The sequence below is a fragment of the Phyllobates terribilis genome, unplaced genomic scaffold (assembly GCF_046119375.1).
Source record: "Phyllobates terribilis strain yellow unplaced genomic scaffold, ASM4611937v1 Scaffold_8__6_contigs__length_399053987, whole genome shotgun sequence".
In the NCBI taxonomy this organism is placed as follows: Eukaryota; Metazoa; Chordata; class Amphibia; order Anura; family Dendrobatidae; genus Phyllobates; species Phyllobates terribilis.
The window spans coordinates 94,463,194-94,607,372 of record NW_027362768.1 but is presented as its reverse complement, the minus strand read 5'-3'; the positions used below and the strand labels follow the sequence as shown (position 1 = coordinate 94,607,372).

The window sequence follows — 144,179 nt, the reverse complement described above, 5'->3', positions numbered from 1 at the left end:
ATAGCTACAAAAAGTTTGTGATACTATCGGTATTACATCTTTGGGCACATCCAGTGTCTTTTTGTGACAAAAAAAACCTAAATAAAGTTCACCAAACACTCCACTTTACAGTTGTGTAGGCCACATTAGCTCATATTAAAGTCTAGTCCACACTTTATAAAATTAGTGTTTCTTATACCTGTTAGCAGCTGTTCAGGAATAAGCACACTAAGCCCTTAGTACTTTTCTGCCTATCTTTATCAGTCTACCAAGATGAAGAAGGCAGGGAGTAAGGCATGTGGTCGTGGTCGTGGTCGTGGGCGTGGGCATGGAGTTTCTGCAGGGAGAGGACGTGAGGATTCTGTGCCTGCAGGGAGAGGACGTGGAGATTCTGTGCCTGCTGCGGGCACCAGTGACTCAGCATCCCCCAGTTTTACCAGGGAACAGTCCTTTATGCGCAGCTTTGTAGGAGCTAGCCGTACCCCACTGCTGTGGGAGGACCAAATTGAAGCTGTTGTCGGATGGATGACAGCTAACGCATCGACTTCAATTAGTTCCAGATCCTCTCAGGTCCTGAGCACTGAAGAGCACCCATCTGTCTCTTCACCACCTGCCAAAATGCCCAGGCAGTCAGAGAGCCCTGGACAGGAGCCATCTCTACTTCTGTTCTCTGAATCTCTTGGCTTGGAAAGAGGGGGCCAGCCAAGCAGAATTCGAGAATTTGAAGAAGAGGTAGTATGCAGTGATGCGCAACCGTTTTGTCTCTCTGAATCTGAAGAGGAGGGTTGGCCAGTGCCTATGGTCAGCAGCACACCTCAGTACGCATCTGATGATGAGACTCAGGTGCCACTTTCTGGTGCGTACTGTGCTGTCGAGACTACCCAGGAGAAGCAGTTGTTTGAAGAGGGTGGTGTAGATGATGAGGTCCTTGACCCATCATGGAGTGAGGGACAGGAAGGTGGTGGGAGCAGCTCTGAGGAAGAGATTCCCCGAACAGCCCAAAAATGAGAGAGAGGGAGGGGGCAGACTTGGTAGCCTGTAGCCTCCATTTCGGCACCCATTAGGAGCATGGCTCTTTCAAAATCCAAAGCGGGCGCTCCCAAGACTTGCAGTGCCTTGTCCTTTATTGACACAGTTGCAGATGACATTTGCTTTGTCAAATACAAGCTGTGTAATCAGAAGGTGAAAAGAGGGAAAAGTGTCAGCAACCTCAATACCACAAATATGTGGAAACATGTGCGGACCAAGCACGTGGTGGAGTTACAAAACCACACAGAAGACCTAGGCTAACCTACAGCGCCACCTACCACCTCTTCAGTTCGTGTTGTAGCCTCTTCCTCCAGCTCACACACAGCTGGTTCGGCTTCCTCACAGGATCGCCATGGAAGAATCTCTGGCACTGTTGTACAGAGACACAGTATAATTCCACCCACAGCACCACTTTCCCAGTCATCCTCACACTCCCAGGCCAGTCTACAGCCATCGTTAGCACAGGCATGGGAGAAAAGGCGCCCATACTCGGCAAACCACCCCCGAGCACAGGCTCTGAATGCTGGCATTGCTAAACTACTGGCCCTTGAAATGCTATCATTCAGGCTGGTGGAGACTGACACCTTCCGTAACTTTATGGCATTGGCAGTCCCACAATACAACGTGCCCAGCCGCTTTTATTTCAGCAGGCAAGCCGTCCCTGCCCTGCAACATCATGTGGAGGGAAAAATTAAACAAGCGCTACAAAACGCCGTCAGTAGTAAGGTCCACCTGACCACCGATGCGTGGACCAGTAAGCATGGACAGGGACGATACCTTTCCCTCACTGCCCATTGGGTAAATGTTGTGGAGCCGGGTACAGATCTTGAGAGTGGCGTTGTACGTGTTCTGCCAACTCGAAGGATTGGAGGAATCCAGTCTGTACACATTGACTCCTCCTCATACTCCAGTTCCTCTGAATCAGCGCTGCAGGAGCAGTCACGGTCTACCTTCACATCGACCCGTGAACGGGTTACCTGTTATGATGACCGATATGAGCACAGCCGTGGCCAAACGTCAACAGGCCGTATTTAAATTAATTTCTTTGGGGAATCGAAGCCACACAGCACAGGAGCTCTGGAATGCCATCAAGCAGCAGAGCGACGTGTGGTTTGTGCCAGCGAATCTCCAGCCAGGCATGGTAGTGTGTGACAATGGCCGAAATCTGGTGGCAGCTCTGGGCCTAGGCAACCTCACTCACATCCCATGTCTGGCACATGTGCTCAACTTGGTTGTGCAGAGTTTTTTGAGGGACTATCCAGATCTTGATGCACTGCTTCACAAGGTCCGCATAGAGTGCGCTCACTTGCGGCGTTCCAGCAACGCAAGATCACGCATTGCAGCTCTGCAGCGCCGATTACGTCTTCCGGAACATCGCATCATATGTGACCTACCCACCAGGTGGAATTCAACATTACATATGTTGGAGAGGTTGTGTGAGCAGCAGGCAGCAGTAATGGAGTACCAGCTGCAGCAGGCTCAAACAAGTCGCAGTGCGCGCCGTTCACACTTCACCACCACTGAGTGGGCATCTATGAAGGACATTTGCCATGTTTTGCGTGCCTTCGATTATTCCACGCGGATGGCGAGTGCAGATGATGCACTAGTCAGCATGACTATCCCCCTTATCTGCCTGCTTGAAAAAACACTGCAAGCACTAAGGGACGAGGTTTTGGAAGAGGTGGAGGATGAGGAGTCAAAAATGTCATCTGCTTCTCTACAGTCTGCGCAAAGTGGTTCCTCACAAAGGGCTAGGCAGGGGTCACTTTCTGAGGAAAAAGGAGGAGTCAATGGATGAGGAAGACATCTGTCCAGAGGAGGGAGGTACACAATTCTCTAGTAGTCAGTATCTAGAGCGAGGGTGGGGTGATGCAGAGCAGGCAGAGATCACGCCTCAAGCAGGGGACAGCGTTTCTTGGCCAGTTGGCAGTCTGCAGCACATGGTTGATTTCATGCTGCAGTGCCTGAGAAATGACCGCCGCATCGCCCACATTCTCAACATGGCTGATTATTGGGTGTCCACCCTCCTAGATCCTCGCTACCGGGACAACTTACAAAGCCTCATAACACCGTTGAACCGGGAGCGTAAAATGCGGGAGTACCAAGACGCACTGGTGCATTCCATCATGTTCTCCATTCCAACTGAGAGCAGTGCTGCTAGTGATTTACAAAGCAGCTCAGTGCGTCGAGGCAGTGGAGGAAGCTCTGCACAAAGAGGGAGCAGAAGCAGCATCTCAGCACAAGGCAAGACCAGTATGGCCGAAATGTGGCAACGTTTTGTGTACCCGCCGCCACAAATGTCTACACCATCACAGACGGCTCCAGTCAGCAGGAGGCAACGTTTCCGTCAGATGGTGACAGACTACATGTCTTGCCCTCTTAGTGTACTCCCAGACGGCTCTTCTCCCTTCAAGTTTTGGGTCTGTAAGCTGGATACATGGCCAGAGCTTAGTCAGTATGCATTGGAGGTGCTAGCTTGCCCTGCTGCTCGTGTACTATCGGAACGCGTCTTTAGTGCCGCAGGTGGTGTACTAACAGACTGTCGCATGCGACTATCCTCCGATAACGTTGACCGGCTTACTTTTCTCAAAATGAGCAAGGCCTGGATCTCTCATGAATTTGCCAGTCCTCTTCCAGAATAAATAATTGGTTGGCAACAGTATTCAGGTCTCCTGTTGTGTTCATGTATCTACCACCTGTACTGTAATCCCTGAGCTCCAACACCGCTAGTTGGCGCTCGGAAGTGCCGTCTGCACAGTCAACACTTGCTGCCGTGTTATTGGGGTTCAGTAACGTCAGCTGTTCCCCTGCTGTGCAGACGGCAATTTCTCCTGCTCTGTTCACATTCTCACTACTACAGATTTTAAAGTTTCTCCAATTACACCTCTGGCTCCTCTGTTTTCAGTATTATCCCTGAGCTCCAACACCGCCATTTGGCGCTCGGAAGTGCCGTCTGCACAGTCAACACTTGCTGCCGTGTTATTGGGGTTCAGTAACGTCAGCTGTTCCCCTGCTGTGCGGACGGCAATTTCTCCTGCTCTGTCCACATTCTCACTACTACAGATTTTAAAGTTGCTCCAATTACACCTCTGGCTCCTCTGTTTTCAGTATTATCCCTGAGCTCCAACACCGCCAGTTGGCGCTCGGAAGTGATGTCTGCACAGTCAACACTTGCTGCCGTGTTATTGGGGTTCAGTAACGTCAGCTGTTCCCCTGCTGTGCAGACGGCAATTTCTCCTGCTCTGTCCACATTCTCACTACTACAGATTTTAAAGTTGCTCCAATTACACCTCTGGCTCCTCTGTTTTCAGTATTATCCCTGAGCTCCAACACCGCCATTTGGTGCTCGGAAGTGCCGTCTGCACAGTCAACACTTGCTGCCGTGTTATTGGGGTTCAGTAACGTCAGCTGTTCCCCTGCTGTGCGGACGGCAATTTCTCCTGCTCTGTCCACATTCTCACTACTACAGATTTTAAAGTTGCTCCAATTACACCTCTGGCTCCTCTGTTTTCAGTATTATCCCTGAGCTCCAACACCGCCAGTTGGCACTCGGAAGTGCCGTCTGCACAGTCAACACTTGCTGCCGTGTTATTGGGGTTCAGTAACGTCAGCTGTTCCCCTGCTGTGCGGACGGCAATTTCTCCTGCTCTGTCCACATTCTCACTACTACAGATTTTAAAGTTGCTCCAATTACACCTCTGGCTCCTCTGTTTTCAGTATTATCCCTGAGCTCCAACACCGCCAGTTGGTGCTCGCAAGTGCCGTCTGCACAGTCAACACTTGCTGCCGTGTTATTGGGGTTCAGTAACGTCAGCTGTTCCCCTGCTGTGCGGACGGCAATTTCTCCTGCTCTGTCCACATTCTCACTACTACAGATTTTAAAGTTGCTCCAATTACACCTCTGGCTCCTCTGTTTTCAGTATTATCCCTGAGCTCCTACACCGCCAGTTGGCGCTCGGAAGTGCCGTCTGCACAGTCAAAACTTGCTGCCGTGTTATTGGGGTTCAGTAACGTCAGCTGTTCCCCTGCTGTGCGGATGGCAATTTCTCCTGCTCTGTCCACATTCTCACTACTACAGATTTTAAAGTTGCTCCAATTACACCTCTGGCTCCTCTGTTTTCAGTATTATCCCTGAGCTCCAATACCGCTAGTTGCTGCTCAGAAGTGCCATCTGCACAGTCAACTCTTGCTCCAGTGTTATTGGGGTTCAGTAACGTCAGCTGTTCCCCAGCTGTGTGTCCGGCAAATTCTCCTGCTTTGTCCACATTCACACTACTACAGATTGTAAAGTTGCTCCAATTACGCCTCTGGCTCCACTCTGTTTTTAGTATTTACCATGGGTTCCAGCACCGCCAGCTGTTTCCCAGCAGTGTCTTTGGCACGAGTACTCCCTCCTGCCCAGCCTGGTTCCAGCACGCCAGCTGTTTCCGGGTAGTGTCAACGTCACTTTGCCTCCAATGCATTGTCCTGTCGTGTTGCGGTCGGGTTAGCCGACTCTATGGTGCCTGCAGTTTAGGTGACTCCTATGTGGGCTGCGGGATCTGGCAATGAAGGCTGGTTCCATAGTGCCAATAGGACAAGCACCCCCTGTAGGACTGTGGGTTTTGGTAACTGCGGCCGGCTCGCGGCCTTGAATCTTTTTTTTACATGGGTACCTTCTGCTACCCATCCGGGTTCCAGTACCGTCAGCTGGTTCTCGGCAGTGCCTTTGGATTTGGAGCCTCCTTCTCGGTATCCAAGTTCCACCAACGTCTGCTGGTCCTTGGTAGTGTTTTCTGGCACAGGTACCTCCTGCTTAGTAACCGAGTTCCAGTACCATCAGCTGGTCCTCGGTAGTTCCATTTGCTCTTGTACCTTCTACTACCCATCCGGGTTCCAGTACTGTCAGCTGGTTCTCGGCAGTGCCTCTGGATTAGGTGCCTCCTTCTCGGTATCCAAGTTCCACCAACGTCTGCTGGTCCTTGGTAGTGTTTTCTGGCACAGGTACCTCCTGCTTAGTAACCGAGTTCCAGTACCGTCAGCTGGTCTTCGGTAGTTCCATTGGCTCTTGTACCTTCTGCTACCCATCCGGGTTCCAGTACCGTCAGGTGGTTCTCGGCAGTGTCTTTGGCACGGGTACTCCCTCCTGCCCAGCCTGGTTCCAGCACGACAGCTGTTTCCAGGTAGTGTCAACGTCACTTTGCCTCCAATGCGTTGTCCTGTCGTGTTGCGGTCGGGTTAGCCGACTCTATGGTGCCGGCAGTTTAGGTGACTCCTATGTGGGCTGCGGGATCTGGCAATGAAGGCTGGTTCCATAGTGCCAATAGGACAAGCACCCCCTGTAGGACTGTGGGTTTTGGTAACTGCGGCCGGCTTGCGGCCTTGAAACTATTTTTTACATGGGTACCTTCTGCTACGCATCCGGGTTCCAGTACCGTCAGCTGGTTCTCGGCAGTGCCTTTGGATTAGGAGCCTCCTTCTCAGTATCCAAGTTCCACCAACGTCTGCTGGTCCTTGGTAGTGCTTTCTGGCATAGGTGCCTCCTTCTTAGTAACCGAGTTCCAGTACCGTCAGCTGGTCTTCGGTAGTTCCATTGGCTCTTGTACCTTCTGCTACCCATCTGGGTTCCAGTACCGTCAGCTGGTTCTCGGCAGTGTCTTTGGCACTGGTACTCCCTCCTGCCCAGCCTGGTTCCCGCACGCCAGCTGTTTCCAGGTAGTGTCAACGTCACTTTGCCTCCAATGTGTTGTCCTGTCGTGTTGCGGTCGCGTTAGCCGACTCTATGGTCCCGGCAGTTTAGGTAACTCCTATGTGGGCTGCGGGATCTGGCAATGAAGGCTGGTTCATAGTGCCAATCGGACAAGCACCCCCTGTAGGACTGTGGGTTTTGGTAACTGCGGCCGTCTCGCGGCCTTGAAACTTTTTTTTACATGGGTACCTTCTGCTACCCATCCGGGTTCCAGTACCGTCAGCTGGTTCTCGGCAGTGCCTTTGCATTAGGTGCCTCCTTCTCGGTATCCAAGTTCCACCAACCTCTGCTGGTCCTTGGTAGTGCTTTCTGGCACAGGTACCTCCTGCTTAGTAACCGAGTTCCAGTACCGTCAGTTGGTCTTCGGTAGTTCCATTGGCTCTTGTACCTTCTGCTACCCATCCGGGTTCCAGTACCATCAGTTGGTCCTCGGTAGTTCCTCAGCCTCCTTGTACCTTCTGCTACATTTCCAAGTTCAAGCTTTTTGAAATGGTTCTTGGTAATCACTCTGGATCTCCCTGACGAGGACCCTGAAGACGAGGACCCTGAAGACCAACCCGAAGAAGACGAGGACCCCGAAGACGAGGACCCTGAAGACCACCCCGAAGAAGACGAGGACCCCGAAGAAGACGAGGACCCTGAAGACCACCCCGAAGAAGACGAGGACCCCGAAGACGACGACCCTGAAGACGAGGACCCGGAAGACGACGACCCTGAAGACCAAGCCAAAGAAGACCAAGAAGATGACCCTGAAGAAATTGACCAAGTGGACAAAGAAGAGAAGACAACCGCCAAGATACAGAAGAAAAAGAGACAGAAAACCAAGAAGCAGAAGTACAAGAAGCTGCAGAACAAAAAGCGGAAGAACAGTAAGGATAAGACTAAAAATCAGAGCAAAAGATAATATCTAAATTATAAGCAGAAGATGACTAAGCAGTGTATGGGGGTGAGTCCGTTCCTCCTCGTGGTGCCCCTGGAAAAGACCTGCTGCTGCAGGCCAAACTGAACGCAGACAAATCCTGTTGTAAATCTTTTGTGACGGGCAGAACGAAAGGTGTAATGTTCAAACTTTTATAGATAGCAACTACAGGAATGCCTGTCACAAATAAGAATATGATGAAGAAGAAGAATATGAAGAAGATGAAGAAGTAGAATATGAAGAAGAATAATAGTTGAATAAGAAGAATATGAAGAATGTAAAAAAAAGAATAATACGAAGAAGGTGAAGAAGAAGAAGATGAAGAAGGTGAAGAAGAAGTTGATGAAAAAGATGCTGATGCTGAGGATTATGAAGGAGAAATGTGGGAGAAGTAAAAAAGAAGGTGAAGAGCATGGAAGTAGTCAAACATAAATATCTGACAAAATATAAAAATACTTAACATAGTCAATATTTCCGTAACTCAGAACGTCTTAAAAAAAATATTAATTCCTGCTATTCCATTTGATTGGGCTAAACCTCTATGCCTTTATTGTCTCCCCCGCCTCCCCCAATACATTCTACATTATTCTTAGTTGTTTTCCTTCATGTAGAATTAACTTACAAGGAAAGAAAGGGTTTATTTTCATTCCGATATTTCTGTCCCATTGACTTGCATTGGTTTCCGGTATCGGAATCGGCGATATCCGATACTTTTTGGGTATCGGTCCGATCCAATCCGATCCGATATTTCCCGATATCGGAGGTATCGCTCAACACTAATGGTGAAATGATTCCGCAAAATTGATGTTACCAGCAGATACTGTGTTTCTGTTACGGTTTGAGTGCTGAACACTCGACGGTCCCACGGTTGGCAAGTTGGAACTGTGAGATTCACTACGTGCACCACTAGTGTTTTGTGGAAAAGCACATGTAAGATTCTGCTGATACTCCCGCATGCGTGCATCCCTTTCTATGGCAGGAATAATTTCTGCAAATTTACTTTTGTACCGGGGATCTAACAGTGTGGCAACCCAGTAGTCAGGATTATTTCTAATTCTCACAATTCGAGGGTCATGTTGCAGGTAGTGCAGCAGGAAGGCACTCATGTGTCTTGCGCATCCAGGAGCACTAAGTCCCTGTTGTGTTGGTGGCGAGGTAACGATCATGCTTCCTTCCTCTGTCCTCTCCCCCCAACCTCGCACAACAGAAATGTGATCAAGGTCTCCCTCATCTGATGAGTCTTCCATCAGTTCGTCCTCCACTTCTTCCTGGGCTTCTGCACCTTCCTCACTAGTTTGGCTGCTACCATGCGCCCTGGTAAAACCATCTCCCCCACCCTCACATGCCTGCCGCCTTGGTGCTGCCGACTGTCTGGACCTTGCAGATGTTAGCCCTTCCGCATACAACTCCTCCTCCTCTACTTCCTCCACCTCCTCTTGTGCCACCACCTGACTCCGAATTCTGTTTAACATGTGCTCCAGCATGCAAATCACCAGAATAGTCATGCTGATAATGGCATCGTCAGCACTAAACATCTTCGTCGCCATTTCAAAACTGTGCAGAAGGGTGCATAGGTCCCTGATCTGAGACCACTCCTCCAGCGTGATTTGCCCCACCTCGGGATCTCGTTGGCCCAGGCTATACATCAGAACGTATTGCACCAGGGCTTGTCGGTGCTGCCACAGTCGCTGCAACATGTGCATAGTTGAATTCCACCGGGTAGGCACATCGCATTTTAGCCGGTGAAGTGGCAGGCCCAACGAGTTCTGTAGGGATGTAAGTCGCTGAGCTGCGGGATGCGAACGGCGGAAGTGAGCACACAGCGACCGTGCCCTCTGCAGAAGGCCATCTAGTCTGGGATAGTGGGCTAAAAATTGCTGGACAACCAGGTTCAACACGTGAGCCATACAAGGCATGTGTGTGACATTGCCCCGGCGAAGGGCCGCACCCAGGTTTGCATCATTGTCGCACACGGCCTTCCCTGGTTTCAGGTCCAGTGGAGACAACCATTCATGAAATTGGTTCTCCAGAGCTGACCACAACTCCTCAGCTGTGTGACTCACATTACCCAGACACTTCAAAGTAAAAACCGCCTGATGACGTTGAGCCCTACTGCCAGCATAGTAAGGAGGTGTGCAGGATCCCTTCTGCGCAGTTAGAAAGCTTGTGGCATGACCAGACAGGCTTTGGGTGCAGGTGGAGGACCGAGTGGAGGTTGAGGAGGCAGAAGCAGTGGAGGAACTTTGAGATAAAGAGGATTGACGCACAACTCGTGGGGACGGCAAGACTTGGACAGCAGCCCCTTGTCCTGCTGTCACCATAGTTACCCAGTGCCCAGTCAGCGACATGTAACGCCCCTGTCCATGCCTACTCGTCCAAGTGTCTGTGGTGAAATGCACCCTGTCACACACACAGTTTCTCAAAGAAGCGGTGATGTTGTGTGCGACATGCTGGTGGAGTGCAGGCACACCTTTCTTTGAGAAGTAGTGCCGACTGGGCATCTGGTACTGTGGCACTGCGACGGACATAAGGTCTCGAAAATCCTCTGTGTCCACCAGGCGGAAAGGCAGCATTTCTGTAGCCAAGAGCTTGCAGATGGTTAAATTCAACCTTTTTGCTTTCTCATGGCTAGGAGGAAATGGTCTTTTACTTGTCCAGATCTGAGGGACCGAGGGCTGGCTGTTGTGCTTAGACGGGGTTGATAAGGGTGTCCACGGCAAACTGCCGGTCTGTGAGGAAGATGCAGGCGGACATGTTAGGTTACCTTGATCCAAAGGTGGTGCTATCGATGTCGGACAGCGCTCAACACCATCTGGTGTTACCACCTCCAAAGAAAATGATGACCTGCCAATCACGCTGGCTGTTGCGGGTAAAGAGGTGGCAGGTCTGCGTCCCAAAACAGGTGTGACTGCTGTCCCCCCAGTCACAGAGGATGAAGAGGCCGCAGATGCACAAGATGGGTTAGACGGTTGTTGGCCCGGCCGGCTAGGCCGCATTGTAGCACAGTGAGCTTCCCACTGCAACTTATGCTTCATGTCCATGTGCTGGTTCATGCATGAAGTACTCAAAGTATGTATTTTTTGGCCTCTACTTAGCTTTTGTTGACAAATGTTACTGATAAGATGAGTTGGGTCATCTTTATCGATCTGAAAAAATGCCCAGGCTATGCAAGGCTTAGCACCCATGCGACCTGAAGAGCCACCACGACTTGTGGTCAGAGGCAGAGTTGTGTTTGAGGATGCAGTTGTTGACGTGCTTCCAGTACTACGTCTCTGTCCAGGAAGGCGCAACCTGACCTCATCGTCACTAGCATCCTCCTCCACCTCCTCTGCTGACCTCATCTATTGGCTGACTGTGGGTTGACAGTAAGTGGGATCTCCAACCTCATCATCATCACCCTGTGTGTTGTCACACCCGTCGTCCTCAGAGCCAACCTGTTCCTGCCCTGACAAAAAACTAAAGTTGTCGCTCCAATAAGGTATTTGAGACTCATCATCATCTTCCTCATTGTCTCCACCAACAGGAGTTACAGTTTGGGAATGAGGGTCTACATTATGGTTAGAACCTTCTGCGTCTGGTCCTGGATCGGACTCGTAAAGATTCTGGGCATCAGTGCAGATCATTTCCTCATCTGGATTCACAGAAGAGCTGGAGCCGACCTCTGATTCCCAGGCTATAGTATGAGTAAACAGCTCTGCAGACTCAACCATCTGTTCTACCTCATACTCAGACGGGCAGCTGGAGATTTGGGAGCTGTGAGGAAGCAAGTGCGATTGGGGTGACACCTCTGAGGACTGGAGTATTTGTGATGTTGAAGTTGATGTGGAGGAGAGCCCACTTAAAGGAGCACTTGATATGCGTTGAAGCACCTGCTATTTTTGTGCCTCATCTGGAATTTGTAGCGATTGGCGTGGCCGTAAGAAAGGGATCTTATCACATTGTCCGCTAAAAGAAGTAGACATCTTAGTTTGGCTGGAAGATGGTCTTTCTTCTGCAGATGTTACTGTTGATTTAACACCTACCCCACGGACACAACCTTTTTTTCCCTTCCCAACACACCTATTCCCCTTTCCACCAGCAGCAGGCCTTTTTCCACTCATTTTGGTGGTTAACTAATTCACAACTCTGGAGTTGTTTGCACAAAAAACAATGGATGGGAACCAAGCAGAGCTGAGTGGCCAAATTGTGGTATTAGCCCAAAAGTATTGGCTGGGTTAGATGCAGATAAAAATTATTTTAAATTTGCAACCTGATGGAGGTTAGTATAGATGGACTAATAGAACAAGTCCCACACACTGCTACAAGCCTAAATATTTTTTCAGAGCTCGATGGCGAAAAAAATTATATTAAATTTGCAACCTGATGGAGGTCAGTATAGATGGACTAATAGAACAAGTCCCACACACTGCTAGAAGCCAAAATATTTTTTCAGAGCTAGATGCAGAAAAAAATTATATTGAATTTGCAACCTGATGGAGGTCAGTATAGATGGACTAATAGAACAAGTCCCACACACTGCTACAAGCCTAAATATTTTTTCAGAGCTAGATGCAGAAAAAAATTATATTGAATTTGCAACCTGATGGAGGTTAGTATAGATGGTCTAATAGAACAAGTCCCACACACTGCTAGAAGCCCAAATATTTTTTCAGAGCTAGATAGAGAAAAAATTATATTGAATTTGCAACCTGATGGAGGTTAGTATAGATGGACTAATAGAAAAAGTCCCACATACTGCTAGAAGCCCAAATATTTTTTCAGAGCTAGATAGAGAAAAAAATTATATTGAATTTGCAACCTGATGGAGGTCAGTATAGATGGACTAATAGAACAAGTCCCACACACTGCTACAAGCCTAAATATTTTTTCAGAGCTCGATGCAGAAAAAAATTATATTGAATTTGCAACCTGATGGAGGTTAGTATAGATGGACTAATAGAACAAGTCCCGCACACTGCTAGAAGCCTAAATATTTTTCCAGAGCTAGATGCAGAAAAAAATTACATTGAATTTGCAACCTGATGGAGGTTAGTATAGATGGACTAATAGAACAAGTCCCACACACTGCTAGAAGCCGAAATATTTTTTCAGACCTCGATGCAGAAAAAAATGATATTGAACTTGCAACCTGATGGAGGTTAGTATAGATGGACTAATAGAACAAGTCTCACACACTGCTAGAAACCGAAATATTTTTTCAGAGCTAGATGGAGAAAAAAATTATATTGAATTTGCAACCTGATGGAGGTTAGTATAGATGGACTAATAGAACAAGTACCACACACTGCTAGAAGCCAAAATATTTTTTCAGAGCTCGATGCAGAAAAAATTATATTGAACTTGCAACCTGATGGAGGTTAGTATAGATGGACTAATAGAACAAGTCCCACACACTGCTACAAGCCTAAATATTTTTTCAGAGCTAGATGGAGAAAAAAAATTATATTGAATTTGCAACCTGATGGAGGTTAGTATAGATGGACTAATAGAACAAGTCCCACACACTGCTCCAAGCCGAAATATTTTTTCAGAGCTCGATGCAGAAAAGAATTATATTGAACTTGCAACCTGATGGAGGTTAGTATAGATGGACTAATAGAACAAGTCCCACACACTGCTACAAGCCTAAATATTTTTTCAGAGCTAGATGGAGAAAAAAAATTATATTGAATTTTCAACCTGATGGAGGTTAGTATAGATGGACTAATAGAACAAGTCCCACACACTGCTCCAAGCCGAAATATTTTTTCAGACCTCGATGCAGAAAAAAATTATATTGAACTTGCAACCTGATGGAGGTTAGTATAGATGGACTAATAGAGCAAGTCCCACACACTGCTACAAGCCTAAATATTTTTTCAGAGCTAGATGGAGAAAAAAATTATATTGAATTTGCAACCTGATGGAGGTTAGTATGGATGGACTAATAGAACAAGTCCCACACACTGCTAGAAGCCTAAATATTTTTTCAGAGCTAGATGCAGAAAAAAATTATATTGAATTTGCAACCTGGTGGAGGTTAGTATAGATGGACTAATAGAATGATGCTATGCCCAAAAGGTTTTACTTCACTAGGTGCAGTAAAAAAAATTGTATTCTATACACAGGTGGTGTAGCTTGCAACACAGATAGGTTACTCCACTGACTAACACACTCTGCAATAGGCCAAAAAGGATTTGCTTTGCTAGATTTAGCCAAATGCAGTGAAAAAAACTTGCACAGCACTGGCACAGACCTGCCTGGCAAAAAGTGATAGGAACTGATGTAACCTAGCCCTGAAAAGGACTGCAATTACAATTAGTCTTTACTCCCTACCTATCTATTTAAGAGCACAGACCTGCCTGATAAAAGTCGTAGGAAATGATGTAACCTAGTCCTTTAAAGGTCTGCAATCACAACTCTTCCCTGCTCCCAAGCTATCTGTAGATTTGTGCGAAAATTGGCTTGAAATTAACAAAGTATAGCCCACACAGCAACAGTGGTGCCGTCTAACACGCAGCTGCAGCAGTGAGAAAATGGTGGCGATGGGGAAAATGGCTGGGTCTTATAGGGCAAGGACATGTGACATACACTGCCAATGACACATGCCCTTGCTTGTGTGAAGAAAAGCAGTTCGCTCCATGTGTGCGCTGCTGATAGGCTGACAGACTGCACCGCCCCACTGTAAATGCGGGGAAGAGAAAAAAAAATGGAGATCTTCATTATTTCTGCAGAGATCCATCCCCTGCCCCTCCCCCCGCCCCGCTATACACTCAAACTGCGTATTAACATTAATTTTCAGCATTACTGAGAAAAAATCCAGTTATGATTTTTGTGCACGAACAGTTATCGAACATAACCTCGAACAGCCGAATTTTTTTCAAATCGTTCGTGTTCGCCGAACGGCTCGAACACCTCTCAAAATAGCTCGAATTTGAGATTGGCGAACAGTTCGAGTCGAACACCGCTCATCTCTACGTTGAGTTTCTGTTTGTTGCCATGATTATTCCTACTATTTTTTTAATACACAATGTTGTCTATAATGTACCTAGACAGATTTCTTGTCTGTTTATGTTTAACTCTTGATAATATGTTCGAATTTGATGCTCATATTGTTTTTCTTTTTGTTTAGTGACACCTTGATAAAGACCGATACAGGTCGAAACGTCAGTATATGATTGAAAAAAAAAATTCTCTGCCATTTAGGGACTTTTTGTACAAATAAATAAATTATTTTCTTGCATCCCAATTGGAGTGCTGAAATAATCTGGGCTTCATGTCAGTTGTCAATACAAGGCTAACATGAACCCCAACCCTATTACCCCACTCGCCACCGCTACACAGCAGTGGGAAGAGTGGAGAACAAGTGCCAGAATTAGCGCATCTTATGGATGTGCCATTTGTGGGGCTGCTGAGGGCTGATTTTATTAGCCTCTGAGGGGCCAGGATCCATGGCTCCTTCCCTGGCAATTAATATCAGCCACCAGTGGTTGGCTTGCCCTCTGTTGGTTATGAAATTGAAGCGGGAGCCCATGCCATTTTTTTTTATTTAATTCTTCATTTTATTTCATTAATAAGAAATCCCATGTCCACTGTGCTTGTTTTTGACGCTGCGTAAACTTACCTGCAGCATGTCAATTTCTGTAGCGCCGCTGCAGATTTTGACTGATTGAAATGTCATTATATGCGGTGGATCCGCATGTACTGACAAAACAAGTGCGACATTAGAACGCAGCGAAAATACTTACCCCGGGTTCGACTGTAATCCGAGGGTTAAACTATTTCTCACGTTTCTTTTTTCAAATATCTTTATTTAGCTCCAAAAAGCATTCATTCCTGTAAAAAAAAATGCATGGAAAAAATGGGTGTTTTTTTTCTGAAGCAAAGTGAATGAGAAAAATTTAGTGTCACGCACACGTTGAGTATTTTTTGACTTCCAGATTTGGTGCAGAATGTAATCATCAGCATGTCAATTCTCTGTGGGTTATTGCCGCTTTTTTTTGTCTGCGTTTTTTCAATGCAGTCAATGGGTGAAAAACGCAGGCAAAAGGCACCAAAAGTGAAAATAGAAAATCTTTAGCATGTCTATTCTCTGTGCAATTTTGCCTGCATTTTTCACCCATTGAATGCACTGAAAAAACGCAGGCAATAAAATGCCTCAAAATTGCGGCAAAAACGCAGGCAATAAAATGCCTCAAAATTGTGGCAGAAAGACAGGCAATAAAATGCCTCAAAATTGCGGCAAAAACGCAGGCAATAAAATGCCTCAAAATTGCGGCAAAAACGCAGGCAATAAAATGCATCAAAATTGCAGCAGGAACACAGGCAATAAAATGCCTCAAAATTGCGGCAAAAACGCTGGCAATAAAATGCATCAAAATCGCAGCAAAAATGCAGGCAATAAAGAGCATAAAAATTGCGGCAAAAACTATTTTGATGCATTTTATTGCCTGTGGTTTTGCCGCGATAATGATGCGTTTTATTACCTGCGATTTTGCTGCGTTTTATTGCATTTTATTGCCTGTGTTTTTGATGTAATTTTGTTGCATTGTAGCCACAATTTTGCCTGCGTTTCTTCAGTGCATTTCATGCATTTTATTGCCTGCGTTTAGACTAGCATCTCCGCTACAGAAATTCACAGTAAAATGCCTCAAAATCGAGGCAATAAAATGTATCAAAATCGTGACAAAAATGCAGGCAATAAATCGCATAAAAATTGTGTCAAAAATGCAATTTTAATGCATTTTATTGCCTGCGTTTTTTCCGCAATTTTGATGCATTTTATTGCCTGCATTTTTTATGCATTTTATTGTCTGTGTTTTTGCCGCGATTTTGCTGCATTTTATTGCCTGCTATTTTGCTGCGTTTTATTGCCTGCAATTTTGTTGCATTTTATTGCATTTTATTGCCAGTTTTAGCCGCGATTTTCATGCATTTTATTGCCTGCGATTTTAATGCGTTTTATTGCCTGCGATTTTCATGTGTTTCATTGCCTGCGATTTTCATGCGTTTTTGCTGCAATTTTGCGGCGTTTTAGCCACGATTTTGATGCATTGTTTTGCCGTTTTTTTCAGTGCATTTCATGCATTTTATTGCCTGCGTTTAGACTTGCGTCTCCGCTACAGAAATTGACTCTCGGATGAGTTTACGCAGCGTCAAAAACAATCACAGTGGGCATGGGATTTCTTATAAATGAAATAAAATGAAGAATTACATTTAAAAAATGGCGTGGGCTCCCGCATCAATTTCATAACCAGCAGAGGGACAGCCGACTGCTGGGGGCTGATATTACTAGTAGAGATGAGCGTTGTTCTACTCGAACTGTTCGCCAATCTCAAATTCGAGCTGTTTTGGGCGGTGTTCGAGCCGGTCGGCGAACACGAACAATTTGAGAAAAATTCGGCTGTTCAAGGTTATGTTCGATAACTGTTCGTGCACCAAAATCATAACTGGATTTTTTCTCAGTAATGATGAAAATTAATGTTAATACGCAGTTTGAGTGTACAGCGGGGCGGGGGGAGGGGCAGGGGATGGATCTCTGCAGGAACAATGAAGATCTCCATTTTTTTTTCTCTTTCCCGCATTTGCAGTGGGGAGGTGCAATCTGTCAGCCTATCAGCAGCGCACACACGGAGCGAAGTGCTTTTTTTCACACAAGCAAGGGCATGTGTGATTGGCAGTGTATGTCACATGTCCTTGCCCTATAAGACCAAGCCATTTTCCCCGTCGCCACCATTTTCTCACTGCTGCAGCTGCGTGTTAGACGGCACCGCTGTTGCTGTGTGCGCTATACCTTGTTAATTTCAAGCCAATTTTCGCACAAATATACAGATAGCTTGGGAGTAGGGAATAGTTGTGATTGCAGTCCTTTTAAGGACTAGGTTACAGCATTTCCTACGACTTTTATCAGGCAGGTCTGTGCTCTTAAATAGATAGATTGTGGGAGTAAAGACTAATTGTAATTGGAGTCCTTTTCAGGACTAGGTTACAGGAGTTCCTATCAGTTTTTGCCAGGCAGGTCTGTGCCAGTGCTGTGCAAGTTTTTTTCACAGCATTTGGCTGAATCTAGCAAAGCTAATCCTTTTTGGCCTATTGCAGAGTGTGTTAGTCAGTGGAGTAGCCTATCTGTGTTGCAAGATATACCACCTGTGTATAGAATACCAATTTTTTTACTGCACCTAGTGAAGTAAAATCTTTTGGGCATAGCATCATTCTATTAGTCCATCTATACTGACCTCCATCAGGTTGCAAACTGAATATAATTTTTTTCTGCATCTAGCTCTGAAAAAATATTTGGGCTTCTAGCAGTGTGTGGGACTTGGTCTATTAGTCCATCTATACTGACCTCCATCAGGTTGCAAATTAAAAATAATTTTTTTCTTCATTTAGCTCTGAAAAAATATTTGGGCTTCTAGCAGTGTGTGGGACTTGTTCTATTAGTCCTTCTATACTGACCTCCAGCAGGTTGCAAATTGAATATAATTTTTTTCTGCATCTAGCTCTGAAAAAATATTTGGGCTTCTAGCGGTGTGTGGGACTTGGTCTATTAGTCCATCTATACTGACCTCCATCAGGTTGCAAATTAAAAATAATTTTTTTCTGCATCTAGCTCTGAAAAAATATTTGGGCTTCTAGCAGTGTGTGGGACTTGGTCTATTAGTCCATCTATACTGACCTCCATCAGGTTGCAAATTAAAAATAATTTTTTTCTTCATTTATCTCTGAAAAAATATTTGGGCTTCTAGCAGCGTGTGGGACTTGTTCTATTAGTCCATCTATACTGACCTCCATCAGGTTGCAAATTAAAAATAATTTTTTTCTGCATCTAGCTCTGAAAAAATATTTGGGCTTCTAGCAGTGTGTGGGACTTGGTCTATTAGTCCATCTATACTGACCTCCATCAGGTTGCAAATTAAAAATAATTTTTTTCTGCATCTAGCTCTGAAAAAATATTTGGGCTTCTAGCAGTGTGTGGGACTTGGTCTATTAGTCCATCTATACTGACCTCCATCAGGTTGCAAATTGAATAAAAAAATTTTCTGCATCTAGCTCTGAAAAAATATTTGGGCTTCTAGCGGTGTGTGGGACTTGGTCTATTAGTCCATCTATACTGACCTCCATCAGGTTGCAAATTAAAAATAATTTTTTTCTGCATCTAACCCAGCCAATAGTTTTGGCCTAATACCACAGTTTGGCCACTCAGCTCTGCTCGGTTACCATCCATTGTTTTTTTGTGCAAACAACTCCAGAGTTGTGAATTAGTTAACCACCAAAATGAGTGGAAAAAGGCCTGCTGCTGGTGGAAAGGGGAATAGGCGTGTTGGGAAGGGGAAAAAAGGTTGTGTCCGTGGGGTAGGTGCAGAAGAAAGACCATCTTCCAGCCAAACTAAAATGTCTACTTCTTTTAGCGGACAATGTGATAAGATCCCTTTCTTACGGCCACGCCAATCGCTACAAATTCCAGATGAGGCACAAAAACAGCAGGTGCTTCAACGGATATCAAGTGCTCCTTTAAGTGGGCTCTCCTCCACATCAACTTCAACATCACAAATACTCCAGTCCTCAAAGGTGTCACCCAAATCGCACTTGCTTCCTCACAGCTCCCAAATCTCCAGCTGCCCGTCTGAGTATGAGGTAGAACAGATGGTTGAGTCTGCAGAGCTGTTTACTCATACTATAGCCTGGGAATCAGAGGTCGACTCCAGCGCTTCTGTGAATCCAGACGAGGAAATGATCTGCACTGATGCCCAGAATCTTTATGAGTCGGATCCAGGACCAGACGCAGAAGGTTCTGACCATAATGTAGACCCTCTTTCCCAAACTGTAACTCCTGTTGGTGGAGACAATGAGGAAGACGATGATAAGACTCAAATACCTGATTGGAGCGACAACTTTAGTTTTTTGTCAGGGCAGGAACAGGTTGGCTCTGAGGACGACGGGTGTGATAACGCACAGGGTGATGATGATGAGGTCGGAGATCCCACTTACTGTCAACCCACAGTCAGCCAAGAGATGAGGTCAGCAGAGGAGGTGGAGGAAGATGCTAGTGACGACGAGGTCAGGTTGCGCCTTCCTGGACAGAGACGTAGTACTGGAAGCACGTCAACAACTGCATCCTCAAACACAACTCTGCCTCTCACCACAAGTCGTGGTGGCTCTTCAGGTCGCATGGGTGCTAAGCCTTGCATAGCCTGGGCATTTTTTCAGATCGATAAAGATGACCCAACTCGTGTTATCTGTAACATTTGTCAGCAAAAGCTAAGTAGAGGCCAAAAAATACATAGTTTGAGTACTTCATGCATGAACCGGCACATGGACATGAAGCATAAGTTGCAGTGGGAAGCTCAGTGTGCTACAATGCGGTCTAGCCGGCCGGGCCAACCACCGTCTGCCATATCTTGTGCATCCGCGGCCTCTTCATCCTCTGTGACTGGGGGGACAGCAGTCACACCTGTTTTGGGGCGCAGACCTGCCACCTCTTTACCCGCAACAGCCAGCGTGATTGGCAGGTCATCATTTTCTTTGGAGGTGGTAACACCAGCTGGTCTTGAGCGCTGTCCGACATCGATAGCACCACCTTTGGATCAAGGCAACCTAACATGTCCGCCTGCATCTTCCTCACAGACCGGCAGTTTGCCGGGGACACCCTTATCAACCCCGTCTAAGCACAATAGCCAGCCCTCGGTCCCTCAGATGTGGACAAGTAAAAGACCATTTCCTCCTAGCCATGAGAAAGCTAAGAGGTTGAATTTCACCATCTGCAAGCTCTTGGCTACAGAAATGCTGCCTTTCCGCCTGGTGGACACAGAGGATTTTCGAGACCTTATGTCCGTCGCAGTGCCCCAGTACCAGATGCCCAGTCGGCACTACTTCTCAAAGAAAGGTGTGCCTGCGCTCCACCAGCATGTCGCACACAACATCACCGCTTCTTTGAGAAACTCTGTGTGTGACAGGGTGCATTTCACCACAGACACTTGGATGAGTAGGCATGGACAGGGGCGTTACATGTCGCTGACTGGGCACTGGGTAACTATGGTGACAGCAGGACAAGGGGCTGCTGTCCAAGTCTTGCCGTCCCCACGAGTTGTGCGTCAATCCTCTTTATGTCATTTTTCCTCCACTGCTTCTGCCTCCTCAACCTCCTCTCGGTCTTCCACCTGCACCCAAAGCCTGTCTGGTCATGCCACAAGCTTTCTAACTGCGCAGAAGGGATCCTGCACACCTCCTTACTATGCTGGCAGTAGGGCTCAACGTCATCAGGCGGTTTTTACATTGAAATGTCTGGGAAATGTGAGTCACACAGCTGAGGAGTTGTGGTCAGCTCTGGAGAACCAATTTCATGAATGGTTGTCTCCACTGGACCTGAAACCAGGGAAGGCCGTGTGCGACAATGCTGCAAACCTGGGTGCGGCCCTTCGCCGGGGCAATGTCACACACGTGCCTTGTATGGCTCACGTGTTGAACCTGGTTGTCCAGCAATTTTTAGCCCACTATCCCAGACTAGATGGCCTTCTGCAGAGGGCACGGTCGCTGTGTGCTCACTTCCGCCGTTCGCATCCCGCAGCTCAGCGACTTACATCTCTACAGAAGTCGTTGGGCCTGCCACTTCACCGGCTAAAATGCGATGTGCCTACCCGGTGGAATTCAACTCTGCACATGTTGCAGCGACTGTGGCAGCACCGACAAGCCCTGGTGCAATACGTTCTGACGTATAGCCTGGGCCAACGAGATTCAGAGGTGGGGCAAATCACGCTGGAGGAGTGGTCTCAGATCAGGGACCTATGCACCCTTCTGCACAGTTTTGAAATGGCGACGAAGATGTTTAGTGCTGACGATGCCATTATCAGCATGACTATTCCGGTGATTTACATGCTGGAGCACATGTTAAACAGAATTCGGAGTCAGGTGGTGGCACAAGAGGAGGTGGAGGAAGTAGAGGAGGAGGAGTTGTATGCGGAAGGGCTAACATCTGCAAGGTCCAGACGGTCGGCAGCACCAGGGCGGCAGGCATGTGAGGGTGGGGGAGATGATTTTACCAGGGCGCATGGTAGCAGCCAAACTAGTGAGGAAGGTGCAGGAGCCCAGGAAGAAGTGGAGGACGAACTGATGGAAGACTCATCAGATGAGGGAGACCTTGATCACATTTCTGTTGTGCGAGGTTGGGGGGAGAGGACAGAGGAAGGAAGCATGATTGTTACCTCGCCACCAACACAACAGGGACTTGGTGCTCCTGGATGCGCAACACACATGAGTGCCTTCTTGCTGCACTACCTGCAACATGACCCTCGAATTGTGAGAATTAGAAATAATCCTGACTACTGGGTTGCCACACTGTTAGATCCCCGGTACAAAAGTAAATTTGCAGAAATTATTCCTGCCATAGAAAGGGATGCACGCATGCAGGAGTATCAGCAGAGACTGTTGCAGAATCTTACATGTGCTTTTCCACAAAATACCAGTGGTGCACGTAGTGAATCTCACAGTTCCAACTTGCCAACCGTGGTCTGTATGGAATTGTTCAATAAAGGGCCCAAAATTAAGATAACATAGATGGGAGAGGTCTCTATGAATAGGAATTCCTAAGTATTTGATACCCTGTGAGGGCCAGGCAAAGGGAAAGTTGGACTGGATGGAATCCTATATGGATTTAGGGAGGGAGACATCGAGGGCCTCAGACTTCGCTGCATTGATTTTAAAATTTTACCATGTAACAAAGTGATCTATTTCAGCCATAACAGCAGGGATGGATATATGTGATTGAGTGATATATACTAGGACATCATCAGCAAATAGAGAGCACTTGTACTCGGTGCCTCCCACCTCAATCCACCTAATATTGGGGTTATGGCGAATTGATGAGAGCAGGTGCTCCGTCACTAGGATGTATAAGAGAGGGGACAGAGGACATCCCTGCCTTGTCCCATTGGTGATTGTGAAAGGTGATGAAAATGTTCTGACGCACCCCCTGGGCCTTGGGACACCCGGAGCCGGACCCTTTTTGGTGGATGCTGGTGGTTGTAGTCTTCGTGGCGGCGATCCGGTTCCGTGGCTCAGGGCGGTCAAACCAGTGGCGGAACTATTTATGTGGTTTTGATGTTTAAATGTCCGACTACGCCACCCGTGGATTGCGGTCAGAGTGAACCGCCGCTACAGGGCAGACCGCTAAGGCTGGTGTTGTGGGTGCAGCAGAGCGTAGCATAACTCCCCACGGGAGGAGTATAGCCTCAGGGCAGTGTATGCGGAGGATGGGGGTGATGGTGCAGGGCAGCAGCAGTAACGACACGGAGTCAGTGATGCAGTTCAGGGCCTTTACTCACAGTTCTTATTATCCAGACCACGTCTGCAGGTAACGGCTGCCCACGTCGTACTGTGCTCACCAGGTGAGGGGCTCAGACAACTCCCAGATAACTTTGGAGCGCTTCACAGGACCCCCTTTGTGTGTCCTTTGTCTGGCCTTTCTTACCAACACTTGTGTCCGGCTGCCTCGGGCCTCCTCTTGGTAAACTTGGCGCCAGTTTCCCTGACCCTATGTGGTGCCTTCCTAGCGGGTGGAGCAAGGGGCTGCGCCACATAAAATGTCAGAGCCTCCGGTTTCTAGCTGAGGGTCGTTTCCTGCCTCCACTAGTTCGGGGACCGGTCTCCCCCTTTGGCCTGACCCCTCCACGCAGGTGGATTCGGGCGTGCGGTGGCGACTCGCCCGTCCGCACCCCTGGGATCCCTTCATTCCTCGTTCCTGGAGCCTTCTCCGCTCCTCTTCCTTCCTTCTCCCTCTTGCAGGCCTGGGCCTCTGTTACTAGGCCCGCCTCCGGAGCAGAGCTCATGCAGAGCCCCTGCTCCCTGCCACTTCTGCTCAGACTTCTCTGCACTGAACTAAGATGGTGCCCACCTTTTATACTCCCTTCTCAATGCACCCAGGAACTGCTTCCTCCCTGCTCCTGCACTGCAGGGTTCCCCTTCCTCAGTGTTCCCTCCCCCCACTCCAGCCAGGGACAGGGACTGTCGTGCCCATCTCAGGGGCATATTGGTCGCCCTGCCCCAAGGCAATGTGGTGTAATGCATGCAGGTGTCGGGTCCTGATCCACACTCCATCCTTATCTGAGAGTGAGATATCACACCTCTGGGTGAGGTGCAATACGTCTGTAGCAACCGAGCCCTCGGTGCTACAGTTCCATTTATCTTCAGCCTAGGTGACGTATTGTGATGCAGGGCCGTGATTTTGGCTATAAAAGGGTCCCCTAGACCCCTACCCCAAGCTTTTTAAGAGAATCATATATGGCGTGCCAGGAGACTCTATGGAATGCTTTCTCAGCATCCAACGAGAGTATCTACTTACAAATTTTTAACTGCATCTAGCCCAGGAAATACTTTGTGCCTAGTAGCAGTGTCTGCTAGTCAGCGGATTATCCCGGCTGTTAAGCAAACTACACCACCTGTAGTTTGGACACTTAATTTTTTCAAAGGAAATGCTTCGGGACCACGGGATACTTAATGAAGAGCATCAGGAGGCACCCCAAGGCATAGGGGCTGGGACTGGCACTAGGATGCCTTGCGGTGGACAGCCGAGCTCGATCCTTATAAAAGCTTTTTAACTGCAGCAGCTTTAGTGGACGCTACTGGAGCTGGAATTACGCGGCTGCTGGCATGAGACTTGCCCTCCAATAGATCCTTGTAAATGGATTTAAAGTGTATTCATTCAAATTAGAGGGACAATTTAAATTAAAAAGCTTAGAGCTGCCTCCACCACAGGGGGGCTCTCTCGACCCACCAGCGGACAGGCACCAGTATTGGGAGAGGGGGGCTGGCCGTCAGGGTTCACCGCGGCTCTGGCACAAACCCGGCGACACGGAGGTGGCACGGGCAGGAGCGGACTGGCCGTCTCGGCTTCTCACTTTTTGGATTTTAGAAGGGCATGACATGCCTATATCTGTGTCTCCCCCTCCTTTTACTCCTCCACCTCTTTTCTTTTCGCATGACTATATGTACTTGTCACTTTTCCATGTGTTAGTTGTGTCTTCTGAGCAGTTTGTCAGCTTTTGGACACCTTTGAAGGTGTTTTCTATGTGTTTCTATGTGTTTTTGTTTGCCTGCCATTGGTTTTAACGGTGTTCGAAGGTGTTTGACGAACAGTTCGACGAACAGTTCGGCGAACACACGGGTGTTCGACGAACCGAACCGAACTCGAACACTACGGGGGTGGCTCAACACTAATTACTAGCCGGAGAAGGGGCTATTAGCCAAAGATGTTCCCTGGCTATTAATAACAGCTCACAGCTGTTTGCTTAGCCTTTACCAGCTAGATTACAGGGGGACCACAGAAAAAAATTGACATAGGGTCCCCCTAAAAAATCTAACCAGCAAAGGTTAAACAGACAGCTGTGAGTTGATATTAATAGCCAGGGAAAGGGCCATGGATCCTGGCCCCTCAGAGGCTAATAACATCAGCCCTCAGCAGCCCCAGAAATGGCGCATTCATAAGATGCGTCAATTCTGGCACTTGTCCTCCGCTCTTCCCACTGCTGTGTAGCGGTGGCAAGTGGGGTAATAGGGTTGGGGTTCATGTCAGCTTTGTGTTAGCAACTGACATGACACCCAGATTATTAATGGAGGGTGTCTTAGATGCACCCATTACTAACCCCATAGTCAAGGTTTTGAAATAAAGACACGGCCAGAATAAAGTATTTTATTTTAAATAAAAGTCCACACGGTTTTAATAATTTATTTAAAAATAAGAAACATCGTTATACTCACCTAACTCCTAATCCCCGAAGCTCTCGTCTCCTGGCTGTAAGAAACCATAAATAAAAAACAACCATATCCCTCACATGTCCACCGTGATGAAAATAATCCCGAGTGTCCTACGGCGATCATTTGTAGGACATTCACCTCAGCAGTCACTGATGTGACTGCTCTACAAGACAGCAGGCTATACACTGACAGGAGTGTAATCACTTCTGTCAGGGTACAGCGCTGAGCTGCCGGGAGTGAGGTCACTGGAGTTCAATCAGCTGAGAGCTCCGGTGACCTCACTTACGGCAGCACTGTTTTGTGGGAATTTTCTCACGCAGCAGTGCAGGAAGTGATGTTGCATGAGCTCATCATGCTGATGAACTCGTGTGACCTCTCTGCCGGCAGCTCCTCGCAATACACTGCAGGAGCAATCCCGCTCCTGTCAGTGTATTGCCGGGCTGCCGGATAGCACAGTCACATCTCCGGATGATCTGCATGAGACACTCGAATTATATGGACTACGGCGGACAGGTGAGGATTATGGTAGTTTATTATTTTTTATTTATTTCAGAAGACATTGGCATCGGGGATTAGGTGTTAAGGTGAGTATATGGTTTATTATTTATTACAGGAGACGAGGGCACCGGGGATTAGGTGTAGGTAACTATGTGTTAAATAATTATTAAAATAAATATAATTTTAACTTTTCTTTCTTTTTGTTTTTACTTTCACTGTGCAAGCGCCGGCGGATGAGATATTACTCCACCCATCAGCGGCGCTTGTGCTGGCTGTTTACTGTGACAGCAGGCGCCGGATGATGGGGGAAGTAGTCCTATCAGCCAGCGCCTTTAACCAGCGGTAAGCATTTTACTGCGGGTCACTGTCACAGCTGCGGGATTGCACTGACACCTGACAACATGATCCCGTAGCGCTGTGACCAGCGGTAACGATGTTACCACCGATCACAGCCCTTATTTCCCGCGCTGTCACGCAGATGACAGCGTGGGAAACAAGGGATGTTCGTGTTCGGGCCGACTTTTGGTCATAACCATAGATATCTAAGCTACTGCAATGTCCTGCATATAGGGTAAGCGACATAGCTAATTTGAAGAACAATACTACATTTTTAACCCCTTAAGCCCCGCGGGTGGTTTGCACGTTAATGACCGGGCCAATTTTTACAATTCTGACCACTGTCACTTTATGAGGTAATTACTCTGGAACGCTTCAACGGATCCCCCTGATTCTGAGATTGTTTTTTCGTGACATATTGTACTTCATGATTGTGGAAAAATTTCTTCGATATCACTTGCGTTTATTTGTGAAAAAAACGGAAATTTGGCGAAAATTTTGAAAATTTTGCTATTTTCAAAATTTGAATTTTTAAGCCCTGAAATCAGAGCGATATGTCACACAAAAGAGTTAATAAATAACATTTCCCACATGTCTACTTTACATCAGCACAATTTTGGAACCAAAATTTTTTTTTGTTAGGGAGCTATAAGGGTTAAAAGTTGACCAGCGATTTCTCATTTTTCCAACAAAATTTATAAAACCATTTTTTTAGGGACCACATCACATTTGAAGTCACTTTGAGAGGTCTTTATGACAGAAAATACCCAAAAGTGACACCATTCTAAAAACTGCACCCCTCAAGGTGCTCAAAACCACATTCAAGAACTTTATTAACCCTTCAGGTGCTTCACAGGAATTTTTTGAATGTGGAAGAAAAAAATGAACATTTAACTTTTTTCACAAAAATGTTACTTTAGACCCAATTTTTTTTATTTTCACAGGGGTAACAAGAAAAAATGGACCCCAAAATTTGTTGTGCAATTTCCCCTGGGCACGCAGATACCCAATATTTGGGGAAGAAACACTGTTTGGGCGCACGGCAGGGCTCGGAATGGAAGGAGCGCCATTTGACTTTTTGATTGTAAAATTTGCTTGAATAATTAGCGGACACCATGTTCTGTTTGAAGAGCCCCTGTGTGCCCAAACTTTGGAGCTCCCCCACAAGTGACCCCATTTTGGAAACTAGACCCCCCCAAGGCACCTTTCTAGATGCATAGTGAGCACTTGGAACCCCCAGGTGCTTCACAAATTGATTCGTAAAAATGAAAAAGTGAAAAAAAAAACACTTTTTCATTTTTACGAATCAATTTGTGAAACACCTAGGGGTTCCAAGTGCTCACTATGCATCTAGATAGGTGCCTTGGGGGGTCTAGTTTCCAAAATGGGGTCACTTGTGCGGGAGCTCCAATGTTTGGGCACACAGGGACTCTCTAAATGCAACATGGTATCCGCTAACAAATTGAATGGAAAATCGGCTCAAATTGTTAGCGGACACCACATTGCGTTTGGAGAGCCCCTCTGTGCCCAAACTTTGGAGCTCCCCCACAAGTGACCCCATTTTGGAAACTAGACCCCCCAAGGCACCTTTCTAGATGCATAGTGAGCACTTGGAACCCCAGGTGCTTCACAAATTGATTCATAAAAATGAAAAAGTGTTTTTTTTTTCACTTTTTCATTTTTACGAATCAATTTGTGAAGCACCTGGGGGTTCCAAGTGCTTACTATGCATCTAGATAGGTGCCTTGGGGGGTCTAGTTTCCAAAATGGGGTCACTTGTGGGGGAGCTCCAAAGTTTGGGCACAGAGGGGCTCTCCAAACGCAATGTGGTGTCCGCTAACAATTTGAGCCTATTTTCCATTCAATTTGTTAGCGGATACCATGTTGCATTTAGAGAGTCCCTGTGTGCCCAAACATTGGAGCTCCCCCACAAGTGACCCCATTTTGGAAACTAGACCCCCCAAGGCACCTTTCTAGATGCATAGTGAGCACTTGGAACCCCAGGTGCTTCACAAATTGATTCATAAAAATGAAAAAGTGTTTTTTTTTTCACTTTTTCATTTTTACGAATCAATTTGTGAAGCACCTGGGGGTTCCAAGTGCTTACTATGCATCTAGATAGGTGCCTTGGGGGGTCTAGTTTCCAAAATGGGGTCACTTGTGGGGGAGCTCCAATGTTTGGGCACACAGGGGCTCTCCAAACGCAACATGGCGTCCGCTAACAATTTGAGCCGATTTTCCATTCAATTTGTTAGCGGACACCATGTCGCGTTTGGAGAGCCCGTGATGTGCCTAAACAGTGGAGCTCCCCCACAAGTGTCCCCATTTTGGAAACTATACCCCTCAAGGATTTTATTAAGGTGTATAGTGAACATTTTGAACCCAGAGGAACGGCACAGAATTTGTTTACATTAGGTCATCATATTGAATAAGTTGTCATTATTCTTGAGCGCAAGTGCTCGCTACTTGAGTTTGCATCGGGTACTCAGGTATGCACCATGTACAGCGTGTGCTTGAGTGACATGCTCGAGTCCCTGCTCCGCATGTTTCACGGTTATTAGGCACCCAAAAAAAAACATGCGGGGATCGCTCATGCATGGCAGGCAATCCCCGTAAAGTTTTTTGGCCGCGAAGCATATGGGGCAGAGACTCGAGCATGTCACTCAAATACCCACGATACTCAATGCATACCAGAGCACCCGATGCAAACTCAAGTAGCGAGCACTTGCTCTCAACACTAGTCACCATATCGTCATCTTTTTTTCTTACTTTTGAAAAAAATCCCAACCCCAGCCCTAGCCCTAGCACAACCCTAGCCCTAGCACAACCCTAGCCCTAGCACAACCCTAGCCCCAGCACAACCCTAGCCCCAGCACAACCCTAGCCCCAGCACAACCCTAGCCCCAGCACAACCCTAGCCCCAAACCCAGCCCTAACCCAAGAGTTTATTTTTGACGCCGTTCCTTGTGCGGTATAAGTGATTAGACAACTTTATTCTTCGGGTCGGTGTGATTACAGCAATGCCAGAATCATATGGGGTTTTTATGACTGACAGCTGTCACACACTAAAAGACGCATTTTTTGTAAAATCTAGTTTTTGCATCGCCATATTTTGAGAGCTATAATTTTTCCAGATTTTGGCAGACAGTCATGTGACGGCTCGTTTTTTGCAGGATGACTTGACGTTGTTATTGGTGCCATTTTCAGGCACGTGACATTTTTTGATCGCTTTCTATTCCGATTTTTGGGAAGCAGAATAATCAAAAACCAACAATTCAGGAATTGTTTTTTTTTTTTTTTTTTATTCTGTTCCGCGTGTGGTAAAATTGATGAGGTAGCTTTATTCTTCGGGTCAGTACGTTTACAGCGGTACCACATTTGTATAATTTTTCTATGTTTTGGCGCTTATACACAATAAAAGCTATTTTATAGAAAAAAATATTTTTTAGCATCGCTTTATTCTGAGAGCTGAAACTTTTTTATTTTTCGGCTGATGGAGCTGTATGGCGGCTTGTTTTTTGTGGGACGAGATGACGTTTTCAGTGGTATCATTTTTATTTATATGCGTCTTTTTGATCGCGTGTTATTCCACTTTTTGTTTGGCGGTATGGTGATAAAGCATTGTTTTTTGCTGCGTTTTTTTTTTTTTTTTTTACCGTGTTCACTGAAGGGGTTAACTAGTGGGACAGTTTTATAGGTCAGGCTGTTCCGGACGCGGCGATACCAAATATGTGTACTTTTATTGGTTTTTTTTTAGTTTTTTTATAATAATATTTATTGATGGGTACATTATATTTTTATTTTTGGTGTATTATTATTTTTATTTTTTTATAATATTTTTGCACTTTTTTTTTTTTTTTTTTCCACTTTCAGACAGTTTGTACACCTTATTACTTTGTCCCACTCTGGGACTTTCACTTTTTTTTTTCTGATCGCCTGCATGGCATAGGAATGGAGCACCATCCCTATGCCATGCAGGCTGTCAGAAGTGCACAGTGTTAAGATTGCTTGGAGATGCACTGCGCATGTCCAAGCAATCTTCCTGCTCTCTGGTGACCCGGATGTTGTCATGACGACATCGGGTCGTCATGGCAACACCCGGGAAGCCGCTGCAGTCTGCGCTGGAAGCCGGAAGAGGAGGTGAGTATCGCCGATCACCTCCCCTTGCCCCCGCAATGCCGCGATCGATTTCAATCGACTTCGATCGCAGCATAGCGGGGGTTAATGTGCTTGGAGCGGTGCAGGACCGCTCCCTGCACATAGTACCGGGTGTCAGCTGTGACAATCAGCTGACACCCGGCGGCGATCGCGCCCGCACAGCCTGTGTGCGCGCGCGATCGCCATGACGTACTAATACGGGTCTGGCTCTTAAGTCCCAGGGCACAGACGCGTATTAGTACGTCAAATGTTATTAAGGGGTTAATTGGAGGTATTTGCTAATATTATTATTACACCTATTACATATTGGGATAGGATCTTGGAGATGGGAATACCCCTTTAAGTCTCATGCACGCGTTGCTTATTTTGGACTTGTAAATTTGCTGCAGATTTCACTCATACTAATCAGTGGGGAAAAATGTGCACCAAAAATGCATCAGAACGCAGCAAATATGCACCTATTTTACGCAGTATTTTCCTTCCAAGATATGCAGAAATGGTGCAGCAATCTCTACGCCAAATACTTAACGTGTGCACACGTTGCGTTTTTGTTCCTTTTTTGAATGCAAATTAAAAGCTGCTTTTAACAGTACCAGCAAAAGATATGAGATTTCAGAACTCTTATGCGTACGCTTGTTTTGTTTTTTTTTCCTGGCTGATTTGGGAATTTATTTTTTTTTATTTGAAATCTGCAGCTTGTCACTTTCAGTTTTTTCACCCATAGAAAGCAATGAGAAAGTGCAAAAACGCTTGAAAAAAAAGCAACGCTGCATTTTTGGTGATTAAAACTCTCTTTATTAAACATGTACTAAAGACAAGTGATACATTTACTGACAAATGACATGTAATCAGCACCAAAAACGCAGCAACAAAAAAAAGCACGAAAACCTGCCTTTTGTAAGCAGCTTCTTTACTGCCAAGTGAGCAGGTTTTGCCTGCAGAAAAAAACACAATGTTTGAATACAGCCTTAAAAGTCAAGTCACAACTGATCTGCGCCAAACTTTACAATTTTTCTACTAAAGAAAACTAAACAACCCTCCCCCATAATTAGATAAACCCCATGTAGCAATGACTGTTTGTAGCGCCCCCTAGTGAGCATGTTCCTAATAACAAGTTGCTTCTTAAGGCCTCAACTTAAGTTTTTCTCTGTTCCGCTCCTGGATTTGGCTCACAAAATAATGATCAAAAATACTGATGTGTGAATGAAGCCAAAGGCTTGTTATACTTTAGGTAACTTGGTGATTTTTTTATTAAAAGTGTAAATATTTTCTTTTAATGTTTATAACTAAATATTTTGTTTAAAATTAAAAAAGGCACCAGCTTTAACATTGCAACTCCACCATGCTTTACGCTGCAGCTCCAATTGTTCATTCTAGCTGCTGATTAATAGAGCCTGACCATTACAAGGACAGGATGATTATGCACTACTAAGCAACTAAATTACAAGATGATAATGAGGTATCTGATGTATTCTGCGGAAATAAGACACTAATAGTGATGAGCCTGAAGATTTGGCTTAAAGTGCAAATTAGTTTCTATTAAAAAGTTACATTAGTGGGAAAGTAAATGTCTGGATGATTAAGGACCTGCGTGGAGTCCAGATTTCTAGGATATCAGAACACATTGGTATGAAATCTCATCTGGAAATTCAGGATTATAAACTTACACCGCATTAACCCATTCATGTATTAGGACTTGAAGTAACATGTTGGGGAGGGGTCAACAAGTGTGAAGGGGGCTCAGTAAATGTATTATATAGCTGGCTGTTAACCATTTAGATGCTGCAGTCCATTTTTGACAGCAGCATTTAAATGGAGCAGTTACTGATGTTCGCACAGGATTCTATCTGCTCAATACAACGTGATTGTGGGGTACTGATGGGTTACAATGGAATTAACATCTTGGGCAGGGGTCCACAAGTGTGAAGGGGGCTCAGGAAGGGGCTCAGAAGATGTATTATATAGCCAACTGTTAACCATTTAGATGCTGCAGTCTATTTCTAACAGCGGCATTTAAATGGAGCGGTTACCGATGTTCGCACAGGATTTTAAATTGGCGCAACACAATGTGATTGTGGGGTACCGATGGGTTACAATGGCAGCCGGGAGTCTTGCTGAAGACCACCATGATTGCCATCTTGGTACTCCTGTGCAGCTCAATCTCAGGCTAAGCTCTATAGGAGACAATGATTTTCCCTGTATACCGCAATACAGTAGTATTGCAGTATCAAACGATCGCAGGTTCAAGTCCCCTAAGGGAACTAAAAGATGAAAAGATGTAAAAGTAAAAATAAACAAATAAAAGAAAAAAGAAAGAAAAATTAAAAACGTTATATATGTAGCACCCTGAGGATTCGGCTGCTACAGGGGTATTGCACCTCAACCCAGAGGTGTGATATTCCACTCCCGGGTAAGGATGGAGTGTGGAACTGAGCTCAGTTAGCTGCATGCACTACACACATCCCATTTCCGAGGGACAGACCGATGGTACTCCCACTAGAGAAATGTGCAGGTACGACAGTGTCTGTTCCTGGCTGGAGTGGGAGGGGGGTGGAACATCCCAGTAGTGTAGGGGCAGATAGGGGGAGCAGCCTGGGTAAAGTTAGGAGCTCATTGGGTGCTGGTCACCTGAGCTCACACATAGAGGGAGTATATAAGGTGGGAACCATCTTAGATCAGGGTCAGTCTGTGAGACGTCAGTCTTTTGTAGAGGTTTGGTCAGTCGGAGAGAGCCTGAGAAGCAGAGAGAGAGGAGAAAGAAGGACCCAGAAGGGGGAGAAGAGGGAACTCCAAGAACCCAAAATTAGATCAGAGGGTGAAGAGTTGGCAACAGGGTACCGGATCCCAAGCTGGTGGAGGCTACAGCACACCTTAGCCAGAGACCGGAGGTCGTGGGCAGGATCTGCCACGACCACCCACTAAATCCACCTGGAAGGCAAACCAAGAATAGGGTCAGGGAACCCAGACACAAGGGTTTATCAACAAGAGGCCCGAGGGAGCCGGACTTAGGTGGATCCCTGGTGGGGAAGGCCAGAGAGAAGGACAAGTCAGAAAGGGAGCTCAGGACCATGCTCCAGAATCACCTGGGGGTTGGCCGAGTCCAAGACCTGGTGGATGCAGCACGGCTCGGGCGGTCACTTAAGGCCAGAGTGACCACAAGAACAGCAGTAAGTAAAAACCCTGAACTGCACAGCCCGGCTCGGAGTCTTCTTAACATCCACACTGCACCACCACTACCACCATCCCCTACACCTGACCCCCTGAGGCTATACCCCTCCCGTTGGGGGTTATACTACCAGAGCTGCACAAGCACCACCAGCCTCAGCGGACCCTGCTGCAGCAGCGGCCGTATTGACCGCAAATCAACGGGTGGCGTAGTCGACACAAAGAACACTAATAACATCTGTAAGGACTGCCACACACTGAGCTTGACACCCTGGGCACGGACCGGGTCACCGCCACTCGGAGACTACAACCCCCATCTGATCCGGCTCCGGGTATCCCCCAAACAACACTGGCCCAGGGGGCGCGTCAACTTTGGCGTAGTCGGCAGGATAACGTGCCCGCAACAACCGGGTACTGCGTGCCTGAAGAAAAGTTCACCATTACCTCAAAAAGAAGTCTCCTGCCGGTTCCGGAGGGTCCCCGCCAACGGACCCCATCACAGGTCGTTTCCCGCCGGTTGTCCGCCATTTGCAGCTTTTTCCCGCCATCCATGGAGTTTCCCGCCACTGGGAGACGATTCCCGCCATTTCCGAAGATTTCCCGCCTTGGAAGAGCGGACGCCATTATGTGCGTGCCAGAGGGTGGCAAAAGGCCACCTCCCATCGTGGGCCAGGTCGAAGAATGGCGCCAAAAGCGGAAACCGCGCCCACCAACAGAGACTGTGATGCTGGAAGTGTCCATCAGCGTGAGAGAACTGCCTCTGGAACTGAAGTTGCCCCGGGACCACCCTCAATGTGGGCGGAGACAGAACAAGAGAACGAAGATGGGTGCAGCCTGAAGGAGTCTGGAGAGAGCGCACCCGGAGACAAGACGTCTGGAGGAGAGTCCAGAGAGAGCGTACCCGGAGATGGAGGGAGAGACAGGCAGCACCGACCCAGTGGTCAGGAGCCTGCTGCAAGCAACAACCCCACTAGGCTTAGTGGAGATCCTGGCACAGCTCCCCCGAGACCGGGAGTGTGCACAGACCGCGCTGGAGGGCCTCGCACGGAGGATGGCCCGGGTGCAGCGGGAGACGTTGGCGGAGTGGAGCCGAGAGATGGCCCAGCAGACCGGAACCCGTCAGCGGAGCACGCCGCCCGAGACGAGGAGACAGACCGCCTCTGAGGATGGCGCAGGAGGAATGAAGGCAGGAGACGGCGCCGAGAAGGGAGCTGAACGGACGGAGGCAGGTAAAGGGGACGTCTCTACCCCGAGCCGAGAAACCGTGTACCTGCCCCAGCTCCCCGTCGCAGAGCCCGAAGTTCCCCCTGCCGTGCCCGTCGCTGCATCGTCACCGCCGCAGACTAGGCCTCAAGCAGTAACCGTGGCCGCGACCCCTGTGACGTCATGCGTTTCGACCCTGAGCGCGGCAAAGCAGGAAATACCATCGGCCTGGTCGCAAGGCCTAGTACCTCCGGGCACCGCAATACCAACAGCGCCCCCTACCTCCGCGGAGCCACCGGCCTGGTCGCAGGGCCGAGTAACCCAGGGCGCTGACGTTCTTACGGTGCCCTTTGCCTTTAGGGTGCCCCAAGCCTGGTCGCAAGGCCTGGTCGACCCGGGCGCCGCTACCATCAACGCGCCCTCAACATCTAGAGTGCCGCACCTGGGTGAAGACCTGTTCGCCCAGCATACGTGCCCGGATGGGCAGCCCTTTGTATGGCCCCAGGAGTATATTCAGCTGGAACTCCAGAGAGCAAGGCCCATGTGCGAGCCCCTGATTCCGGCTCCGAAGCCCGTAAAGAGGACCTCGCCCCCACTGGAGGAGATCCAGTTCGAGTGGGACCCCACCGGAGAAGACCTCATGGGGTTCACTCAGGAGACTCGGGCGGCCGCAGCGGAGCGTGCAGAGTGCTGCCGGCAGCAGCTCGAGGTCTTCGAGAGGGAGCGGAGAGAGAGGCGGGTCCGGGAACAGCAAATGCAGATAAGGAGCGCGGAGCAGAAGAGCCGGACCAGGAGGAAACCCCGTGCAGCTCATGGTCCCCGTGCCACCGGGACTGTGATAAAATTCAATATGCAGCACGGATGGGGCTTTATTAGAGACCATCAGACCCCCGGCGACGTCTTTGTAACCCGCAGAGACGTAGAAAGCCATCTGCCGGAGGGACACAGAGGTCGTGACCTGTACGTAGGGGACGAGGTCACCTTCACCCGGCACAAGTGTGCCAAAGGACCCTACGCCCTCCATGTGCATCGCCTGACGGAGGAGGAGCTGCGGTGTGAGGAGGAGCAAGAGGACCCGGACGGGTCTGAAGAATCTAAAGAAGGAGCAGGAGGACGCCGTCGTTGAAGTACGGTAGAGAGAGACTGTACATAGTTACCCGTCAGGGTATAAGAACTGTTCTAGTTAAAATATAGTCCCCGTTGGGACCAGCCAATTGAACTGAAACCCGTGTGTCCCTATTCCCACTGACCGAGGACTGAGAGCAGTCATTCCTCCCTAATACCTGGCCGAGGACTGAGAGCGGCCATATTTCCCTTGTATATAGTTGCGCTTCCTAAAGCGCCCCCTACCGGTTTTATAGGGAACTGTTTTCTTCCAAGAGAGACTGTCGCACCTTACCCGGTCACAAGTTGCACCGTGGCCGGAGGAACAAGAATGTTATTTATGAAAAGTTTTATATGAAAAGTTTGATAGCTGATAATATATATGATGTTTTATATGTTGATGTTTATGAAAAAAAATTGTATGTTTTGATGTTTTGTTATCTTACAGCCCGAGGACGTGCTGTGGTTTACCAGGGGGGAATGTAGCACCCTGAGGATTCGGCTGCTACAGGGGTATTGCACCTCAACCCAGAGGTGTGATATTCCACTCCCGGGTAAGGATGGAGTGTGGAACTGAGCTCAGTTAGCTGCATGCACTACACACATCCCATTTCCGAGGGACAGACCGATGGTACTCCCACTAGAGAAATGTGCAGGTACGACAGTGTCTGTTCCTGGCTGGAGTGGGAGGGGGGTGGAACATCCCAGTAGTGTAGGGGCAGATAGGGGGAGCAGCCTGGGTAAAGTTAGGAGCTCATTGGGTGCTGGTCACCTAAGCTCACACATAGAGGGAGTATATAAGGTGGGAACCATCTTAGATCAGGGTCAGTCTGTGAGACGTCAGTCTTTTGTAGAGGTTTGGTCAGTCGGAGAGAGCCTGAGAAGCAGAGAGAGAGGAGAAAGAAGGACCCAGAAGGGGGAGAAGAGGGAACTCCAAGAACCCAAAATTAGATCAGAGGGTGAAGAGTTGGCAACAGGGTACCGGATCCCAAACTGGTGGAGGCTACAGCACACCTTAGCCAGAGACCGGAGGTCGTGGGCAGGATCTGCCACGACCACCCACTAAATCCACCTGGAAGGCAAACCAAGAATAGGGTCAGGGAACCCAGACACAAGGGTTTACCAACAAGAGGCCCGAGGGAGCCGGACTTAGGTGGATCCCTGGTGGGGAAGGCCAGAGAGAAGGACAAGTCAGAAAGGGAGCTCAGGACCACGCTCCAGAATCACCTGGGGGTTGGCCGAGTCCAAGACCTGGTGGACGCAGCACGGCTCGGGCGGTCACTTAAGGCCAGAGTGACCACAAGAACAGCAGTAAGTAAAAACCCTGAACTGCACAGCCCGGCTCGGAGTCTTCTTAACATCCACACTGCACCACCACTACCACCATCCTCTACACCTGACCCCCTGAGGCTATACCCCTCCCGTTGGGGGTTATACTACCAGAGCTGCACAAGCACCACCAGCCTCAGCGGACCCTGCTGCAGCGGCGGCCGTATTGACCGCAAATCAACGGGTGGCGTAGTCGACACAAAGAACACTAATAACATCTGTAAGGACTGCCACACACTGAGCTTGACACCCTGGGCACGGACCGGGTCACCGCCACTCGGAGACTACAACCCCCATCTGATCCGGCTCCGGGTATCCCCCAAACAACACTGGCCCAGGGGGCGCGTCATATACATACCGGCATATGTATATAATTATACATACAGATATATACGCACATTATATATTGATATACAGTGGGGAAAAAAGTATTTAGTCAGTCACCAATTGTGCAAGTTCTCCCACTTAAAAAGATGAGAGAGGCCTGTAATTGACATTATAGGTAGACCTCAACTATGAGAGACAAAATGAGAAAACAAATCCTGAAAATCACTTTGTCTGATTTGGAAATAATTTTTTTTCAAATTTTGGTGGAAAATAAGTATTTGGTCAATTACAAACAAGCAAGATTTCTATCTCTCACAGACCTGTAACTTCTTCTTTAAGAGGCTCCTCTGTCCTCCACTCATTACCTGTAGTACTGGCACCTGTTTGAACTTGTTATCAGTATAAAAGACACCTGTCCGCAACCTCAAACAGTCACACTCCAAACTCCACTATAGTGAAGACCAAAGAGCTGTCGAAGGACACCAGAAACAAAATTGTAGCCCTGCACTAGGCTGGAAAGACTGAATCTGCAATAGGCAAGCAGCTTGATGTGAAGAAATCAACTGTGGAAGCAATAATTAGAAAATGGAAGACATACAAGACCACTGATAATCTCCCTCAATCTGGTGCTCCACACAAGATCTCACCCCGTGGGGTCAAAATGATCTCAAAAACGGTGAGCAAAAATCCCAGAACCACATTGGGGGACCTAGTGAATGACCTACAGAGAGATGGGACCAACGTTACACAGGCTACCATCAGTAACACACTACGCCGCCAGGGACTCAGATCCTGCAGTGTCAGACGTGTCCCCCTGCTTAAGCCATTACATGTCCAGACCCATCTGAAGTTTGCTAGAGAGCATTTGGATGATCCAGAAGAGTATTGGGAAAATGTCATATGGTCAGATGAAACCAAAGTAGAACTGTTTGATAGAAACACAACTAGTCATGTTTGGAGGAGAAAGAATGCTAAGTTGAATCCAAAGAACACCATACCTACTGTAAAGCATGGGGGTGGCAACATCATGCTTTGGGGCTGTTTCTCTGCCAAGGGATCAGGACAACTCATCCGTGTACATGAAAGTATGAATGGGGCCATGTATCATGAGATTTTGAGTGCAAACCTCCTTCCATCAGAAAGGGCATTGAAGATGAAACGTGGCTGGGTCTTTCAGCATGACAATGATCCCAAGCACACCACCAGGGCAATGAAGGAGTGGCTTTGTAAGAAGCATTTGAAGGTCCTGGAGTGGCCTAGCCAGTCTCCAGATCTAAACCCTATAGAAAACCTTTGGAGGGAGTTGAAAGTCCGTGTTGCCCAGCATCACTGCTCTAGAGGAGATCTGCATGGAGAAATGGACCAACATACCAGCAACAGTGTGTGCCAACCTTGTGAAGACTTACAGAAAACGTTTGACCTCTCATTGCCAAGAAAGGATATATAACAAAGTATTGAGATGAACGTTTGTAATTGATCAAATACTTATTTTCCACCAAAATTTGAAAAAAATTTCTTTCCAAATCAGACAATGTGATTTTCAGGATTTGTTTTCTCATTTTGTCTCTGATAGTTGAGGTCTACCTATGATGTCAATTACAGGACTCTCTCATCTTTTTAAGTGGGAGAACTTGCACAATTGGTGGCTGACTAAATACCTTTTTTCCCCACTGTAAATAATGATTTGTAGGATTAGGGAGAGTCAGTTTTGGAGACCTCTACAACCTCAAAGTGTTGGGTGTTCCAGGACATCTGCCCCTTGTGCTTTCCCTTTAAGCCAGCCATGGCTACAGTGGTTTTCTGGGATCCCGCTCCTGGGACATTGCAGCAGGTATGTGTTCACACTATTAGAAGTCTGACAGCCTTTTTTCTGACTATGCGTCCTTCCCACTAATTCCTTCTACTCATTCACAGGTGGTTTTAACTAGCTCTACCAGCCCATACATTGTAGGTTTAAAGCCCAAGCAGAGGCATATTGTCCATACAGGCTTACAGCCCAAGAGTGGCATATTCAGTGGTAGCGTAGCGTATTTACCCATCATACGAAGGTGACCTTGTCGTGGTTGATGGGCACACATAAATTGGCCAAATTATGCGCAAAAAAACTTCATTTTGTAAAGTGACATCAGTCTACATATAATATTTCTTATATATTCATGTATGGAGTGCCGAAGTTCTCTTTGCAATTTAGATTACTTTTTTCTTCAGAACACCCGAATAGACCAGTGAGCGACCCCTCTTTTTTTATATATATATATATATATATATATATATATATATATATATATATATACACAGTACAGACCAAAAGTTTGGACACACCTTTTCATTTAAAGATTTTTCTGTATTTTCATGACTATGAAAATTGTACATTCACACTGAAGGCATCAAAACTATGAATTAACACATGTGGAATTATATAGTTAACAAAAAAGTGTGAAACAACTGAAAATATGTCTTATATTCTAGGTTCTTCAAAGTAGCCACCTTTTGCTTTGATGACTGTTTTGCACACTCTTGGCATTCTCTTGATGAGCTTCAAGAGGTAGTCACCGGAAATGGTTTTCACTTCACAGGAGTGCCCTGTCAGGTTTAATAAGTGGGATTTCTTGCCTTATAAATGGGGTTGGGACCATCAGTTGTGTTGTGCAGAAGTCTGGTGGAAACACAGCTGATAGTCCTACTATAGACTGTTAGAATTTGTATAATGGCAAGAAAAAAGCAGCTAAGTAAATAAAAACGAGTGGCCATCATTACTTTAGGAAATGAAGGTCAGTCAGTCCAAAAAATTGGGCGAACTTTGAAAATGTCCCCAAGTGCAGTTGCAAAAACCATCAAGCGCTACAAAGAAACTGGCTCACATGAGGACCGCCCCAGGAAAGGAAGACCAAGAGTCACCTCTGCTTCTGAGGATAAGTTTATCCGAGTCACCAGCCTCAGAAATCGCAGGTTAACAGCAGCTCAGATTAGAGACCAGGTCAATGCCACACAGAGTTCTAGCAGCAGACACATCACTTCAACAACTGTTAAGAGGAGACTTTGTGCAGCAGGCCTTCATGGTAAAATAGCTGTGGGAAACCACTGCTAAGGACAGGCAACAAGCAGAATAGGCTTGTTTGGGCTAAAGAACACAAGGAATGGACATTAGACCAGTGAAATCTGTGCTTTGGTCTGATGAGTCCAAATTTGAGATCTTTGGTTCCAACCACCGTGTCTTTGTGCGACGCAGAAAAGGTGAACGGATGGACTCTACATGCCTGGTTCCCAACGTGAAGCATGGAGGAGGAGGTGTGATGGTGTGGGGGTGCTTTGCTGGTGACACTGTTGGGGATTTATTCAAAATTGAAGGCATGCTGAACCAGCATGGCTACCACAGCATCTTGCAGCGGCATGCTATTCCATCCGGTTTGCGTTTAGTTGGACCATCATTTATTTTTCAACAGGACAATGACTCCAAACACACCACCAGGCTGTGTAAGGGCTATTTGACCACGGAGGAGAGTGATGGGGTGCCACGCCAGATGACCTGGCCTCCACAGTTACCAGACCTGAACCCAATCGAGATGGTTTGGGGTGAGCTGGACCGCAGAGTGAAGGCAAAAGGGCCAACAAGGGCTAAGCATCTCTGGGAACTCCTTCAAGATTGTTGGAAGACGATTTCCGGTGACTACCTCTTGAAGCTCATTAAGAGAATGCCAAGAGTGTGCAAAGCAGTCATCAAAGCAAAAGGTGGCTACTTTGAAGAACCTAGAATATAAGACATATTTTCAGTTGTTTCACACTTTTTTGTTAAGTATATAATTCCACATGTGTTAATTCATAGTTTTGATGCCTTCAGTGTGAATGTACAATTTTCACAGTCATGAAAATACAGAAAAATCTTTAAATGAGAAGATGTGTCCAAACTTTTGGTCTGTACTGTATATATATATATATATATATATATATATATATATATATAATATATATTATAATGGGGCCACAAATTGACACCAAGAGGAAGTCACCTCCTGTGGCGATACATGTGGACTTCTCTTTCCCATATTATACTTTTTCTCTAAACCAATTTACATGGGTGACTCCGCACAACACTTTTTTGGCCTAGGAAACAGGTTCTGTCATAATATGTGTAATTTTAAATGTTTTTATTTGTATTTTCTATGTTTCCATGTGTGTTTCTTAATAAAAATGTAACTTTTTTTTTCATTTAGGAAGCACAATCATTCTTTCCTACTTGTCTTTACCCTTTATTAAGGCCACAAATAGTGTAATATACCTCAAAATGTAATTGTATTAGTGTAATATACCCCAAGACGGTGCCACTGACAAATGCAACTAAGCCCACAAACTCCTTTCGTCTAAGGCCCCCTTCACATGTCCAAACCAGAAAAAAACAGTACCGGTATCAGTGTTTTAGATCAGTGTGCCATACTGTTTTTCAAGTATAAATAACAAGGCAAAATAAAATTACAAAGCTTCTTCTACCATCCATGTGCTGTATGTATTTTTCATGGATCCATATTGTTGGATATACTTTTTAACTTTCACAGATTATAAACTAGGATATCCATAATGTTATAATAATTTCTATATGAGAAGAGTTTTGTTTCAATATTTTACCAATTTTCATAGAATCATGGCAAGAACTATGATTGACATTTGGAAAAATTGACCACCTGTGAGTTGGTAACGGGTCCTCTTTAATAGGAGTATATAGGTGTACCAGCAGATGGACCCTGACAAACCACATACTGATGCCGCATCTGACGCACCCCTGGGCCTGTGTCGCACAGCGTTGCGCATGCAGGAGCTTACCCGGAGCCGGATCTGTTGAGGGTTGTAGTCTCGTGGCGGTGACCCGGTCCGTGCCCAGGGAGTCAGACTAAGTGGCGTTGTATTAGCGGTAGATGTTGGACGACTACGCCACCCGTTGAATGCAGCAAAGGAGCTGCCGCTGCAGGACAGACCGCTGAGGCCGGTGGTAGGATTGTGCAGCGTGATAGTATCACCCCCAACGGGAGGGGTATGGCCTCAGGGCAGCCGACGTGGATGATGGGGGTAGCAGGAATCACTCAGAGACGATGCGGTGTAGTTCAGGGTCTTTACTGGTGATAAAGATAGACCCTCCCGGAGTACTGGCTAGCGATCGGGGCCTGGTCAGTCCTTGAGTAGATGGGATCTCCCCTGGCCAGGCGGAGTTGTAGGCCTCCCAAACTGACTGTACTCTTCTGGCTACCTTGCTAGAGGCGGGTATAAGTAGCCCACGTCCCTGAGTGTACCGTGTGGTGCTCACCCGTATGGCCGGTGACTCGGGGCCTTCTAGTGGCGTCCGCTCCACGCCGGCGGTGCTGGTCCCACGCGTGTGACCGTGCCTTCGGGTTTCTTGGCCAGAGGACCTGAAATCCCCTGCCAGTCGGTTTCTGCTGCTGGGTAGGAGTTAGTCCCCACAGCTTCGGACTCCGGGTCCGGTGATAGCTTCCCAGTCAGGGCGAGCTCTGCAGCTGCCAGCCCCTGACTCCTTATAGCACTGCTCCCACAGAGCTCCTGATGTTCTTTTCCTATATCTGCTTCTCTTCTCTGTCTCTACTTCTTCTCTACTCACTAACCCTGCCTCAGCCCTAGGTTTATATAGGGGAAGTCCTTCCCCTCCCAGGACTGGGCAGGAGGTGTGGCATGCACAGGATCCCTGACCAAGAGACCTCCCACCTGCTCTCAGACATAACATTGCTGTTACTGTGGAAACCAGACCCCTGGGGTGCCACATTCCCCCCTAGTGAAATTTAGTACTCCGGGACTAAACATATTTTTAGAAAAACATAACAAGGTATAAACAATAATGATACAATAAGAAAAACACATAAAGATGGTTACGGCGTGTCCGCAACCGGGTGCAATTTTGAAGAAAAGCAAGGTGTCCATTTCACCAAAACAGGGAGACGTAACCAGGTAGGGGTCTGTCCTGCCCCGAGTCCTTAACAGTCTTTAGTCCATTCCTAGGTTACGCTCCAACCAATTGTACAAGGATTCCCGGTAAATCCACCAAGGATTCCTAAAAATAACTAGAAACACATAATTATTTACAAGTAACAGACAGGTGACCTCAATAAAACAATTTAAACACTTCAAATCCTCCAACGTGCGGGTAACTGGCCTCTAGTGGCCCTAGTGGACCTACGGAGCTGACTGTCTGGCCCTGAACTACAGGGTGTAGGAGCTGTCAAGGGTAAACTGGGCAGCTGTTTACGGGCTCTTTGGCTCACTAGGGGTACGGCAGGCTCACTATGAGCAGAGGGTTGATCCTCCTGTTCTGCTTGTGTGGAGTCTGCTGCCTCCTGGACCGGCTGCTCTTCCAGCTCTACCTGTTGCTCCGTAGGCACTTGGGATGCTGGTTGGAGGAACGTGAGGACGGGTACCACAACTGCACCATTGACTTGAGTCCAGGACCGAGGGAAGTCTCCGAGCACAGTACTAACCATATCTTCCCTTTCCTCTACGGGTCGAGGGTCTTCTTGCTCTCCTTCTGGGTTCCGTAGCTGTTCGGGACACTTCTTCAGGTGATCCCGGGATACAATGGCTGTGGTTTCCCCTCCGTCTTTACTGATGGTACAAACCTTCGGGTTGTCGTGGCTTGAGGGCAGTACGGTGTACGGGTCCTTCTCCCACTGGTCGTCCAACTTGTGGAGCCGTCTCTTCCTCTTCAAGACCTGCTCACCGGGTACCAGGGGAACAGCGGGAGCATACTGGTTGTAAGTTTTCTCTTGTCTTTCCCTAGCGAGACAGAGACTTCGCTCCACGCTCTCCTGTACTTTCCGGGACTGCTGCTGCTTCTCTGTGTCCCAGTCTGCTTCCGGTGAAGTGTCCTCGGGTGTCAAGACTCCCATCTCCAGGTCAACAGGTAGCTTACCAGGCCTTGCCCTCATTAGGTAAGCCGGGGTACAGTTGGTGGAACCTACAGGGATGTAGTTGTATAGGTCCACCAGGTCGGGCAGCTTCTCAGGCCACAGACTGCGTTCTTCCAGGGGCAACGTTTTCAGAAGATCCATTACCACCTGGTTCATTTTCTCACAAAGTCCATTAGTTTGCGGATGATAGGGTGTCGTCCTTATCTTCCGGCAGCCATACAGATTGCAGAATTCCTGGAAGACCTCCGCTTCAAAGGCAGGTCCCTGATCCGTCAGCACTTGGTCCGGGTACCCGTGTGGACGGCAGAAATGCTGCTGGAAGGCTCTAGCTGCCGTTTGAGCTGTTAAGTCCTTAACGGGGACGACAACCAAGAACCGGGAGTAATGATCCACAATGGTTAACGCGTAGACGTAGCCACTTCTGCTTGGGGTCAGTTTTACATGATCCAAGGCTACCAGTTCCAACGGCTGCTTGGTGACGATGGACTGAAGGGGGGTCTTCTGGCTGGCACGGTCCTTCCTTCTTAGGTTGCACGGGCCACAGTCTCTGCACCACCTCTCGATGGTTCCCCTCATGCCTACCCAGTGGAACCGCCCGCGCAGCAGGAACTCCAACTTCTTCCATCCGAAGTGTCCAGCCCCGTCGTGGTATGCCTCCATCACCATGGCTGCGTCTCTTCGTGGCACCACTACTTGCCAGATTAGTTCATGCGTCCGGGAGTTAACCATTCTGCGGCACAACTTCCCCTTGTAAAGGAACAGTCGACTCTTCTCAGCCCACAGTTGTTTGGCTTCCTCCGGAGCGTCTGGGTCAAGGCGAGCCTCTGGCCGAGTCAGCATCTCCTTCACCAGTCGGACGGCAGGGTCACTGTCTTGCGTTTCCTCCCAGTTGTAGTGAGGCAAGGGGTTAAACGTAGCGGCTTGCTTACTCCTTACCCGATGGGAATACTGGATAGTCCCATGATGGTGGAACGCGGGGAGTTCGACTTCTTCCAGTCCCTCTGGATCTTCTCCTACGTCCGGTAGGTTTGGCATCCTGGACAGGGCGTCCGCGTTGGTATTGGAGCGTCCTGCCCGGTATTTGATTGTGAACTCGTAGTTGGACAGACGGGCCATCCATCTCTGCTCTAGGGCACCGAGTCTTGCCGTGTCCAGGTGTGTCAACGGGTTGTTATCCGTGTACACGGTGAACCGGGAAGAAGCGAGGTAGTGCTTAAAGCGTTCGGTGACTGCCCACACCACTGCCAGGAACTCTAGCTTAAATGAGCTGTAATTCTCAGGGTTTCTTTCGGTGGGTCGCAGTTTTCGACTGGCGTAAGCGATTACTCGTTCTTTCCCCTGCTGGATCTGGGACAGTACGGCTCCTAGCCCGATGTTACTTGCGTCGGTGTAGAGGATAAAGGGCTGGCTGTAATCAGGGTACGCCAGGATTTCATCCCCCGTGAGGGCCATCTTCAGCTGGCGGAAGGACTCTTCTTCTAACTTCTCCCATTTGAAGGGCGGCTTCTGGTTCTTGGCCTTCCGGGACTGGCCTATCAGGAGGTCCTGCATAGGAGCTGCCTTTTTGGTGAAACCGGGGATGAATCTGCGGTAATAGCCTACCAACCCGAGGAACTGCCGCACTTCCTTTACACTGGAGGGACTTGGCCATTCCTTAATTGCGGTGATCTTATCAGGGTCGGGAGCCACTCCGTCAGCGCTCACCACGTGTCCCAGGTACTGCACCTTTGGTTTTAGGAGGTGACACTTGGAGGGTTTTACCTTTAAGCCGTAGTTTGCCAGAGCTTCGAACACTTCCGCCAGGTGTTTCAGGTGGTCCTCATAAGTCTTGGAATATACGATGACATCGTCCAGGTACAACAGGACCGTCTCGAAGTTTCTGTGGCCCAGACAGCACTCCATTAATCGTTGAAAGGTTCCTGGTGCGTTACAGAGTCCGAACGGCATGCAGGTAAACTCGCTAAGTCCCATCGGGGTGGTGAATGCGGTCTTCTCCCGGTCCGCCTCTGCTACAGGAACCTGCCAGTACTCGCTAGTGAGATCCAAGGTAGAGAAGAAGTTAGCAGATCTTAAAGCAGCCAAAGACTCCTCTATCCTTGGTAAGGGGTACGCATCCTTGTGTGTGATACGGTTGATTTTCCGGTAATCTACACACATCCTCATGGTGTTGTCTTTCTTTTTGACTAAGACTAGTGGAGCTGCCCAGGGGCTACAGCTATCCCTGATCACCCCAGCCTCCTTCATGTCCCTAAGCATCCCCTTGGCGTGTTGGTAGTGTGCAGGGGGTACGGGTCGATACCTCTCTTTTATGGGAAGATGGTCTCCCGTGGGGATGTGGTGTTCTACCCCCTTGACTCGCCCGAAGTCTAACGGGTGTTTACTAAACACTCTCTCGTACTCTTGAACCACCCGATAGACTCCCTGTCTCTGGTGTGAGGGAGTGGAGTCAGTACCCAAATGTAGTTGCTGACACCAGTCCTCCATTGTTTCCTTAGAGCCGTTACTTTCCTCCGGGGAAGATGGAGGCAAGGGTTCTACGGACTGTATGGAATTTTGATTGATGGTATACAATTTGGCTAGCGTGGCATACCGGGGCAGGTACACTTCCCTCTTCCCGATATTTATTATGCGAACGGGCACCCTCCCATGGCGTACATTGACCACCCCCCGTGCTGTCAAAATGGTGGGCCTACTGTCTGAGTAAACTGGTTCTACCATTGCCTGGTAATCTCTACCTCTCAGACCAATAGCTGCCCGGCACCAAATCATCATTTCACTTTTTGGGGGCATGGCAATAGGGAAAGGGTCACACATTCTTACGCTACCAATCTCACCACCGGAGAGTTCTATCTGTTGCCGTCGCATCAGTGCAAGGATCTCTTTCTGGAGCACTCGCTGCTGGCCGGAGCTGGCGTTCTTGGCAACCTGCTGTAAAAGGAAAATCACCTCTGCAAGACAATTTTCAATTACATTAGTTCCTAGAGTTATCTTTGGGTGACTCTCGTGCTTGTCAATGTCTACAATGATCAGTCCCTGTGCCGCCAGTTCAACTCTACCGATTTTAATGGTCACCTCTTTAAATCCAATCTGTGGCACGGGCTGACCATTGCTGGCGATGATACTCAAATCGTCGTCAGGGTAGCGGGTGATATCCGAGTCATTCCAGTACTGCTTGAAGAGCACGTACGGGATAGTGGTAACCTGTGACCCGGTGTCCAGTAGGGCACTCATAGGGATGCCATCCAGTACCACAGGCAAGACTGGACGTCCTCCCACATATTTGTCGCGCCAGTTCGATGGGCCTGATGATCTTTTTCCTGGGGTTTGGCCCTCTACCCCAGGTTGTGCCAGTTTAAAGGACAGTACCTTGCCATATGTCCGGGTTGATTGCAGCGGCGGCAGATGGGTTGTCCGTCCTCGTTGTATCGGTCGCTGGGTCTTCCTCTGGCCGGTGGGGTCCTCCTTGGTCGACGCCACGGGATGTCCTCCGGTCCGGATGCCAGCTGGATCTTCCCTGGAGTGGAAACCTGTAAAGACTGCACAGTTCGGGTTAGCGCGGCAACGCTTTTAGCTAGCTCTTGGACCTGATGGTGCAGGTCTGGAGCCGGGTCATTGTTCAAAGCCTGCGCATCAGCTCCCACAGGCCCTGCCGACAAGGGCGCCGCCTCCTGGTGGTAAGTGGTAGTGGGGCGTCTGTGGGTCACAACGCCACCTGGTGCCGGTTCTCGGAGCACCCGGATGGCTCTGTCCTTGAACTGTGCAAATCCCAGATGAGGGTCCTGTAAGGCCATTGCCCGCAACTGGGTTCGGTGGGCATTGCAATATAAACCCTCTATAAATTGTTCAGTCAACAGCCTGTCCTCGTCCCCCACGCCGTCAGGGTCGGTCTGCTTAATGGCTCTCAGGGCCTCTTGTAGGTTCAGGGCATAGTCCCTTATACTCTCGTGTGCTCGCTGCTTGCACCCGTAGAATCCAAGCTTGATCTCGGCTGAGGTGCGGGTATCAAAGGTGTCCCTCAGCCGGGTTAGTATCCCTGCAACAGTCCTCCCCCCAGGTGGCCAGGACTTTACCTCCCTTTGGGCTGCCCCGGTTAATTGGGCCACCAGGATGCTCACTTTTTGCTCTTCTGTGAGGGGATACACCTGGAAGAGGCTATCCAGCTTTTCTCTAAAGTCATGCAGGGTATGTGACTCCCCTGAGTACTGGGGTAGCCAGGCCGCTCCCGGGATATAGGGCATGGTGAAAGGCATGACTGCAGCAGCGGTGGCGCTGGCGGGGGTTGAGGCAGTGAAGCTCTCCTCCGTATCCGACATCTTCCTCCCCCCTAGTGGACCGTGGCCTACCTTGCGATGATCCTCTTCCGTAGGCCGCGGCTCCGCAGTGGATCGTCAGGGTTGAGGACCTTCCGTCGCGCTCCTGTGACGTCGGCGTCTGCTGGGCTCCTTCCAGGACCTTACGCAACGTCCGGACGTGAGGCGGGGCTTCAGTTCTCACGCGCTTTCGGAGTCCACGCCCCTCTTCTTCCCGCGCGGCGTCTTCAAGATGGCGTCCAACGGCGGGAAAACTCCACGGATGGCGGGAAGAAGGCAGAAGATGGCGCCGGATGGCGGGAAACCTCCACGGATGGCGGGAATCTTCACCACTGGTAAGTTTGAACAGTCTTTTTCAGGCACGCAGTACCCGGTGGTTGCGGGCACGAGATCCTGCCGACTACGCCAAAAGTTGACGCACCCCTGGGCCTGTGTCGCACAGCGTTGCGCATGCAGGAGCTTACCCGGAGCCGGATCTGTTGAGGGTTGTAGTCTCGTGGCGGTGACCCGGTCCGTGCCCAGGGAGTCAGACTAAGTGGCGTTGTATTAGCGGTAGATGTTGGACGACTACGCCACCCGTTGAATGCAGCGAAGGAGCTGCCGCTGCAGGACAGACCGCTGAGGCCGGTGGTAGGATTGTGCAGCGTGATAGTATCACCCCCAACGGGAGGGGTATGGCCTCAGGGCAGCCGACGTGGATGATGGGGGTAGCAGGAATCACTCAGAGACGATGCGGTGTAGTTCAGGGTCTTTACTGGTGATAAAGATAGACCCTCCCGGAGTACTGGCTAGCGATCGGGGCCTGGTCAGTCCTTGAGTAGATGGGATCTCCCCTGGCCAGGCGGAGTTGTAGGCCTCCCAAACTGACTGTACTCTTCTGGCTACCTTGCTAGAGGCGGGTATAAGTAGCCCACGTCCCTGAGTGTACCGTGTGGTGATCACCCGTATGGCCGGTGACTCGGGGCCTTCTAGTGGCGTCCGCTCCACGACGGCGGTGCTGGTCCCACGCGTGTGACCGTGCCTTCGGGTTTCTTGGCCAGAGGACCTGAAATCCCCTGCCGGTCGGTTTCTGCTGCTGGGTAGGAGTTAGTCCCCACAGCTTCGGACTCCGGGTCCGGTGATAGCTTCCCAGTCAGGGCGAGCTCTGCAGCTGCCTGCCCCTGACTCCTTATAGCACTGCTCCCACAGAGCTCCTGATGTTCTTTTCCTATATCTGCTTCTCTTCTCTGTCTCTACTTCTTCTCTACTCACTAACCCTGCCTCAGCCCTAGGTTTATATAGGGGAAGTCCTTCCCCTCCCAGGACTGGGCAGGAGGTGTGGCATGCACAGGATCCCTGATCAAGAGACCTCCCACCTGCTCTCAGACATAACATTGCTGTTACTGTGGAAACCAGACCCCTGGGGTGCCACACATCCATAGTCTCACATTCCGGGTACAATAGTCATCAGCAAGTGGTGAGTAAATACAGATATGCTTCTGCCACCTGCTGGAAGAGACTCCGATCTGCAGTTCATTCATAGCATGGGCTGCGCGATATACCTGAGTCAAGATTTTTTTAGCATCAAAATATGTAGAAATAATTTACATCAACTGCATTCAATAAAAGGTTATTTATTTATTGATAATTTCTAGATTTGGCTTTATACAGTATAATTGGAGACATTCTCAATATTCTGAGATTCTGCCCTAAGATAGATAGTAACAGTAAATATAAGAATAGATATTATATCATTTCAATACATTCATTGGTTATGAAAGCTGTAATGACAGATAACAGCAGATCACCAGAAACACTACTGGTATTTTCACTATTTCTGTACTATCATTTGTGCTGGTAGAAGGACGGGCGGCGGTGGCATCAACAGGAGCAGCAGTGGGGGCATCAGTAGAGTTAGGCGTGTTTACTCTAGGAATAATTAGAGCTGCCTGTGCTATGTTGGATGGAGATGATCTCTGAGAGGCTTTATCTACTGCAGATAATGCAAAGTACAGGATTGTACCATTTCGTATGACAACATTTTTTGGAACAAAACTAAATGTTTCACTGGATCCAGCTGTCTGTGGGGTGAGGTTGGAAATATTCACGGGTAATGAGGTGTTAAATGAGTCCAGGAGCTCCTGTGGATCAGTGCTCATTCTCAAGTCATAGCTCGATGCTGAAATAAGAACACAAGAAAACAAAATGAGCTTGGGCCAAAGGGTCAAAAGCTAAGATGTTTCCACATAAACTGGGAGTGGGGAAGGGTTACCAACTGTCCTGGAATTTCAGGACAATTCATAAAAATAGGGCACTTTTTTGCCATATGTGTTGTGAGGCAGTGACAGGGATCATATACGAGGGACGGTATATATCCCCCAGAAACTGTACAGAGACCTATTAAATCCATTGGAGTGCATTGCAGTCACAGACACACCTGCGGCTGCAATGCAGGAATGGAGGTGAGCATTGACCTGGTCAGGCTATCTGGCTAAGGCAGATTAGTAAAACCCGGCAGGGCCTTCATTTCTTGGAGGAGGCTACAGGAAGGCAGTTGGGCGGCCTCCTCCCTCCAACCAGGGTTTTCCAGTGACTCTTGCCACAGGTCCTTTAAAAACCCTGCATTAAGGTTTAGTGTTGTTCAGTGTTGGGACCTGCTAGGAGTATAGCAGGAAAGCTCGGCGAGCCTATGTGTAGCTGAAACCACGCCTGGGAAGGCTCTGCACCCGTCAGGCTCTAAGCAGCCCGGCATGGCCATTGCCCATGGCAACCGTTATATATGGATTTATGCTAACCCGGCGGCAACCGGAGGACTTTCTGTTTACCCGTAAGTTACTGAATAAAAGCTGCTTATGTTGGACTTGCTTGGGTCACTGCCTCAGTTACTGCACGGTGTGAACACCGCCGCCTTACAGTGTGAAAAAAATTTAAGGCGTGTGTGAATTTTTTTTAAGCTGAAGTGGTGGCCTATTTCCTGATGGGAGATTCCCAGAAGGCCTACTTTGACCTCAGTCGGAAGGGTGCCCAGGACTGTGGGAAACTCAAAGGTGAGAATCTTGGTGGCCATTCCGCCAACATTTTGTGAAAGAACGGGGCCCGTATGTGATGAACTGGCTGCAATCTCTTTGCTATTTAGCCCATACTAATAGAGCTGGAATGACAAATGTTTCAAATCTACAGACCAATTGTCATATCAATTCAATGCTGTTTTCTAAGTAACAGATGAACAGACCAGGCATGTTAAAGTATTGCTGGAATTGTCTTTGAAAGTGCCTACATACACAAATAAATTATTTAGAATGTGAAATCCTGCTGATAAATTTCCTTTAAATAAGTTCTCCTTCTTATAAACACATTGAGCCTTGTCACAAGTCTGCAAAAGAAGAAACGTAATGGGGCTGCATGGCTACAGAAGTACTGGTTTCCTTTCTTCCTCGGGATTAATGGTACCCAAGTAGTTGGGCCAGCACCAATCATGAAATAAAACTCGTCATCTTGTTACAAACATTGGTAATTGCTAAAATATATGTTATCAATATTTGATCGGTGTGGGTTTAACATATAGACACAGAAACATATATATTTACAGTACTTCTTTGGGAATCCTCTGTGTGATCCATTTTTAAATTCACAGCAGCGTACATTGACCCCCCACTCTTAGACTTATGTGGAGCCTTTATTAGCTTTTGACTCTTTATCAAAAAAATGCCTCCACCCCTTTCTGCTTACAGCAATTTATCCTCACTTCCTCCCAGAAGAATCTTTTACTGCTCCTCGAGGCCCAATTTCACAAGACTCACCACCAGCATAATCAACATTATGCCATCTCAGAATCAGATCTGAAGTGCTTGCTGGTGGCTCTTGCAACCATAAAACTTTAGGGGGGGCAGATAATGTTGCCACGGAAGGAAAAATAATGTGGAGGAACGCTTTGCAGGCTATTTTTTTACAATGACAAGCTTCCTTTTAACACAGAGGGTTGATATGTCCTATGCAACTGCACAGGTGGCACAAACATAAGGCTAGCCCTGCTCAGGGAACTCTTTTGCCAAAAACAAGGACCTTTGATTTATTTAAAAACAAGTCAAGTTTTTAGGCAAGATATCAAGTTTCACTAGTCAAAGACCAATACTAGACCTCCCCAAGAACCATAATAGCACTTTATATGAAGGATTTTATATGTAATTACAAAAAGAACAAATATCACAAGTAAATGTCTCACCAGCTCCTTGGTCCAGATCATCTCCAGTGGCCGTCCAGGATAACACAACTTTATCACCCTCTATCTGTGCTCTTAAGTCAGATATCTTCTCAGGTGGAAAAATATCTGGACTTGGACCAGAAGGAACATTATTTATCACAAATGATCCTCCTGATGTTATCCTGCTGAAGTTTCCCAAATTAGCATCAGCAGCTGTATCATTTTCAGTAGGATTTGGCGCATTCATAACTATTGTACCTGTAACACAAATAGAATATTTCTGTGATGGTGAAGAAACATTTCATTTGTTTTATTAGGGGGATTCTGAGTAATCAGAGTAAGGTTTACTTAAAAGATTCTCATCTCTAAGCTTTATTTCCATGATGAAAATTTGGTGAGTTTTTGAATCTGCAGATTTTCTGCAGGATTTCTCCACCTATTAGCTAAATTGAGCTTAATCTTGTTTTTTTGTGTGTTTTTTGAGTGTATTTTTTACATACGTTTTTATCTAGTTTTTGATGCTGCTGTTTTTCTCTCTTTTTAGTATGTAATGTTTTAAATTAACTTGCTTTGCTTTTGATACTTCCTGGTACTTGGCTTTGACAAAACTTTATTGATGCAGATGTGGCGCCCCTGAGGGTTCAGTCGCCACAGAGGTACTGCATCTCACCCAGAGGTGTGGTATCTCAGGTAAGGAAGGAGTACAGCTCGGGACCCTAACACCTGCATCAGACACATACCAACAGTGAGGTCAGGGCGAGATTGCTCCTAAGGGAGAGCACAGTCCCTGGTCCCTAGCTGAGGGGAGGAGCTATGTAGTGTGTGTGGGTGGATGAAGTAGCTTAGGGGAGCACATGGAGGAAAGTATAAATAGAGAAGCCATCTTGTTTGAGTAGTAGTAGTGAGAGGGAACAGTCTGAGGAGGAGAAGTGTGGGAGCAGGGGCTCTGTAGGAGCTCTGCTCAGGCGGAGGGCCTGCGGAGAGGCCCAGGACTGAAGGAGAAGGAGAGAGGAGCAGGAAGGGCTCCAGGAGCGAGGAAGGTACCCCAGGGGTATGGGCAGTGCTGGAGGCCACCCATACGCCTGAATCTACCAGGAGGTGGAGGGGTCAGGCCACACAAAGGGGACCGGTCCCTCAACTAGTGGAAGACTGTACGTCTCAACTATAAACCGGAGGCTGCAGTATTTCAAGTCTTGCAGCCAACAGTCCATACCAGTCTCACCAAGAAGGTAGCTATAGAGGACCCAGGGGACGGAACAGACGTCGCCCGACATGGCCCGCGGGTAGCGGATTGGGACACTTGGTATGAGGTGCAGGGAAACGGCCAGAGAGAGAACACACAGAAGGGGGTCCCGCTAAGTACTCCGGAGATATGAGGGTGGACTGAACCCCTCCCTGAGTAAGCGCAGCACAACGAGGGAAGTTACACTGGTACCTGTAACTTGGACTGCAACAACCGTGAGTAAAGACCCTGAGGACTGCACCCCACTGTCTCTGTGATTATTATCTGCGCCATCATCCCTGCACTACAACGCCCAGCATTACCTATAACATCTACAACATCTCTACACTGCCCTGGAGCTAAGCTCTGCCTGTGGAGAGCTGATCCAACCCTGCTGCACCAACATCAGCTCCAGAGGTTCTGCACAGCAGCGGCGGCTCCATATAGCCGCATACCACAGGTGGCGTCACAAGCTATATATAAAAACTTTATTAATTCCCCTGTAAATATCCCCACTTTTGATTGATCGCCCTGGGTCACAGACCGGGTCACCGCCACTGTGACATCTCCCCCAGCTAGTAACGACCGGCCTGGCACAGAGTACCCCACGGCCCAGGGGGCGCGTCACAGACATGGTGGATCACAAGCATATTTAGTGGGTTTCCACAGCAGAAACTCACTAAAAACACAAAAGCGTTTTTTACTTGTAGATTTTGCTCATTTTATGAAATTCAATGAGAAAATCCAGACATAAAATGCCGCCTAACTGCAAGAAAAATTGACATGTTGAGGAATTCAAACACGCAGTGCAAGTCAATTTACGCAGCGTAAAAGAAAAGGTACAGTGGGCATGAGATTTCTATAAATCACATCCACTTTGCTTGAACTGCAATTTTCTGCATTTTTTTGTGCAGCAAAATTAGGCAGAGTCAAAAACTCACCAAAAATTCATTGTGGCAACTTACCTTTAGCCAGAGTGGAAAAGGGTTACAAAGACCATGGGGCTGGTTTTGTTTTTAACAGAATTCTGGCATTAAACTGTTTGAAATGTCACCAAATTTTATTTTTGGGCAACTCATGTTTGCTCAAAAATTTAGCAACTTTTTGACATTTTTGCATCAATTCCCAGTGAGCTATGCCAACTTTTTCAATATTGGCTGAGCACAGCTAGCAAATTCATCATAATTTACTCTACAAAAGTGCCATAAATTATGAAAGAACTATTCTTCCTTCCCTGACCGAAAAATATTTCTCACAGTGGCATACGGCAGATGAAGAATGCTCCAAATTCATTGGGAGCACACCTCTTAATGAAGTTGGCATATCCTACTCAAACTTATTTTTCATAAAGACTGGCGTGCAAAAATGCCAGTCTTGATGAATTGGGGCATGTATCTTTTTGAGATGATTGCTCAGGGACCCAGGTGAACAAATTTTATTAATGAAGTAATATACCAGTTTTTTGACTCTTGGTTCTTGCAGCATGTCTTCTATTTCAATATAAACCAAATTTATTTTATTCCCCCTGCAAAGTCACTCAACACAATAGGTTTTATTGTAGGTGATATTACCAACCTCTCAAGCATAACAATTTTGCGACTTACTCTGTACATATATGGCAGACGTCCAATATCACTGCATAGTACAGGCTCAAGAGCTGAACTTGCTACATATACCTTTTATCGATGGCACCCAAGAGTAACTGCCACGATTGGAGCCAACTCTGATAGCCATAGTTCATCCCCTTAAATGCTGCTTTCACATATGACAGGAGCAAGTTAAAAAAATGAAAAGGCCTCCAAAATTGCAACCTCCACTCTGGCGGTCAACCACCCCCCCCCCCCTGCAATGTGATCATGGGTTGCGATAGTTTGTAATGTCAGTCAGCGGCCTTCTGAAGGCCTCCATGTCTGTCATGGTATTACTGGTATGAAGGAGACTAGTAATCATTAGTGTTGAGCGAGTATGTTCTATTAACCCTTTCGGCAAGTATGCTCGGGCCGAGCTCCGAGTATTTACAGCTGCTCGGTGATATGTTTGAATCGCTCCCGTGTGCATGATTTGCGACTGTTTGACAGCATAATCTGCTATGTGCAGGAGTTACACTAACTCTACAGCGATAAAATGGAAGGACATTTTAAACAAAGTCTATTCAGAAGACACATTTCCAAGACATATGCTTGATATCTCATTTTAAGTGGATTTTAATGGAAATGTGTTACTTACCATTTTCTACATAGCCAGGCAAATAAAGGGCCCGATTTGTGAGTGTTGCCAGTTGACTACCATCTTTTCCCTCTACGCGCACTTTTAAGCTATATCTTCCATTTACAGTATAAGAAAAGAAGTACTTTGAGTAGATTCCATCATTCTTAACTACATCAGCACCTTAATAAAGCAACAGAAAGAATTTTCAGCTACAAGTGCATGAGTTCTAAAATGTAATGCAGAAATATAGCACACAGACGGTTAATAAAATGATGTGATTACTTTATTTCATACTCTGACCAGCTGGTAGCTATTTCTGAAAGTACAAGGTGCAGATGCACTTGCAATGTCTGAAACCGAAAACTTGGTGAAGACGGAGTCAGAAAACTCTCTACGTTAACCTCTTTATTTTTATTATACAGTGTATTCACAATATATCTCTGCTATACAGAGATAACATGAAATACAAAGAAATAAAAAAGAAAAAGAAAAATTTTATTTATACACATAGGATTATATGAAAAGAATAAAACCAATAAAAGCAAAAATCCATTGTTGGCGCATTTTTCAAAAAAAAAAAGTCAAAAAGTAGTAAATTGCTCTTAAAATAATTTTTTCATGTACTGGTAAACCTAATATATGTGGCGCCCCTGCGGGTCCAGTAGCCACAGAGGTACTGCATCTCACCCAGAGGTGTGGTACTCCACTCTCAGGTAAGGTCAGAGTACTACCCGGGACGCTGCTGCGTCAACATCAGCTCCAGAGGATCTGTACCGCAGTGGCGGCCCCATATAGCCGCATACCACAGGTGGCGTCACGAACATTATCTCTAAAAACTTTATTCCCCTTTTACTACTTTTCCTTTAATTAATTGTCGGCCCGGGGCCACGGACAAGGTCACTGCCATCGTGACAAACCCAATAGAAAAGGACCGGCCCGGCTACCGAGTGCCCCACGTCCAGGGGGCGCGTCATACTTGGCGTCAAGAACAGGATAAGCCGACCCGTTAACCGGGTCCTGTGTGCCACAAAGACTGTGTATAACTGTATAAACCACAGCCATTACTGTAGCACATACAGAGTTAATGATATGTGGGGTGTCCCATCGTGGTCGGAGCCTCAGAAACGTTGCCTCCCACTTGCATAGACTGTACCAGAGTAGTCTGTCACTCAGGCTGAAAGGTGCCAGCCTTCCCCTCTGCATAAGACTGAGGGGGGAGATTGTCGCCTCCCCCTACAGAGGGCTGAGTGATCCCATCCATCCCAGCTGCTGCAGCTCTGTGCTGTATGATCCCAGCCATCCAGCTGCTGCAGCTCTGTGAATACAACACAAGTGTGAGAAGCTGTGCAGCAAGAGTGCAGCTGTACAGTGACCAGCAGAGCAGTCTCGGTGACCGGCTGTGTAAGGAGCGACAACATAAGCATCCGGTGTGGTGAGTCCTACCCCGGCAAGGGTGAACTAAGGGAGAAGAAAGATGCCCAACTTAGGTGAAGCTCCAACAGCAGGGGCTGCCACAGCCCCCATAATTCCACTGTCTATGCCATACATCCCAGGAGCGGCCTGGTTACCACAATACTCAGGAGAAATAGGGTGGTACGCGCTTGATGTTCGGAAGGCGAGCGCGGAGGACATGCCCCTGACTTCTGGTGTTGCTGACTCTGGCCGTCCACAAGCAGCTTGTGCTCCAGCTTCAGCTAAGTACCCCAAAGACAGAGTTACTTATACCCGTCACCGCGGAGAACGTGGGTGGTATGCCCTCCATGTTCATAGGGTGGTGGAGGAGGAGAGCATGCCCCTGCCATCAAGAGCTGATGACCCGGCTGGGCCATCTAGTGGTGAATCACTCCCCCGGAGGGGGCACCACTATTAAAACTGAACTGCTTAGTTAAAAATTAAGAACTGTATATAGTTACCCGGAAGGGTATTAATAATCATATAATCTGAGTTATATATATAGATAGATAGATATATATATATGGTTATATAATAAAAGAGTTACAATGTGCGAGAATCACTATATGGTAATTATCTGAGAAAAAAGTAATATAAACTCACACATAACCAAAGTACAAAATACAAGACCAGAGACCAAAAGGATAAAGGAGATAGTTCCAATATCAAAAAATTCCAGGATAAAATTCGAGAAATTGAATTTGAAAATCAATGCAAACACAAGGTAATGGCTCTATTGTCTGGCCTTTTATAAAGTTATGAAAACACAGACCAATATTCCATTTATGCAAAATAAAACTGTTGTGTAATAACAAAACATTAGAAACTTATATTGGTTTCTCTAGTTTTGGAATAAATTTAAGTTTTATCTGATTTTCTTCAAATTCCATTCCCCATTTCTGGAGACAAAGGCCCCTATTTTTCAAAGTGATTACACCAGTTTTCAGGAGCAAAACATTGTTAAATGTTGTGAAATGTTAGCACAGCTCGGAATTTGAGCAAAAATGTTGAGACTTTTAGCATTTTTAGGTTAGTCCCACCCAGCTTTGACAAATGTTTATGCATGGGTAGGACAGGGCATGGCTAAGCCCTCCCATTTAATTCAGCAAGTATTTGACAAAATAAACTTCAGTCACTGACTGGAGTAAATTTCTGGTGGAGAGGCATTCCAGTATAGGGTGCACCTAATTGATAAAGTCGCATTTGCTTCTTAAAGAAGCACTCCTCCTAACAACATGTTTATGCTCTTAATATATTGCAGTCATCTTATTATATGGCACTGTGTACTTACAATTTCTCATTTTGTCTTTCTACCCAATCAATTCTTCTCTTTTCCATTAGGTCTATGGCATCACATGATTAAAAACGGACTAGCTGAATCCTTCTAAGCCAGGGGTCTCAAACTCGGCTGGGTACAGTTATATGAAAAAGTTTGGGCACCCCTAGTAATCTTAAGCTTAATGTTTTATAAAAATTGGTGTTTTTGCAACAGCTATTTCAGTTTGATATATGTAATAACTGTTGGACACAGTAATGTTTCTGTCTTGAAATGAGGTTTAATGTACTAACAGAAAATGTGAAATCTGCATTCAAACAAAATTTGACAGGTGCATAAGTATGGGCACCCTTATCATTTTCTTGTTTTAAATACTCCTACCTACTTTTTACTGACTTACTAAAGCACTTTTTTTTGTTTTGTAACCTCATTGAGCTTTGACCTTCATAGCCAGGTGTATGCAATCATGAGAAAAGCTACTTAAAGTGGCCACTTGCAAGTTGTTCTCCTGTTTGAATCTCCTCTGAAGAGTGGCATCATGGGCTCCTCAAAACAACTGTCAAATGATCTGAAAACAAAGATTATTCAACATAGTTGTTCAGGGGAAGGATACAAAAAGCTGTCTCAGAGATTTAACCTGTCAGTTTCCACTGTGAGGAACATAGTAAGGAAATGGAAGAACACAGGTCCAGTTCTTGTTAAGGCCAGAAGTGGCTGGCCAAGAAAAACATCAGAAAGGCAGAGAAGAAGAATGGTGAGATCAGTCAAGGACAATCCTCAGACCACCTCCAGAGAGCTGCAGCATCAACTTGATGCAGATGGTGTCACTGTGCATCGGTCAACTATACAACGCACTTTGCACAAGGAGAAGCTGTATTGGAGAGTGATGCGAAAGAAGCCGTTTCTGCAAGCACGCCACAAACAGAGTCGGCTGAGGTATGCGCAAAAGCACATTTGGAGAAGCCAATTTCTTTTTGGAAGAAGGTCCTGTGGACTGATGAAACCAAGATTGAGTTGTTTGGTCATACAAAAAGGCGTTATGCATGGCGGCAAAAAAACACAGCATTCCAAGAAAAACACTTGCTACCCACAGTAAAATTCGGTGGAGGTTCCATCATGCTTTGGCGCTGTGTGGTCAATGCCGGCACCGGGAATCTTGTTAAAGTTGAGGGACGCATGGATTCCACTCAGTATCAGCAGATTCTTGACAATAATGTTCAAGAATCAGTGATAAAGTTGAAGTTATGCAGGGGATGGATCTTTCAGCAAGACAATGATCCAAAACACCGCTCCAAATCTACTCAGGCATTCATGCAGAGGAACAATTACAATGTTCTGGAATGGCCATCCCAGTCCCCAGACCTGAATATCATTGAACATCTGTGGGATCATTTGAAGAGGGCTGTCCATGCTCGGCGACCATCAAACTTAACTGAACTGGAATTGTTTTGTAAAGAGGAATGGTCAAAAATACCTTCATCGAGGATCCAGGAACTCATTAAAAGCTACAGGAAGCGACTAGAGGCTATTATTTTTGCAAAAGGAGGATCTACTAAATATTAATGTCACTTTTCTGGTGAGGTGCCCATACTTATGCACCTGTCAAATTTTGTTTGAATGCAGATTGCACATTTTCTGTTAGTACAATAAACCTCATTTCAAGGCAGAAACATTACTCTGTCCAACAGTTATTACATATATCAAACTGAAATAGCTGTTGCAAAAACACCAATTTTTATAAAACATTAAGCTTAAGATTAATAGGGGTGCCCAAACTTTTTCATATAACTGTATATAGGTCACACACAGAAAAAAATTGAATTTGGGGGGGCTCATTCTTTGCATGACAAAGTGACATTTTTAGTGATACCATATTTTTTTCTATATACCTGTTGAACTGGTCCTCATCTTGTAGTAATGCCCCATCCTTGTTCCCATCTTGTAGTAATGCCCCATCCTGGTCCTCATCTTGTAGTAATGTCCCCATCTTGTCATAACGTCCCCCATCAAGGTCCCTATCTTGTCGTAACGTCCCCCATCCAGGTCCCCATATTGTAGTTATGTTTCCATCCAGGTTCCCATATTGTAGGTATTATTATTATTATCATTATTATTATTTATTATTATAGCGCCATTTATCCCATGGCACTTTACATGTGAAAAAGGGGGTATAATACAAGAATAATTACAATAATCTTGAACACAATGTGACAGCGACTGGTACAGGAGGAGCGAGGTATGTCCCCATATTGTAGGAATGTCCCCATCCATGTCCCCATATTGCAGATATGTCCCCATCCATGTCCCCATATTGCAGCTATGTCACCCATCCATGTCCCCATATTGCAGCTATGTCCCTATCCAGGTCCCCATATTACAGTTATTGCCCCATCCAGATTCCTATATTGAAGATATGTCCCCATCCAGGTCCCCATATTGCAGTTATGTCCCCATCCAGGTCCCCATATTGCAGCTATGCCCCTGACGCGCCCCCTGAGCCGCGGGGTACTCGGCAGCCGGGCCGGTCGGTGCTGAGGGATGTCACAGTGCAGATCCCCTGGCAGTGACGCAGCAGAGTTGGTTCAGCTCTCCACAGGTAGAGCTAAGCTCCAGGGCAGTGTAGTGATGATTTGAGGTAAATGTTGCTGGTGCTGTGTAGTGCAGGGTTGGTGATGGCACAGTAATTATTCACAGACACAGTGGGGTGCAGTCTTCAAGATTTTACTCACAGGTGGCAGACTCCAGGTTACCAGTGCCAGGGTAACCTCCCACGCCGTCCTGTGTTCACCAAGGGAGGGGTTCAGCAATCTCCCAGGTATCTCAGGAATACTTAACGGGAGCCCATTCTGTGTGCCTTCCTCGGTCGTCTTCCTGCGCTGGCTCTCACCCTCCTGCCCTGCGCCTCGTAACCAGTGTCCCAAGCCGGTAACCTCAGATTTTGGTGAGCAACGTGCAGTCCCCTGAATCCTATGCGGCCACCTTTTTGCCGATATAGTTGCAGTAGTGAGCAGCTGCACCCTAAAAGTACAGCAGCCTCCGGTTTCTAGCTGAGATTTGTAGTTCTCCACTAGTTAGGGACCGGCCCCCTTTGCGGCCTGATCCCTCCACGTTCCCTCCACATTCCTCTTCCAGCCTGTCCTCCTGGGCCTCTCAGTCTAGGCCCGCTTCTCTCTTTCTGAGCAGAGCTCCTACAGAGCTCCTGCTCCCACTACTTCTCCCCAGACTGGAACCCTTCTCTCAAGATGGTTCCCCTATTTATACTCCTACTCAAGTGCTCCCCTGTTCTACTTCCTCCACCCACACCCACTACATGGTTCCCCCTCACTCGGTTTCCCCCACTTCCAATCAGGGACAGGGCTCAGCATAAGCCAGTGCATCTTGCCCTGCCTGCTGGGCTGGAATGGTGTAGTGTTGGATGCAGGTGGGTGGGTCCCGGGCAGTACTCACTCCTTACCTGAGAATGGCATAGCACACCTCTGGGTGAGATGCAGTACCTCTGTGGCGACTGAACCCGCAGGGGCGCCACATCCCCAACCAGGTCCCATATTGTGGATATGGTCCCTGATAGGCCAGCGGCTGGCATTGCTATTGCTGTGCAGAGAGCCGGTCTCTGCGTGGCAATACACTGACCTCAAGTGATGATGTCTGCGGCTCCTGGACTGGGCCGCTATTGTCAAGGGGTCTATGGTGCCTGCGGGCCGCATGAAACAGCTGGAGGGGCCGTATGTAGAAACAGGAAGTCTCTTTTCCCTGCATGAGTCATCACTGCAAAGGAGGGAGCAGCTGGGTCAGGAAATGAAGAGGGGACTGATAAATGCAGGAAAAGAGACTTCCTGATTCTACATAGAGCAGAGAAAAGAGAATAATTAACTGGGTAAAAAGGCAAATTGAGCAATTGCAAGTACACAGTGCTATATAACATGATGTGCATCACTAACAAGCTGTTTTCATGAAAATTGGTGGTAATATGTGACATGCAGAAGTAGTGCTGTTGCTTCAAAAGCATCCAGCAACTATAAGAGTTAACACAATCACAGGAGACAGGAAGTGTTGTGCTTCAGAAGCATCCAGCAACTAGAGGGGTTAACACAGTCAGAGGAGAGAGGGAGTGGATAGCAGAGCCCCAGGGGAATTGTGGGGTACTTGCTTATTAGTCTGGCTGGAGCTGTAGAAAAAGGTGGTGTGTGATCTGTATCTCACAGAAGACAAGGGAACAGAATTCCGGTCAGGAGGGAAGCTAAACACAGGTCAGATAGACTCCTTGATCTAACAGTATTGAGTGTTATCGGGCAGGAAGATATAAGGACTGGAAGGAATCATGTCATAGGGATCATCTCCCTCATCAAACCCTCCCCCCTCCATCTCCATGCAGGATAAAGAATGCTGTGTACTAGTGGGTCCTTGTGAAGGAAAAGCCTGCTGTTTATGCATAGAAATATGCTCCTAAGAGATCTAATCTGTGCCGAATTATGCTACTGAAGAGACTGACGTTACTGTGTCTGCTTTATAAGACTCTACTGTAATGAAGATTGTTGCAGTAGTATCCCTGAATTGCCCTGGTCGTGCTTCAGTTTAAATTCCACTATTAAACTGTTGAAACAGACTCTTGTCAGATGTGTCTGGTCAGCAACTGAATCTATCATGTGCCTGAGAGAAGCTGCAGCCTATGGTTGCCCTGAGTAACAGTTCCCCCAGGATTCCAATGAATTCATAAAACCCATCTCGCCCTATCTGAACCTAGCGGCGTTCGTGTAACAGTTATAATGCTTTTCTAACATTTTAGATACGTTGTGCTGCCTGCTCGTATTCAGTCATAGGGGTGTGATTCTCACATTCAGTCATGGGCGGGTGCTGCATTCAGTCACTGCTGGCGCCGCCCATGACATTTGAATGCTGCTTCTAGCAAGCACTATGTTCGAGGGGTGCATGCGCATTTGTACACGTCGGGCCGCTGGTCAGGTGCATGCGTACTGAGGCTGTGTGATTACCAGCTTCAGTGTGCACACGCTGTGACGCGTGACTCCCGGCGCATGCGCAGTCAATGTATCTTGTGGTCACCGCATGCACAGTGACACTGCAGCGATGACCACAAGATACATTGACCGCACACCCGCTGGGAGCCACAGGTCACAGCACGTGTGCATTGAAGCCGGTAATCACACAGCCTCAGTGCGCATGCGCCGGGAGCCACAGGACACAGCATGTAGGTACTGAAGCTAGTAATCACACAGCCTCAGTGCGCACACGCCGGACCAGTGGCCCGACATGTGCAAATGAGCATGCTCCCCACAAACATAGCACTTGCCGGGAGCAGTATTCAAATGTCATGGGCGGCGCCAGCACTGACTGAATGCGGTGCTGCCCATGACTGAATCTGAGAATCACACCCATATGACTGAATACGAGCAGGTAGGGCAAAGTATATAAAACGTTCTAAAATCATTATACTGCCACCGATTTTCATGAAAACAGATTGTTAGTGATGCACATTGCATCACTAACAAACCAATAGGGGCAGTGATGATAGTAACTAGGATGTGACAGGTTCCCTTTAATGAATCAGGCAAAAACACCCTTCTATGATCCTCCTCCTCAAATGTGAATTTTCTGCCAGTTCTCAGCAGGACTTTCCCTTTCCCACTGACCCTCCCCCTGTTTAATGCCCCCCTAATCTCACTTTATTCCTTTAACTCTCCAATCTAATGTCCCCCATTTACAAAACGAATGTTGTTCTTTTTGTTACATTCAAATGTATACAACTGTTATTATCTATACATCTGTTCTTCCTTACAACATTCTTAAATTTAAGAATATATATATATACTGTATATATAAAAATATATAAATAATAATAAAAAAAACCTTTCTAAGAAAGACTCCCCCACCTAACTATGACCAAAAGACGCATCAATTTGAGGGTGTAATAAAATTTGGTATTTATCTGTCATCAGCTATTTTGTAAAACTGCCTATTTTAGATACATTCTTCAAATTGGGCGAATATCGAGACTGTAGTAAAACTAAACAACGTCAGCATACAATAAAAAATCAGTAAATAATGGAAATTATTTGTGGAGAAAGATGAAAAGCAACCTGTAAATGCTCAAATATAAGCAAATCCTTTGTTCTATAGGCTACTAAATCAGCATAGCGCTTCTTGTTGTTGCATACAAATACTGATCAAAAATACTGATGTGTGAACAAGGCCCAATTGAACAGATTTGTTGCAAATTCTTCTCTATACGTCTGAATGCGGTAATATGCAGCTTGTATGGATTTCTGCAGGCCTCATTACGATAAAAAGGACAATTGCAGAAAATTCAGTGGCAAATCTTATGTGTGAAAACATTCTGTACATTTAGCCATTGAAAGCTATAGTTAAATAATAGTCTCTAATAACCACATTTTTTTTAGTTTTCACAATAGAAAGATTACCTGCTCCGTTGTCCAACAGGTCCAGATAAATTAAATTTCCCACATCGGGTTCAATAATGGCGGTAACTTTCACCCCTGTCACAGGTAGGAGCCCCTGAGTGACTGATGCATAGACAATCATTGGATTCGGATAGCTGTTTCGGACGGCATTCATGTGAGCTTGGACAGTAATCGGCTGTACGTTCTTATCTGCTGCTTTAGAGTTTACGATAATTGATATGTCTTCACTAACTGCAAGTGAGTTGCACAGGCTGTACCGCCACGTCCCTCTCTGAAAATATAAAGACACCGCAAGTCAAGAAGCCTAAAAACACAATTAAGAGTGAATTGAACCATTTTTTTAGCTCTTTAATTCAAAAATTGCTTTATTAATTTCCAAGTGACCTCAACCTATCTAGTAAGGGGTAAATGGATGGTAACTGGTGGTAATCAACAGCAAAATTCAAGTAGCACGTACAGTTCTAATAATGGACTACTGCAACAATGAAGTATGCAAACATATAAATGTATATATTATTTTTTACAACATGCATGCTGTGTGTTTAAATTTCTGGATTACAGATATTTTTCTTTTGTCTTTAAAAAAAATATGGCTTGCACGTGTCACAATCCAGGCAGCACACTGTCAGTGATACACAAGCCTTGGTTTCAGGATTTATGATTAGTGGCAAAATTAGGACACAGAGGTATTAAAAAGACCACCTTATTTTCAGTTTGTGAAATATAATAAAACATGCTGTTATTAATGATATTTGCAGTATATCACAGATCAATCAATTCATAGTCACATTGACTATGTAGGTACGGCACCTCCCTATATCACTTGAATCATTGGAATATTATTCATTGACTGTGAATATCTCTCCCATTTTTTATGTGTTTCAGCAGTGTGGTAGAACAACACAATCCCATTTGGGCCTTTTTCTTTCCTTATGGGGAATAAGCTGTGTGTACTTACTGACCTCTATCCCTACATTAGAAAAACCTAAAATGGCGCTGCTCGCCCGGCCCTCACATTTATAGTCCGTGTGATAGTCTCCTCTGATTGGCTATGCTAGACCATGTGATGTGATAGCTGCACAGCATAATGGGGAAGCCCGCATAGCAGCGTGGCCCACTCTCTGTGTCTTCCAAAATGTGTGAAAAGACTCAATGCATTTTTTCATTTGCAATCCTCTTGAATTTATTCTCAAAGTGTTCAAATTCGTAGAGAGTAAATTCTACTCAAAGTCGATCTTCTGCGAATTGACCTGCTCATCTCTATTTAGCAGCTGAGGTTCAGTCCTGCAGATCATAACTTATTCAAGAGATTAAGAAATGATCTGCAGTACCTTGCAGCGATCATAACACTTTGAATGGAGCTGTACACAATGTTTACATCGATCATCCACCAGAGCTGATAACAACTGATCCACGACTACCCACCTACCCTACCGATTTCATAATGATGACTTATATTGAAGCAGGTCGGTCATAAATATCATGTGACCAGACTACCAATATTGATAATTCACATTGATTCATGCAAAATAACTACTTCTACATCTGTATATGTATTTGGGGAAAGATGCAGTGTGATTCTCCATCATTGCAAATAATCTTTACCTCCGCTGTTCCTGGGATTGCCAGCCTGGACGATTTCGAGGTAGAGTCACTGGAGAAATGTGCCGCTGTATATACTTGGCCATTTGGGTCTTGTAACACAATGTTTGGTACTGCAGTTTTCCAAGTAACTAGAAAGAAAGTGTCATTTCCCACCGTGCTGTCTATTACCACGGTGCCACTCATACATTGGCTCGGCTGAACAGTTGATCCAGTGCTTTCCAGCTGTTAGAAATATCAACAGGAAAAGTTTTAATAAGAATATGTAGTGGCCATTGACAGGAACTTTATCAAAGCTTCTATTCTTTTCTTACACAGTCAGGCTTGGCTCAGGACACTGGGCTGTAGCTCAGTAGTCCTGCTGAACAAAGCGGCCGATGCTAAATCTGACTGTGGAAACCTCTAGTAGGCCACGGGCCCCACTATCAGTATTTGGTCAGTATTTTTTCTCAGGAGTGGGAGCCAAAACCAGGAGTGGGTGATAAATGCAGAATTGGTGACTTGTTTCTATTATACCTTTTCCCTGATTGTTCCACTCCTGGTTTTGGCTCCCACTCCTGAGAAAAAATACTGACCAAATACTGATAGTGGCGCTGTGACCATAGAGGAGACCTACAAGACTGCATTTAACTGTAGGTGAAATTGGCTTGTCCTAATAGGAAACCCCAGGGGAAGAAGTATCTAATGAATGAAGGTTTACATGTGTGTAAGGGGGAAGACCGGGGTGTAAGTTCTTTCAGAACAAGGGATCTGGAACTGCCGGGGCCGTGCCTCTGGTTGCAGGGGGAAGACAGACTGCGAGCACAGGAGTCAGGTGACCGGGAAGCTGGGGGCATGTCCAGAGCCAGAGCCAGGGGTCAGGTGACCCGGGAGCTGGAGGCGTGTCTAGGAAGAGGGAGAAAAAGGAGTTTTGCGTGGGAAAGCAGGCAGTTAACACTGGGAGTCAAGCCCGACTAGAGGGAGAAGAGACGCAGGGTCCGTGGAGCCGAGCAAGTGAGGTGCAGTGTTATGGACTAGGGGCTCAGCGGGTCAAACAGGAGACTGCCCACTGCTGCCAGAATACGGAGCATTGTTTAGGCGGGGAAGCCAGAAGAAAACACCGGCATCAGCCGGCATCTGCCTTGTTGGGAACAAGAGTCAGCTAAGTGTACAACTGCCGATTACAACCGTGTCGACTCTGCTACATCTAGCCAAACTGTGAATTGTCGTTTATAGTCTGTTACCTGCTACTCCCCTTGTTGTCCCCATATTTCCCCATATTTCCCCTGTTACTTCCTCTGTGTAGATTGACCCTGTTACAGTAAATCATCCTTGTTTATTAACCCTGTACTGGCTGCTCTGTGTTTCTGTGTCTCGGCATCTAAAGTACCTGTGTTACAATTGGTGTAGTCGGCAGGATGCAGTCTTTAGACACAGACACTGCAGATCAGTCCCTCCTGGGAGCCCCTGGATCTAGATTGCCGCTGGGGGCCATGCTCAGCAATCTCCCAAAGTTCACCGGGGACAACATGATGCTGTGGGACTGGGTTGAGAGAGTTAGGAGTATGCTACATATGCATCCGATGACCCCAGCTATGCAAGCCGAAATAGCCCTACTGGCCCTAGACGGCAAGGCCCGGCACTCCATGATGTACCGCCCTCCCCATGACCGGGATACCGTAGAAAAAGTGGTGCGGATACTGGAGGAGATGCATGGGGATCCCACCAATGTAGGAGAGCTGAGGATACAGCAGTTTCACCAAGTGCAGCAGGAGGGGAGACTGTGACGCAGTATTTTAATGCATTACAGAGGGTGCATGCCTATATCACTAGAAAAGACGACATGTGGAATTTGGGAATGGGCCCCCCTGACGTGATCTTAAGGGACTAATTTGTGTCAGGCCTCGGGGATGTGCAGCTGAAGTAGGCCTTGCGGGAGCGCCTGCGCGCTAACCCATGTATGACTTTTCTAGAAGTGGTGGCGGAGGCACGTGTGAGAGATCAGGAGATGGGGGTGACGGCCCTGGCAGGGATGGTCCAGAGTAATGAGGTACCCACTCTGCCTGCAGCTGAACCGGAATGGGCTCGAGAGATGCGAAAGGAGATACAGGAAATGCGGGGTGAATGGTGCAGTCTCAAGAAGACCCCTGCACCGAGACCAGAGATACCCGGATCGATTGCCCCAGTTAGGGAAAGAATTGAATTCAGGCCCCGCCCTGCAGAAGAGTTCTGTAGAGAAGTGAGGCAGCCCTACACAGACAGAGACACGACCTGCTGGAAGTGCGTAGGCGCAGGACATTACGCCAGGGGCTGTGCAAGCCGAGGGCGGCCCCTGTCGCGGCAGCCGTTAAACTAACGGGCTCCGTGTTTGAGGGACACAGCCCGGAGCCTAAGGAAGGGAAAAGAAAATAAGCGGTCGGGCTGTTCACTGCCTGATTGACACGGGATTCCAGGTGACTACGATGACAGAAGCCTACTTTCAATAGTAATTTCCAGAGATAGCGCGGCCTGAATGGGGACCACTGTAATTAGACCCACGGCAGCTAATCAATTACTCATCCCAGTCGCAGGGGTGGTATGGATGAAGATTCGAGTGTATGGAAAAGATGTGGGGAAAAAAGAGGTCGTCTTGGTCGCAGGGGAAAGTGGATCCCCGGTGACCCTCGGAATGAATGTGCTGAAAGAGATCGGGCAAATCCTGATTAGTGAGCCGAAGGAGATTCCTCTAGACCAGTGGGACCCACGAACCCCCCAAAGGAGGGTTTTTCAACAATTAATCTGAGCCGCCCAGGCTCAGGAGACGTCGAGTGAAGGGAAGATCCTGGGGAAAATAATAGTGCCAGCAGCTACGGCACTCACATTACCCGCACGGGCCTGCACACATCTTGAGGGGGTCGAAGCTCAGATAGAACCAACATCGATGGACAAAGTACCCCCCGGACTCTTGGTGTCTCGGACACTGGCTACCGTCCAGGGTGGCAATGTTATAGTGCGGTGTGTTAATCTGGGCGAAGATGATCTCACACTCCATCCCAGGGCGGAAATAGCCCAGATTCTGGGAATTCCAGAGAAGTTGGTGCAACCTGATGTGGTACAGCTGTCCACTGTATGAGGAGACCCCTGGACTCTGGCGGTCACCGTGCCGCCGGAATCCAACCATGCTAGTGCGAAGGGGGGACGAAGAATCCTAGAACAAATGCGGGCTGAATTGACGGGACTTTCACCTCGACAGGTGCAGCAGGTTGAGGAGGTACTGGAGCTGTACCAGGAAGTCTTTGCTCGCCATGAGGATGATTTTGGTTGCACCGAAGCCATTACCCACGAGATTTCCACAGGGAGCGCTGCCCCAGTGAGGGAGAGATATCGGCAGATACCTCCCCAGATGTATATAGAGGTCAAGGAAATGCTGGCCCATATGTTACAGAATGGTGTGATACGGGAGAGTCAGAGTCCGTGGGCAGCCCCGATTGTCCTGGTCAGGAAGAAAGATGGGACCCTGCGGTTCTGTGTGGAATATAGACGACTAAATGTCTGTACAGTTCGAGACTCTTACCCACTACCCCGAATCAAAGAGTCCCTGTCGGCCTTAGGGAAGGCAAGATACTTCTCCTCCTTGGATCTGGCCAGCGGGTATTGGCAAGTGCCCGTGGCCGAACATGACCGTGCGAAGACGGCGTTCATATTACCCATGGGACTGTTCGAGTTCAATCGGATGCCCTTCGGCCTGACTAATGCCCCCGGGACATTCAGCATCTGATGGAGAGGTGCCTGGGCGATTTGAACTTCGAGGCAACACTGATTTATCTTGACGACATAATTGTCTATACCTCCACCTTCGAGGAGCACCTCCAGCGACTGGAGCAAGTACTGAGTCGCCTACAGAGTCATGACCTAAAGGTGAAGCCCCAGAAGTGCCACCTATTCCGCAAACAGATCGAATATCTCGGACATATCCGGTAAAGGAGTCAGGCACACCCGGGAAAAGGTGGCCGCCGTACAGGAGTGGCCTACCCCGAAGACAGTGAAGGACGTTCGGGCCTTCCTGGGACTTGCCAGGTACTACTGAAGATTCGTGAAGAACTTCACCCGTATAGCCAACCCATTGCTGGAGCTACTTAAGGGAGTGCCGGCAGGCTCCAAGATTCAGGCGATTCGGTGGGGAAGCAGCCAGGAAGAGGGCTTCCGTGCCCTAAAAATGGCCCTGACCGAGGCCCCAATACTTGCCTATGCGGATTTCTCCCAACCATTCATACTCCACACTGATGGGAGCCTACATGGTCTGGGAGCCGTATTATGCCAAGTACAGGAGGAGAAAGAGCGAGTGATTGCGTACGCCAGTTGCTCCCTTCACGACTCGGAGAGGAACCCAGATAATTATAGCTCTTTCAAATTAGAGTTGCTGGCTCTGGTTTGGGCAATGACCGAAAAGTAGAGTATTTGTCCGGGTCTGAAGTACTGGTGAGAACAGATAACAACCCGCTGGCTCACCTGGAGAATGCAAACTTGGGGGCCCTGGAGCAGCGATGGGTGGCCGCATGGCCAGGTACCGGTATAAGATCTCCACGCCGACGCCCTCTCCAAAGTGATCATGACTGCGATGAAGATTTGGAGGCGGATGAGGTCCCTAGCTTTCGAAGTTTCGTGGGACCGGTGGTTGCGATGCAGGTAAAGATCCTAGAGACATCAGGAGAACAAATGCTAGGGCAGCCAAGAGAAGACTGGGTCCGACTTCAACAGACTGACAAAGAAGTCGCCCAATTACGTCAATGGGTGGCTTTGAGACAGGTCCCCAGTCGAAAGGAGAAGAGTACCCTGTCCCCGGGGGCCCTGAAAATGCTGGGACAATGGGAGAGACTTTGTTTGCGAGATGGGCTGCTGTACCGACGGGTACAGCTACTGCGAGATTTCGGGATCACTTGGCAAGTGGTGATCCCAGAGAAGTTGGTCAGAGTAGTGGCTAAGGAGGCTCATGAACAAGGGGCTCACTTCAGACCAGAGAAGACATTTCAGTGGTTGCAGAGGCTGGTGTACCACCCCCGACTGCGAGCAACAATAGAAGACACTTGTCGAAGATGTCGGAGCTGTGAGCTGGTTAAGCCCCCGGAGCAGCGGGTCCCCATACAAACCATTGTGACTTCTGCTCCCTTGGAGGTGCTGATGATCGACTATTTGACTGTTGGACCGGCGCATCTCGGATATGAACATTGCCTAGTGATGACAGACCACTTCACAAAGTTTGCGGTGGTGCGCAGGCCATCTGCTGAGACTTCATTCGGGTGTACGGCTGCCCAAAGAGGATCCAATCCGATCAAGGCACCTGCATCCAGGGCCAGGTGATGGAAGAGCTGCACCGGTTGTACAGGATTGAGAAGTCACGGATAGTGTTGAGCCACCCCCGTAGTGTTCGAGTTCGGTTCGGTTCGTCGAACACCCGTGTGTTCGCCGAACTGTTCGTCGAACTGTTCGTCGAACACCTTCGAACACCGTTAAAACCAATGGCAGGCAAACAAAAACACATAGAAACACATAGAAAACACCTTCAAAGGTGTCCAAAAGCTGACAAACTGCTCAGAAGACACAACTAACACATGGAAAAGTGACAAGTACATATAGTCATGCGAAAAGAAAAGAGGTGGAGGAGTAAAAGGAGGGGGAGACACAGATATAGGCATGTCATGCCCTTCTAAAATCCAAAAAGTGAGAAGCCGAGACGGCCAGTCCGCTCCTGCCCGTGCCACCTCCGTGTCGCCGGGTTTGTGCCAGAGCCGCGGTGAACCCTGACGGCCAGCCCCCCTCTCCCAATACTGGTGCCTGTCCGCTGGTGGGTCGAGAGAGCCCCCCTGTGGTGGAGGCAGCTCTAAGCTTTTTAATTTAAATTGTCCCTCTAATTTGAATGAATACACTTTAAATCCATTTACAAGGATCTATTGGAGGGCAAGTCTCATGCCAGCAGCCGCGTAATTCCAGCTCCAGTATCGTCCACTAAAGCTGCTGCAGTTAAAAAGCTTTTATAAGGATCGAGCTCGGCTGTCCACCGCAAGGCATCCTAGTGCCAGTCCCAGCCCCTATGCCTTGGGGTGCCTCCTGATGCTCTTCACTGAGTATCCCGTGGTCCCGAAGCATTTCCTTTGAAAAAATTAAGTGTCCAAACTACAGGTGGTGTAGCTTGCTTAACAGCCGGGATAATCCGCTGACTAGCAGACACTGCTACTAGGCACAAAGTATTTCCTGGGCTAGATGCAGTTAAAAATTTGTAAGTAGATACTCTCGTTGGATGCTGAGAAAGCATTCCATAGAGTCTCCTGGCACGCCATATATGATTCTCTTAAAAAGCTTGGGGTAGGGGTCTAGGAGATCCTTTTATAGCCAAAATCACGGCCCTGTATCACAATACGTCACCTAGGCTGAAGATAAATGGAACTGTAGCACCGAGGGCTCGGTTGCTACAGACGTATTGCACCTCACCCAGAGGTGTGATATCTCACTCTCAGATAAGGATGGAGTGTGGATCAGGACTCGACACCTGCATGCATTACACCACATTGCCGTGGGGCAGGGCGACCAATATGCCCCTGAGATGGGCACGACAGTCCCTGTCCCTGGCTGGAGTGGGGGGAGGGAACACTGAGGAAGGGGAACCCTGCAGTGCAGGAGCAGGGAGGAAGCAGTTCCTGGGTGCATTGAGAAGGGAGTATAAAAGGTGGGCACCATCTTAGTTCAGTGCAGAGAAGTCTGAGCAGAAGTGGCAGGGAGCAGGGGCTCTGCATGAGCTCTGCTCCGGAGGCGGGCCTAGTAACAGAGGCCCAGGCCTGCAAGAGGGAGAAGGAAGGAAGAGGAGCGGAGAAGGCTCCAGGAACGAGGAATGAAGGGATCCCAGGGGTGCGGACGGGCGAGTCGCCACCGCACGCCCGAATCCACCTGCGTGGAGGGGTCAGGCCAAAGGGGGAGACCGGTCCCCGAACTAGTGGAGGCAGGAAACGACCCTCAGCTAGAAACCAGAGGCTCTGACATTTTATGTGGCGCAGCCCCTTGCTCCACCCGCTAGGAAGACACCACATAGGGTCAGGGAAACTGGCGCCAAGTTTACCAAGAGGAGGCCCGAGGCAGCCGGACAGAAGTGTTGGTAAGAAAGGCCAGACAAAGGACACACAAAGGGGGTCCTGTGAAGCGCTCCAAAGTTATCTGGGAGTTGTCTGAGCCCCTCACCTGGTGAGCACAGTACGACGTGGGCAGCCGTTACCTGCAGACGTGGTCTGGATAATAAGAACTGTGAGTAAAGGCCCTGAACTGCATCACTGACTCCGTGTCGTTACTGCTGCTGCCCTGCACCATCACCCCCATCCTCCGCATACACTGCCCTGAGGCTATACTCCTCCCGTGGGGAGTTATGCTACGCTCTGCTGCACCCACAACACCAGCCTTAGCGGTCTGCCCTGTAGCGGCGGTTCACTCTGACCGCAATCCACGGGTGGCGTAGTCGGACATTTAAACATCAAAACCACATAAATAGTTCCGCCTGCTCTCATCAATTCGCCATAACCCCAATATTAGGTGGATTGAGGTGGGAGGCACCGAGTACAAGTGCTCTCTATTTGCTGATGATGTCCTAGTATATATCACTCAATCACATATATCCATCCCTGCTGTTATGGCTGAAATAGATCACTTTGTTACATGGTAAAATTTTAAAATCAATGCAGCGAAGTCTGAGGCCCTCGATGTCTCCCTCCCTAAATCCATATAGGATTCCATCCAGTCCAACTTTCCCTTTGCCTGGCCCTCACAGGGTATCAAATACTTAGGAATTCCTATTCATAGAGACCTCTCCCATCTATGTTATCTTAATTTTGGGCCCTTTATTGAACAATTCCATACAGACCACGGTTGGCAAGTTAGAACTGTAAGATTCACTACGTGAACCACTGGTGTTTTGTGGAAAAGCACATGTACACCGCGTTCCAAATTATTATGCAAAAAGTGTTTAGGAGTGATAAGGGAAGAATTTGTTTGTTTGTCAGTTAAACTCATTGATGGTGATGTGTGTCAGGGCTCTTTATATCACTGTAAGCAATTGCAGACACCTGTGCTAATTAGTTTGGCAGGTGTGTCCAATGAAAGGCAAGACTACTTAAGAAGGCTCTCTCACATTATTAAGCAGCCTACATTTTCTGCCAAAATGGGAAAGAAAAAGGATGTGTCGGCTGCTGAGAAGCAACAAATTGTGGAGTGTTTAGGTCAAGGCATGACTACAATCAACATTGTGCGATGATCAGGATGAAGTGTCTTGGCAATCAAGAAGTATGTAGCTGACTCACAGTACACACGTGTGCGTGCTGATAAGGGCAAATTGAGGACTCTTTCCTACAGGCAATTACGTCAGGTTGAAAGAGCAGCGGCAAAAAAGCCTTGTCATAGCAGCAGACAAGTTTTTGAAGCTGCTTGTGCCTCCAACGTCCCCCGAACAACAAGATGCAGGGTCCTTCAGAGGTTTGCAGCTGTGCATACGCCATCCTGTCGACCTCCTCTATCCACTTCACACAAGCAGAAACGGCTCCAGTGGGCCAAACATTACATGAAGACTGATTTCAAAACTGTTTTGTTCACGGATGAGTGCCGTGCAGCGCTCGATGGTCCAGATGAATGGAGTGGAGGATGGCTGGTTGATGGACACCCCACGCAAACACGGCTACAGCGCCAACAAGGAGGAGGTGGAGTAATGTTTTGGGCTGGAATCATGGGGAGAGAGATTGTCGGCCCCTTTAGGATCCCTGAAGGCGCTAAAGATGAACTCCATAATGTATGTGGATTTTCTCAAACAGCACTTCCTGCCATGGTTCAAGAAGAAGAACCGTGTATTTCACAGCAAGATCATTTTTCTGCATGATAATGCACCATCTCATGCTGCACATAAAACATCTGCATCTCTGGCTGATATGGGCATAAAAGGGGACAAACTTATGGTGTGACCCCCATGCTCCCCTGACCTCTACCCCATTCAGAACCTTTGGAGCATCATTAAAAGGAGTGTCTATGATGGCGGGAGGCAGTTCACATCTAAGCAACAGCTCTGGGAGGGTATTCTGTCCTCATGCAAAACAATTGAAGCAGAAACCATCCAAAACCTGACAAATTCAATGGACGAGAGAGTTCAGAAGCTCCTTTCGAACAAGGGGTCCTATGTGAAAATGTAACATCACCTAGAATAAAGTTTTGAGTTGAAAACTGTTTGATTTCAGTTTCTAACAACCTGCTAATGCTTATAATTTCAAAAATGACCATTTTTTTGGTCTTTATTAAAATGAAAAGGTTGATCGAAAAGTTTGGGGGATCTAAGAGTGTGGCAACCCAGTAGTCATGATTACTTCGAATTCTGACAATATGAGGGTCATGCTGCAGGTAGTGCAGCAAGAAGGCACTTATGTGTCTTGCGCATCTCGGAGCCCCAAAATTATTTTCCGGGCTAGATGCAGCTAAAAATTATTTTTAATTTTAAATCTGGTGAAGCTTATTATAGATGGCCTAATAGGATCAGTGCTGCACACTGCTACAAAGCCCAAATTATTTTCCAGTCAAGATACAGATAAACATGATTAGTAATTTGAAAGCTTAAAACGGTTGGTAGGGTGATTTTAACCAATCATCAAGCTTTTACTCTCCCCAGGATGACACAGGGGTAGAAAAGTCGTTTCGGATCCATGATTTGTTCATCTTTATGAACGTGAGTCTGTCTACATTATCAGTGGAGAGCCGCGTGCGCTTATCTGTCAGCACACCACCAGCAGCGCTGAACACACGTTCAGACAGAACGCTGGCTGCGGGGCATGACAAGATCTCCAAGGCGTAAGTGGCTAGCTCCGGCCATTTATCCAGATTGGAAGCCCAAAAAGAGCAAGGGTCCAGTGACACAGTCGTGGCTTCAATGTTTACTTGGAGATAATCCTGTACCATCGTCTCTAGGCGTTGACTATGTGTCAGACTTCTTGTCTCCTGTGGCCTTGCAAAGGATGGGCTAAAAAAGTGGTGAAATGATTCCGCAAAATTGATGTTACCAGCAGATACTGTGGTTCTGTTACGGTTTGAGTGCTGAACACTTGACGGTCCCACGGTTGGCAAGTTGGAACTGTGAGATTCACTACGTGCACCACTGGTATTTTGTGGAAAAGCACATGTAAGATTCTGCAACAGTCTCTGCTGATACTCCTGCATGCGTGCATCCCTTTCTATGGCAGGAATAATTTCTGCAAATTTACTTTTGTACCGGGGATCTAACAGTGTGGCAACCCAGTAGTCAGGATTATTTCTAATTCTCACAATTCGAGGGTCATGTTGCAGGTAGTGCAGCAAGAAGGCACTCATGTGTGTTGCGCATCCAGGAGCACCAAGTCCCTGTTGTGTTGGTGGCGAGGTAACAATCATGCTTCCTTCCTCTGTCCTCTCCCCCCAACCTCGCACAACAGAAATGTGATCAAGGTCTCCCTCATCTGATGAGTCTTCCATCAGTTCGTCCTCCACTTCTTCCTGGGCTCCTGCACCTTCCTCACTAGTTTGGCTGCTACCATGCGCCCTGGTAAAATCATCTCCCCCACCCTCACATGCCTGCCGCCCTGGTGCTGCCGACCGTCTGGACCTTGCAGATGTTAGCCCTTCCGCATACAACTCCTCCTCCTCTACTTCCTCCACCTCCTCTTGTGCCACCACCTGACTCCGAATTCTGTTTAACATGTGCTCCAGCATGTAAATCACCGGAATAGTCATGCTGATAATGGCATCGTCAGCACTAAACATCTTCGTCGCCATTTCAAAACTGTGCAGAAGGGTGCATAGGTCCCTGATCTGAGACCACTCCTCCAGCGTGATTTGCCCCACCTCTGAATCTCGTTGGCCCAGGCTATACGTCAGAACGTATTGCACCAGGGCTTGTCGGTGCTGCCACAGTCGCTGCAACATGTGCAGAGTTGAATTCCACCGGGTAGGCACATCGCATTTTAGCGGGTGAAGTGGCAGGCCCAACGACTTCTGTAGAGATGTAAGTCGCTGAGCTGCGGGATGCGAACGGCGGAAGTGAGCACACAGCGACCGTGCCCTCTGCAGAAGGCCATCTAGTCTGGGATAGTGGGCTAAAAATTGCTGGACAACCAGGTTCAACACGTGAGCCATACAAGGCACGTGTGTGACATTGCCCCGGCGAAGGGCCGCACCCAGGTTTGCAGCATTGTCGCACACGGCCTTCCCTGGTTTCAGGTCCAGTGGAGACAACCATTCATGAAATTGGTTCTCCAGAGCTGACGACAACTCCTCAGCTGTGTGACTCACATTTCCCAGACATTTCAATGTAAAAACCGCCTGATGACGTTGAGCCCTACTGCCAGCATAGTAATGAGGTGTGCAGGATCCCTTCTGCGCAGTTAGAAAGCTTGTGGCATGACCAGACAGGCTTTGGGTGCAGGTGGAAGACCGAGAGGAGGTTGAGGAGGCAGAAGCAGTGGAGGAACTTTGACATAAAGAGGATTGACGCACAACTCGTGGGGACGGCAAGACTTGGACAGCAGCCCCTTGTCCTGCTGTCACCATAGTTACCCAGTGCCCAGTCAGCGACATGTAACGCCCCTGTCCATGCCTACTCGTCCAAGTGTCTGTGGTGAAATGCACCCTGTCACACACAGAGTTTCTCAAAGAAGCGGTGATGTTGTGTGCGACATGCTGGTGGAGCGCAGGCACACCTTTCTTTGAGAAGTAGTGCCGACTGGGCATCTGGTACTGGGGCACTGCGACGGACATAAGGTCTCGAAAATCCTCTGTGTCCACCAGGCGGAAAGGCAGCATTTCTGTAGCCAAGAGCTTGCAGATGGTGAAATTCAACCTCTTAGCTTTCTCATGGCTAGGAGGAAATGGTCTTTTACTTGTCCACATCTGAGGGACCGAGGGCTGGCTATTGTGCTTAGACGGGGTCGATAAGGGTGTCCCCGGCAAACTGCCGGTCTGTGAGGAAGATGCAGGCGGACATGTTAGGTTGCCTTGATCCAAAGGTGGTGCTATCGATGTCGGACAGCGCTCAAGACCAGCTGGTGTTACCACCTCCAAAGAAAATGATGACCTGCCAATCACGCTGGCTGTTGCGGGTAAAGAGGTGGCAGGTCTGCGCCCCAAAACAGGTGTGACTGCTGTCCCCCCAGTCACAGAGGATGAAGAGGCCGCGGATGCACAAGATATGGCAGACGGTGGTTGGCCCGGCCGGCTAGGCCGCATTGTAGCACACTGAGCTTCCCACTGCAACTTATGCTTCATGTCCATGTGCCGGTTCATGCATGAAGTACTCAAACTATGTATTTTTTGGCCTCTACTTAGCTTTTGCTGACAAATGTTACAGATAACACGAGTTGGGTCATCTTTATCGATCTGAAAAAATGCCCAGGCTATGCAAGGCTTAGCACCCATGCGACCTGAAGAGCCACCACGACTTGTGGTGAGAGGCAGAGTTGTGTTTGAGGATGCAGTTGTTGACGTGCTTCCAGTACTACGTCTCTGTCCAGGAAGGCGCAACCTGACCTCGTCATCACTAGCATCTTCCTCCACCTCCTCTGCTGACCTCATCTCTTGGCTGACTGTGGGTTGACAGTAAGTGGGATCTCCGACCTCATCATCATCACCCTGTGCGTTATCACACCCGTCGTCCTCAGAGCCAACCTGTTCCTGCCCTGACAAAAAACTAAAGTTGTCGCTCCAATCAGGTATTTGAGTCTTATCATCGTCTTCCTCATTGTCTCCACCAACAGGAGTTACAGTTTGGGAATGAGGGTCTACATTATGGTCAGAACCTTCTGCGTCTGGTCCTGGATCCGACTCATAAAGATTCTGGGCATCAGTGCAGATCATTTCCTCGTCTGGATTCACAGAAGCGCTGAAGTCGACCTCTGATTCCCAGGCTATAGTATGAGTAAACAGCTCTGCAGACTCAACCATCTGTTCTACCTCATACTCAGACGGGCAGCTGGAGATTTGGGAGCTGTGAGGAAGCAAGTGCGATTTGGGTGACACCTTTGAGGACTGGAGTATTTGTGATGTTGAAGTTGATGTGGAGGAGAGCCCACTTAAAGGAGCACTTGATATCCGTTGAAGCACCTGCTGTTTTTGTGCCTCATCTGGAATTTGTAGCGATTGGCGTGGCCGTAAGAAAGGGATCTTATCACATTGTCCGCTAAAAGAAGTAGACATTTTAGTTTGGCTGGAAGATGGTCTTTCTTCTGCACCTACCCCACGGACACAACCTTTTTTCCCCTTCCCAACACGCCTATTCCCCTTTCCACCAGCAGCAGGCCTTTTTCCACTCATTTTGGTGGTTAACTAATTCACAACTCTGGAGTTGTTTGCACAAAAAAACAATGGATGGTAACCGAGCAGAGCTGAGTGGCCAAACTGTGGTATTAGGCCAAAACTATTGGCTGGGATAGATGCAGAAAAAAAATATTTTTAATTTGCAACCTGATGGAGGTCAGTATAGATGGACTAATAGACCAAGTCCCACACACCGCTAGAAGCCCAAATATTTTTTCAGAGCTAGATGCAGAAAATTTTTTTATTCAATTTGCAACCTGATGGAGGTCAGTATAGATGGACTAATAGACCAAGTCCCACACACTGCTAGAAGCCCAAATATTTTTTCAGAGCTAGATGCAGAAAAAAAATATTTTTAATTTGCAACCTGATGGAGGTCAGTATAGATGGACTAATAGACCAAGTCCCACACACCGCTAGAAGCCCAAATATTTTTTCAGAGCTAGATGCAGAAAAAAATTATATTCAATTTGCAACCTGCTGGAGGTCAGTATAGAAGGACTAATAGAACAAGTCCCACACACTGCTAGAAGCCCAAATATGTTTTCAGAGCTAAATGAAGAAAAAAATTATTTTTAATTTGCAACCTGATGGAGGTCAGTATAGATGGACTAATAGACCAAGTCCCACACACTGCTAGAAACCCAAATATTTTTTCAGAGCTAGATGCAGAAAAAAATTATTTTTAATTTGCAACCTGATGGAGGTCAGTATAGATGGACTAATAGACCAAGTCCCACACACCGCTAGAAGCCCAAATATTTTTTCAGAGCTAGATGCAGAAAAAAATTATATTCAATTTGCAACCTGCTGGAGGTCAGTATAGAAGGACTAATAGAACAAGTCCCACACACTGCTAGAAGCCCAAATATTTTTTCAGAGCTAAATGAAGAAAAAAATTATTTTTAATTTGCAACCTGATGGAGGTCAGTATAGATGGACTAATAGACCAAGTCCCACACACTGCTAGAAGCCCAAATATTTTTTCAGAGCTAGATGCAGAAAAAAATTATTTTTAATTTGCAACCTGATGGAGGTCAGTATAGATGGACTAATAGACCAAGTCCCACACACCGCTAGAAGCCCAAATATTTTTTCAGAGCTAGATGCAGAAAATTTTTTTATTCAATTTGCAACCTGATGGAGGTCAGTATAGATGGACTAATAGGCCAAGTCCCACACACTGCTAGAAGCCCAAATATTTTTTCAGAGCTAGATGCAGAAAAAAAATTATTTTTAATTTGCAACCTGATGGAGGTCAGTATAGATGGACTAATAGACCAAGTCCCACACACTGCTAGAAGCCCAAATATTTTTTCAGAGCTAGATGCAGAAAAAAAATATTTTTAATTTGCAACCTGATGGAGGTCAGTATAGATGGACTAATAGAACAAGTCCCACACGCTGCTAGAAGCCCAAATATTTTTTCAGAGATAAATGAAGAAAAAAATTATTTTTAATTTGCAACCTGATGGAGGTCAGTATAGATGGACTAATAGACCAAGTCCCACACACTGCTAGAAGCCCAAATATTTTTTCAGAGATAAATGAAGAAAAAATTTTTTTTAATTTGCAACCTGATGGAGGTCAGTATAGATGGACTAATAGAATGATGCTATGCCCAAAAGATTTTACTTCACTAGGTGCAGTAAAAAAATTGGTATTCTATACACAGGTGGTATATCTTGCAACACAGATAGGCTACTCCACTGACTAACACACTCTGCAATAGGCCAAAAAGGATTAGCTTTGCTAGATTCAGCCAAATGCTGTGAAAAAAACTTGCACAGCACTGGCACAGACCTGCCTGGCAAAAACTGATAGGAACTGATGTAACCTAGTCCTGAAAAGGACTCCAATTACAATTAGTCTTTACTCCCACAATCTATCTATTTAAGAGCACAGACCTGCTTGATAAAAGTCGTAGGAAATGCTGTAACCTAGTCCTTAAAAGGACTGCAATCACAACTATTCCCTACTCCCAAGCTATCTGTATATTTGTGCGAAAATTGGCTTGAAATTAACAAGGTATAGCGCACACAGCAACAGCGGTGCCGTCTAACACGCAGCTGCAGCAGTGAGAAAATGGTGGCGACGGGGAAAATGGCTTGGTCTTATAGGGCAAGGACATGTGACATACACTGCCAATCACACATGCCCTTGCTTGTGTGAAAAAAAAGCACTTCGCTCCGTGTGTGCGCTGCTGATAGGCTGACAGATTGCACCTCCCCACTGCAAATGCGGGAAAGAGAAAAAAAAATGGAGATCTTCATTGTTCCTGCAGAGATCCATCCCCTGCCCCTCCCCCCACCCCGCTGTACACTCAAACTGCGTATTAACATTAATTTTCATCATTACTGAGAAAAAATCCAGTTATGATTTTGGTGCACGAACAGTTATCGAACATAACCTCGAACAGCCGAATTTTTCTCAAATTGTTCGTGTTCGCCGACCGGCTCGAACACCGCCCAAAACAGCTCGAATTTGAGATTGGCGAACAGTTCGAGTAGAACAACGCTCATCTCTAGTCACGGACTACTCCTTACCACCCTCAAGGAAATGGGGCCTGTGAACGCTTTAATCGGACACTGATCCAAAGGCTCCGCACGTTGGAGGAAGATCAGAAGGTGCGGTGGCCTGAGTATGTGGCTGAGCTGGTGTGGGTCTACAACAACCGAGTGAATAGCACGACGGGGTTCACTCCTTATACCTTACTGTTCGGGCGAAAGGGGCGAGAAATTACCAAGTTAGAGCTGGACCCCGAGGAGGACTACCCACGGACAGGGATGTCTTCCTGGGTCCGGGAACATCGGCATTGACTGCAGACCCTCCGACGGTTGGTACAACAAAAGTTTCAGGAGCTCAAACATCATGAGACACTGCCTCTTCAAGGGACAGCTCTGAGGCCCGGGGAGCGGGTGTTGGTTCGAGACGGGCGGCCCCGAGACAAATTGAGTAGGCGGTGGGAACGGACCCCACACTGCGTGAAGAGCAGGGTTGGCGCTGAAGGACCTGTGTATGAAGTTCAACCCGAGGGGGCTGATGGATCCCCTACCAGAGTGGTTCACTGTAGTATGCTGCGGCCCTGTCTGTCTAAAGATGACAAAAGATGTCACAGTTCCCAAAGCCACGATGTGGATGAAGAAGAATTGTTGATTCTACCTCCGAGCCCCATCACTCGATTACCTGCAGTCCCCAGTGCAGGCGGTGAGGGAACACCATCGGTTGAAGCCAACGGGCAGGCAGAGATTGGGAATCCAAGTGTCCCTGCACTCCCCATCGGTCAAACTGAGTTACACCGGTCAGAACGGACAAAAGCAGGAGTGTCTCCTCACCGTTATGAACAAGATTAATTTATATGGCAATGTATCAGTCAGAAAGTCCAAGAATGTGAACGTTTGGTGAAGGAACTCTCGCCCGTGGAATGGCAAGTTAAAGTAGAGTGAGAGTGTAAGGGGGAAGACCGGGGTGTAAGTACTTTCAGAACAAGGGAACCGGAACTGCCGGGGCTGTGCCCCTGGTTGCAGGGGGAAGACAGACTGCGAGCACAGGAGTCAGGTGACCGGGAAGCTGGGGGCATGTCCAGAGCCAGTGCTCCGGGGTCAGGTGACCGGGGAGCTGGAGGCGTGTCTAGGAAGAGGGAGAAAAAGGAGTTTTGTGCGGGAAAGCAGGCAGTTGACAGTGGGAGTCATGCCCGACTAGAGGGAGAAGAGGCACAGGGTCCGTGGAGCCGAGCAAGAGAGGTGCAGTGTTATGGACTAGGGGCTCAGCGGGTCAAACCGGAGACCGCCCGCTGCCACCAGAAGACGTGGAGCCGAGCAAGTGAGGTGCAGTGTTATGGACTAGGGGCTCAGCAGGTCAAACCAGAGACCGCCCGCTGCCCCCAGAAGACGAAGTATTGTTTAGGCGGGGAAGCCAGAAGAAAACACCGGCATCAGCCGGCGTCTGCCTTGTTGGGAACAAGAGTCAGCTAAGTGTAAAACTGCCGATTACAACTGTGTCGAATCTGCTACATCTAGCCTAACCGGGAATTGTCGTTTATAGTCTGTTACCTGCTACTCCCCTTGTTTTCCCCATATTTCCCCTGTTACTCCCTGCGTGGAGATTGACCCTGTTACAGTAAATCCCTCTTGTTTATTAACCCTGTACTGGCTGCTCTGTGTTTCTGTGTCTCTGCATCTAAAGTACCTGTGTTACATGTGTATGCACTGAACAGTTTGTGAAAATATGTACATTTTTGGTACTTATATTTTAATAAATTGTGACCACTGCTGTGGAAATAACTGAAGGATACTTCTAAAAGTAAAAGGGAGAGCCTGGAGAGAGTGCTGGATCATTAGAGTGTACCCCAGGGCTGGGGTCCTGGGTCCAAATCCCACCAAATACAACATCTGCAAGGAGTTTGTATGTTCTCTCCGTGTTTGCGTGGCTTTCCTCCGGGTTCTCCAGTTTCCTCCCACACTCCAAAGACATATTGATTGGGAATATAGATTGTGAGCTGATGGAGGAATGTGGAATATAATGACGCTATGTAAGTAAAATAAATAATGTGCCTCAATTTTGTGTTCTATTTAGTAAGCGCAAAATAACATTTTTAAAAGGAACCCATTATCTGATGCATGCTGTCCAAACTACATGCAGCGTGAATCAGAGCCTGACTTCATTTCAGATGAATAATAATCTTAAAATTATGCTGGAAGAGACAAAATAAGTCCACTGCTGCAGGTGATCAACTAGTCTCTCCCTATGTACACACATGGAAAAGACGTGTTCACCACCTGCAGTTGGGTGGGGAGAAGCTACATCGAACTCATCTCTGTCCCTACCGATGCAATTTTCAAACTATGATTGAATTTGGGCATCCAGGCTCTGATTCATGCTGCCTGAACTGTGAACACCATGAGCCAGCTGACAGCTTCCCTTTTACCTATGTAGGACTTAAAGGGTTTGTGTCAAGTTTAGGCATTATCCCCTATAAATATGATAGTGGTTTACTTCCTTTTCACTGCGGATCTGACCACTGAAACTCCCAAAAATAGGGCTCTCTTTGATGGGTAGAGTCTAAGGTGCCACACAATCTGCTTACAGTCTTTTGAGATGTAAATCTGTTACTGGAGATATATGGTATTCCTTTATTCTCTTGGTTAATGAGAATCTAATTTGAATATTTTTAGATTAGGCTGGGGCTACAAGGCAACTTTGGCCACAACTAAAAGTTCATAAGGTTTTTCTGCTATATTGCAGCACAATGCAATTCAAAAGGGTTGCATTGCGAACTCGAGGGTACTGCGTCCAAAACAAGCAAGTCGCAAAAAGTCCAAACACATTGGACTTTTTGCAACTTGCTTGTCGCGATCTTTTATTGTATTGCGCTGTGATGTAGCAAAGTCGCTGTGTAGCCCTGTCCTTAAACTTTCAATGGAAATAATGGAATAGAGAAACACCACAAAAATATTTAAAAGACCTGATCTGATAGAGATACAGATATACAAGTGTGAAGGTGTCCGACCTGAAGAGAAATGTCTCCAGTTAAAGGCTGAATTCCACTGAAAGCATCTATTAAACCATTGCTGTCCACTTTATCTGTTGCTCTGTAGTTTAATCCACCTGGGAGAAAAAAATAAATATTATTTAATTGTTGCAATTGCCAAAAATTTACTTTGTGTGATGCGAAGTCACTTTTCACGGACAAGCTGTGAATTGGAATAGTCAAGGAGTCCGAGGTCAAAGGCCAGGAGGGTACATCATAAACAGGGGGAAGAGACAAAGGCGTAGTCAGGTAATGGTCCAAGGTCAAAATACCAGGAAGATAGCGGATCAGAGAAAATGGGTTAAACAGATGGATGGTCAGAACAAGGTCAACAAGCAGGACAAAAAGGCACATAGAGACAAACCACACAGAGCTAAATGTATGTCTAGCTGAGATCTGGGACTAACATCCCAGATAAGTAGCAGAGCAATCACCTGGGACAATGAACACCTGGAGACAGCCAGCACCTCCCTGTCTCAGATTGGATGGCCGAGCAGTCAGCACGCCCCTGCACCAGACTAAATACTGAGCTGTCAATCAAAGTACCAACAGCTTCAGCATGTCCCTGTACCAGACTGGACAGCTGTAACTGCATCCCAGACACACTGAGGAATGGAATCAAGACACTTTGCACATTCATTCCTTCTCTTACCTTGTTTAGTTGTCTATTCATGCCTGAAGATAATGTACATTCAGCAGTCACTTACTTACCCTTTGGCAGCTTTTACATCACTACGATCTTTCATCCACATGCAGTTATATAATTTTTACTCACTTAACAGGTAGATACAGGCTCACAGAAAGGGGCGCATTTTTAAGGATATGTCTCATGCAGTAGGTTTCATTACTGCTCTGTTTTGTACTTTTTATAAGGAGCTTTAATAATGCTGCTATTAAGGTGCATAAGACCTCTACTAAACCCCCGTATGCTTCTGTTTTTATGCAGATTTTTTAAATTTGATTTTGCATAACTCTGACAAATATAATGGTATTTATATGATCCATATATAATCCATATATATTAAAGTGTTTTCTCCTATGAGCAATGCTTCTGGGAAGAATGCCTCATTCAAAACCTGTTTGACATTGCAGATTTCTCTAAGGCTCCACACTAAAGTGACACTTAAGTACTGCCGTAAGGTTCTGTTACAATATGTATGAGTCTTTAATTCTTATATTTGTAAACCCACCTGTCATTTCAGCAATATCTTCCAGGGCCTTGGAGGCACTTGGACCAAGAGCTATGAAATGAATAATTGCACCACTCTCTGTTATATTAGGAAAGCACAGGCTAGTGTTGAAGTTGTCTTCTCCGTCTGTCAGTAAGACAATTTCTGAACCATCTGTTGACCCATCAAATTTTTTGTTCACCTGGAAATAGATGATGAATAAATATATGGAATGAGGCTGGTTTATAAAAATACATAAAAGGTATATAATGTCTGTCTCCTGCTGTAGTAATACATTTTTAGTATTTGCATGGATGTAAGCTCAAAGAAAATGGCAAAAGTAGCAGGTCAGAGAAGGTGGAAATCATTAAAGAAATTGTCTCATGAGGACAGACAAGCTCAGACTGGCCCATCGGGAAACCAGAGAATCCTTTATTGGGCCCGTAAACCAAAAATGTTTAAGCTCCGAAGTCAACAAGGTGTGGTAGAAGAAGGATAACATCCTGTGTCCTGTTGTTCTCAAGCACAGAGCGGCCATCTCCTCCCTCATCTATAAGGAGAATGTAAGTTATAGCTATGTGCTTCTCCAAGGGACCTGCTGCTCCAGCCCACTTGCATAGGCATATGTATTAGAGGAAGACCAGTAAGTACTTTTGATTGACAGATGCGTCTCCTGGTCCATCAGTCAGTGTTTTCATTATAAAAAAAAGGCAAAAAAAAAGCCACAATTTACCATGGTTCATCAGAACATGAAGACACATAATCACTGAGCAGGCATGCTAGTAAAAGGGTCAGAAGGCTACCTCATCACCAGGAGACCACCTGCTGGAAGAATCTACAGGCTCCATTACTCACATTATACATAGCCCACCAACTCAACCAGATAAGAATTATATACATGTAGCATACAGTAGAATAGATGACGTGCGTAGAGCACCAAAGCAGTCGCGAGAGGTAGCGCTGTATCCTGGGATGGCGAGTAATTATTTAGTTTTTTTTTGTTTTTTGGGGGGCCTCATTGAGACTCTCAAGCGATCCTTCTTAAAAGTGGACCTCTCATTCTCTCTTTTTTTTATTCACACCCGCCAAAAAAATGTAGTAAAAATCAATAAAAAAAAACTAATATGTACCACAAATGGTGCCAACAGAACTACAGAACTTCTGAAGTACGCTAACAAAATATTTACATTTTATTTTCTTAAAACATGCTGTTATAGATAAAAAAAAGTAACTATTAAATAAAATAGTCAGATTTAAGGTAACCACAGTTGTAATAATGACCAGAAGAATAAATTATAGATATAAAAAAGTTTGATTAAAAAGGATCTGAGGAGATACTTCTCTTTAGGCCGGGGTCACACAAGAGAATTAGCTTAATTATGCTAATGACACTCAGCTCAAACTCTGTCAGAGGTTGGGCTGAGTGTCAGTTTACTGTGATCCGATTCTCTTGCATGCGAGAATTGCAGCACAGGTGTGAAGAAGATGGAGAACTTAATTTCTCCATCTTCTCCATTGTCTGTGTCCTCAGATGTCATCAGAGTGCAGTCCGATGTTTCACACGCACCCATAGACTTGTGTAGATGCACATGATCTGAATTCTGGAGCCACTCACAGCATGCTGTGATTTGTTTTTCATGCCAAATCGGCTTAACAAGCCTCCATGGTAGTCGAGGGTTACTCTATAGGAAGCAGTGGTTGCTTATTAGTTATTTGACATTTTGGTGGTTATATCAAAGAACATAAGGGTCATGGGACAAAATAATTACTTACCTCAAAACCAGCCAGGATTCCTATGCAGATGTTTGTTCCACCAATGGGCACAGTTGGAAGAAGAGCTTTTAGATTGTTTCGTTGGACATTGCTGGTTATTTTCACTAATGGTGAAATTTCATACGCATCACTTGAGAATGTGACGATTCCAACAGAGGATCCAGTTTCAATTATCTGAGTGATGAAAACTTCTGCAGCTTGATAGAGTCTCTCAATCCGATTTCCCTGTATGTGTAAATTAATGAAAAGTCAGTTTTTAGAAGTTTTTATTTAGGGCACAGAAGTCATTTATACTATGTCCTTCTTATCAGACCTGTGACAAGTGGTGGCAGAATAGTGACTTGAATACAACAGTCTCCCCTTTTGACAGGAACTGATACACTATATATTGGGGCTTTGAGTACACAGTATATGGAGGTACTTTCTGGCTGAAGCACTCTATCTGAAGTACTTTCTTGCTGTTGGAGCACTTTATGTATGGGACATACTCTGGCTGAGAACTTGATGTGGGGAACATATTTTTTGCTGCAGCAGTGAACAAAATATAATAATGAGAGAATCATTGTGAGATGCACCACTGATATTTGTATGGACTGTCAGATATTATCCTGAACAATGTCTCAGTATAGATCAGGGATGTCAAACTCAAACATACACAGGGCCAAAGTTAAAAACTTGGACAAAGTCGCGGGCCAACCTGTATACAGTATAATGGGCCCCACAAAGTCTTCCATACAGTAAAATGGGTCCCACATAGTCCTCCATACAGTATAATGGCCCCACAAAGTCCTCCATACAGTATAATGGACCCCACAAAGTCTTCCATACAGAAAAATGGGCCCCACATAGCCGACTAAGTTCAGATAGGGGCGAGACAGGGTACATGAATTCTTTGGAATCCTGGGAGAACCATTACTCAGGGGGACCATATGCTGCAGCTCTCTCAGTCATACAGGGGGTATTGACCCTCGGGCACAGACAGGTGAGGGGATTCACTTGCTGACCAGACACATTTGACAAGAGTCCTCATAAACGGTAGAACAGTAGCATTTAATATAAAGCCGCACGGCCAATGCAATTTAAGTCTCTTGAGCAACAGGCTCCAGTAACAAACAGTACAGTTTCTTCTTAAAGCACAAGAATAAACAGTCTTTTCAGTAGAACAGTACAGCATAGATCAAGTCTTTTTAGCAGCACACTTCTATGCACCCACAAACATAGGCTTTTCCTTCACAAAGGCACAGTAGTACACAACATTCTTTATCCTGCATTGAGATGGAGGGGGAGGGTTTGATGAGGGAGATGATCCCTGTGACACAATTCCTTCCAGTCCTTATCTTTCTGCCCAATAATACTCTGCACTGTTAGCTCAGGGAGTCTATCTGACCTGTGTTTAGCTTCACTCCTGATCTGAATCCTGTTCACTTGCCTTCTGTGAGATACAGATCACACACCACCTTTCCCTTTGACTCCATCCAGACTAATCAACAAGTTCCCCACAATCCCCCTGGGGCTCTGCTAACCACTCCCTGTCTACTGTGACTGTGTTAACCCCTCTAGTTGCTGGATGCTTCTGAAGCACAATGCTTCATGTCTCCTGTGATTTTCTTACTTCTAATAGTTGCTGGATGCTTTTGAAGCAACAGCACTACTTCTGCATGTCACACCCACATAGTCCTCCATAGAGAATAATGGCCCCTCATAGTCCTCCATACAGATTAATTTGCCCCACATAGTCCTCCATACAGAACAATGGCCTCACAGAGGGTTGGTGGTTCTGGTGTTGCGGGCCAAATAAAACCACCCTGCAGGCCAAATTTGGCCTACGGGCCAGAAATTTGTTGTAAAAATCTGATTGGATCTTCAAAAAATCCAAGCACATGTTGCAGAAACAGCCGCCTTGTGATCTATGGAATGTTTTTAAGTCACAGATTTTTTGCACCAAATCTGCGGCATGTGAAAACTCCTTTATGATGATACTAATGTATGATCAAAATATAACATACAATGGTATTAATAACTTACAGTGGACATACTTCCGGAAACATCCAGTACAAGAGTGACCACCCTGTCTCTTTTCTGAATAAGCGAGAAAGTAGGGACAGGAATATTGGTGCTGTACATCGGAGGAGTGGACGCTATATCAGCAGAGTTCATTATGACTTCCCATGTACTGAGAGAGTTACACATTTTATTCTGTAGAGTTGGAGCTTCAATGTTATGGGTAGTGGAATCACAGAATTCAGTTACCTGAAAAAAGAAATATGTAAAATAAACATTAAATATGTTCTGTTTTGTATTTCAATTTTTCTTTTAGTTTAAGGCTAAGTGCACTTAAAAATTTGTATTTTTCATTCATTTGCTTCTTAAATACAAGACTAAGCCACTTCCAATTAATTGTTTTCATTGGAAATTTCCTACCACTTTACTGTAAATTCCTTCACTTAGCTAGCTGGTCTGAAAAATTTGATATAAACTTGGCAAAGTTCTGCCCCTGATTATGACCATTCTCAGTTTTCTTTCCCTCTTTTCTCTCAGCATTGGAGATAGCAGTGGGGAGAGGGTTTTATGTAGATCTGAGTGTGGAGAGGGAGGAAGCATCTACATTCTCTAGGAGGGCAAAGAAAACATGCTGCTGAAAAAAAAGCACACAATGGGAAATCATTAGAGGAATGAAGCTGTGCTGATATGTGAGAGCTAGTGAACGAAGCAACATGCTGTCACAGAGCCTACATACAGCACGTATTACCAGTAGGAACTCATACATGAGAAAAGTTATAAAATAGGAGCAGTAGATTGCGAACTGTCTATCAGGGGTTCTGAAAAAAATTAAGAAATGATGAGTATAGACAGAATACTAGTAAAACTTTTCTGACTAAAGATACTACTAACATGTAAATAAAAATATATTTCTTATGTCAACATTGTCTCCAGCTTTTAATTGTTCTGTAAAAATTTCACACAAATACATTTGTCATATATTATACTCAAACATAAGACAGTGTGTAGTAAGTCTTCCAGCTTTCCTAATGGTGGCTGCAGGAAAACAGAATTTTCGAATTTTATTCTATGAAGCAAAACTTGGGATTTGAAACACTGTTACAGAGAAATGGCATGCTCATCATATCATATAAATCATATAATCATATAAAGTGAATCAGCATACAAAATTGTACAGCATCCACCGCGCGCTTTCCCAATGAATGTGACGCGCTCCCTGGGCCGTGGGGTACTCGGTGCCGAACCGGTCGTTGCTAGGGGAGATGTCACAGCGGCGCTGACCCGGTCCGTGACCCAGGGCGGTCAGTAAAAAGGGGATATTTACAGGGGAATTAAAGTTCTTATATACAATTTGTGACGCCACCTGTGGTATGCGGCTAAAGGGAGCCGCCGCAGCGGAGCAGGTCCTCTGGAGCTGTTGTTAATGCAGCAGAGTTGGTTTAGCTCTCCACAGGTAGAGCTAAGCTCCAGGGCAGTGTAGATGTTGCTGTTATGGAAGTATCGCTCATGGTGCAGTATAGTGCAGGGCGTGATGGCGCAGCAGTAATAATTCACAGAGGCAGTGGGGTGCAGTCTTCTGGATTTACTCACAGTTCTTACATTGCTCCTGGTTACAACTGCAGATCATAACTTCTCACGTCGTGCTGCGTTCACCTTCTCATTTAAAGATTTTTCTGTATTTTCATGACTATGAAAATTGTACATTCACACTGAAGGCATCAAAACTATGAATTAACATATGTGGAATTATATAGTTAACAAAAAAGTGTGAAACAACTGAAAATATGTCTTATATTCTAGGTTCTTCAAAGTAGCCACCTTTTGCTTTGATGACTGCTTTGCACACTCTTGGCATTCTCTTGATGAGCTTCAAGAGGTAGTCACCGGAAATGGTCTTCCAACAATCTTGAAGGAGTTCCCAGAGATGCTTAGCACATGTTGGCCCTTTTGCCTTCACTCTGCGGTGCAGCTCACCCCAAACCATCTAGATTGGGTTCAGGTCTGGTGACAGTGGAGGCCAGGTCATCTGGAGTAGCACCTTGATCAAAGAGCCCTTACACAGCCTGGAGGTGTGTTTGGGGTCATTGTCCTGTTGAAAAATAAATTATGGTCCAACTAAATGACGCGCCCCCTGGGCCAGTGTTGTTTGGGGGATACCCGGAGCCGGATCAGATGGGGGTTGTAGTCTCCGAGTGGCGGTGACCCGGTCCGTGCCCAGGGTGTCAAGCTCAGTGTGTGGCAGTCCTACAGATGTTGCTGGATGTTCTTTAGTGTCGACTACGCCACCCGTTGATTTGCGGTCAATACGGCCGCCGCTGCAGCAGGGTCCGCTGAGGCTGGTGGTGTGTGTGCAGCTTCTGGTAGTATAACCCCCAACGGGAGGGGTATAGCCTCAGGGGGTCAGTTGTAGAGGGTGGTGGTTGTGGTGGTGCAGTGAGGGTGGTATTAAGACTCAGAGTCGGGCTGTGCAGTTCAAGGTGTTTACTTACTGCTGTTGTTCTGGTCACTCCGGCCTTGAGTGACCGCCCGAGCCGTGCTGCGTCCACCAGGTCCTGGACTCGGCCAACCCCCAGGTAATTCTGGAGCGTGATCCTGAGCTCCCTCTCTGAAGTTCCTTTTCTCTGGCCTTCCCCACCAGGGATCCACCTATGTCCGGCTCCCTCGGGTCTCTTGGTGGGTACACCTCTTCTGGGTTCCCTGACCCTATACTTGGTCTGCCTTCCTGGTGGATTTAGTGGGGGGGTCGTGGCAGATCCTGCCCACAACCTCCGGTCTCTGGCTGAGGATTAGTGCCCTCCACCAGCTTGGGATCCGGTACCCTTGTGCCAACCCTTCACCCTGTTGATTGTATTTGGGCTCTTGGGGTTCCCTCTTCTTCCCCTCTGGGTCCTTCTGACTCCTCTCTCTCTTCTTCCAGGACTGCTTGACCCTCTACAACAGTCTGACTAGTAGCTGTCTGCCTGTCTGACTGTCTGACCCTGATCTAAGATGGTTCCCACCTTATATACTCCCTCTATGTGTGAGCTCAGGTGACCAGCACCCAATGAGCTCCTAGCATTACCCAGACTGCTCCCCCTATCTGCCCCTACACTACTGGGATGTTCCACCCCCCTCCCACTCCAGCCAGGGACAGACACTATCGTACCTGCACATAAACTGGTGGGAGTACCGTCGATCTGTCCCCCGGAAATGGGATGTATGTAGTGTATGCAGCCTACTGAGCTCAGTTCCACACTCCATCCTTACCCGGGAGTGGAATACCACACCTCTGGCTTGAGGTGTAATACCCCTGTAGCAGCCGAATCCTCAGGGTGCTACATAAACGCAAACCGGATGGAATAGCATGCCGCTGCAAGATGCTGGTTCAGTATGCCTTCAATTTTGAATAAATCCTCAACAGTGTCACCAGCAAAGCACCCCCACACCATCATACCTCCACCTCCATGCTTCTCGGTGGGAATCAGGGATGTAGAGTCCATCCGTTCACCTTTTCTGCATCGCACAAAGACATGGTGGTTGGAACCAAAGATCTCAAATTTGGACTCATCAGACCAAAGCACAGATTTCCACTGGTCTAATGTCCATTCCTTGTGTTCTTTAGCCCAAACAAGTCTCTTATGCTTGTTGCCTGTCCTTAGCAGTGGTTTCCTAACAGCTATTTTACCATGAAGGCCTGCTGCACAAAGTCTCCTCTTAACAGTTGTTGAAGAGATGTGTCTGCTGCTAGAACTCTGTGTGGCATTGACCTGGTCTTTAATCTGAGCTGCTGTTAACCTGTGATTTCTGAGGCTGGTGACTCGGTTAAACTTATCCTCAGAAGCAGAGATGACTCTTGGTCTTCCTTTCCTGGGGCGGTCCTCATGTGAGCCAGTTTCTTTGTAGCGCTTGATGGTTTTCGCAACTGCACTTTGGGACACTTTCAAAGTTTTCCCAATTTTTCGCACTGACTGACCTTCATTTCTTAAAGTAATGATGGCCACTCATTTTTCTTTACTTAGCTGATTTTTTCTTGCCATAATACAAATTCTAACAGTCTATTCAGTAGGACTATCAGCTGTGTATCCACCAGACTTCTGCACAACACAACTGATGGTCCCAACCCCATTTATACGGCAAGAAATACCACTCATTAAACCTGACAGGGCACACCTGTGAAGTGAAAACCATTTCCGGTGACTACCTCTTGAAGCACATCAAGAGAATGCAAGAGTGTGCAAAGCAGTCTTCAAAGCAAAAGGTGGCTACTTTGAAGAACCTAGAATATAAGACATATTTTCAGTTGTTTCATACTTTTTTGTTAACTATATAATTCCACATGTGTTAATTCATAGTTTTGATGCCTTCAGTGTAAATGTAGAATTTTCATAGTCATGAAAATACAGAAAAATCTTTAAATGAGAAGGTGTGTCCAAACTTTTGGTCTGTACTGTACCTCCGGAGTACCCCCTTCTGTGTGTTCCTTCTGGCCGTCTCCCTGCACCTCACACCCAGTGTCCCAATCCAGTGGCCGCGGGCCTTGTCGGGCGACGTCTTCTCTGTCCCCTGGGCCCTCTATGGCCACCTTCTCGGTGAAATAGATGTGGTCTTTGGGCTGCAGCACTTGAAATGCTGCACCCTCCAGTGACCTAGTTGAATATTGTAATTCTCACTAGTTAGGAGCCGGTCCCTTCTGCGATCCGATCCCTCCACCACCTGGTAGACTCGGGCGTATGGGTGACCTCCAGCACTGCCCGTAGCCCTGTGATCCTCTCTTCACTCCTGCAGCCTTCTCTCTGCTCCCGTTCCTTCCCCCTCTCCTTCTCCTGGGCCTCCTCACTCAGGCCCGCGCTTCCCTGAGCAGAGCTCCTGCAGAGCTCCGGCTCCCAACTCTTCCTCTCACTGAAGACCCTTCTAGATTGTTCCACCCTCTCTTTTATACCACTTCTTACTGAGCTCCCTTGAACTACTTCCTCCACCCACACCCACTACTTTGGTTCCCCCCACTCCAGCCAGGGACAGGGCTCAGCAGAGGAGCAGCGCATCTTGCCCCTCCTGCAGGTCTGGAGTAGTGTAGTGTTGGATGCAGGTGTTAGGGTCCCGGGCAGTACTCCATCCTTACCTGAAAGTGAGATACCACACCTCTGGGTGAGATGCAGTACCTCTGTGGCGACTGAACCCGCAGGGGCACCACAAATGCGGGATAGGGAAAGCGAGCAGTTATAAAAAGTTGAATAAAATGATATCATGATATCTGCAATCTGATACCAGACACAGATCTCCCTCAGAATCTGCCTACAGAGCTTATTTTAAATGAAAGGGGTTGTTACCAGTGTGAGACATGTAATGACTGACAATCTGCTCTCCTGATCTCACCAAAGTGCTGAGTGTGAATATAACTAACACAGTATAGCAGAGCTGATCTTTGTCTGATTACAAACACATCTGCAGCTGCAATTCACTTCTCATGCACACTCTCATGCTGTCAGCTGATGTAGGGGTATCAGCTCATCTGTACCCACCATCCCCTTACACTGGCTGCCTATGAGATGGAAGTTAAAGAAGTGTTAGTTATTTGAAGTGTCAGCAGCAGAGCTAACAGCACTATGACAGGAGAGTTGCAGCTGTCAGCTTCCCGGATCTAGGCTTTGCTTCTTTCACCCTGGTCCGCTAAACTCTGTTGTGCTCCACATCAGGCTATGCAGATGGCTCGGTGTGATTCCATGTGATCAGCTGCCTTGGCCAATATAAGGCTCCCCAAGATACACACCTGTGTCTTGGTATTAAGACTTTAGTGTTCCTGAGTCCTGTCTGCCTCTGGCCTCCAGTACGTCAATTACCAGTGTCTTGTCTGACTGTGGCTTCCAGTTCCTCTATTACCTGTCTGCGGTCTCCTGGATGTCTCCGGTCTGTTGCTGGTCTTCAAGGACCTCTGCTACATGTCTGCCAGTGGCTTTTAGAACCTCTCCTGTCCGTTTGTGGCTTCCAAGACTTCTTCTACCTGTTTTTGGTCTTCCATGACCTCTGCTATGTGTCTGCCTGTGGCTTTCAGGACGTCTCCTGCCCACTTACAGCTTCCAGGACCTCTGCTACCTGTCTGCAAATTCCAGGACCTCTGTTACTTGTTTCCCACGTGCCTTAGTTGCAACAACACCCAGCAAGCTCTGGAGACAGATTCTCAGGGAGATCTGTGTCCGGCCCAGGAATCTTAACAGCTCATTTACATATTAAGAATAATGTGAATTTGAATTATTTGACTTTGTTTGATCTGTATGCCTATATAGATGGCTTAGGAGGGTTGATTCTTCTGATAGATTCTTTTTAATAAGAATCCAAACCAGGTAATAATATTCATTGATACTCACAGATGGGATTGCCTGTGAATACATGATGGACTGCTTGATTTTTTGGTTCTTCTCTGGAACAAAAACACAACCAGTTTCATACAGGCCTGTTTTTTGGTCAAAATTGCAGAACTTCATTTCACAAGAATTTCCTTGACACTGATCTTTTCTCTTTACATTAACTCCAAGAATGTATCTGGAACACCTGGAATACAAATACAGTACATTATTCCTGTTTAAAAAAAAGAGAATGGATAAGAAGGAAGGAAGGAAGGAAGGAAGGAAGGAAGGAAGGAAGGAAGGAAAATTACATTATAAATAAATTGCTAAGAGCTTTAATTTTGCAAATTACACTTGTTGTTTGTCTAGGCACTCAATCAACATAATATATCAAAATGGTTGCCATCTTATAACACTAACAGAAACCTGTCCTAAAATATTAATAGAACGGGTGTCTGTGAGCATGTGCAGTAGAAAGCTCTGCCACCTCTCTTCATTTGTAGGAATACTGTATGTGTTCAGAGTTGAAATTCTGATATAATATTGGAGATACCAGGAGTGCTGAGTGAAGGAGAGGCTGCCCATACTGCTGTCTACCCTGTCTATCTAATCTAATACCGGAGATACCAGGGGGGCTGAGGTAAGAAGAGACTGCTCACACTGCTGTCCACCTTGTCTGTCTGATCTAATACTGGCGATACCAGAGGCGCTGAGGTAGGAAGAGGCTACTCACACTGCTGTCCACCCTGTCTGTCCTATCTAATACTGGAGATATCAGGGGTGCTGAGATAAGAAGAGGCTACCCACACTGCTGTCTTTCTGAATACAGTCCATCTGCTTTGAGCTTGAGATAGGTAACCTATACTACGTACTGTCAAGCTAATATTCAAAGCAGCAGAGCTTCCTACTGCACAAGAAGAGAAGGAGTGGAGCTTTCTAGTGCGCATGTGACTCGCCCCCTGGGCCGTGGGGCACTCGGAACCGGGCAATAGGGAGACGATGGGGGTAGTAGTGGCAACCCGGTCCCGTGGCTCAGGGTGGTCAGACCAGTGGCAGTCCTTAAGATGCTTTAAGTGATGTCCGATTACGCCACCCGTGGATTGCGGTTATTAGGAACCTCCGCTGCAAGGCAGTCCCCTGCGTGTAACCCCAGAGCAGTGCAGTGGATGGTGGGGGTGATGGTGCAGAGAGTCCCAGTGCCGTTAGTGCTGGAGGAGCGAAAGAGTACACAGACAACGTACTGCTGTCCAATGTCTTTTACTCACATTTCAGATTCTCCGGGTCACTTCTGTACAGGTACTGACCACCCAAGCCGTACAGTGTCCACCAGGTGAGGGGCGCGGTCAACTCCCAGGCGATTCAGGAGCATGGCACAGGACCCCCTTCTATCCTTTCTCTGGCCTGCCTCACCAGTGACCCACTTTTGTCCAGCTGCCGCGAACTTGTGTGGGTAAACGTGGATCCTGTTTCCCGCTGTTCTATATGGTGCCTTCCTAGCAGGTTTGATGAGGTGTCGCACCAATAAATGATCACGACCTCCGGTCTTTGGCTGAGGGTTGTTTCTCCTCCACCAACTTGGGATCCGGTACCCTTAATCTACCTGACCCTTCACCCTGTATTCTCGTGGGTTCTTAGGGTCCCTTCTGTCTTCTTGTTCCTGAGCCCTTCTGTTCCTCTCTCTCACTTTCTCAGCTGTTCCTTGCTGTTTCTGTTTCTTTCTGTTCTTGTTCCTTTCTGTTCTCGTTCCTTTCTGTTCCCGGCCTTCACCCTAGGCCTGCCTCATGGAGCTGGGCCCAGACTGAGCCACAGCTCCCTGTCAGCCCTCTCTGGCTGAACTTCTCCTCTCTCTGACAAGACCCCGAACTAAGATGGTGCCCACCTTATATACCTTCCCCTAGAACATGAGCCCAGGTGACCAGCAACCAATGGGCTCCTACCTACGCTCAGGAACCAACCCCTATCTGCTCCTACATCACTGGGTATTCCTCCCCTCTCCCCACTCCAGCCAGGGACATGGTCTGTCGTGCCTGCATTTCTGTCTAATGGGAGCACCGTTGAGCTGTCCCTCGGAAATGGGGTGAGTGTGCTGTATGCAGCTAACTGAGCCCTGGTCCATACTCCATCCTTACCTGGGAGTGGAATACCACACCTCTGGCAGAGGTGCAATACCCCTGTAGCGGCCGAACCCTCGGGGTGCTACATTCCCCCCTGGTAAACCACAGCACGTCCTCGGGCTGGAACAGAGCAAAAACAATTACGTACAGGACATGCAAACTTTTTAAAACTTTTCACATTAGGAAACAAACAAAACGTTTCAATTCCCTTTATGGGAAACACTTCTTCTCACTTATTACACTATTATAAAACACGTACTAATACTTCTGGATCTCTTTTGACATAAAAACATTATAGAAAACATTCACAATACTTTTTAGCAGCATATAAAACTCTTTTTACATAAAACATTTGCAAGAAAAAAAAAAACATTTTCAAAAACACATTCTTGGATCCTGGCTGAGGTGCAACTTGCGACCAGGTGTGCATTCTTCTTGTAAGTGCAGGAACTTCGGCAAACTTGTAAACTCGAGGGACTCTCTGTCCCGAGGTAGACGTGGTAGTCTTTTTATAAAACAAGTAGGGGACGCTTTAGGAAGCGCAACTATTTACAGGGGCGGACGCTCTCAGTCCTCGACCAGTTTTGGGAAAGGGAATGGCTGCTCTCAGTCCTTAGCCAGATAGGGAAGAGGGATGTAGGGGGTAACGTTCACACAGGATACAGTTTCATAACAGTTCTTGTACCCCGACGGGTAACTATTTACACAAATGCTTTGCTGCTTACTAGTAGCGGTGTCCTCCAGATGCGCCTTCTTCTTCCTCATACCGATCTTCATATTCTTCAGACCCATCCGGGTCCTCTTGATATTCGGATTCTGCTTCAGGGTGCTGCTCTCCTCCTATCCGCTGGACCTGAAGAGCATACCATCCCTTTAGGCCTTGGTGACGGGTGTATGACACCAAGTCTCTCGGGAATAGATCTCGTTCCGGGTGGCCTTCTGGTAGGTGGCCCTCCACGTCTTTATGGGTGACAAACACGTCCGTGTCTGTGGTCGAGTCCCGGATGAAACCCCATCCTTGCACCTGTTGGAACTTGATGACGGTCCCGATGATTCTGGGACCTCGCGCAGCCTGGGGGTCTCGCCGGACGCGCATCTTCTGCTCCGCGCTCCGGGCGTGTAGCTGTTCCTGCCTCTGTCGCCGCGCTCGCCTCTCCCGTTCGAACTGCGCCACCTGTTGGCTACAGAACTCCTGCCTGCGGGTTGCGGCCGCCCGTGTCTCTTGTGAGAACCCGAACAGGTCTTCTCCTGTCGGGTCCCACTCATACTGGACCTCCTCGACCGGGAGCTGGGGACCTTCAACAGGCTGTGGGTCAGGCGGGGGTGGAAGCAGAGGAGCTCTGGTCTCCGCGAGCAGGCCTTTCTGGAGATTAGGATGGAACCACCCAGGTGGTGAAGGGACTGGCTCCCCATCCGGACCGGACAGCTGGGCATACAGGTCCGCGCCCAAGGGTGGTGGTTTTGGGACAGGGGTCGCACGCGGTTGGGAGGCGCTGGTGGTCGTTAGGCCTTGCGACCGGGCCTGGAGCGGGCCGCTCTCTGCTGCGCTCGGGGTCAAAGGGCACGCCGGGGGGTGTGGCTCAGTGGCAGTGCTCGCGGCTTAGGTGTTTGTGGTGGGAGCGTGGAAGCTGCAGCGGCTCCCAGGACTTCTAGCTCCACGACGGGACTTGGGGGTAAGGCTGCAGCATCTGGACCCGGGGCAGGGGCGTCCGCCTTACTTGCCTCCGCCGCAGCATCGTCCTCAGCCTCCGGTCTCCTCTCTCCGTCCTCGGGGGCAGGCGCGCTGTCAGGTGCTGGCGGTGTCTCTTGCCGCCGGGCCGCTACCCGCCGGGCCATTTCCTCTCTCCACCCGGCCACGACGTCCCTCTGCGCTTGGATCATTCTCCGGTCCAGCTCCTCCAGCGCAGTCCGCAGGAACTCCGGGTCTTCTGCGGGGAGCTGAGCCATCAGCTCCGTGAGGCTGCACGGGGCCGCCTTGGCCTGCAGCAGGTCGCTTGCCAGGGTGTCGGAGTTGACGCTCCTCTCCATCTCCGGGTGTGGTCTGGCCAGACTGATCCAGACCGCGCCCTGCCCCACTGTTTCCTTCTCTTCCCACCCCCATTGGGGGTGGTCCCGGGGCAACTTGGTGACAATCACTTTCAGGGGCAGCCCCCCACCTTGATGGACATCTCCACAGCCGCGCTCATGGCTGTTGGTGGTGGGCTCCTTCTTTGGCCCCATTCTGGGACCTGGCCCACGATGGGAGGCGGCCTCCTGTGGTCTTTTGGCGCGCACATTATGGCGCTCGTTCTTCTGGGGCGGGCGCCATTTTCAACACAATTTCAATAAAACAGTCTCTTTCTCTTCAGGCGCGCAGTACCCGTTGTTAGCGGGCACGAAATCCTGCCGACTACGCCAAAGCTGACTCGCCCCCTGGGCCGTGGGGCACTCGGAACCGGGCAATAGGGAGACGATGGGGGTAGTAGTGGCAACTCGGTCCCGTGGCTCAGGGTGGTCAGACCAGTGGCAGTCCTTAAGATGTTTTAAGTGATGTCCGACTACGCCACCCGTGGATTGCGGTTATTAGGAACCACCGCTGCAAGGCTATCCCCTGAGGTTGATGGTGTGTGCAGCTGAGATTGGGTAACTCCCCACAGGAAGAGTGTAACCCCAGGGCAGTGCAGTGGATGGTGGGGGTGATGGTGCAGAGAGTCCCAGTGCCGTTAGTGCTGGAGGAGCGAAAGAGTACACAGACAACGTACTGCAGTCCAATGTCTTTTACTCACATTTCAGATTCTCCGGGTCACTTCTGTACAGGTAGTGACCACCCAAGCCGTACAGTGTCCAGCAGGTGAGGGGCGCGGTCAACTCCCAGGCGATTCAGGAGCATGGCACAGGACCCCCTTCTATCCTTTCTCTGGCCTGCCTCACCAGTGACCCACTTTTGTCCAGCTGCCGCAAACTTGTGCGGGTAAACGTGGATCCCGTTCCCCGCTGTTCTATATGGTGCCTTCCTAGCAGGTTTGATGAGGTGTCGCACCAATAAATGATCACGACCTCCGGTCTTTGGCTGAGGGTTGTTTCTCCTCCACCAACTTGGGATCCGGTACCCTTAATCTGCCTGACCCTTCACCCTGTATTCTCGTGGGTTCTTAGGGTCCCTTCTGCCTTCTTGTTCCTGAGCCCTTCTGTTCCTCTCTCTCACTTTCTCAGCTGTTCCTTGCTGTTTCTGTTCCTTTCTGTTCTTGTTCCTTTCTGTTCTCGTTCCTTTCTGTTCCCGGCCTTCACCCTAGGCCTGCCTCATGGAGCTGGGCCCAGACTGAGCCACAGCTCCCTGTCAGCCCTCTCTGGCTGAACTTCTCCTCTCTCTGACAAGACCCCGAACTAAGATGGTGCCCACCTTATATACCTTCCCCTAGAACATGAGCCCAGGTGACCAGCAACCAATGGGCTCCTACCTACGCTCAGGAACCAACCCCTATCTGCTCCTACATCACTGGGTATTCCTCCCCTCTCCCCACTCCAGTCAGGGACATGGTCTGTCGTGCCTGCATTTCTGTCTAATGGGAGCACCGTTGAGCTGTCCCTCGGAAATGGGGTGAGTGTGCTGTTTGCAGCCAACTGAGCCCTGGTCCATACTCCATCCTTACCTGGGAGTGGAATACCACACCTCTGGCAGAGGTGCAATACCCCTGTAGCGGCCGAACCCTCGGGGCGCTACATTCCCCCCTGGTAAACCACAGCACGTCCTCGGGCTGGAACAGAGCAAAAACAATTACGTACAGGACATGCAAACTTTTTAAAACTTTTCACATTAGGAAACAAACAACACGGTTCAATTCTCTTTATGGGAAACACTTCTCACTTATTACACTATTATAAAACACGTACTAATACTTCTGGATCTCTTTTGACATAAAAACATTATAGAAAACATTCACAATACTTTTTAGCAGCATATAAAACTCTTTTTACATAAAACATTTGCAAGAAAAAAAAAAACATTTTCAAAAACACATTCTTGGATCCTGGCTGAGGTGCAACTTGCGACCAGGTGTGCATTCTTCTTGTAAGTGCAGGAACTTTGGCAAACTTGTAAACTTGAGGGACTCTCTGTCCCGAGGTAGACGTGGTAGTCTTTTTATAAAACCAGTAGGGGGCGCTTTAGGAAGCGCAACTATTTACAGGGGCGGCCGCTCTCAGTCCTCGACCAGTTTTGGGAAAGGGAATGGCTGCTCTCAGTCCTTAGCCAGGTAGGGAAGAGGGATGTAGGGGGTAACGTTCACACAGGATACAGTTTCATAACAGTTCTTGTACCCCGACGGGTAACTATTTACACAAATGCTTTGCTGCTTACTAGTAGCGGTGTCCTCCAGATGCGCCTTCTTCTTCCTCATACCGATCTTCATATTCTTCAGACCCATCCGGGTCCTCTTGATATTCGGATTCTGCTTCAGGGTGCTGCTCTCCTCCTATCCGCTGGACCTGAAGAGCATACCATCCCTTTAGGCCTTGGTGACGGGTGTAAGACACCAAGTCTCCCGGGAATAGATCTCGTTCCGGGTGGCCTTCTGGTAGGTGGCCCTCCACGTCTTTACGGGTGACAAACACGTCCGTGTCTGTGGTGAGTCCCGGATGAAACCCCATCCTTGCACCTGTTGGAACTTGATGACGGTCCCGATGATTCTGGGACCTCGCGCAGCCTGGGGGTCTCGCCGGACGCGCATCTTCTGCTCCGCGCTCCGGGCGTGTAGCTGTTCCTGCCTCTGTCGCCGCGCTCGCCTCTCCCGTTCGAACTGCGCCACCTGTTGGCTACAGAACTCCTGCCTGCGGGTTGCGGCCGCCCGTGTCTCTTGTGAGAACCCGAACAGGTCTTCTCCTGTCGGGTCCCACTCATACTGGACCTCCTCGACCGGGAACTGGGGAACTTCAACAGGCTGTGGGTCAGGCGGGGGTGGAAGCAGAGGAGCTCTGGTCTCCGCGAGCAGGCCTTTCTGGAGATTAGGATGGAACCACCCAGGTGGTGAAGGGACTGGTTCCCCATCTGGACCGGACAGCTGGGCATACAGGTCCGCGCCCAAGGGTGGTAGTTTTGGGACCGGGGTCGCATGCGGTTGGGAGGCGCTGGTGGTCGTTAGGCCTTGCGACCGGGCCTGGAGCGGGCCGCTCTCTGCTGCGCTCGGGGTCAAAGGGCACGCCGGGGGTGTGGCTCAGTGGCAGTGCTCGCGGCTTGCGGCTTAGGTGTTTGTGGTGGGAGCGTGGAAACTGCAGCGGCTCCCAGGACTTCTGGCTCCACGACGGGACTCGGGGGTAAGGCTGCAGCATCTGGACCCGGGGCAGGGGCGTCCGCCTTACTTGCCTCCGCCGCAGCATCGTCCTCAGCCTCCGGTCTCCTCTCTCCGTCCTCGGGGGCAGGCGCGCTGTCAGGTGCTGGCGGTGTCTCTTGCCGCCGGGCCGCTACCCGCTGGGCCATTTCCTCTCTCCACCCGGCCACGACGTCCCTCTGCGCTTGGACCATTCACTGGTCCAGCTCCTCCAGCGCAGTCCGCAGGAACTCCGGGTCTTCTGCGGGGAGCTGAGCCATCAGCTCCGTGAGGCTGCACGGGGCCGCCTTGGCCTGCAGCAGGTCGCTTGCCAGGGTGCCAGAGTTGACGCTCCTCTCCATCTCCGGGTGTGGTCTGGCCAGACTGATCCAGACCGCGCCCTGCCCCACTGTTTTCTTCTCTTCTCACCCCCATTGGGGGTGGTCCCAGGGCAACTTGGTGACAATCACTTTCAGGGGCAGCCCCCCACCTTGATGGACATCTCCACAGCCGCGCTCATGGCTGTTGGTGGTTGGCTCCTTCTTTGGCCCCATTCTGGGACCTGGCCCACGATGGGAGGCGGCCTCCTGTGGTCTTTTGGCGCGCACATTATGGCGCTCGTTCTTCTGGGGCGGGCGCCATTTTCAACACAGTCAATTTCAATAAAACAGTCTCTTTCTCTTCAGGCGCGCAGTACTGTCACGCTGTCTCTGTGTACTGGAGGTAGGGGGCCTAAGCTGACCCTAAGCTGGGGCCCTGACTAATCCCTCTACCTGGAGGTACTGTTAAAGGTACAGAGGTCCAGGCCGCCAGCGTAACCCCTACCTCCTGAGGATCCCTGCACCTAAGTAATCTAGTCCTGAGAAATCCCCCGATCACAACAAAATGGGACAGGTAATAATATGCCAACACTCAGTACTTAGACGAACGAGACAGTACAAGGGTAAAACCAAAACCACCTTGCATACAAAAACTACACAACGACAACAGAGGGAACACCAACGGGAAAGGAGATAAATGATAAAGCGAGGAAGGGAAAAACCACTCCAAATACACTTAGCTCTGAAACTCCAAATACCACGATCCGCTCTGTTAGTCTGCATGAAATGCTTTCACCGACAACTTCCCTAACAGAGCAGCAGACATATGAAGGAATCTCACTACTGCAGAATTGATTGCAGCTGGGCGAGGCTGGACCTTGTCTAGCACAGAGAGAGAGTTAACTCCCTCACTGCCGAAAAGCACCAAACACCAAAAACTCAGCTGCGAGAAGTCAGGCTGTGCAATCGTGACGATCTTCGTGGTGACACGACCATGACAGTACCCCCCCTTCTACGAGGGGCCTCCGGACCCTCAGGGCCAGGTTTATCCGGGTGAGTCGTGTGGAAGGCCCGAATTAACCGGTCTGCGTTAATATCTGACGCAGGAACCCACATCCTCTCCTCAGGACCATACCCCTTCCAATGAACCAGGTACTGAAGGGACCGACGATTAAAGCGTGAATCGATGACCTTCGATACCTGAAACTCCAAGTTACCATTGACCACCACTGGAGGCGGAGGTAAAGGTGACGGTATCACCGGCGCCACATACCTCTTAAGCAACGATCTGTGGAACACGTTGTGAATTTTAAACGTAGGGGGGAGATCAAGACGGAATGCCACCGGATTAATTATAGAACTGATCCTGTACGGCCCGATGAACCTGGGACCCAGTTTCCAGGAAGGAACCTTAAGTTTTATATTCTTAGTAGACAACCATACCAGATCATTCACACTTAGGTCCGGACCAGACACTCTCCTCCTGTCAGCCATACGTTTGTAACGGTTCCCCATAGTACTCAGATTATTCAGTACCTCTCTCCATACAGAAGCGAGTGATGACGAAAATCGTTCCTCCTCAGGAACCCCCAAAGAGCCCCCTCTACTGAAAGTACAAAACTGGGGGTGAAAACCATATGCCCCAAAAAACGGGGACTTACCAGTGGACTCGCTCCGCCTATTATTAAGAGCAAACTCCGTCAGAGGTAAGAAAGAAGCCCAGTCCTCCTGGTTCTCTGACACAAAACACCGGAGATATGTCTCCAAACTCTGGTTCAGACGTTCCGTCTGACCATTGGTCTGGGGATGAAAAGCCGATGAGAACGACAAATGCATCCCCCACCGAGTACAAAATGCCTTCCAGAACTTGGACACAAACTGAGACCCCCGATCCGACACCACATCGGAGGGTACCCCGTGAAGCCTCACAATCTCCCCAATGAACACCTGCGCAAGAGTTTTAGCATTAGGAAGAGCAGGAAGAGCGATAAAATGTGCCATCTTGCTGAACCTGTCTACTACAACGAGAATGACAGTTTTACCCGAAGACGGCGGGAGGTCCGTAATAAAGTCCATAGACAGATGAGTCCAAGGACGCTCCGGGATCTTCAAAGGTAAGAGGGCCCCAGACGGACGGGTATGTGGGGTCTTAGAGCGCGCACAAACCCCACAGGACGCAACAAAAGTTACCACCTCCTTATGTAAGTTAGGCCACCAAAACCGACGCGAGAGGAGATCCACAGTTGCTTTACTCCCTGGGTGTCCTGCTAAAGCTGAGTTATGGTGTGCCTCGATCACCTTTTGTCGTAGCTGATCTGGAACAAACAGTCTCCCTGGAGGTCCAACAGGGGCGTCCCCCTGAGCCTCCAATACCTCCTCCTCAAGCTCAGAGCAAACTGCCGACACCACCACCTCCTCTTGAAGGATAGGAACCGGGTCATCCATATTCCCGGCCCCAGGGAAACTACGAGATAAGGCATCCGCCTTCACATTTTTTGACCCAGGACGAAACGTAACGACAAAATTAAACCTGGTAAAAAACAACGACCACCTGGCTTGTCTGGGATTCAGACGTTTTGCGGACTCCAGATAAAGCAGGTTCTTGTGATCGGTGATGACGGTGACCGGATGGACTGCCCCCTTCAAAAAATGGCGCCACTCCTCAAAAGCTAACTTAATGGCCAAGAGTTCCCTATTGCCGACATCGTAATTCCTCTCGGCGGACGACAATTTTTTAGAGAAAAAGGCGCACGGATGCCACTTACTAGGGGACGAACCTTGTGACAACACTGCTCCCACCCCTACCTCGGAAGCGTCTACCTCTACAATGAATGGCTGTGACGCATCAGGTTGAATGAGTATGGGTGCCGAGGCAAAACATTTTTTCAAGGAGGAGAAAGCTTGACAAGCCTTGTCAGACCACCTAGAAAAATCCGTCCCCTTTTTTGTCATGTCAGTGAGAGGTTTAACCATGGACGAGAAATTACGAATGAACTTCCGGTAATAATTAGCAAACCCCAGGAAACGTTGTAGTGCCTTAAGATTCTCAGGCAGATCCCACTCAAGAACTGCCCGCACTTTCCCAGGGTCCATACGAAAACCAAACGCTGAAACCAGGAAACCTAAAAACTGGAGTTCCTGTACGGCGAACACACACTTTTCCCATTTAGCATACAGTTTATTATCCCGCAAGATCTGTAACACCTGCCTAACGTGCTCCTGATGAGACACCAGATCAGGCGAGTAAATTAAGATATCATCCAGATATATGACAACAAACTGTCCAACCAGGCGGTGAAAAATGTCATTAACAAAGTGTTGGAACACCGCCGGGGCATTAGTCAGACCGAATGGCATGACAAGGTTCTCATAATGCCCCTCCGGAGTGTTAAACGCCGTCTTCCACTCATCCCCCTCCTTCATTCTAATCAGATTGTACGCCCCCCTGAGATCCAACTTAGAGAACCATTTGGCGCCCACGATCTGATTAAAGAGATCGGGAATAAGTGGGAGCGGGTACGGATCTCGGACCGTAATCTGATTAAGTTCACGGAAATCCAGGCAAGGGCGTAGGCCTCCATCCTTCTTCTTCACAAAGAAGAACCCCGCGGCCACCGGGGAAGATGAAGGTCTAATATGCCCCTTAGCCAGACTTTCAGAAATATAATCCTTCATGGCCTGCCTCTCAGGACCAGAAAGGTTATACAACCTAGATTTAGGTAACTTGGCCTCAGGGAGCAGTTTTACAGAACAGTCATACTCGCAATGAGGAGGTAGTTCCCGACACCCCTTCTCCGAGAATACATCCTCAAAGTCCACCAAAAATGGAGGCAAGACCCTAGGAGTGACAGCACCGACGACCGTATTCATGCAGTTTTTATTACAGAAATTACTCCATTGGCTTATCTCTCTGGATTGCCAATTAATAACCGGGTTATGCTTAGTTAACCAAGGAAGGCCCAACACTATAGGAGTGGGAAGACCCTCCAACACGTAGCAAGACAACAGTTCTTTATGTATCGCCCCCACTTGAAGTTTTACGTTATGCACAACATGCAAAAAACTTCCCTGACCGAGGGGCCTGGCATCGATCGAGAATATGGGGATGTGTTTAGCCAACTCACTCAAATGCATACCTTGAACCCGGGCAAACCGAGCGTCCACCAGATTAGCCTCGGCCCCACTATCTAAAAGAACAGATATCTTCTCAGTTCTCGTACCCACCACCACCTCCGCCGGTACGAGAAACTGAGATGACCCTAGGGACGAAATACCTACTCCCAGATTGCCGTCCACCACACAACCTGGAATTAAAAGTTTTCCGACGACTCTTTACTCTGCAAAGGAAGGGATGGACACCCCCCAATAAAATGTCCCTTTCTCCCGCAGAAGAAACACCTTCCAGTCTTGTAGTGTGCCACCGGTCCCCTCCCCCGAAATGATGTCCCTCCTAATTGCATAGGCTCCTCTGGACTGACCAGGGGAACCACCATATGAGGGGACCTTGTAGGAGGTGGAGTCATCACAGGGGGTGGAGTTATCACGCACCTCTCCCGAAGCCGTCTGTCAATGCGAATAGCAAGGGCCATAGCGGCTTCCAGTGACGCGGGAGAGTCATACTGTGCCAACACATCCTTTAATTTGTCGGATAAACCTTGACAAAACTGGCTCCTAAGAGCCGGGTCATTCCACTGGGTGTCAGTGGCCCACCTACGGAACTCCGAACAGAATTCCTCCGCCGGACGATCTCCCTGCTGGATCCTACGTAACTTAGATTCAGCAAGGGAGATCCGATCCGGGTCATCATATACAAGACCCAGAGCAGCAAAAAAACTATCCACTGACTGGAGAGCCGGGGAGCCCGGGGGAAGAGAGAACGGCCAAGATTGTGGGTCCCCTTGTTAGAGCGAGATGACAATTCCCACCCTTTGTTCTTCACTCCCCGATGACCGAGGTCGCAGCCGAAAGTACAACTTGCATGCCTCCCGGAAAACAAAAAACTTGTCCCGCCCCCCAGTGAACATGTCAGGGAGAGCTACCTTAGGTTCTGGTCCGGCTTGCTCCTGGGGATACAAAACCTTGGACCTAACGTCCGCCAGCTCCATGGACAAACTCTGCAACTGCCGAGCTAGACCGCCTACTGGATCCATGGTAGCTGGAGAAAATCTAAGTGGTCGGTGAAAATGTCACGCTGTCTCTGTGTACTGGAGGTAGGGGGCCTAAGCTGACCCTAAGCTGGGGCCCTGACTAATCCCTCTACCTGGAGGTACTGTTAAAGGTACAGAGGTCCAGGCCGCCAGCGTAACCCCTACCTCCTGAGGATCCCTGCACCTAAGTAATCTAGTCATGAGAAGGACCCCGATCACAACAAAATGGGACAGGTAATAATATGCCAACACTCAGTACTTAGACGAACGAGACAGTACAAGGGTAAAACCAAAACCACCTTGCATACAAAAACTACACAACTACAACAGAGGGAACACCAACGGGAAAGGAGATAAATGATAAAGCGAGGAAGGGAAAAGCCACTCCAAATACACTTAGCTCTGAAACTCCAAATACCACGATCCGCTCTGTCAGTCTGCATGAAATGCTTTCACCGACAACTTCCCTAACAGAGCAGCAGACATATGAATGAATCTCACTACTGCAGAACTGATTGCAGCTGGGCGAGGCTGGACCTTGTCTAGCACAGAGAGAGAAAGTTAACTCACTCACTGCCGAAAACCACAAAACACCAAAAACTCAGCTGCGAGAAGTCAGGCTGTGCAATCGTGACGATCTTCGTGGCGACACGACCATGACAAGTACCCGTTGTTAGCGGGCACGAAATCCTGCCGACTACGCCAAAGCTGACTCGCCCCCTGGGCTGTGGGGCACTCGGAACCGGGCAATAGGGAGACGATGGGGGTAGTAGTGGCAACTCGGTGCCGTGGCTCAGGGTGGTCAGACCAGTGGCAGTCCTTAAGATGTTTTAAGTGATGTCCGACTACGCCACCCGTGGATTGCGGTTATTAGGAACCGCCGCTGCAAGGCAGTCCCCTGAGGTTGATGGTGTGTGCAGCTGATATTGGGTAACTCCCCACGGGAAGAGTGTAACCCCAGGGCAGTGCAGTGGATGGTGGGGGTGATGGTGCAGAGAGTCCCAGTGCCGTTAGTGCTGGAGGAGCAAAAGAGTACACAGACAACGTACTGCAGTCCAATGTCTTTTACTCACAGTTCAGATTCTCCGGGTCACTTCTGTACAGGTAGTGACCACCCAAGCCGTACAGTGTCCACCAGGTGAGGGGCTCGGTCAACTCCCAGGCGATTCAGGAGCATGGCACAGGACCCCCTTCTATCCTTTCTCTGGCCTGTCTCACCAGTGACCCACTTTTGTCCAGCTGCCACGAACTTGTGCGGGTAAACGTGGATCCCGTTCCCCGCTGTTGTATATGGTGCCTTCCTAGCAGGTTTGATGAGGTGTCGCACCAATAAATGATCACGACCTCCGGTCTTTGGCTGAGGGTTGTTTCTCCTCCAACAACTTGGGATCCGGTACCCTTAATCTGCCTGACCCTTCACCCTGTATTCTCGTGGGTTCTTAGGGTCCCTTCTGCCTTCTTGTTCCTGAGCCCTTCTGTTCCTCTCTCTCACTTTCTCTGCTGTTCCTTGCAGTTTATGTTCCTTTCTGTTCTTGTTCCTTTCTGTTCTCGTTCCTTTCTGTTCCCGGCCTTCACCCTAGGCCTGCCTCATGGAGCTGGGCCCAGACTGAGCCACAGCTCCCTGTCAGCCCTCTCTGGCTGAACTTCTCCTCTCTCTAACTCTCTGACAAGACCCCGAACTAAGATGGTGCCCACCTTATATACCTTCCCCTAGAACATGAGCCCAGGTGACCAGCAACCAATGGGCTCCTACCTACGCTCAGGAACCAACCAATATCTGCTCCTACATCACTGGGTGTTCCTCCCCCCTCCCCACTCCAGCCAGGGACATGGTCTGTCGTGCCTGCATTTCTGTCTAATGGGAGCACCGTTGAGCTGTCCCTCAGAAATGGGGTGAGTGTGCTGTATGCAGCTAACTGAGCCATAATCCATACTTCATCCTTACTAGTGTTGAGCCACCCCCGTAGTTCTCGAGTTCGGTTCGGTTCGTCGAACACCCTTGTGTTCGCCGAACTGTTCGTCGAACTGTTCGTCAAACACCTTCGAACACCGTTAAAACCAATGGCAGGCAAACAAAAACACATAGAAACACATAGAAAACACCTTCAAATGTGTCCAAAAGCTGACAAACTGCTCAGAAGACATAACTAACACATGGAAAAGTGACAAGTACATATAGTCATGCGAAAAGAAAAGAGGTGGAGGAGTAAAAGGAGGGGGAGACACAGATATAGGCATGTCATGCCCTTCTAAAATCCAAAAAGTGAGAAGCCGACACGGCCAGTCCGTTCCTGCCCGTGCCACCTCCGTTTGTGCCAGAGCCGCGGTGGACCCTGATGGCCAGCCCCCCTCTCCCAATACTGGTGCCTGTCCGCTGGTGGGTCGAGCGAGCCCCCCTGTGATGGAGGCAGCTCTAAGCTTTTTAATTTAAATTGTCTCTCTAATTTGAATGAATACACTTTAAATCCTTTTACAAGGATCTATTGAAGGGCAAGTCTCATGCCAGCAGCCGCGTAATTCCAGCTCCAGTATCGTCCACTAAGGCTGCTGCAGTTAAAAAGCTTTTATAAGGATTGAGCTCGGCTGTCCACCGCAAGGTGTCCTACAGCCAGTCCCAGCCCCTATGCCTTGGGGTGCCTCCTGTTGCTCTTCACTGAGTATCCCGTGGTCCCGAAGCATTTCCTTTGAAAAAATTACGTGTCCAAACTACAGGTGGTGTAGCTTGCTTAACAGCCGGGATAATCCGCTGACTAGCAGACACTGCTACTAGGCACAAAGTATTTCCTGGGCTAGATGCAGTTAAAGATTTGTAATTAGATACTCTCGTTGGATGCTGAGAAAGCATTCCATAGAGTCTCCTGGCACGCCATATATTATTCTCTTAAAAAGCTTGGGGTAGGGGTCTAGGGGACCCTTTTATAGCCAAAATCACGGCCCTGTATCGCAATGCGTCACCTAGGCTGAAGATAAATGGAACTGTAGCACCCCGAGGGATCGGTTGCTGCAGAGGTATTGCACCTCACCCAGAGGTGTGATATCTCACTCTCAGGTAAGGATGGAGTGTAGATCAGGACCCCGACACCTGCATGCATTACACCACATTGCCATGGGGCAGGGCGACCAATATGCCCCTGAGATGGGCACGACAGTCCCTGTCCCTGGCTGGAGTGGGGGGAGGGAACACTGAGGAAGGGGAACCCTGTAGTGCAGGAGCAGGGAGGAAGCAGTTCCTGGGTGCATTGAGTAGGGAGTATAAAAGGTGGGCACCATCTTAGTTCAGTGCAGAGAAGTCTGAGCAGAAATGAGAGGGAGCAGGGGCTCTGCATGAGCTCTGCTCCAGAGGCGGGCCTAGTAACAGAGGCCCAGGCCTGCAAGAGGGAGAAGGAAGGAAGAGGAGCGGAGAAGGCTCCAGGAATGAGGAATGAAGGGATCCCAGGGGTGTGGACGGGCGAGTCGCCACCGCACGCCCGAATCCACCTGCGTGGAGGGGTCAGGCCAAAGTGGGAGACCAGTCCCCGAAACTAGTGGAGGCGGGAAACGACCCTCAGCTAGAAACCGGAGGCTGTGACATTTTATGTGGCGCAGCCCCTTGCTACACCCGCTAGGAGGGCAGCACATAGGGTCAGGGAAACTGGCGCCAAGTTTACCAAGAGGAGGCCCGAGGCAGCCGGACAGAAGGGTTGGTAAGAAAGGCCAGACAAAGGACACACAAAGGGGGTCCTGTGAAGCGCTCCAAAGTTATCTGGGAGTTGTCTGAGCCCCTCACCTGGTGAGCACAGTAAGACGTGGGCAGCCGTTACCTGCAGAAGTGGTCTGGATAATAAGAACTGTGAGTAAAGGCCCTGGACTGCATCAATGACTCTGTGTCGTTACTGCTGCTGCCCTGCACCATCACCCCCATCCTCCGCATACACTGCCCTGAGGCTATACTCCTCCCGTGAGGAGTTATGCTACGCTCTGCTGCACCCACAACACCAGCCTCAGCGGTCTGCCCTGCAGCGGCGGTTCACTCTGACCGCAATCCACGGGTGGCGTAGTCGGACATTTAAACATCAAAACCACATAAATAGTTCCGCCACTGGTTTGACCGCCCTGAGCCACGGAACCGGGTCGCCGCCACGGAGACTACAACCACCAGCATCCACCAAAAAGGGTCCGGCTCCGGGTGTCCCAAGGCCCAGGGGGTGCGTCAGAACATTTTCATCACCTTTCATAATCACCAATAGGACAAGGCAGGGATGTCCTCTGTCCCCTCTCTTATACATCCTAGTGACGGAGCACCTGCTCTCATCAATTCGCCATAACCCCAATATTAGGTGGATTGAGGTGGGAGGCACCGAGTACAAGCGCTCTCTATTTGCTGATGATGTCCTAGTATATATCACTCAATCACATATATCCATCCCTGCTGTTATGGCTGAAATAGATCACTTTGTTACATGGTCAAATTTTAAAATCAATACAGTGAAGTCTGAGGCCCTCGATGTCTCCCTCCCCAAATCCATACAGGATTCCATCCAGTCCAACTTTCCCTTTGCCTGGCCCTCACAGGGTATCAAATTCTTAGGAATTCCTATTCATAGAGACCTCTCCCATCTATGTTATCTTAATTTTGGGCCCTTTATTGAACAACTCCATACAGACCACGGTTGGCAAGTTAGAACTGTAAGATTCACTACGTGAACCACTGGTGTTTTGTGGAAAAGCACATGTACACTGTGTTCCAAATTATTATGCAAAAAGTGTTTAGGAGTGATAAGGGAAGAATTTGTTTTTTTTGTCAGTTAAACTCATTGATGGTGATGTGTGTCAGGGCTCTTTATATCACTGTAAGCAATTGCAGACACCTGTGCTAATTAGTTTGGCAGGTGTGTCCAATGAACGGCAAGACTACTTAAGTAGGCTGTCCCACATTATTAAGCAGCCTACATTTTCTGCCAAAATGGGAAAGAAAAAGGATGTGTCGGCTGCTGAGAAGCAACAAATTGTGGAGTGTTTAGGTCAAGGCATGACTACAATCAACATTGTGTGATGATCAGGATGAAGTGTCTTGGCAATCAAGAAGTATGTAGCTGATTCACAGTACACACGTGTGCGTGCTGATAAGGGCAATTTGAGGACTCTTTCGTACAGGCAATTACGTCAGGTTAAAAGAGCAGCGGCAAAAAAGCCTTGTCATAGCAGCAGACAAGTTTTTGAAGCTGCTTGTGCCTCCAACGTCCCCCGAACAACAAGATGCAGGGTCCTTCAGAGGTTTGCAGCTGTGCGTACGCCATCCTGTCGACCTCCTCTATCCACTGCACACAAGCAGAAATGGCTCCAGTGGGCCAAACATTACAAGAAAACTGATTTCAAAACTGTTTTGTTCACAGATGAGTGCCGTGCAACGCTCGATGGTCCAGATGGATGGAGTGGGGGATGGCTGGTTGATGGACACCCCACGCAAACACGACTACAGCGCCAACAAGGAGGAGGTGGAGTAATGTTTTGGGCTGGAATCATGGGGAGAGAGATTGTCAGCCCCTTTAGGATCCCTGAAGGGGTAAAGATGAACTCCATAATGTATGTGGAGTTTCTCAAACAGCACTTCCTGCCATGGTTCAAGAAGAAGAACCGTGTATTCCGCAGCAAGATCATTTTCATGCATGATAATGCACCGTCTCATGCTGCACATAACACATCTGCATCTCTGGCTGATATGGGCATAAAAGGGGACAAACTTATGGTGTGGCACCCATGCTCCCCTGACCTCTACCCCATTCAGAACCTCTGGAGCATCATCAAAAGGAGTGTCTATGATGGCGGGAGGCACTTCACATCTAAGCAACAGCTCTGGGAGGGTATTCTGTCCTCATGCAAAACAATTGAAGCAGAAACCATCCAAAACCTGACAAATTCAATGGACGAGAGAGTTCAGAAGCTCCTTTCGAACAAGGGGTCCTATGTGCAAATGTAACATCACCTAGAATAAAGTTTTGAGTTGAAAACTGTTTGATTTCAGTTTCTAATAACCTGCTAATGCTTATAATTTCAAAAATGACCATTTTTTTGGTCTTTATTAAAATGAAAAGGTTGATTGAAGAGTGTGGGGGATCTAAGAGTGTGGCAACCCAGTAGTCAGGATTACTTCGAATTCTGACAATCTGAGGGTCATGTTGCAGGTAGTGCAGCAAGAAGGGACTTATGTGTCTTGCGCATCTAGGAGACCAAAAATTATTTTCCCTGCTAGATGCAGCTAAAAATTATTATTCATTTGACAGCTGGTGGAGCTTAGAATAGATGGCCTAATAGAATCAGTACTGCACACTGCTACAAAGCCCAAATTATTTTCCAGCCAAGATACAGATAAACATGATTAGTAATTTTAAACCTGGTGGAGCTTAGTATAGATGGCCTAATAGAATCAGTACTGCACACTGCTACAAAGCCCAAATTATTTTCCAGCCAAGATACAGATAAACATGATTAGTAATTTGAAAGCTTAAAACGGTTGGTGAGGTGATTTTAACCAATCATCAAGCTTTTACTCTCCCCAGGATGACACACGTGTAGAAAAGTCGTTTCGGATCCATGATTTGTTCATCTTTATGAACGTGCGTCTGTCTACATTATCAGTGGAGAGCCACGTGCGCTTATCTGTCAGCACACCACCTGCAGCGCTGAACATATGTTCAGACAGAACGCTGGCTGCGTGGCATGACAAGATCTCCAAGGCGTAAGTGGCGAGCTCCGGCCATTTATCCAGATTGGAAGCCCAAAATGAGCAAGGGTCCAGTGACACAGTCATGGCTTCAATGTTTACTTGGAGATACTCCTGTACCATCATCTCTAGGCGTTGACTATGTGTCAGACTTCTTGTCTCCTGTGGCCTTGCAAAGGATGAGCTAAAAAAGTGGTGAAATGATTCCGCAAAATTGATGTTACCAGCAGATACTGTGTTTCTGTTACGGTTTGAGTGCTGAACACTCGCCGGTCCCACGGTTTACAAGTTGGAACTGTGAGATTCACTACGTGCACCACTGGTGTTTTGTGGAAAAGCACATGTAAGATTCTGCAACAGTGTCTGCTGATACTCCTGCATGCGTGCATCCCTTTCTATGGCAGGAATTATTTCTGCAAATTTACTTTTGTACCGGAGATCTAACAGTAGTCAGGATTATTTCTAATTCTCCCAATTCGAGGGTCAAGTTGCAGGTAGTACAGCAAGAAGGCACTCATGTGTCTTGCGCATCCAGGAGCACCAAGTCCCTGTTGTGTTGGTGGCGAGGTAACAATCATGCTTCCTTCCTCTGTCCTCTCCCCCCAACCTCGCACAACAGAAATGTGATCAAGGTCTCCCTCATCTGATGAGTCTTCCATCAGTTCGTCCTCCACTTCTTCCTGGGCTCCTGCACCTTCCTCGCTAGTTTGGCTGCTACCATGCACCCTGGTAAAACCATCTCCCCCACCCTCACATGCCTGCCGCCTTGGTGCTGCCGACCGTCTGGACCTTGCAGATGTTAGCCCTTCCGCATACAACTCCTCCTCCTCTACTTCCTCCACCTCCTCTTGTGCCACCACCTGACTCTGAATTCTGTTTAACATGTGCTCCAGCATGTAAATCACCGGAATAGTCATGCTGATAATGGCATCGTCAGCACTAAACATCTTCATCGCCATTTCAAAACTGTGCAGAAGGGTGCATAGGTCCCTGATCTAAGACCACTCCTCCAGCGTGATTTGCCCCACCTCTGGATCCCGTTGGCCCAGGCTATACGTCAGAACGTATTGCACCAGGGTTTGTCGGTGCTGCCACAGTCGCTGCAACATGTGCAGAGTTGAATTCCACCGGGTAGGCACATCGCATTTTAGCCGGGGAAGTGGCAGGCCCAACGACTTCTGTAGAGATGTAAGTCGCTGAGCTGCGGTATGCGAACGGAGGAAGTGAGCATACAGCGACCGTGCCCTCTGCAGAAGGCCATCTAGTCCGGGATAGTGGGCTAAAAATTGCTGGACAACCAGGTTCAACGCGTGAGCCATACAAGGCACGTGTGTGACATTGCCCCGGCGAAGGGCCGCACCCAGATTTGCAGCATTGTCGCACCGGCCTTCCCTGGTTTCAGGTCCAGTGGAGACAACCATTCATGAAATTGGTTCTCCAGAGCTGACCACAACTCCTCAGCTGTGTGACTCACATTTCCCAGACATTTCAAAGTAAAAACCGCCTGATGACGTTGAGCCCTACTGCCAGCATAGTAAGGAGGTGTGCAGGATCCCTTCTGCGCAGATAGAAAGCTTGTGGCATGACCAGACAGGCTTTAGGTGCAGGTGGAGGACCGAGAGGAGGTTGAGGAGGCAGAAGCAGTGGAGGAACTTTGACATAAAAACGATTAACGCACAATTCGTGGGGACGGCAAGACTTGGACAGCAGCCCCTTGTCCTGCTGTCACCATAGTTACCCAGTGCCCAGTCAGCGACATGTAACGCCCCTGTCCATGCCTACTCGTCCAAGTGTCTGTGGTGAAATGCACCCTGTCACACACAGAGTTTCTCAAAGAAGCGGTGATGTTGTGTGCGACATGCTGGTGGAGCGCAGGCACACCTTTCTTTGAGAAGTAGTGCCGACTGGGCATCTGGTACTGGGGCACTGCGACGGACATAAGGTCTCGAAAATCCTCTGTGTCCACCAGGTGGAAAGGCAGCATTTCTGTAGCCAAGAGCTCGCAGATGGTGAAATTCAACCTCTTAGCTTTCTCATGGCTAGGAGGAAATGGTCTTTTACTTGTCCACATCTGAGGGGCTGAGGGCTGGCTGTTGTGCTTAGACGGGGTTGATAAGGGTGTCCCCGGCAAACTGCCGGTCTGTGAGGAAGATGCAGGCGGACATGTTAGGTTGCCTTGATCCAAAGGTGGTGCTATCGATGTCGGACAGCGCTCAACACCAGCTGGTGTTACCACCTCCAAAGAAAATGATGACCTGCCAATCACGCTGGCTGTTGCGGGTAAAGAGGTGGCAGGTCTGCGTCCCAAAACAGGTGTGACTGCTGTCCCCCCAGTCACAGAGGATGAAGAGGCCACAGATGCACAAGATGGGGCAGACGGTGGTTGGCCCGGCCGGCTATGCCGCATTGTAGCACACTGAGCTTCCCACTGCAACTTATGCTTCATGTCCATGTGCCGGTTCATGCATGAAGTACTCAAACTATGTATTTTTTGGCCTCTACTTAGCTTTTGTTGACAAATGTTACAGATAACACGAGTTGGGTCATCTTTATCGATCTGAAAAATTGCCCAGGCTATGCAAGGCTTAGCACCCATGCGACCTGAAGAGCCACCACGACTTGTGGTCAGAGGCAGAGTTGTGTTTGAGGATGCAGTTGTTGACGTGCTTCCAGTACTACGTCTCTGTCCAGGAAGGCGCAACCTGACCTCGTCGTCACTAGCATCCTCCTCCACCTCCTCTGCTGACCTCATCTCTTGGCTGACTATGGGTTGACAGTAAGTGAGATCTCCAACCTCATCATCATCACCCTGTGTGTTATCACACCCGTCGTCCTCAGAGCCAACCTGTTCCTGCCCTGACAAAAAAATAAAGTTGTCGCTCCAATCAGGTATTTGAGTCTCATCATCGTCTTCCTCATTGTCTCCACCAACAGGAGTTACAGTTTGGGAATGAGGGTCTACATTATGGTCAGAACCTTCTGCGTCTGGTCCTGGATCCGACTCATAAAGATTCTGGGCATCAGTGCAGATCATTTCCTCGTTTGGATTCACAGAAGCGCTGGAGCCGACTTCTGATTCCCAGGCTATAGTATGAGTAAACATCTCTGCAGACTCAACCATCTGTTCTACCTCATACTCAGACGGGCAGCTGGAGATTTGGGAGCTGTGAGGAAGCAAGTGCGATTGGGGTGACACCTCTGAGGACTGGAGTATTTGTGATGTTGAAGTTGATGTGGAGGAGAGCCCACTTAAAGGAGCACTTGATATCCGGTGAAGCACCTGCTGTTTTTGTGCCTCATCTGGAATTTGTAGTGATTGGCGTGGCCGTAAGAAAGGGATCTTATCACATTGTCCGCTAAAAGAAGTAGACATTTTAGTTTTGCTGGAAGATGGTCTTTCTTCTGCAGATGTTACTGTTGCTTTAACACCTACTCCATGGACACAACCTTTTTTCCCCTTCCCAACACGCCTATTCCCCTTTCCACCAGCAGCAGGCCTTTTTCCACTCATTTTGGTGGTTAACTAATTCACAACTCTGGAGTTGTTTGCACAAAAAAACAACGGATGAGAACCGAGCAGAGCTGAGTGGCCAAACTGTGGTATTAGGCCAAAACTATTGTCTGGGTTAGATGCAGAAAAAAATTATATTCAGTTTGCAACCTGATGGAGGTCAGTATAGATGGACTAATAGAACAAGTCCCACACACAGCTAGAAGCCCAAATATTTTTTCATAGCTAGATGCAGAAAAAAATTATATTCAATTTGCAACCTGATGGAGGTCAGTATAGATGGACTAATAGAACAAGTCCCACACACTGCTAGAAGGCCAAATATTTTTTCAGAGCTAGATGTAGAAAAAAATTATATTCAATTTGCAACCTGATGGAGGTCAGTATAGATGGACTAATAGAACAAGTCCCACACACTGCTAGAAGGCCAAATATTTTTTCAGAGCTAGATGCAGAAAAATATTATATTCAATTTGCAACCTGATGGAGGTCAGTATAGATGGACTAATAGAACAAGTCCCACACACAGCTAGAAGCCCAAATATTTTTTCAGAGGTAGATGCAGAAAAAAATTATATTCAGTTTGCAACCTGATGGATTTCAGTATAGATGGACTAATAGAACAAGTCCCACACACAGCTAGAAGCCCAAATATTTTTTCAGAGCTAGATGCAGAAAAAAATTATATTCAGTTTGCAACCTGATGGAGTTCAGTGTAGATGGACTAATAGAACAAGTCCCACACACAGCTAGAAGCCCAAATATTTTTTCAGAGGTAGATGCAGAAAAAAATTATATTCAATTTGCAACCTGATGGAGGTCAGTATAGATGGACTAATAGAACAAGTCCCACACACTGCTAGAAGGCCAAATATTTTTTCAGAGCTAGATGCAGAAAAAAAGTATATTCAATTTGCAACCTGATGGAGGTCAGTATAGATGTTCTAATAGAACAAGTCCCACACACTGCTAGAAGGCCAAATATTTTTTCAGAGCTAGATGCAGAAAAAAATTATATTCAATTTGCAACCTGATGGAGGTCAGTATAGATGGACTAATAGAACAAGTCCCACACACTGCTAGAAGGCCAAATATTTTTTCAGAGCTAGATGCAGAAAAAAATTATATTCAATTTGCAACCTGATGGAGGTCAGTATAGATGGACTAATAGAAAAAGTCCCACACACTGCTAGAAGGCCAAATATTTTTTCAGAGCTAGATGCAGAAAAAAATTATATTCAATTTGCAACGTGATGGAGGTCAGTATAGATGGACTAATAGAACAAGTCCCACACACTGCTAGAAGCCCAAATATTTTTTCAGATGTAGATGCAGAAAAAAATTATATTCAGTTTGCAACCTGATGGAGGTCAGTATAGATGGACTAATAAAACAAGTCCCACACACTGCTAGAAGCCCAAATATTTTTTTCAGAGCTAGAAGCAGAAAAAAATTATATTCAGTTTGCAACCTGATGGAGGTCAGTATAGATGGACTAATAAAACAAGTCCCACACACTGCTAGAAGGCCAAATATTTTTTCAGAGCTAGATGCAGAAAAAAATTATATTCAATTTGCAACCTGATGGAGGTCAGTATAGATGGACTAATAGAATGATGCTATGCCCAAGAGGTTTTACTTCACTAGGTACAGTAAAAAAATTGGTATTCTATACACAGGTGGTGTAGCTTGCAACACAGATAGGCTACTCCACTGACTAACACACTCTGCAATAGGCCAAAAAGGATTAGCTTTGCTAGATTTAGCCAAATGCTGTGAAAAAAACTTGCACAGCACTGGCACAGACCTGCCTGGCAAAAACTGATAGGAACTGATGTAACTTAGTCCTGAAAAGGACTGCAATTACAATTAGTCTTTACTCCCACAACCTATCTATTTAAGAGCACAGACCTGCCTGATAAAAGTCGTAGGAAATTCTGTAACCTAGTCCTTAAAAGGACTGCAATCACAACTATTCCCTACTCCCAAGCTATCTGTAGATTTGTGTGAAAATTGGCTTGAAATTAACAAGGTATAGCGCACACAGCAATAGCGGTGCTGTCTAACACGCAGCTGCAGCAGTGAGAAAATGGTGGCGACGGGGAAAATGGCTGGGTCTTATAGGGCAAGGACATGTGACATACACTGCCAATGACACATGCCCTTGCTTGTGTGAAAAAAAGCACTTCGCTCCGTGTGTGCGCTGCTGATAGGCTCAGGGGCGGAACTACCGCCCGTGCAGTCGGTTCATTGAACGGGGGCTCCGAGGGAGAGGGGGCCCCTCCAGCCTCCAGCAGGGCCGCCATCAGGGCATGACTGCCCTGACTCCAGTATGGGGCCCGGCCGGTAGGGGCCCCCTCGGGGGCCCTCCTCTTGTGCGTCTCTCTCCTCATGGGGCCCCCGGCCCCATGCTATGCGCCGGGTCCGGGACATTTCAGCGCTGAGCTGCGCTGTTGCAGCAGCGCCTTCATGATTCCCCTGACTTCCGGTCATGTGCCGTCACATGGCCGGAAGTCAGGAGAACCTGCTGTCAGCGATTTGGACGAGCGCCAGGATTCTGCAGGGATCGCATGGGGGCAAGTATAACAAGTTTTATTTTTTTTTAAATACAATTAACTAGGAGTGGAGAGATGGGAGATGCACATGTGTGTGTGTGTGTGTGGGGGGGAGATGGGAGATGCACATGTGTGTGTGTGGGGGGGGAGATGGGAGATGCACATGTGTGTGGGGGGGGTGGGAGATGCACATGTGTGTGTGGGGGGGAGATGGGAGATGCACATGTGTGTGGGGGGGAGATGGGAGATGCACATGTGTGTGTGGGGGGAGATGGGAGATGCACATGTGTGGGGGGGGAGATGGGAGATGCACATGTGTGGGGGGGATGGGAGATGCACATGTGGTGGGGGGGGAGATGGGAGATGCACATGTGTGGGGGGGGAGATGGGAGATGCACATGTGGGGGGGGTGAGAGAGGTGCACATGTGGTGGAGGGGGATGAGAGAGGTGCACATGTGGTGGAGGGGGATGAGAGAGGGACACATGTGGGGGAGGGGGACGAGAGGGGCACATGTGGGGGAGGGGGATGAGAGAGGGGCACATGTGGGGGAGGGGGTGAGAGATGTGCACATGGGGGGGATGAGAGCTGCACATGGGGGGGTTTGAGAGCTGCACATGGGGGAATTGGGAGTAGGGGGATAATGAGCTGCACATAACGAATGTGGGGTGGGGGAGAGTAAATGATAAATGATGATGGGGTGGGGAGAGCACGGACATGATATAATGAATTTGGGCAGGGGGTGCATGTAAATATTGAATGCGGGGAGCAGGAAGTATAGAGTAGGGGGCGTTGCGGATGCAGGAGTGTGACTGGTAACAAATTGGCGGAAAGAGTAGAGGTTCTAATTAAATTATATATTAAGTGCCTATTTACAGTTAATGGGGGCACAGTGGTGGATTACAATTTATATTTGGAATGGTAGGTTGCATAATAACTAACCATATATTGATGGTGGATGCACGTCTGTATTCAGCTGCGTAATGTAGAAGTTGGGGAATGTGCTCTAGATAACTGTGTTATTTTATGCAGAGACGAGTCCTGGCTGGAAGACGTGATGGTGGTCTGTGCTGGATGAAGGAGAAAAGCGAAGATGAAGGACTTCACCTAGAGACGTCACCGGTGAGTCAGTCTATTACATGTACACTGTGTATAATGTCACTGGTGATCACTGTATTACCTGTACACTGACACTATATACAGAGCTCCTGTGTATAATGTCACTGGTGATCACTGTATTACCTGTACACTGACACTATATACAGAGCTCCTGTGTATAATTTCACTGGTGATCACTGTATTACCTGTACACTGACACTATATACAGAGCTCCTGTGTATAATGTCACTGGTGATCCCTGTATTACCTGTACACTAACACTATATACAGAGCTCCTGTGTATAATGTCACTGATGATCACTGTATTACCTGTACACTATATACAGAGCTCCTGTGTATAATGTCACTGGTGATCACTGTATTACCTGTACACTGACACTATATACAGAGCTCCTGTGTATAATTTCACTGGTGATCACTAGATTACCTGGACACTTACGTTATACATACCATGTATAGAGCTTCCGTGTATAATGACACTTATGGTAATATTAGTAATGTGGTGGTAATATTAGTAATGTAGTGGTAATATGTGGTCTGGTCATGGTGTGGCAGTTTTTCTCCCTTCTGTGTGGTATTATTCGGTCACTATGTTGTGGTAATATGTGGTCTGGTCATGGTGTGGCGGTATTCCCTGTATGTGGTATTATTGGTCATTTAAAAAAAAATGTATATGACACATTCCCTTAAAGAAAACTAAATAAAAATATATCTAAAAAGAGTATTGGATATTTTAAGAAAATTTTAATAGGTTAGAGTAGGGCCCGGCCAGAAGAGTCTACCTTATCGTGGTGGCGGCTTTAAAAATCTTTTGGCCAAAACAAAAGCTGATGGCTATGTATGTGGCGCCGTCACATGGCCAAACGTCAGGAGAACCTGGTGGCAGCGACGTGGACGAGCGCCAGGATTCTGCAGGGATTGCATGGGGGTAAGTATAACAAGTTTTATTTTTTTTAAATACAATTAATTAACTAGGAGTGGGGGGAATCAGAGATGCACGGGGGGGATGAGAGATGCACATGGGGGGGTGAGAGATGCACATGGGGGGGTGAGAGATGCACATGGGGGGTGAGAGATGCACATGGGGGGGTGAGAGATGCACATGGGGGGGTGAGAGATGCACATGGGGGGGTGAGAGATGCACATGGGGGGGTGAGAGATGCACATGGGGGGATGAGAGATGCACATGGGGGGATGAGAGATGCACATGGGGGGATGAGAGATGCACATGGGGGGATGAGAGATGCACGGGGGGTGAGAGCTGCACATGGGTGGGATGAGAGCTGCACATGGGGGGGTGAGAGATGCACATGGGGGGTTATGTTTACATAACTTTGTTGCCTTATGAAGGGCAGGGGGGGCCCCCCAAAATTTCTTGCACAGGGGCCCACTACAGTCTGTGTCCGCCCCTGGATAGGCTGACAGATTGCACCTCCCCACTGTAAATGCGGGAAAGAGAAAAAAAAATGGAGATCTTCATTATTCCTGCAGAGATCCATCCCCTGCACCTCCCCCCGCCCCGCTGTACACTCAAACTGCGTATTAACATTAATTTTCACCATTACTGAGACAAAATCCAGTTATGATTTTGGTGCACGAACAGTTATCGAACATAACCTCGTACAGCCGAATTTTTTTCAAATCGTTCGTGTTCGCCGAACGGCTCGAGCAACGCCCAAAATAGCTCGAATTTGAGATTGGCGAACAGTTCGAGTCGAACAACGCTCATCTCTAATCCTTACCTGGGAGTGCAATACCCCTGTAGTGGCCGAACCCTCGGGGCGCTACACATGCTCACAAATATCTGTTCTGTTAATATTCTAGGACAAATTTTTTAATGCACAATTGTGATTACTTCCGTAGACTACAAGCGTATGATTTCCTAATGATATTTAGAAATGTAATTATAATAGTATTTTGTATTTTCATTTTTTTTATTCCCTGAAAAAGTGTTTTAACATATTCTTATTAGTTAAGTGAAGTTTGGTTGCAATTAGATTCAGCTGTTTTTTGAGGGGAGATCGTTATATGCTTTATATTTCTATCTATTTTTCATTTTAAACTTATTTCACTTATTTCATAGTTTCATAGTGTTAACGTCTGAAAGAAAACACAAGGCCATAAAGTTCAACCCATAGCTTAACATGTGGATACATGTTAAAAGAGTTTTCATACTTAAAAAAAAATTACAGTGCGCAGCTATGCTGATAAAAGAAAAAAAAGAAGCAATACTTATCCCAGGAATCTACTCCCCACTCCAACCATCTCTGCTAGATCGAAAATAATGGCTTCCCAACCACCTTTTGACCCTGCAGTCAATCAGTTGGTAGGTAGATTGTTAGAACAGCACCACCACGGCAGCAAGTGGATTCCTTCTATCAGAATTGATACGAAAAAAAAAACGGGATGGGAATGCACCACCAAGTTGGATAATGATGTGACTTCCAGTCCGGCCTTGTGATTTCCGGTCCTCTGTTGTTTGTGTGCATATGTTTGTATGATTGGTATTTTCCTTTATCATTGTTTGTATTACCTTGTTAGTCTGGTTTGTGTACTACCATACACAACTACTCCCCTCTTCCCTGGGTGGGGGGAGGGAATAGACTGAGGGCAGATTAAGGAGCTCAGACAAGGTACGTGGCCCCGGTGTCTTCGCCTTCAGAAGTATTCCGGGGAACATGGCCAGCTAGGGCGCCCCTAGCGTTAGGGACAGGGAAAAAGCCCCTGGTCCCAGGATACCTGTCAACAGAACCGTGAAATTATCTATCTCTATCCTTCCCAACTTCAGAAGATCAGATCCCAGCACCTTGCCTATCCTGTTATTGAATGTGCTGCATCCTGTAAGGGTGTATTCTTACTGATATTAAAGCAGCTGCATTTTTTTTTAGGTTTTTTATTTGGCTGGTGTCCAAGGTCCCCTACCGCTATGGCTGCTACGGCTATTGTTCAGCCCATGGTAAGATTCACTTTCTTGTTCTTTCTCCCATTACATTCACTTTGGGTGAAAATATTTCCTTCTCCCTTGTTTCTTCATAAATTTGTAAATTGTAAATATACAAATCATAGAAAAACTGAAAATTGCTCAATTTTTTACACTAAGTCCCTCTGAAACTCCCAGCTCATCTTACAGATGAAGAAAGAAAAACCTCCATAAAATGAATTAAAAAATATTATACAATAATAAATAATAATAATTTTTATTTCTTTAACGCTAACATATTCTGTAGCACTCAAATTGCCTTGGGTAGTGCATTCCAAGGAATTGGCCCAGCACATGAGAAGCCTTAGACAAGGGAGTGGGACATAAGGATTATTGTGAGGATGCTAATCTTAGGTCATTAACAGAACGGAGGGTGGTAGACTGAGATGAGGGAGGAGATGATATGGTGGTGCTGAATCGAGCACTTTGTAGGTGAGAGTGATAAGTTTATATTGAACTCTGTAGCTGATGGGCAACCATTGCAATGACTGGCCCAGGGTAGAGGCATCGGTGTAGTGGTGGGAAAGAAATGTGATACTGGCTGCTGCATTCAGGACGGATTCGAGAGGGATCAACCAGAAGAAAAACTAATTTGGTAACTTCCCTTTTTTATAATGACATCAAAGCTATAATGGAAATCACTTTACTAAGAACTTATGCCACCTTCACCATTCTATACGTAAGTACAAGACTATAATGGGCACCTTGTAGCTTCTACTCTTCCATTTCTTCCGATGTAGTAAGGAGTGTCTGTACTGTACTCATCATAGACACCCCACCGAATATGAGCCCATTCATGGACAAACACTCTTCCTTAAGACATAATAAATAAGATGTGTGTTACCAAACATGACTAATGCTCAATGAATTGTTGAGTAATTATAGCAACTAAATCACTCCCAAATATTAACCATTTCGGCGAGTATGCTCGGGCGAGTACCGAGTATCTTCAGCGTACTCGGTGATATATTTGATTCACTCCTGTGTACATGATTTGTGACTGTTTGACAGCTTTAATACATGTGAGGAATGCTTGTTTCTTTTGCATTCCTCACATGTATTAAAGCTGTCAAAAAGTCGCAAATCATGCACACGGGAGTGATTCAAACATATCATCGAGTACACTGGAGATACTCACCGAAAGGGTTAACCAAGCATACTCGCTCATCACTAGTGGCCACCAAAAAGTTTCCATAAAGCTTTAACTTCTTACATCACTACAAAAATAGATCTCAATGGTGTTGGTGGCTCAAAGAAAGAAGGTCTTTGGTTACAATATAAGGGAATAAGGGAACTTAATAGAGGGAGCATGAACATGATGTTATCATATCATCATTTCTGCACCATTTCTGCATCTTTTGGCAGGAAAAACACAGCATAAAATAGGTAAATTTTTTCTGCGTTTTTTGTTGCATTTTTTTACAAGCGTTTTTGTTGCAGATTTTTCCACTCATGCACATTTATATCTGCACCAAAATTGTAAGTAAAAAATAAGCAACGTGTGCATGAGAATTCAAGATTCTCGTTCACTTTGCTGGCATCAGAAAACCATTCAGGTTTTGTGACAAATCTATGTAAAAAAAAACGCGACAAAAATGTGATCTGCAACGTGTGCACATGCCCTTAGACTGTAAGATGATGTGCCATAAAAATACAAACTAACAAGTACAACTACCTGCACTCTGCTGATTACAGAATTAGGCTATATTCACACATTGCATTTTTGCTGCGTTTTTTTGCTGCACTTTTTTATGCAAATTAAAAGCTGTTTTTTTACAGTGCCAGCAAAAGCTATGCAATTTCAGAAACCTCATGCACAGGTTTGTTTTTTTTCCAGACTGAATTGAAAAACTGCTGCATTTTTGATAGCATTTTGGCAACATTTTTTCACCCATATAAAGCAAAGAGTAAGTGCAAAAATCCAACAAAAATACAGCAAAAATGCTGCTATCAGTTTTTGCAGCATTTTTGGTGAATAAAAACGCAGGTACAGTATGATGTATTTTTGTGATTTTCCCAAATGTAAACCATAATGTCTCGGTATTCTCACATGAGCGTGGCTGTTAGTATTAGTACAGTTTAATTAAATTAGTAATATGTGAGAAAGAGAACAATGTGTGGCCAACTCAAGGCCCAACAAATGTGTGAAAGTAAACAATGCCCTACCAACTCAATGCCCTACTAATGTGTTAAGTAACCAATGTCCTACCAATTCAACTTTACCAGCTGTTTTTACATTTGCAATTGTGTATTTTTTTCATGAACTCATGTAACCTTAGAGTAGAAGCAAAGATGCACTTTGGGATCTTGAAAAATGCAGCAAAAAGAACAACAAAAATGCAGCAAAACCTGGGATTTAGCCTTAGGTACTAAATATATAATTCTGCATGTTTTACTCTGTGGATTAAGATAATAATATCACACATTTTATTTAAAATGAACATCAATTTATTTGCTATTAACCAATATTAAACAGTCCACTACTTTAATAATGATGATCTATCCATGGGATTTGGATGTTAATCAGATCAGTCAACGTCCAACATCCCACGCCCTCACTTGCTTCAGCAACAGCCGGATGTAAACAGTCTTCGTACTCGGAACAGTCCAGCTCTGAACACTGTCGAGTGGCAGCTCCCAGGTACTATAGATCATCTCCTAGTATTTGGGTGCAACCACTAAACAGTGTACAGAGCGGGGCTCTTCCAATTCCGTATAGTTTGTTTCTTTAGCAGCCTCTGGAGCTGGTAACAGCTATTTGCTGGAGAAGCTGGGTGTCAGTCTATCACTGATCTGATATCGATGTCCCATCCAAGAACATGCCATCAGTACCACAGTAATGGAAAATCTCTATAAATATTCTGTTCTAAGTTTCCATACCTCGAGGTCCATACACTGAGATTAGACTGTCATCCAGTAAAAAATTAGGTGTTAGGTGGATGTACCTTCCTGGTTCCCCACAGCGTCCATATTGTAAAGTGTATGGATCATCTCTGTATTTCAGGTAAGGGCTAGCAATAATAACATCCGCCTAGGTGGGACATATTCAGAAAATTAGTCAATGTAATTAGTGTAAAAAATTATTGCAATATTATTAGGGTCATACCAATTAATTGAAAACTTCTCTCTGTCCAGGAGGCAGATTGCTGTAGCATCTCCCACTGCTCTTTCTGCATTGGAACTTAATAAGCCCACCCTGTTAGAGTAATCTTTGCGTGAATGAGAAAGTTAAGTTTCTGATTTCTGTTTGTTTCAGGAGTCCGCAGAATCCCACACAGACTAATTTTTCTCATTAATCTCTCCTTTTTTGTAATCCTCCAACCATGGGCCAAGATAATTGATAACTGGTATCTAGAACTGCGTCTCGTGCTAATCCTTGCAAATTCCGTGGCATATACAGTATATCTTTATTATTGTTAGTAGTGTGAACGCCACCTGAAACCCAAATTAGTCCCCCTCCAGCTAATCATTACCAGCGTGTGGTTATGTAAGGGAAAAAGCAGTAGTGTGAAAAAAAAAATAATTGATTTGAATTTGGTTATTAGTTCTTCCAGAATTTAAAATCAGGGTGCCCATATTTGCTAAATGTTATTTTCATTTTAATTTCTTCTTTTTCATCATAATTGGTTGAAAAATATTATATTATTTATCTCTTTTTTCCACAAATCAAGGGAAGTTAATTGCCATCCATTTTTTGACAATCAGTCTGACTAAAAAAAAAATTGTCGGTATATGGCTTCTAAATTTGTAACAGATAGGTATAGCCACTCAAGCCCCCAATATATTTAAACAAAATTTCCAGCATATGACCATTTTCTTTTGCATATGTTTATATTATTAGTTGCATAACATTTTGCAAAAAGTTATGCAACATCCAGCATATCCACTGCATGTGAAAAATATCAGCATCATCTGTATTACATCATGAGGCCACGGCCCCACTATCAGTATTTGGACAGTATTTTTTCTCAGGAGTGGGAGCCAAAACCAGGAGTGGGTGATAAATGCAGAATTGGTGACTTGTTTCTATTATACCTTTTATATGATTGTTCCTCACCTGATTTTGGCTCCCACTCCTGAGAAAAAATACTGACCAAATACTGAGAGTGGGGCCATGGCCTAACTCAAGTATACTGATGAAGATATCATTACCAGATATTTTGATCTTCTGGAGATGTAGTACATCATATTGTTAAGGGGAATCTGTCACCCCCTGGGACCTATCAGACTTCTAATATGGGCCATACTAGTATGTATAGATTTACATTTCTATCACCTGTATGTGTGTCACCCCAGGCCTGGATACCACAAATATTAAAGGCTATGTCTGAGAGCAGGAGGGAGGTTCCCTGGTCAGGGACCATTAGCATGCAGCATCTCCTGTCCCAGGCCAGTAGGGGGAGCAGGCTGCCACTATAAAAGCTGGAACTGGGGCAGGGTTAGAGAGACCAGAACCCACTTCTGAAGTGTCCAGAAGGGTTCTCAGAGAAGAGGGACAGGTCAGCAGCAGCTGAGGAGTCCGTGAGGCAGAGGAGAGACTGCGAGCCAGGTACAGAGGCGACGAGAGCCGGTCCTGGCTGAGATAAGTACACAACCGGACATTGGGATCCGAGGCTGTCAGGGTTGCAAGCCCAGCAGCAGAGAACCAACCCGCGAGGGATTTCAGGTCCATTGGCCTAAGAAGCCTGGAGGCTCCGCCACACAGAAGGACCGGTACAGCACGGAGAAGCAACAGGTACCTAAGGCCCGAGTCGCAAGACATACAGGCGAAGTACACGGCCAGCTCAGGGATGTGGGCTATTACACCACGAAAAGGGGGATAGTCAGCAAGAGCAAAGAGAGAACGGTAGGCCTACACACTCACCCTGACCAGTGGAGTTCGCCCGAGTGTTCTCAGATACCCAGGCCCATTCCTAACCGGTACTCCTGTTGGGTCAGTAATAACATCTGCAATAAAGACCCTGGACTGTTTGAAGCGGACTCTGAACTCTTACCATTGCGGCCTGCACTATCACCCCCAGCATTCACCTACACTGCCCTGAGGCTACACTCTTCCCGTGGGGAGTTGTCCTACCCCTGTGCTGCACACCAACACCAGCCTCAGTGGTCTGCCTCGCAGCGGCGGTTATCTCTGACCGCAATCCACGGGTGGCATAGTCGGACATTCAAAACACTGATAAATAGACTGTCACAATTTGGTCTGACCACCCTGACCCACGGGATCGGGTTGGCACTACTACCCCCAGCATCGCATAGAAGCCCAGTTCCGGGTGCCCCACGGCACAGGGGGAGAGTCATATGGCCATAGTAGAGGTCTGATAGGTCCCAGGTGGTGACAGATTTCCTTTAAAGGGGTTGTCCAGTCTAAAATGAAAAGACTACAGTCACTCTGTGTGATTGCAGACCTCTAAATCCTCCCGGTGAACACACTTTTAGATGCAGAACTCGCCGGTGTCTGTCCCGGGAATGACGGTCAGGTATCCGATATGTATACTCCAGGATAGAACCTGTCTAGTGGGCTTAGCCTTGCTGAATACACTTGTATTGAGGGAGGCCGCACGCGCTAGTAGAGACGTTCTACTCAGGAGTATGCATATCGCATACCTGACCGACCCGTCCCAGGGCAGACAGCATCGCCGGGAGGATTCCCAGGGCTCTGGGAGGGTTCACAAGTCTGCAGTCATATAGAGTGACTGCAGACTTGGCATTTTAAACCAGAAAAACCCTTTAAAGTGTTTATCCCATGCCTTGTCTTCAAAAGTGCATCACTCCCCTGCATTCCAGCTTCTTTCCTGCCAGGAATGGTTCATTCTTGATGACCGACCATTCAGACCAGTAGTATGGTTGTGCCACTAGTCCAAATGAGTGATCTCCGATGCTACAAACAGATCTTTGTCTGCGCAGCATCAAAGGAGCATAGGGGAACTGAAGCTGGCCAGATTCAGCTATCGACTAGATTCAGAACAGCGCTTGCTAGCTCTATAGAAAAGAGGTTGTTCTCATTTTCTTGGAGACTGTCTATTGTCGATAGTCCGCAATAGTGTACAATAACTTAGGCAGCAAGCAGTAAATGATATAATTCTTGAGAATGGAAAGGATTTTTAATAAGAGGCAAATTGCAAAGTTTCTTGTTTTCACAATGTAATTTCACCCATTTAGGAAGATGAGACAACTCCTTTAACATTTTTTTCCCTGTGGATTTAGTCACTTTTGTTATACCGTCTAATTGTTACATTACTAAATGCCCATTAATCCTTTGTGTACAAATCTACATTTCTTAATTGCAGGTATCTATAATTCCGAATTTTGTCATATTCCTCCCTTATATTTTAAAATTACATAAGCAGTATTCTCATTATAGACATTAATGTAACATCCACAGGATGTTCCATAAATATCTGATAAATGAGGGTCTCACCACTAAGTCGCACTAATCTGGTCCCTTAGCATCCCATCCCGGCTGCTGTAAGTGGAAAGTTGCACATGCACAGTTCTTTTAATTGACTTATATAGGTTTTTAGAAAACAGCTGAACACACCCATAGTCTATCTTTGCCATATCTGGAGAAAGTAAACCTCCTGGCACCCCGGTCTGTCTGGTACTGAGAGCATTGGCAGTAAAGAGTTTACATTAAACTATTAGAAATACCCCCAAAAAAATACATTTAAACTTTACATATTTCGATCTACATTATAAAACTGCAGCCCCAAGTGAATCAATAACTAATACAATTAAGGAAAACATTTAAGAACAACATGGAGTATTTATACTGAACCTTGTCATAGGTCTCTGTCTTACTCTTGGTGTAATTTCTGTTGGGCCAGGATGGAGGGATTAGGATTTTTACACTTCTTATGAAAAGTCGTTTCTTTGTAGCGTAGAACAGATATGTAGTTGCTTCTTTTATCATATCCTAAAAAATTATAAAACATGGATTAATGAAACATGTTTTCAATTCAAATATTCATTATCTAGTGCCATTATTCATTGAAGTTTCACAATGAATTACAAAGCAGTTAATAATCAAAGCAATGAAGTCAGGAACAAGGCAAATACAAAAAGAGAACCTTGGTCCCATGAGCTTACAGTCTAATATGTGATTACTTTGTAACTTATAGGAATCTCTCTGGAAGTACCTGGATTTTGGTGATTATTTTAGCATCTTCTTGTAAACTTGGGTTAATGGCGATGACAATGTCTTTATATCCACCATTGTCAAGTTTGACCATAGAACTGTCGGCTCTCCAGAAGATTTGTGATGCCACAATGAACCCTGCCAGCATCCAGAGCTTCATCCTCTGCTATGTACAGGCACTGTTCACTGACAGAATGGATTGTGAAAGCCTGCTATATATATATGTTTGCTCTGTCCATACAACCATCTCTGTTACCATTGGAGTTGTATGTTTAGCTTTAACTGTCATTAAGTGATGGAGAAGGAAGTTTCCTCCTGATACTTTGATTACGTTTTGAATATTCACTGTATCTACATAAGGAAGGGTCAAAACCTTTAAAAATGTGATCATTTAGTGAGATCCCACTGATATTTCAGTACATATTACTTTATAATATAGCAGAACTATTAATCTGAATTCTTACAGATGCAGTGCAAGAGGACAGGGGCGAAAGCATGGGGCCCCATCGCAAAATTCCAAATTGGGCCCCCCTCACTCATAAAAAAAAAAATTCTACAAAGTTGAATAACAACGCAATGGTGCAGTCACAAAAGGGCATACCTCTCAACTTTTGAAGACAGGACAGTGGACATGTATAGTGGCATCTACATGTGTAAATGTGCCCATATGGCAGCCCTTTAATGTTCTCACCCATTATGATATCCCTTTTATGGCCCTATAGATTAAGATGCCCCCGAAATTACATCCACCACACTGTATGATACCCCCTACAATAAGTTCCCCTATGGTAACCCCACAAGCACAATATGAAGACCCCATAGTCCCCCCTATCAAAGTTTGATGGTCCCACAGACCCACACAGTATGATGGCCCCCCCAAAGCTCCCATACAGTATGATGGAGCCACAGACCCACACCGTATGATGGCCCTCACAACCTCCCACACAGTATAATGGCCCTACAATGTATGATTGCCTCCACATGACCCCCATACAACATGTATGATGGTCTGCATAGGTCCCCCACAAATTAACATTGGCCCCCACAGTATTAGAAACCACAGTATGATAGTCCCCACAAGCCCCTCACACACAACATGATGTCCCCCATAGTAGACCCTATTATCGCATACGGCACCACAGCCCCCTGCAAGTCCTGACTGGTGAAAAAAAATCTATAAAAACTACTCACCTAGCCCAGTTTCCCCCAAGAGCTACTCTTCTCTATGCAGCGTGTGACATGAGGCTACACACAACAGGCGCACTATGGTGAAGTCATCATGCCTGCTGCGCTGAGACACAGATTCACCACTGAATGGTACAGGAAAGAGCCTTTTAGCACTGAGCTCAAAAGTGGCCAGGCGGCCTGCCGCTATTAGTGGTATGCCATTGGTAGTATAGTAAGAGCTATCTTACACTGTGATATATATACAGTACAGACCAAAAGTTTGGACACAACTTCTCTTTTAAAGATTTTTCTGTATTTTCATGAATATGAAAATCGTACATTCACAATGAAGTCATCAAAACTATGAATTAACACATGTGGAATTATATACTTAACAAAAAAGTGTGAAACAACTGAAAATATGTCTTATATTCTAGGTTCTTCAAAGTAGCCACCTTTTGCTTTGATGACTGCTTTGCATACTCTTGCCATTCTCTTGATGAGCTTCAAGAGGTAGTCACCGGAAATGGTCTTCCAACAATCTTGAAGGAGTTCCCAGAGATGCTTAGCACTTGTTGGCCCTTTTGCCTTCACTCTGCGGTCCAGCTCACCCCAAACCATCTCGATTGGGTTCAGGTCTGATGACTGTGGAGGCCAGGTCATCTGGCATAGCACCCCATCACTCTCCTTCTTGGTCAAATAGCCCCTACACAGCCTGGAGGTGTGTTTGGGGTCATTGTCCTGTTGAAAAATAAATGATGGTCCAACTAAATGCAAACCGGATGGAATGGCATGCCGCTGTAAGATGCTGTGGTAGCCATGCTGATTCAGTATGCCTTCAATTTTGAATAAATCCCCAACAGTGTCACCAGCACAGCACCCCCACACCATCACACCTCCTCCTCCATGCTTCACGGTGGGAACCAGGCATGTAGAGTCCATCCGTTCACCTTTTCTGCGTCGCACAAAGACACGGTGGTTGGAACCAAAGATCTCAAATTTGGACTCATCAGAACGAAGTTGATGCACCCCCGGGGCAATGGGGTACTCGGCAGCCGGGCCTATGGATTCTGGGGGGGGGGGTATGTCACAGTGGCTGGCCCTGTCCGTGGCCCAGGGCAGTCAACCAAAAAGGGGATTGTAACTTAGATAGAAAATAGAAATAAAGTAAATAGTTTGTGACTCCACCTGTGGTACCTGGTAAGGTTTACCAGCGCTGCTGCAGACCTCCGGGGGGTGATGGGATGACAGCTGAGGTGTTTCTGCTCCCCACAGGTGGAGCGGGCCCCTGGGCAGTGTGGAGTTTGGTGGGTGGTGATGCTGGGACTTGTAGTGCAGGCGGGATGGCGCAGCAGGAGTAATTGACAGAGATAGGGGATTCGCTTCAAAACCTTTACTGGTGCGGATGTCAGGTACGGTTCAGGGTACTCAGTAGGATGGGTGCACTTCAGGACTTCTCCCCAGTGAGCGGGTATAAGGCCTCCTGGTCCATGTCTGCCTCTCTGTATGCTCCTGGCCAGCCTGCAACTGGGCCTAGCTTATGTGTCGTGCTGTTCCTTCACCTGTCGCTCGGTAGTAGGACCTTCTGCTGGCAACCACTATCCCTGGTAACGCTGGGGCCTTCGTGGTTCCTGGTTCTGTGATGGGTTTAGCTTCAAGTCTGCCAGGGACTTATAGTCCTCCTGGTATGCCGGTGATCCCTACTGGCTACAAAGGACCCTGTAGGCGCGGACCCGGTGTCCGGTTTGTATATCGGGGTGAGCCTATGATGCTCCTCTGCCCCCTCAACTCCTTTCTCCTCTTGCCTTCGGCCACACTCGGGGCCCTCAGAACTCAGCAGCAGACATGCTGCGTCTTCACTGGTCTCAGCGCCAGCACGCTCTCAGACTCTCTGACTCTGTCTGACTGACTAACTAAAAACTGAACTGCCTGGCTCCACCCTCCATATATATATTCCTAACAGGCTCCCTCTGGTGGTGTGAGGTGGAAGGGTGGAGGTGTTTGTATGTAATGAGGGCATCTTGTGGAGAAGTCCGTCCATGCACCCTTGGTCCTGTGGTACCTGTGCACAGCAGGGTGCCACAAAAACACAGATTTCCACTGGTCTAATGTCCATTCCTTGTGTTCTTTAGCCCAAACAAGTCTCTTCTGCTTGTTGCCTGTCCTTAGCAGTGGTTTCCTAGCAGCTATTTTACCCTGAAGGCCAGCTGCACAAAGTCTCCTCTTAACAGTTGTTGAAGAGATGTGTCTGCTGCTAGAACTCTGTGTGGCATTGACCTGGTCTCTAATCTCAGCTGCTGTTAACCTACGATTTCTGAGGCTGGTGACTCGGATAAACTTATCCTCAGAAGCAGAAGTGACTCTTGGTCTTCCTTTCCTGGGACAGTCCTCATGTGAGCCAGTTTCTTTGTAGCGCTTGATGGTTTTTGCAACTGCACTTGGGGACACTTTCAAAGTTTGCCCAATTTTTCGCACTGACTGACCTTCATTTCTTAAAGTAATGATGGCCACTCATTTTTCATTACTTAGCTTCTTTTTTTCTTGCCATAATACAAATTCTAACAGTCTATTCAGTAGGACTATCAGCTATGTATCCACCAGACTTCTGCACAACACAACTGATGGTCCCAACCCCATTTATAAGGCAAGAAATCCCAATTATTAAACCTGACAGGGCACACCTGTGAAATGAAAACCATTTCCGGTGACTACCTCTTGAAGCTCATCAAGAGAATGCCAAGAGTGTGCAAAGCAGTCATCAAAGCAAAAGGTGGCTACTTTGAAGAACCTAGAATATAAGACATATTTTCACTTGTTTCACACTTTTTTGTTAAGTATATAATTCCACATGTGTTAATTCATAGTTCTGATGCCTTCATTGTGAATGTACAATTTTCATAATCATGAAAATACAGAAAAATCTTTAAATGAGAAGGTGTGTCCAAACTTTTGGTCTGTACTGTATTTGCGTGTGTAGTTCATGTTACTAAATCAATAAATGGATGGTAAAGCCCCACATAGGCTCCGTATACACAGTATGAGCCCCACATAGGCTCCGTACATACAGTATGAGCTCCACATAGGTTCCGTATATACAGTAGGAGCCCCACATAGGCTATGTATATACAGTATGCGCCCCACAAAGGCTGCCTATATACAGTATGAGCCCCACATGGCTGGCTATATACAGTATGAGCCCCACATGGCTGCCTATATACAGTGTGATCCCCCACATGGCGGCCTATATACAGTGTGAGGCCCCCCATGGCTGCTTATATACAGTGTGAGGTCCCCACATAGCTGGTTATATACAGTGTGAGGACCCCACATAGCTGGTTATATACAGTGTGAGGCCCCCCATACCTGGTTATATACAGTGTGAGGCCGCCCAAAGCCGGTTATATACAGTGTAAGGCCCCCCATAGCCAGTTATATACAGTGTGAGGCTCCCCCATAGCCGGCTATATATGGTGTGAGGCCCCCCATAGGCAGTTATATGCAATGTAAGGCCTCACCCATAGCCGTTTAAATACAGTATGAGCCCCCCTCCTATAGCCGGTTATATATAGTGTGAGGCCTCCTCCATAGCCAGTTATATATAGTGTGAGCCCCCCCCATAGCCAGTTATATATAGTGTGAGGCCCCCCATAGCAGGCTATATATAATGTGAGTCCCCCCCATAGCCAGTTATATATAGTGTGAGGCCTCCCCATAGCTGTATATATATAGTGTGAGGCACCCACATAGCCAGTTATATATAGTGTGAGGCCCGCCCATAGCTGGTTATATATAGTGTGAGACCCCCTATAGCCGGATATATATATATTAATAATAAGAAAAATAAACTCAAGAAATACTCACCTCGCTCCTGACCATTCCTCCTCTGCCTGACGTCATGAGGCAGGGCGGGCCCAGCATCTGTGTGCAATGGTGACAACATGCGACGGCCGGCTCGGTGCGGCTGCGTGACGTGAGTGGGCACCTTAAACTTTTAAATAGACACGCCCGGCCACCTGCGCTGTGTATGCTGGGTCCGCTCTAGCTGACATCATCCTGCAGGGTGGGCTCAGCATCATTCAAGCCGCCTGCGACCGTGGGCCTGGTGATCAAAAAAACCCATGGGATTGCGAATTATAATGGGGGAAATTCATGGAGCCCCCCGGAGCCTCGGGCCCCGGGCGGTAGTCCAGATTGCCCTCATTATAATCCGCCTATGGACAGAGCAGCTGACACCGGGCACCCTGAATGCTGGGGCTCCTTAGCAGTCGCGTGGTCTGCCGCTATGGGCTGCATGCCACTGCAAGAGGAGCTATCACTTGCCACAAATATAGCATTGTTTTTCTTTTATTCCTGCTCCTCTCTGTTCCTGAGATATGCTCCCCTCTTCCCTGCAAGTAAATCTAGACTCTTTAGCCAACAGGGTGTGGTCTCATGCTAAAATACCTAGACATACAGGGAAGAGGGGGCCGTATCTCAGGAATGGTGATGCACGGAAAAAAAAAACACCGCCAGATTCAGGAGAACAGCTGCATTTACACCACTTAAAAATACATATTTATGGCAACTAACAGGTCATCTTTGATAGTAAAATTGGCAAATCTCACCACATAGTCTACCAGGGGCGTACAGAGAAATCATGGGGCGCCATAGCAGGAATTCTAATTGCCCCCTTTCAAAAAAAAACCCCTAATATCGGCAGGGTCACAGAAGAGCATATCTCACAACTTTGCAGCCCTTACAAAGTCATTTTCCTCCTATAAAGTCCTCCATACAGTATTGTGGGCACCACATAGTCCTCCATACAGTATTATGGGCACCACATAGTCCTCTATAAAGTATTATCGGCACCACATAGTCCTCCATACAATTTTATCGGAACCACATAGAACTCCATACAGTATTATGGGCCCCACATAGTGACCATACAGTATTATGGGACCCACATAGTGCTCCATACAGTATAATGGGTCCCACATAGTGCTTCATACAGTATAATGGGCCCCATATATTGCGCCATTCAGTATAATGGGCCCCACATAGTCCTCCATACAGTATAATGGGCCCCACATCGTGCTCCATACCGTGTAATGGGCCCATATATTGCTCCATTCAGTATAATGGGCCCCACATAGTTCTCCATACAGTGTAATGGGCTACATATATTGCTCCATACAGTGTAAGAGGCCCCACATAGTGCTCCATAGAGTATAATGGGCACCATATATTGCTCCATACAGTTTAATGGGCCCCATATAGTCCTCCATACAGTATAATGGAACCCTTATAATGCTCCATACAGAATAATGGGCCCCATTTAGTGCTTCATACAGTTTAATGGGTCCCATATAGTGCTCCTTACAGTATAATGGGCCCCATATGATGCTTCATACATAAAAAATAAACATATACTCACCTCTCATCATTGTTTTCAACTGTATCCACATCCAGGATGCCGAAACAGTTGAAAGTACGATACGGGGGGAATCCAGTGCAGGTGTTGACACCGGGTCCCCCGACTCAGGGGCCCCATAGCAGAACTCGTGAAAGCCACCGGCGAACCGCACAACGGGTCTGAGCATATAGTGTGAGGTCAGTATTATACCATGACATGCATATACTATATACACTGTGTGCAGAATTATTGGGCAAGTTGTATTTTAGAGGATTATTTTTATTATTGATCAACAACTATGTTCTCAATCAACCCAAAGGACTCATAATATCCAAGCTTAATATTTTTGGAAGTTGGAGTGTTTTTTTTTTAGATTTGGCTATCTTAGGAGGATATCTGTTTGTGCAGGTAACTATTACTGTGCAGAATTATTAGGCAACTTAATAAAAACCAAATATAATCCCATCTCACTTGTTTATTTTCACCAGGTAAACCAATATCAGTGCACAAAATTTAGAAATAAACATTTCTGACATGCAAAAACAAAAAAAATTAGTAATCAATATAGCCACCTTTCTTTATGATGACACTCAACAGCCTTCCATCCATAGATTCTGTCAGTTGCTTGATCTATTTTCGATCAACATTGCGTGCAGCAGCCACCACAGCCTCCCAGACACTGTTCCGAGAAGTGTACTGTTTTCCCTCCCTGTAGATCTCACATTTTATGATGGACCACAGGTTCTCTATGGGGTTCAGATCAGGTGAACAAGGGGGCCATGTCATTATTTTTTCTTTTTTTTTAGACCTTTACTGGCCAGCCACGCTGTGGAGTAGTTGGATGCATGTGATGGAGCATTGTCCTGCATGAAAATCATGTTTTTCATGAACGATACCGACTTCTTCCTGTACCACTGCTTGAAGAAGTTGTATTCCAGAAACTGGCAGTAGGTCTAGGAGTTGAGCTTCACTCCATCCTCAACCCGAAAAGGTCCCACAAGTTCATCTTTGATGATACCAGCCCATACCAGTACCCCACCTCCACCTTGCTGGCGTCTGAGTCGGAGTGGAGCTCTCTGCCCTTTACTGATCCAGCTTTTGGCCCATCCATCTGGCCCATCAAGAGTCACTCTCATTTCATCAGTCCATAAAACCTTTGAAAAGTCAGTCTTAAGATATTTCTTGGCCCATTCTTGATGTTTTATCTTATGTTTCTTGTTCAAAGGTGGTCGTTTTTCAGCCTTCCTTACCTTGGCCATGTCCCTGAGTATCGCACACCTTGTGCTTTTTAATACTTCAGTAAGGTTGCAGCTCTGAAATATGGCAAAACTGGTGGCGAATGGCATCTTGGCAGCTTCACGCTTGATTTTCCTCATTTCATGGGCAGTTATTTTGCGTCTTTTTTGGCCAACACGCTTCTTGCGACCCCGTTGGCTATTTGCCATGAAACGCTTGATTGTTCGGTGGTCACGCTTCAAAAATTTGGAAATTTCAAGACTGCTGCATCCCTCAGCAAGACATCTCACAATTTTGGACTTTTCAGAGCCCGTCAAATCTCTCTTCTTACCCATTTTGTCAAAGGAAAGGAAGTTGCCTAATAATTAAGCACACCTTATATAGGGTGTTGATGTCATTAGTCAACGCCCCTCCTCATTACAGAGATGCACATCACCAGATTTACTTAATTGGTAGTTGGCTCTCAAGCCTATGCAGCTTGGAGTAGGACGACATGTATAAAAAGTATCATGCGATCAAAATACTCATTTGCCTAATAATTCTGCACACAGTGTATAATGTCCTCTTTCTGTGCCTTCATATGTATGGATTAATATGTATACATGTACCACTCTTGGGTCTTTTTATTATAAGCACTTTGAGAATTGACATTGTATTGCTGCTTTTTTCCTCTGAAAAGTACATAATGTTATCTGGTTTTTAGCTGAACTTCCACTGGCACTTATATTTATTCACTAGTGTCTTCCTTGTGCTGCAGTCCTTTTGGCACGTTAATACATCTCTTTGGATATTTACTTACATATCTGACCTGACATCTTTGCACATTTTTTCATTGAGATTCGCACTACAGTGATTTTTTATTGGTATACATTTTATATCTATGTACACCTGAGTCATTTGCAGTATATAGAGATAGGTGTTTTACCTACCATATTAACTTTTTCTCTCACTATATGTATGTATGTTTTTAACCTTTACTGTGGTTTATTTTCCCTTTGGAATTTTTAAATATTCCTATATTTAAATAAACTATACTTATCATTATTTTGCAAATTTGTGTGTGTAATATATGGTGTGTAACATACAGTATATAGTACATTTTACAAGCTGCATGGACAGTATGTGTGCGTGTGTGTAGCATGGAATGAGTGAGTGTGTGTGTGTGTGTGTGTAACATGCAGTGTGTGTGCGCAGCATAAAATATGTGTACGTATTTTTCTCTCACAGTAATTTCTTAACATATTAAAAATGGTGCCCCTAAAATACTGTTTGCGTTCATCCTGCTTCACCCTCGACATGTTATTTATACTACAGAGAATTCTGTAACATTTAAAACTTAAAAAAGAAGCAATGGAAACATTTTTAATTCTTTTCCACCTTTCTTTCCCAAGAGAGCGTTAATACAATTTAATTGATAAGTTGTATGAACGCCAAGATGATATCATTGAAAATAAAAACAGCAAACAAAAATTAATCCTCAACAAAAGAAAAACAGTTGTCGCTTTCAAAATGCAGTAATGATAAAATAAATAAATAAGACAGTGTTGTAATGCTATAACTGGATGCATTCTTAAACACATATTGTGCAGTCCCTCGATGTGCCAAATTGTGACAATGTGCGATATGTGCACTACTACAATTCTATATTCCCTGTGTGGGTTGGTGGTCACTTGACTGTAAATGAAATTTGTATATTTGCAGTTATGTGATGACTAGACTTTCCTGGCTTCTCTTAATAGAAGAGAATTGAGAGAATTGGGATGAGACTAGTTGGTACATGACCACAAGTAATCAAATCGCATACATATGGTCACATGATTGACCACCCGCACAAGGTGTGTAGGATTATAGTGACCGTGTCACAATCCATTAGACTGTAGTGACTGCAGAGTTTTCAATTCAGGCAGGACAACACCTTTAATTGGTTAAAGCCATTACATTTTATTTCCTTGCTTTTTGTGCTTTGAGTTGTTCAAACAAAGATAAGTTTAGTTTCACTGCTTGTGCTTGTGTTGTTCTTTTCCCTTGTGCTAAGCAATAACTTACTGGTAATACTTCCTTACTGGTAATACTTCCTTGTTACCAGTTGTGTGTATTGCCTTGTAATAGTTCTTGTATTCTGGAATACATTGGGGTCATTATAATGTGAAAATAACAGCAAAGAACATTGTCACATCTGAACTGATGGATGTTCTTTATTTGTATGCACTGATGTATGTAAGCCTGGTAAACATTTTGCTTTCCCCTTAAAGGGAATCTGTCAGTAGGATCAACCCTCCTAAGCTGTTTATATGGGCATACAGGTCATAGAAAGTTGAATAAAATGATACCTT

General features: G+C 47.0%; 1 protein-coding gene across 1 annotated transcript; it reads right to left on the bottom strand.

The window, feature by feature from the left end:
- Positions 1-50,308: 50,308 nt before the first annotated feature.
- Positions 50,309-134,273, bottom strand: LOC141156775 (calcium-activated chloride channel regulator 1-like). The gene is made up of 14 exons (XM_073643153.1): positions 134,053-134,273; positions 133,692-133,829; positions 129,797-129,947; positions 127,621-127,729; positions 97,211-97,394; positions 90,894-91,118; positions 88,869-89,093; positions 87,117-87,297; positions 85,906-86,003; positions 67,089-67,310; positions 65,484-65,754; positions 56,340-56,501; positions 52,913-53,149; positions 50,309-50,869 (listed from the first exon to the last, which is right to left on the bottom strand). Exons 1-14 carry the CDS (start codon positions 134,209-134,211, stop codon positions 50,463-50,465), a joined length of 2,769 nt encoding a protein of 922 aa, XP_073499254.1. The 5' UTR covers positions 134,212-134,273; the 3' UTR covers positions 50,309-50,462.
- Between the last annotated feature and the right edge of the window lie 9,906 nt (positions 134,274-144,179).

What these genes read in the sequence shown, in the direction of transcription:
- LOC141156775 (XM_073643153.1), bottom strand. Translation starts at nt 134,211, where the DNA reads ATGAAGCTCTGGATGCTGGCAGGGTTCATTGTGGCATCACAAATCTTC. An exon ending in CTCAGTGTATGGACCTCGAG is followed by an intron (nt 127,730 to 129,796) that starts GTATGGAAACTT and finishes TTATGTCTTAAG; the next exon opens with GAAGAGTGTTTGTCCATGAA. An exon ending in TTTCCGGAAGTATGTCCACT is followed by an intron (nt 89,094 to 90,893) that starts GTAAGTTATTAA and finishes TTACACATACAG; the next exon opens with GGAAATCGGATTGAGAGACT.